The sequence below is a fragment of the Meriones unguiculatus genome, chromosome 6 (assembly GCF_030254825.1).
Source record: "Meriones unguiculatus strain TT.TT164.6M chromosome 6, Bangor_MerUng_6.1, whole genome shotgun sequence".
In the NCBI taxonomy this organism is placed as follows: Eukaryota; Metazoa; Chordata; class Mammalia; order Rodentia; family Muridae; genus Meriones; species Meriones unguiculatus.
This window is the reverse complement of record NC_083354.1, coordinates 106287563-106431741: the sequence shown is the minus strand read 5'-3', so window position 1 is coordinate 106431741 and position 144179 is coordinate 106287563. Positions and strand designations below refer to the sequence as shown.

Below are 144179 nucleotides of genomic sequence, written 5' to 3'. Positions count from 1 at the left end.
GTTCTGTTCTGGAAGTTGTCTCCTGTGCCAATGAGTTCCAGGAAGATCATCCTGGTTGAGGTATCCCAGGAGCAGAAAGACACACACAGTATCTACTAACTTATATAGATCTATAAGATAGCATAAACATACTAAAATATGTACACCTAAAGAAGATAAACAAAAAAGAGTACCCAAAGTAAGATGACAAATCCAGAATTAGAAAGACAAATTTGATGGACAGGGGAAGTAGGAGAAAACAAGTAACAGGACAGGAGCCTACCACAGACGGCCTTTGAAAGACTCTACTTAGCAGTGTATCAAAGCAGATGCTGAGACTCATAACCAAAACTTTGGCAGAGGGTAGAGCCTTATATGAAAGAAGGGAAGTTAGTATGACCTAGAGAGGACAGGAGCTCCACAAGGACAAAATATATCAGGGCATGGGGGCCCTCTCTGAGACTGATTCTCCAACCAAGGACCATGTATGTATATAACCTAGAGCCCCTGCTCAAATGTAGCCCATGGTAGCTCAGTAACCAAGTGGGGTTACCTAGTAACTAGGAACTATTTCTGACATGAACTCAACGAATGGCTCCTTTACCTCCCCCCTCCCCCGGGGGAGGAACAGTCTTGCTAGGCCACAGAGGAGGACATGGCAGCCAGTTCTGAAGTTACCTGACAAGCTAGGGTGAGATGGAAGGGGAGGGGGACCTCCCCTAACAGTGGACTTGGAATGGGGCAGGGAGGAGATGAGGGAGGAGGGGTGGGACTGGGAAAGAATGAAGGAGGGGGCTAACGCTGTGATACAAAGTAAATAACCTGTGATTAATATAAAAAAATAAAAATTAAAAAAAAATTCTGCTCCATTCTTCAATGGAGACTTTAACTTTACTTTAACTTTAACTTTACTGCCTCAGCTATATTTATGGGGCAACAGTATATTTCAATATATGTAGACAATGGTTCATGACTGCATCTGAGTAATCATCATATCCATAACCTTTAATACCTGTTAATTTTTTGTGTGTTGGTAACATTAAAAATCCTTTCTTCAAGTGATTTTGAAGCACACATATATATATATACATATATGTATATGTTTATATATAAATATACATATATGTATACACACACACACACACACACACACATACATATATACAGTTTACTGTTTAAGACCAGGACTTATTTTTCCCATCTAACTGAGTCTTTGTACCTATAGTAACCTGTTTGTATGCTGCTCTCTCTTGTTCTCCTTTTCTATATCTACTTCTATCTCCCTCTATGATCCAAACTTATTTAGGGTTTATCTATAAGTAAGAACATGCAGTATTGGTCTTTAAATACGTGGCTAATTTTACCTAATGTAACATATTCCAGGCATATGTATATTCCATACATTAAAATATTTTAATCATTTAAGAATTATTCCAGCTTCAAGGAATCATGGAGGTTCATGTTCATGGCCTGTAACAAACACACACACATACACACACACACACACACACACAATTAAAATAATAAAAATAAATCTTTAAGGTATTTATTTTTTGCTGATATACCTACTTGAAAGAGTAAGGTTTTGAGACTATTAGACAATTTAGAAAGTAAAATCATAAAAATTTCCAGATTATAGAAAAAAATGGATGTAAATAGTATTTTTAAAAGATATAAAGGGTCATAGACTACAATCCTGGAAGTACAACAGCCTTCAGTAGATTCAATAAACTTCTGTTGGCTAGGGCTCTTCAGAAGACTCCCAACATATGTAGCCTATTGCTGCCAGCCTTGGTCCTCAACCAGAGATGGAAGGTGTGTTTTTATTGCTGAAGACACTACACACTTCAAAAACAAGGCCCCAAAGACTCAGAGCTAGAACTGACCTGAATGCAACACCCCTGAGAACTAGCTTTCATGGTACAGCATGCAAACGTTCAAAGGAAGGAGACAACCAAAAGTCCTATCCAACTATGACCTATGCAAACATTAACTACAAGCAAGACTTGCTAATCCTGAAAGTATAGTAGTGGCTGGCATACCTAAGCAGTAACCAACAGGACTTAAGACCACCTCTACAAGAGTGATACCATCCTTTGTACAAAAAACCTACCTAACAAATAGTGCCAATGAATTAATGGTTGTTTGAAGAGAAGCTACAATAGCTAATTTACAAAACCAGCATAATCCCAAACAACAGCCTAAACAATGTGTCCTTATACCCACAGATACACTCCTCACCAAGGAAAATCCTCTTTGTAACACTTAGAGACCACTATAGAAAACTATAACCAGACAATGTGCAGAGTTGTGGAGCCCAATCCCAATGGATATATCTACAAAACACTTCCAAAGCTAAGGCTTTGGGAAACTTATAGAAGAAGGGTTGGAAAGAATATAAGATTCAGATGATAGGAAGTTTCTTGTGAGATTATCTCTCCTAATAACATCAGAAGGTCTTACCAGAATGACCCTCCAAATATGAGCTGAAAAATAACATCAACAAACATGCCAAACTGCATATGGGGAAAAGCCCATGAAACCTCAACCCCACATAAAGAAGTATGGACAACTGAGGAAAGCTCGAAGCAGGAAATGTGCCCCTCTCCAGACAAAAGCACATCAACTGATCGCTGAGTGCCAAGCGAACATACATATGAATATATATATATATATATATACATATATTCTGATATGAATATATATATATATATATATATATATACATATATATACTGACCTGAATGCCTCATCCTAAGGACTAGCTTTCACACGCACACACACACACGTGTATATGTATGGAATAACAATTAATGATAAAAGAGGCCACAGGTTTAAAAGAGTGTGGGAAGGGGTATATGGAAGGGCTCAGAGGAATGGATGGGAAGAAAGAAATGTTATAATTAAAATACTATATTAAAAATCAACAGCAACAACATCATTAAAGGAATTAATAACCTTAGAGTATAAACCTGTGAGAAATGAATCTGCTATTATTTAAGACAACTTCCTGAGACCTCTAGAAGGCAAAAATATTCAAAAATGATACAGAAAAAAAGCTCCATATATAAATAAATATTCAGTTTTCTTCTTTGTCCTTTCTCATTAACCATTTCCACCAGGAAGGTATCAGCCTGGGTTTCAACACAGTTTCAAATACACACTAGTATTTTGCAATAGAGAATTAATATTGAAATTTAGTCATTACAGCATCTCTAGAGAGACAGGGAGATATCAGAATGTAACAGTTGGATTAATGAATTTTAAAATGCACCAATCTGCTCATGATATTAGATTATATGGCAGAGGGATTTCATTGATATTATTAATTTCCCAATAAACTGACAATGTGTAATTAAGAAAGATTACCCTGTGTGGATTTGATTGCATCAGGTGATTCCTTAAAAATATTAGAGAATGTCATGGTAGTTCTTGACATGAAGGAGGACACTGTTGATTTAAAAGCAGGTACAGAGAGTGGACTATGACAGGGATGAGAGATAGACTCTCTAGAAATTAAGAACAATGGGGACAGAGAACAATTATATTACTCTTTAGACACTGGAGCCAACCTCTGTCCTATAGTGCGAGCTTCAAGAAAAAAATTTGGTTCCTTATTCAACACATTAATTTCAGAGTGCTGTGATACTGAGAACTGGGCCAGCCAAACTGAACTGGAACCTCAGAAACACAGTAAGGTAATAACTGTCCTGTTTAAAGCCTCTTAGTTTATGAACATGGTTTATGGCTAACTTGTTCTCTACCAATAGATTTGTGCATATGATTGTGGAAAGTCTTTAGGTACTGTGTGAGGTTTTATGAAATGGGTTCTTGCCATATAGCTGTGACTGACTTTTGATATAAATCTACCTGCATCAGCCACCAGAATGTTGGGATTGGAGCCATGCCAACATCTCTAGCTGCAATCATTTTTGAAGCAGCACATAACACAATTTTTACTTTCTAGTTCTTGTGGGATTAGGAAATAAGGAAATACACAGAAAAAGAGGGGACTAGAGTCTAGGGAACATGGCACAATACCTTACACAGACAACACATACTTACTTTGAACAAACTTGCATTTTAAAAATCAATGTGTGTTTATGTCCTAATGACTTATGGGATATAATAACAACCCATACATTATGAATGTCTGGCTTTGTGGTTAAAAATAGTACCATTTATAAAGCATCAATAGTACTGTCTGGGTTCAATTATTTGGCATTCATCCTGATCTTTTTATATTTTTCTCTTCCAGTTTTGAGTGCCTGAGAGTAGTGTATACCCTTTATAATATTGTGAGGTCTAAGCATTTAACCAAAATACATAAACTGTATAAAGTAGGTAACAAATGGTGAGATGGTTCAGCTGACAGAAATGTTTGCCACAAAGTTTGGTACCCGAGTACAATCTCTGAAGCCCACATGTTGGAAGGAGAAGGCAGATTTTTGTGTGCATTTTGGAACACTGAGTGCATGCGTGTGGACACGTGCGCACACACACACACACACACACACACACACACAAAATAAACAAATGTAAAAACGTGAGGATAGTAATTTGCTTGTAGTCCAAACCCACACTTAAAAAATAAGTCTATAACTGTTTCGTGGTTGACAGTTGTGCTTTTAAGAAAAGAGATAAATTCACTAGTATTATAACATTTCAAGGATTTTATTTTCATCTGTCTGGGCGTTCCGTCTGCATGCATGTCTGTGTACTGTGCTTATGCAGTTAGCCTTATGGCTAGAAGATGGCATTGGAACTGAGGACAGTTACAGATAGCTGTGAGCTGCTTTGTGAGTTTGGGAAGTGGAACCCTGTCCTCTGGCAGAGCAGTCAGGACTCTTAACCTCTAAGCCATATGTCCAGCTCTCTTGTTTGTGTTATAACAAAGTCCTTGGTTTACACTTTCCACACTTAAAATTCATATTGTTGATCTCTTAGAAAATATAAACTTTGTATTATGTTGGGCAATTTCTTACTTCAGTACAACTTTCTTTACTACTGAGCATCTTTTTAAATTTATTTATTATTTATTACAATTTATTCACTTTGTATCCCAGCTATACCCTCCTCCCTCTTCCTCTCCCAATTCCACCTTCCCTCTTTCCTCCCATACCACTTCCCCAGGCCACTGATAAGGGAGGTCCTCCTCCCCTTCCATCTAACCCTAGCACATCAGGTCTCATGAGCCTTCTTTTGTGGCCTGGTAAGGCTGCTCCCTACTCAGGGGCAGGTGATCAAGAGCCAGCCACTGAGTTCATGTCAGAGACAGCCCCTGTTTCCCTTACTAGGGAACCCACTTAGAGACTGAGCTGCCATGAGCTACCTCTGTGCAGGGGTTTTAGGTTATCTCCATGCATGGTCCTTGGTTTGAGTATCAGTCTCAGAAAAGACCCCTGAGCCCAGATTTTTTGGTTCTGTTGCTCTACTTGTGGAGCTCCTGTACCCTCCAGGTCTTTCTATCTCCACCTTCTCTCATAAGATTCCCTGCACTCTGCCCAAAGTTTGGCTATCTACTCAGCATCTGCTGGGTAGAGTCTTTTGGAGGCTCTCTGTGGTAGGCTCCTGTACTGTTCCCTGTTTTTTCCTTCTTACATTGTCTATCCTATTTGCCTTTCTGAATGAAGATTGAGCATCTTACCGAAGGTCCTCCTTCTAGTAATCCAGTTAAAAAAAATGGGGTACAGAGCTAAACAGAGCAATCTCAATACAGGAATATCAAATGGCAGAGACACACTTAAAGAAACGACAACTTCCTTAGTCATTAGGGAAATGCAAATCCAAATGACCCTGAGATTTTACCTTACATCTATGAGAATAGCTAAGGTAAAAATCTCAACTGACAACACATGCTGGAGAGGATGTAGAGAAAGGGGAACCCTCCTCCATTGCTGGTGGGAATGTAAGCTTGTACAACCACTTTGGAAATCAATCTGGTGCTTTCTCAGACATTTAGGAATAGTGTTTCTTCGAGATCCAGCTATACCACTCCTAGGCATATATCAAAAAATGCTCAAGTACACAACAAGGACATTTGCTCAACCATGTTCATAGCAGCTCTATTCATAATAGCCAGAATTTGGAAACAATGTAGATGACCCTCAACTGAGGAATGGATACAAAAATTGTGGTACATTTACACAATGGAATAGTACTCAGCAATTAAAAACAAGGAAATCATGAAATTTGGAGGCAAATGGTGGGAACTAGGAAAGATCATTCTGAGTGAGGTATCCCAAAAGCAGAACCACACATGGTATATACAAGTAGATATTAGACATATAATATAGGATAATCATACTAAAATCACTACTGAGCATCTTAGTCTCATGCTTTTGCAGTTAAGTGGAGTCTGAGCCAGGCCTCCACAGTTGGCTTCTCACCTTGTTTGTATTGTTCCTTCGTGGATATGTGACATTTTTACCAGTGTTATTATGACTGGTCTTTCTTTCTTGTAAATATTAATTTTGTTTCTTCAGAATAGGGGATTAAATGGGTGCTATTCCCAAACCTTTTAGCCCTTCCTGAAATATTGCTGGTGGTTCAAGTCAGCTGGTCTGGCTTAAACTCTCCAAGATGACTGATTAAAAATAACTTCTCTAGGCTTTTCATTGAGTTGCTCTGCCTGGCTTCAAACTAATTCTGGCAATATATTTTATACTTCTGGTTTCTTCTCATTCTCTGGCTTGCTTATCTTCACCTGTATCTAGCTTGTCCTCTCTGCCACCCATCTCTGTAAAACTGCTCTGGTTAAAACAAACAAACAAACAAACAAACCCTCTTCTCTCTCTTTCTCTTTCTGTACTTCTCTTAAGTAGCTTGTCTTTCCTGCCCTGTTCTTCTGAGAGATAGGAATGTCCTATCTCTCCTATCTCTGACTCATTTTGTCAAATATTTCTCTATTATTTGTTACTTTGTCTGCCCCTCAATTAGACGCCTCTTTCTTTCTTTCTTTCTTTCTTTCTTTCTTTCTTTCTTTCTTTCTTTCCTTCTTTCCTTCTTTCTTTCTTTCGTTTAAATTAAATAAAATTTATTTGTATAATTAATCTTGAGCAAAATTTTGGATTTGTGGGACCAGAGAAATGACAGTGGATAAAAGTACTTGTTTTTTTTTTTTTTTTTTTTTTTTTTTCCTTCAGTCCTGGTATGTCACAGAGGAGGACTTTGCAACCAGTCCTGAAGATACCTGATAAGCCAGGGTCAGATGAAAGGGGAGGAGGTCCTCTTTTTGGACTTGGAAAGGGGCAGGGAGAAGATGAGGGAGGGAGGATGGGATTGAGAGGAAATGAGGGATCAGATACAGCTGGGACACATAGTTAATAAACTGTAACTAATATTAAAAAATAAAAAAAATATTTTTTTTTCAATTTATTCAGTTCATATCCCCATCCCTTATCTCCTCCCAGTCCTATCTTCTCTTTCTCTTCCACCCCTGTGCTCCTCCCCTAGTCCACTGAAAGGGGGAGTTCTCCTCCCCTACCATCTGACCTTAACCTATCAAGTCTAATCAGGAATGCCTGAGTCCTCCTCTTCTTTGGCCTGACAAGGCCTCCCAGCTAGGGCAAACTGATCAAAGGTCAGGCAATCAAGTTGGACATCACTTTCAGACATAGCTCCTTCCTTCTATAAACTAACTTTACCTTCATTGTTAGGGATAAAGGGGTGTATTTGCATTCCAGCCAGAGCATACCTACATTCCAGCTCAATCTGGAAAGTCTTTGGATGTGATTCCTTGCCAGAGCAGCCATATTGCTGAATTAAAATTTCTCTATATTTTCTAATAATGAGAGATAGCAGAGGCTTTATGTACACTGCAGAACTAACCGCAAAGAAACTTCTCTAATGCTTCAACTACTGAATCTTGGAGGAGAAAGATTATTACATCACATACATTATATTGTTTGCATATGAGTCATTTTGTCCATGCACAGTTCTTACTACATGGGAAGGTAGGATGCCACCAGTGCCAGATGATGAGGGCCTGTGAGACTCACTGTGTAAGTTGCTTAAAAATAAGTGATGTTCTTTGTAAAAATTGCCTGGGTTAATAAAAGTGAGATGAAGTCTATCTATAGCTGAGTTGACTTTGGTGACATCATTGAAAGCTGACTTCTATTATGTTCTTTTAGCTATATCTAATGTGTCCAGGTAATAATTTTTCTATAACTCAGTTTTCTCATTCTTAAAAATCATTCATCTCTGGGTTTTTTGCTAAGTATTTGGTTTGCCAGAATAAAAACTGTAATTTCTAGTTTCCTCTGAAATACAATACAGCATCAGTAATAGTTGAAGACTTGTATGCAATTTCTTAGTTATACACTTTTAATTCCATTTTTTTTTCTGGTAGCAGAGGTGTGGAAACAGGGTCCTGAGAAAACTTTCGGAAAAATGAGGAATCTTCTTCAAGTAGATTCAAGGAAAAAAATGTAGGAGAACATAGATTGGACTCTGCGGAGAGGCCAGCATGTTTATCACAGGGTGTTCAGATAAATCGACTTCCCTACATCTAAAATTATTTTGCTGTTGATAGAGCAGCAATATTCACATTATAATTCTGTTTTTACAAGATTTTTCTGATCATTTCCCTTACTAAAATTTTATTTTAAGTTGCAATACAGTGCATATATTAATATGTGGCTAATTCAAAATGATGTTAGTTTGTCTTAGGTAAGTATACTCTCATCTATCAAGTATAACCCAATGTTCCATTCTATTCCATTCCATTTAAACTAGTAAAGTTGTTTACAACTCTCCCCCTACACACACACAGAGAGAGAGAGAGAGAGGGAGAGAGAGAGAGACAGAGAGAGAGAGAGACAGAGAGAGAGAAAGAAAGAGAATATGATAACTCTACAATCAGTCACGGGAATAGTTTGAGACACATTGTCCAAATTAACACAGTAAGACAGTAATGATTTTCCAGGGTGACAGCTTTGTGGCGGTGTATCTGAGAACTAACAGACATAAAATACTTATGTTACATTCTGCTTTCTTACATTCTGCTTTCTGAAGAAGTGTAATGAGTTCAATGTAAAGCTCAGCTTAATTATTCCTGTTTGAACACCAACAGCACAGGCTCTAAGAGCAACAATCAATAAATGGGACCTCATGAAACTGAAACGTTTCTGTAAAGCAAAGGATACCGTCATCAAAACAAAACGACTGCCTACAGATTGGGAAAGAATCTTCACTAACCCTTTATCTGACAGAGGACTCATATCCAGTATATATAAAGAACTAAAGAAGCTGAAAAGCAGCAATCCAAGTAATCCAATTAAAAAATGGGGAACAGAGCTAAACAGAGAATTCTCGACAGAGGAATATCGAATGGCAGAAAAACACTTAAAGAAATGCTCATCCTCATTAGCCATCAGGGAAATGCAAATCAAAACAACCCTGAGATATCACCTTACACCCATCAGAATGGCCAAGATGAAAAACTCAAGCGATAACACATGCTGGAGAGGTTGTAGAGAAAGGGGAACCCTCCTCCACTGCTGGTGGGAATGTAAACTGGTACAACCACTCTGGAAATCAATCTGGCGCTTTCTAAGACAAATAGGAATAGTGCTTCCTCCAGACCCAGCTATACCACTGCTAGGTATATACCCAAAGTTTGTTCAAGTACACAAAAAGGACACTTGCTCAACCATGTTTATAGCAGCTCTATTTGTAATAGCCAGAACCTGGAAACAACCCAGATGTCCATTAACAGTGGAATGGGTACAGAAATTGTGGTATTTTTATACAATGGAATACTACTCAGCAATCAAAAAGGAGGAAATCATGAAATTTGCAGGCAAATGGTGGGATCTAGAAAAGATCATTTTGAGTGAAATATCCCAGAAGGAGAAAGACAAACATGGGATATACTCACTTATATAGACCTATAAGATATGATAAACATAATGAAATCTATACACCTAAAAAGATAATCAAGAGAGCAGACAGGAGGTAAGATGATCAATCCTCATTTAGAAAGACAGATGGGATGTGCATTGAACGTATGACAGGAGTCTACTGAGCGCATCTGAAAAGACTCTAACTAGCAGTGTTTTCAAAGCAAAGACTCATGACCAAACCTTTGGCAGAGTACAGGGAATCATAAGAAAGAAGGGGAGTTAGTCTGATGGGGAAAGGATAGGAGCTCCACAAGGACCAAATATATCTGGGCACAGGGTCTTTTCTGAGACTGACATTCAACCAAGGACCATGTATGGATATAACCTAGAACCTCCACTCAGATGTAGCCTGTGGTAGCTCAGTAACCAATTGGTTTCCCAAAGTGAGGGGAACAGGGACTATTTCTAACAGGAACTCAATGACTGGCTCTTTGGTCTCCCCACCCCCGAAGGGAGGAGCAGTCCTGTTAGGTCACAGAGGAGGGCTTTGCAGCCAGTCCTGAAGATACCTGATAAAACAGGATCAGATGAATGGGGAGGAGGTCCCCCCTATCAGTGGACTTGGAAAGGGGCACGGTGGAGATGAGGGAGGGAGGGAGGGAGGGAGGGACTGGGAGGGAATGAGGGATCGGGACACGGCTGGGATACAGAGTTAATAAAATGTAACTGATAAAAAAAATATTCCTCTTTGTGGAGTGTGTACTCAGTGCTTGTATTGAACACCTGTAAATGAGGAAGACATTGTCCTCTAGAGCTAGTCAATGTTTTGTAAACAGATTAAAATAGGTGACTAACCCACACCTATCCTCCTTCCTTCTCCACCACAGCATCTGTCATCATCCAAGGTGGTGAATGAGAATACATACAGAAGTTAGTTACAAGTAGTGTAACTCAAAACACAGCAACTGTGAAGTGGTTAAAGAGGAGAGGCTCACCTGCACCCCAGAGGAACCATGGGGTGCATCTGGGCTTGGCCTTTTCCTCCTAAATAGCCAGAAACAGAATGCTTCTGAATTTTGGACAGAAAAAGAAATATCACTCAAGCTCATTTTTCTCACCATTTTTTTGCATACAAAATCAAGGCTTTAGTGTAAATTGCAACGAGTGCATGGAATGTGACATAACAATATTATTGAGTTGGTTTCAGCAGCAAATTTGACATGTGTATGGAGACTTATTACTGTTAAAAAATAAAACACCCGGCAGTTTTAACATTTAAAAATCCCTTTCAGTATCTTTGCAATCTTACAACAACTAACCTATAATTTTTTTCCAAACTAAAATCTTAGAAATTTATTTACTTGCCTTCTTTGTATTAGCCTGGCTTGAGCTGAGACTTTTCTTATCTCAAAAGTTGTAAGAAGGCTCCCTTGTAACAGATTTCTTGGAGGTAGAGAGACTTCCGATTGTATAAAACAATTATTCAGGTCAAGAGTTTTTGGATATTTAGTACGAATCTAAGGTCCAGGGCTGAAATCACTGAAAGAATCAGGGTAAATTTAAACTAGAGAAATTAAGGGCCGTGCACATGAGTGGAGAGGAGAAGCAAGAGTTAGACTCAGAATCCATGCTCGCTCTTTGTTAATCACACTTGCTTTCAGCACGTAGTGCACAGAAAATGGATCCACAACACATTTGGAGTATCTTATATAGAATGGCAGAGAACAGGCTATTTAAGTAGTGGCCAAGAACAACCTGACGTTCTCTGCTACAAATTGAAAGTGAAGGTTACTTTCTTGTAGACTTTATCTTAAAGCAGTAAAACGGGTAACTGCAGCTACAACTGAACGTATTGATTTTGTAATTTCAGCAAATTAAGAACAAGACAGAAAACCTATTAAGCCTTTCCACTGATTGCCAGGGTCTTTTTTGGTGATTCTGAGGGTGACACTAAAATTACATACACCTGTCTTTTTAAAATGAAACATATATTTCTTAGAAGATGGTTATTGTAATTTTTGTAAGTACATTTCTTTTCTCTTTTTAAATGTGAAGTTTGTAAGGCCTAATATTTTGAACGTCATATTGTCTATCTAATTTGCATAAATTTTCAGGAGTTAAAGATAGATGAATATTTGTCACATTTTTACACGTAAAACTTTACACAGACTCAAGATTTTTTAATAAAAATAGAAAAAGAAACTTCAACAATATTACATGTCAGAACATTTTGAGTAATGACCTTACAAAAATATATTACAAAGACTACTGAAAAAATGATCCAGTTATAGTCTTATGTATAAAAGTAAAAAAGAACCTATTTTATAATATTATAGAATGCACCAAACTTTTTAAAATGTGATTTAAAAATTTAAGTGAATATACCAAAATTTACATTAATCATAATGCCGAAGGAGAAACTGGTTATGAAAATTTGATAATAGGATGGATAGCCTACCATTAAAATAAATTCAAGAAATTTATATCTGTCTTTCTACATTAACTCACCCTAAATATATTTATTAGTTGGTAGGTAACATTAAGGAAAATAAAACTTGAAAAATAATTCTTCATTAATAAAACAAACAACCTCACAAATTAAGCCGATCCCATTGTATGGTATGATCATATTTTTGTTGATGAAATTATAATTTTGCTTTTAAAATTTCATCATTGAATATGGTGTGTTCAATATGTCAGTTTTACCGTACATGATGCCAACATTCCAATACAGACAGATGTGTGTTCCCTAAAAGACAAGGGCCATTTCCCCTCTTATGTGACATCTTCTCTTTGGAAGCAATTTACAGTTTACTTATGCCCCGTTGACTATGTCAGTTTCATTCCTTGATCAAAATAAGAAAAATTATTATAACACTACTACTTTCTGGTAAGGTGGAAAGAGCTTGGAAACTCCATTATGATTAATGAACAGGAGTTTAGAATTAAAGTATACCCAGACAGGCATCATTGCATGAGTGGATTCTTAAGACAAATAATAACGTAGGATTGGTTTGTAATAATCAATCCCAGGATCCAGTGACAAAACCACCACACATTACCATGATAAGCAACATGCGATACTTTGAGATTTTAGCACTAGTTACCATACTACAATCCAGCTTTATATACACACAGTAAAAGATAGTTATGTGAAAAACCTAAACAAATTTAGATAAAATTTATATGCATATCATAAAATGAACAAAAATATGGTACACTAACATTTTATATGTTTATTTGACCATTCCATGTAAGTTTATATGCACAAATATATTTAGATAAATCTCTTCTATTGGATATGTTTTATGTATTTTAAAAACTAAGACACTTGACCACAGTTTATACCAGAAGTTATAGAAGAGCTTTTGTTTTTATCTCCTCACTTAGAGAAAAATGCAATTTCTGTTAATAATGAGAAGACCACTCGTGTGGGAATGTTCTTGAGAAAGGGATCAGATAACCAATAAAGTTCCTCCCCTAATGTTGAGGTTCAAGCAGCATTGGCTAGCATGTCATCATGTTCATCAATCGTCCCTTGATGGCCGAGACTGAAATGGAACTCCCAGCTCTCTGTTTTGGTTCTCTGAATGATAACTAAAACTGGAATATTTAGAACTTTAGTCAGGAGAATATTCTGCTCTAGTGGCTATGCTTGGGCTTCCTTGGACTGAACGTTTCAGGGAAGGCACGACCTTCGTCTTACTTTGATTAATTCATTCATGATTTCATCCACAAATATTTAGCTAGAGTTCTCCATGTGTTTAACACTGTAATAAACAATTTAAAAGATTCAAGAATCAGTCAAATAGTTATTTTTTTCTCTTTAAGCATATGACAGTCTGGGAGTAGATAGGAGATGCTATGAAGGCAGCTGGACATATGTTATGGCGAGGAGTCAGGATGCTCTGGGCTAACAAGCCGGCTTCTTCCACATGTGTTTGCTACCAGCATCTCTCTCACAGCATTTCCTTTAATAATTTCCAGAGCAGGAAGTAATAGAGTATGAATTTAAGAACATTATTTTTATCAGTCAGGGAATTCTCTAAGTATACAAAAAAAACTATTATTAAGATAGGAATATGCATAAAACCCATAAAAGGTATACTGTTGAAATATTCACAGTGATCTTAAAGTATTAAAAATAGTTTTGAAAGATTATTTTTACTTTGGCTCAAGCAACTATTGTAAACATTGAATTAAATACTTCTGTAGTTATCAGAAAGCTCCTTTTACTGCCAAGTAACTGTTCAGAATTTATTGGTCAAAATGATATATCAATATATATCAGTAACAACAAGGTAAAAATGTGTCCAAATGTTATCTAAGCAGAATTTTTTTTTTTATTATGTATTTCTGCCAAATAATTTGTGAAAGCTGCGACAGGGGTCTTGTATAATTATGAGTTGATAAATTTAACTTGAAAGTAACTGAGATATCTTTTGTAAAATGCCTTTGAGAAAAAGGAAGACTGATAATTGTAGTGGGTTCTTATATAAGTGATGCTACCTATCTTCTGCTTAAATCGGATGTTAATCAATACAAAGTGATAGACAGTGTTTTAGTTTAAAGAAAAACAGTACCAAATGACATCTATAAACAGAAAAAAATATCGCAATTGGATCTCAAAATAATATTTCTGAAATTTCCTATGAAAACATTTTTTTCTAATCTGAAGACATAAAAGTAGTCCAAATGGCATCAATTTATTAATTTATATTATTTAATTCGAAATTAATTGAGGCACTTGGATAAGCGTGAATCCATTTGGCATTGAAAAAGTTCTTGTCTTTAGCGTTCTTGAAAGAATATGAGGGACTTGAAAAAAGATGTTCTGACAGCCTATGTAGTCAGCAGGGCATATATGGACAAGCATAGGATTCTCAGGGCACCACAGATGTAAACTGTGTTCATTGACCCAAAAGAGAAAATGTGATTAATTCAAGCTGTGCATTGCTCTATGTCAGATCTGCACTAGTCAATACAAAAGATGCGTCAGTCATATCATCCCATTTGGCATCATATGGCTTAAATGGGAGAAAAAAGCAAAAGGGAAAATTAAAAATTCAATTCTCATTTTCACATCTTCATATCGCCTGAAATGTGGCATATTTTAGCATGAGTATATTTCTAAGTAAATAATAGCAATTTATTATATATTATGTTGTATATTCTGTCTAAAACCAGAATATATAGGATATAGGAATACACACACACGCACACACATATATATATGTATATAGATATACATATATATATATATCTCCAATAGCATTTTGAGGTCTTGTACCGAAACATTAAGATAATCTGTTAAGGCCTACATATCAAACATGTGAACATATTTTTATCAATATTCAAGATATTTATCTCTGAGTCTTTACAAGTAATTTTCACCTAAATTTTCAGAAGAGAGCTTCGAGCCAAATTCAGTTATGTATGCAGACGTGTTCTCAACCTAGTACTCCAGTAACTCAGTACTCCTTACTGCAGGTAGGGAAAAACTCCACCACAGACCAGAGAGTGCAGCATGGAGCTGTGCATTTCTACCCTGTGTTTTAATATTTAAAAATTATCATCCTCAAAAAAAAAAGAATTAATTTTAAAAGTGATGCAAATATTGATGTGATGAGTACATTACTGGCTTTTTTATGGGTTGAATAGTTTCTAGGCACATTTATACTTTCTTCTACTCGTTTGTTAATACGCAAGGAAGAATGAAATGTTTCCAAGTGAGAAAGGATCCTATGTATGACCATTATTTAGCCAATGTAGCTCATGCCTTAGATGTACAAAAAGGAATTAATGCTCAACTAAAAGGAGGTTTGATGGTGTTCAATCAGAGGATTGACCTCGTGCAGGAGCAAATTGATACCCTATGGCAAATCGCTCAAGTTGGCTGTCAATGAAAGTATGCTGGACTTTGAGTCACTAGCATACAACATGAGAATTTTCCCTGTGCTGCAAATCTGTCTAAACAATTGTCTAGCTATATTTTAGGTAATTGGACTGGAGAATTCGATACTACGATGGAGCAGCTGAGAGTGGCCATTGTCATGGTAAATTCTACCAGAGTGGACGCAGGACTAGCCACAGGATTATCATCATGGATTGCTGCAGCCATGAATCATCTGAAGGAATGGGCGGGCATGGGAGCGTTAGCAGGCCTTCTGGTGTTGGTCACCTTGGTTTGCCTGTGGTATATATGCAAGATTAGAGTCTCACAACAGCGTAATGCAGCCATGACCATTCAGGCCTTTACAGCCATTGAAGCAGGACAGTCTCCCCAAGCATGGTTGGCTACCATAAAAAGCCAAAATGTTACACTCAGGATGCGAGGCTAAGCACTGCACTCAGGGTCAGCCGCTTTGGATCCAGAGAAGAGCATGTCTGATTGCATGCGGGTTGATGCCCCAGGTCCCACCTCTGAGAAAAAGGTATCAGACGGGTCTGATGCTCTCTGGGTGGATGACACCTAAATGAACATCAGTACAAAGTCCCAATTTATTTCTAATATCAGAGATCAGACCTCTACTCTTGCCTGATGCGTCCAAAACAAAAAGGGGGAACTGTAGAGAGCTGTGTAATGCTGCGCCTGAAAGATGGAGCTGGTTTCCGCCTTCCACCTTCCCGATGGTGAGTGCTCTCTGTCACAAACAACTCCACATTTGGCTAAAGCTGAGGATCTGGCTTGCTTCTATGTATGTGGATCTATCTGCATTGCCCACGTGGCATGCTGAGGTTGGCTACCCAGAGGCTATTTAAAGTGGGCTGGCTTTACCCAGGGTCAGATGTTTGTTCAAGGTTCCTGAATAAACTGCATTGAAAAAAAAAAAAAAAAAAAAGAGAAACTGTTTCCATGCCGTTAGTGTATGTATCTGTAATCTCAGCATTGGGAGGCTGAGGCAAGATTGTTATCATGAGCTTGAGGCCAACCTGGGTTACATGGTAAATTATAGGACAGCTTAGACAACAAAATTACACTCTTTCTTGAAAACAAACAATCTTCTGCTATGCATACACAAAACAAATAAAATCAAGGAAATAAAAATACCCTGTTAAGTATCTCTCTATATATCTATATGTAATTTATAATCAAAATCATTGTTGGAGAACATTGAAGGTACATAGATTAAATAAACTTGTAAGTATAACTCTCTGCAAATTATCATTATTTTGTTTAGTATGAGAATAAACGAATCAGTCTTTCAAGTGTGTATGGCTATATTGTTGAATTGTATATGTGGGTGCCAAAAAAAAAAGCTCTCAAAGGTTTCATTTGTGATCTATTGTGCATCACAAACTTACAGTCCTTGGAGAATTTCATCTTGCATAGTTTTTATGTCTGTAGAGCAGTCCCTTTGATTATGTGAAGGATATGCTAAGTGGCATATCCCACAATGGTTCTCTATGTCACGGAATAAGGAGGCTGTGGTGCAAAGACTAAAGTGGAGGCCTCTTCAAATGTCTCTGAACTTCCTCATTCTCATAAGATCGAACACAGCCTTTCCAGGAGAAATAATGTGGTTGGTACCATCATCACAAAACAGTGATGTTTAAGTTGTGCCACCTGGCGGCATGTCCATTTCTTTCTTTTTTTGGTCAGTCTTAGAAATTGCCATAATTGAAAGAATGCCCAACCAATAAGTGTCCCAACCCACAGTAGAGAGCAAGCTCCTGACACTTTAATAATGCTCGGCTATGCTTGCAGAAGGGAGTTTAACATGACTGTCTTCTGGAAAAGCTCCATCCAGCAAAGGAACCAGACAGATGCTGGCGTTTGCACCCAAGCATGGGGTGGAGCTTCCACGGTCCTGTGAAAGTGATGGGGTAAAATGGAAGAACCTGGAGGGGACAGGAACCTCACAAGAAGAGCAACAGAGACAACTAAGTGAGAACCATGGGGGTTTACAGAGACAGACATCAATTAAGGAGCATGCATGGTCTGGACCTAGCTCCCTTGAACATATGTGTCCAATGGAGGGCTTGGTCTTCATGTGGGTCACCTGGTGAGTGGAGAACAGGGGACTGTATCTAACATGGACTCTATTTCCTGCTTTTGGATCACCTCCCCTGACAGGGTTGCCTTGCCTGGCCTCAGTGGATGAGGATATGCTCAGTCCTGATGTGACTGGGTCTGCTGTGAGGGAACTCCCCTTTTCTGGGAGGAAAGAGAAAGAAGAAGAGGGCAGAAGGGGGAACAAAAAGGGGAGGAGGGAAGGGGCACCCTGGGGATGTAAAGCAAATAAACTGAAATACAATAAAATAAAGAAATGGCTATGATTACCATGAGCTTTATGAAGCTAGTGGCTTCAACTTGCAGCTGTCATTTAAGCAAATTGTGTTTTTTATGCCCATGTTTCTGAGCAAATGACATAACCTCTGACATTTAACATGCAGCTATCTACTTATGAATTTTTTTGTAAATGCAAATAAGAATGTTCACAAGTAGTTCATGTTTGAATGAGAGAATAGTGCATCATTGCATTTATAAGTTGCATTTATTCCAACAGTGTATCTTCTCATAATACAGTCAGTAGGAACCTCCAGCTTCTTGGTATTCTAATAAGGCTTGAGAAGCAAGAGATTATAAATACATAAATACCTCAAGAGCAAACATGCCAGAGGGTGATATGGCCAGTCAGAATATATTACAACGTCTTGTCATACCAGTGAAGTGACATTTAGTTGTCTATGGCTTTCTGGATTAGATTATTGAAAGGAGAGTCCTTGTACTCTGTTCTTCCCTTTCAAAGGAAGAGGCACAATGCTTGTTGGCCTTCTGGCTCTGGAAGCAAATCTAAATGTGTGTTTGTGCCTCTATTTTTGTTTTCTTCCTGTGAAATCTGTAAAGTGTCTCATTTGAAGTCGAACACAGCCATAGGTTATCCTTCAAGTCCATGATACAATCCAGGGCATCTGAGACCAGGATCATATGACTATTTCTAAGAGACGATTGCACTTTGGGATGTTTCTTGAAGCACATAGTGAGCTCTAGTAAGAGAGACAATGGAAAGATTTACATCTCTAGGAGCGTTTTGCTATCCTTTGTTAGTAGTTCTGCATTTGAAAAGCAGTTCCTGTGTTATAAGGCCAGTGATGGACTGAACTAATCTCAGAATAGAAAATTGCAGCCATCTATCACTGGTGTGATTTTGCACCTCCATCAAATTATGAAGTTGTGCATGTAAGACCACTAAACTTGAATGGTACACTAGAGTCTAGGTCCTTTTAGATCTATGATAAATAGGTAAATTGCACCAACACTTGACTTGGACATCCACAGCACCTTACAGCATTCCTTCTTTGTTTCTTTCTGTGACTTCCTTGAGCTTTTGGATAACTTTATCAACAAATAGCAAAAAAGGAGATTTGAAAGCCTGATTTACAGTGGGTCCACACACATATGTTTATTATAGCCATATAATATAGTTTATTCTGCCCAACAGTTCTATCCTTGGTAATTTTCGGAGAAACTGAAGTTAATTCTTTGCAGTGGGCAGAGTTTTGAATTGGGCACAGATGGTACAAGTTTTTTCTATAAGATACAGTATTACTTAAACTAGAAATTAGCATATAGTATGATTTCTACCTCTCCGCAACTTTCGGAGCTAGAAACCAAGAAATGAAGGTGGTTGTTCCATTTTACTGTTGTGCCTAATGTCTCACTGAATGATTCTTTGCAGTTTCCCTGCCTTGGAATTTATATGTACAGCCTACTTTTTCCAATGGCAAAAACTTCCATCATGAAACAGAACCCAGTGACATTAAATTAAAAGTTGATGCCGCTCCCTGATCATTTGTGACAGGGGAAAGGGTTACTGAGTTGGCATGTATAATTTTCCATGGTTGCTAAGAAAAATGTGCCAACTCAGTCATGAATAGTTGATGATCTCAATCTACTAGAAATAAAAATTTGAGTTATTCTATCTTTTAAAAAAACACACAAGTTATAGTTTGGGAGGAAGTTATGGGACATATGGTAAGGAAGCTGTTGAGTCTACCCTTGCTACCAGCATAGAACAAAAGACTGCAGTTTCTATGGCAACTTTACATTAAAACATGTATTTATTTTTTTGGTCCAGTGAGACTACTACAAATTAATTTAAAAATAAAAGAACTGACCCTAAGTGATGATGTAAAGTGACCAACTGATGGTCATACAACTAACAGACGCCAGGATGTCCATTTGCTGACATTGTTATGCTCTGCCCTTTGCTCTTCATTCTGCTACTGTGCTGTTAGTGATGTAGTTGAAGAAGAGAGAGGGCTCTTTAAGGCATGGTCCCAGAGAAAGGGCACTAAGTGCCTGCTCTGGAGGCAATAATACATGCAGAGTTCTTCTCCAGTGGGCAGTGCCAAGGGTAGTTGGACCATCTTTCTTGCAATGCTCAACTTAAACTTGAGACTGCGAAAGAAGCCCAGGGTTACTGCTGCCACCAAAGAAGACCTACACACTACCTCTATTTCTGAATTTAAAATAATAATGACTTCATTATTTCCTCAATGATATTTAGTGCTTATTTGCCTATAGACTTAAAATTGAGATGTTAGCATTGTCTGTTCCATAATTAAAGAAAGTCCACACCACATACAAAATGATGTTTTGTCTGTGACATCATACCTCTGTAGCTTCAAGCAGAACCTTGTCATTTCTCAGCTTCTAGCTCTGTCTTTCCTCACACTGAATAGAATGATACAGTTTTATAATGATAGTCACATCCAATGAATGTCATTATTCCTTTAGTTGTGTTGTTAAATTTACTTTTTTACTAACAATTTACAGAGTTGTCACTTAGTAAGCAGTGGGTATGACTATTAGCGGAAAATTATTTTTACTACTATAAAAATGTAATCAAAATAATAGTATTGATACTTTTATATACATTCATAAGTAGAACCTTGAATTAAAAAAGAAGAAACTGCATTTTTGGGTATAGGAATATATACCATTTTAAATACCAGCATTAAAATTTAGATTACGATTATGCGATTTTAATATGTATTTAATGATGCAATTTATCTCTTTATTTGGTTATGATTTTATGTCCTTAAATAATGATCCATGATTCTTTTTATGTAAATTTACTTTCTTTCTATGTCATATATTTATTATTATCCTGAGTAGAGTTTTTATTTCATTATGTCATCAAATTATGTTATTAGTGAAAAAATGATAAGCTATTGATTCTTATATAGGTGTTTTTAAACAAAGATATTTTTTGAGCTGATGTTCTAAAATGTCATACTTTTGTTTAAGTAAGTGGGGTATATTGTTTTTATTTCAATGTTTCACGCATGTAATTATATATGTAATCTAGAAATATATATATACATATGCATATATCTACATTACATGTATATGCACACATACAAATACACACACACACATACTAAGTTACTTAAGTATACAATACTCTGATCATAGTTTTTCCTTCAGAAACTAGGTCAATCATATCTTGTTAATATATCATTTTTTTCAGATACTATTCTGTGGTCTTTTACCACTAAAACAGCTCTATTTTTATAATATACTACATATATTTTTAATTTGGATGGTCATTATCATCACTCTTTTCTATTCTTATGATTACTTTTTCCTCCTGCCTTAATCAACTGAATATTTGGCCATTGAAATTTTATCAACAGTTAATTTTGTGCCTCAGCATACTCTAATTCCAGGGCCTTTTCAGCTGTGTGAAGTGTTTGTTACAGCTTTGAATCTTCTGTGTCTTTGTGTCAGTTCTTGCTGGAACAAGGATTTCTCTCAATAATGAAAGATGGAAAATTAGTTGTAAGGAAATATTACAGTAGTCATGTGAGAAACATACACTATAACCTGCTGGCTGCTTGTGTCTTAGAAAGAGAAGGCTGAAGATATGTCCCCAAATTTTTTTGTCTTAATTTCAATTTTTTTATATTAATTATAGTTTATTCACTTTGTATCCCAGCTGTAGCCCCCTTCCCTCATTCCCTCTCAATCTCACCCTCCCTCCCTCATCTCCTCCCATGCCCCTCTCCAAGTCCACTGATAGGGGAGGTCCTCCTCCCCTTCCATCTGATCCTAGACTATCAGTTCTCAACAGGACTGGCTGCATTGTCTTTTTATGTGGCCTGGTAAGGCTGCTCTCCCCTCAGGGAGAGCTGATCAAAGAGCCAGCCACTGAGTTCCTGTCAGAGACAGTCCCTATTCCTTTTACTAGAAAATCTACTTGGAAACTGAGCTGCCATGGGCTAGGGGTTCTAGTTTATATCTATGAATGGTCCTTGGTTGGAGTATCAGTTTTAGAAAAGACCCCTGGGCCCAGATTTCTTGGTTCTGTTTCTCTGCTTGTGGAGCTCCTATTTCCTCCAGGTCTTTCTATCTCCCTTTTCTTTCACAAGATTTTCTGCACTCTGCCCAAAGTTTAGATATGAGTCTCAGCATACACTTTGATAGACTGCTGGGTAAAGTCTCTCAGAGGCCCTCTGTGGTAGGCTCCTGTCCTGTTCTCTTCCTCTTCTGATGCACGTCTAGTTTGCCTTTCTGAGTGAGGATTGAGCATCTTACCAACGGCCCTCCATCTTGCTTAGCTTCTTTAGTTGTACAGATTTTAGTATGTTTATCCCATATTTTATGTCTAATGACCACTTATAAGTGCGTATATACCGTGTGTGTCTTTCTGCTTCTGGGTAACACCACTCAACATGATATTTTCTAGTTCCCACCATTTACCTGCAAATTTTATGATTTCCTTGTTTTTAATTGCTGAGTAGTATTCCATTGTGTAAATCACAATTTCTGTATCCATTCCTCAGTTGAGTGGTATCTGGTTTGTTTCCAGGTTCTGGCTGTTACCAATAAAGCTGCTATGAACATGGTTGAACAAATGTCCTGGTTGTGTACTTTAGCATATTTTGGACACATGCCCAGGAGTGGTATAGCTGGATCTTGAGGAAGCGCTAGTCCTAATTTTCTGAGAAAAAGCCAGATTGATTTCCAAAATGGTTGCAAAAGTTTACATTCCCACCATCAATGGAGGAGGGTTCCCCTTTCTTCACATCTATATACCAAAAGAAGCTAGGCAAGAAGGAGGTCCTTGGGTAAGATGATCAATCCTCTCTCAGAAAGACAAAGGGGACAGACATCAAAGAGGGAGAAATCAGGGAACAGGACAGGAGCCTCCCATGGAGGGCCTCTGAGTGACTGTACCCAGGGGGATATCAAAGCATATGCTGAGACTCATAGCCAAACTTTGGGCAGAGTGCAGGGAATCTTATGAAAGAAGGGGGAGATAGGAAGAGCTGGAGAGGACAGGAACTCCAGAAGGAGAGCAAGACAATCAAAAAAATCTGGCCCAGGGTTCTTTTCTGAGACTGATACTCCAACCAAAGGCCATGCATGGGGATAACCTAGAACCCTTGAACAGATGTAGTCCATGGCAGCTCAGTCTCCAAGTGGGTTCCCTAGTAATGGGAACAGGGGTTGTCTCTGACATGAGCTCAGTGGCTGGCTCTTTGAACACCTCTCCCTGAGGGGGTGAGCACCCTTACCAGGTCACAGAGGAAGACAATGAAGCCAGTGCTGTTAAGACCTGATAAGCTAGGGTCAGAGGGAAGGGGAAGAGAAACTCGACTATCAGTGGACTTGGGGAAGGGCATGAGAGAAGATGAGGAAGGGAGGGTGTGATTGGGAGGGGGCAGGGGAAGGGGGTACAGCTGAGATACAAAGTGAATAAACTATAATTAATGAAAAAATAAATACTAAAAATAAAGTTTTTTTGCTGTACTCATGTATATACATATATATATATATATATATATATATATATATATATATATCTTTTTTATGTGATCCATGGAAGGGTACAAAAGCAGAGCTTTTAATCAGATTTCAGCAATATAATAGATACAATAAAAAACAGAAAGAGTTAAATTACAAACAGTAAAGCTCATGACTGATGTAGCTTGCATTTGCAATGCTCTTGAAAGATCCACGTGTTCAGGGTTGGCCCTCAGCCATGAAAACTTTGGGAGGTAGGACACAGTGAACGTAATTTGGGTTCTAGGAGCTGTGCTTGGAGAAGGTAATGGAACCTTGCACTTTTATCACCGTTACCTGGCTGCTGTGAAGTAAACAGTTTTCCCCATGGTGCTGCTCTGTGTCACCATGGGCAAAGGTCATGAGGCTAACTGACCACAGCCTGGAGCCTCTGTAGTCAAGAGTCAAAATAAAGCTCGGGTTTTCTCAGGTGATTTGCTGTAGTCATGGAGAGCAAAAAACTGTTGCAAAGAGTAACAGTTTGATCTCTGTCGTTCCAATTTGTTCTAATACACAAAACATATGTGTGATTTAAAAAGCTGAAAAATCAAGTTATTGAACACAATGTTCATGGCTGGAAAAGATGTTTGGGGTGAAAAAGTTAAACATTGCTTTCTGGATAAAATGAAGTTCTGTGAAACATAGTCAGTTAAATTAAGGAAATTATGACCATTTGGGGGAAGTATTTCCTTTAAGTATATTCAAACCTCCAGGTTTCTAGTGTTTTGCATTCGGAGAAAATTCTTTTTTTTTCTTTTTGTATATTTATTTATTTATTTATTTTTTGTCACAGTTTAAAACATTCCATTCAAAGGCAACTTCAGAATTCTCCAGGGAGTGGTGTTGCTCTATTGAGTAATCTTTGATCAAATTGTAATGGAAAAATCACTGCAGGTGTTATAAAATGTGTACATATATTTGAATATATAAAATATGTATTTTTTTTTTATTTTAGCCATCCTCAACACTTCTAAACACAGACTTCTTTTGTGGAGTGGCTCCAGAATGATGGATCATCTTGGGGAAAGATTTTCAAGCCTGATAATTTTATATATAATTATTGAAAACAATTAGATTTATAAAATCTTTTGAAGCATTGAGTAATCCTCAACAGAAACAATGAAAATGGTCAAGAGTGTATAGAAATATTGAAGCATTTAGAAACCCAATCTAAAACATACATAATAACTTGTTCTGTATTATAAAATTTTAATAATATTCAGCTTCTTGATTCTTATAATTTTAAATTGCTAGAAATAGTGACTGTTAATACAGTTATTTAAGAAACTGAAAACAATTGACATATAAATTCAATATGTGCTATTATTTTGTTTCTGTTTTTCCTACTGAATACTTTTATAATATCCAGAATAGTTCTAGAAAGAAAACTCAAATTGTAAGTTACCTTTGCTTTCTTGGAAAAGAAAATGAGAAAACTAATATTTTTACAGAGCTTTTCTGATACAATTGGATTCATGAGAACATATGGTTTCCCCATTTGTCTTTCTTTTCCCATAATTCATAGTTATTTCCTCCACCTATATTCCGTGAGACTTTTATTGCTCATTACTGGGGAGCTTATTTCCACCAAAAATCTCATTAAAGTTTTAAGTAATGTAGAAACTGTTGAATAGGATACATCATCTTTGGAAATTAATTAAAATTAATTTTTAAGATTAAATATTAGAATTTACAAAATACAAATAAAAATAAATCATACGTAAAAATTAAAATTATGTTAAAAGTGTTTTTCCTGATTTCTAAAGTATTTTTAAAGTCTGGAATCACTTTGCACTGTAGGGTGGCCTTGGCCAATGAGGTCCCAGGACAGTGGGGTTCAGCTATGTCCATCAGACAGAAAGTTTTATTCACCATTCTCTACTCTCCACTTCACACTCCTTCATGTTACGTAGATTAAATTAAAAGCATTTTAACCTTATGCAGTGATCACTATGGAAGAGACGAATGTGCAGAAATCGAGTCTATATGGGTCTCTTGGCCTGAAAGTTGCTTAAGATGTTTTAGAGACTCAAGAGAGCCTTGGAGCCTCTACAAGAGTGTGGGTACTATCAGCAAGCAGAAGCCTTCCCTAATCAGGGAGGAGGAGGAGGCTATGAAAAAAAAATGGCGGTTTTGAGGATACCACTTGGCTCTCAGGTCTCCTTCATCATGGTTAGATTATGAAGCTATCCCCGAGTAAGTACAGCTCTAACCTTCTGAAAGGCAGGGAGGGGATGCTGGAAGCATTAGATTCTCTGGGCTCACACTCACTGCAATTAACTGTAATTGGTTATAAGAACTCTGAATGATTAAAACAGAGCTTTAGTTCAAAAGTCCTGGCATTTATGCTCAAAATCTAACTACCACATATTACCTGGTAAAGTTGAACTCTATGTTTAATATTAGAAACTTGAACTTTTGCTCTAAGAGAAAACTGAAATACCTCACAGCTTTTTATGATCTGAAGTGAGATAAAGTACAAAGATATTTGATAACTTCATTTTCTTTGTGGGGATGGCACACCAACCCAGGACCTTGTACTTGATAGATTTATAGTTTCCTATTACTTAGCTACATCTTCAGCCCATATACAAATATTCTAAAAGATCATTTGTATAAAGGAAGATATTCACTTTTAACATCATCCATATCAAGAGAGTATATAGTGAGAATGAGAATAGGGACCCTAATAAACAAAATTTCAAAGTAGTCCGATTACCTTAGATGTACAAGCATCAGAGTGTAAAATTTGCATTACAAACATTTTTCTTCATGTTGCAGGGTAAAACTACTTTGGTATTTAAAATGCAAGATACTGGCAATATTGACTCTTGTTTTTTTTCATGGTTTTCTGAGACAAGATTTGTTTGTGTAGCCTTGACTGTCTTAGGCTCATTTTATAGACCAGGCTGGCTTTGAACTCACAGAAATCTGCCTGCCTCTGCCTCCTAGACTTCTGGGATTATAGGCGTGCACCAACAAACCTGGCCATAACACTGACATTTAAAATTCATGGTGTCATAAAATTTTCTATAGGTAAAATGTGTATAGGTTACATAGTCCTTTTTAAATTCTTCCTAACTAATTAAATCATAACACAGACAAGACAAATACATAAGTTACCACCAACATTTAACAAAAGACACTAATTGCATTTTTGACCTCCTGTTATGATTGTCTTACAAGTCAGGAAGCAAAGACAGTCATGACTGTATGGTGTGATAGAGACTCCCAGAACTAGTGTGAGGATCCCTGCTTCCCTGTAAGGAATCACACATTCCAGAAAGCTGGTACTAAAGTTCACAAACGAGACTCAGTAAAAGGAGCAGAGACACAGGTTCAGCAGTGCTGGGCACAGTCTACCGGTCTCCCTTTTCCTGCATAATCCTAGGAACAGCACTTCATTTTCTGAGCAATGGAGTGTGCAGCTACACAGGTAGAGTATATTCAGACAAAGAAGCTCTCTCCAGCTACCAGCTACGGGGTTCACATTCGTTATTGGCTGATATTCCTTCTTTAATCTTAAGTTTATGCAGAGTCCGATCAGATTGTGCATCACACATGTTCTCCACCACAGATCCAACTGTTGCCACAAACAAACTGACATATCTCTAGGCCTTTGGTAAAGAACACACTATCATCAAAGGTTCAACATATTCTTCCCAGTAGCTGGTCAAGGACAAAACCTTTCTTTGAATTGTGGAGCTGCAAACACCCCAGTCCTCACAACCAAGATTTTGCATCACAGATAGAATTCATTTCTAAAGAGAGGGATAATGTGAAGGTCTGTTAGATATTTACTATATTAGCTTATTTCAATCAATAGCCATCTGTCCTCATTACTGATAGAAACTATGATACTTGACCAGAAACACTTGTGAAAAACAAAAAGTACACACAGTTACTGAGGCCCACTGTGTTCCAGACACTGCAAGATCCTTTGTTCATTTCATGTCCTGTAACCCTCACAGAAATCCAGCAATATAAGTGTAGATTCTTACAAGTGACAGGACCAAAGAATGGAAGAGCTGGATTATTTCCCAAGGTTGTTTATTCACTCACCCTTTTAATAACGAATATTTTGCTATTTCCTGACTAGTAAATAATATCATGAATATGGAAAGACCAAAATGAGCATGTTTTAGGCTTATGCCATACCCAAAAGCTGGATAGAAATAGAAAATGAACAGCAGACTCCTCTTCTGCCTTTATAATATGATATTATTTGTATATAGGATTTACATTATTATGTTTATCTGTTTATATGTTATTTGTGTATCACAAAATATATTAGGAGGTACAAGGTCACATCCTTGTATCATGTGTGTCAGAGTGATCAAATTCAGCTCTTCAAGCTTGGTGGTAAGGGCTTTCAACCTCTCAGCCATGTGGGGCAGCCCCATACCTAGGGTTTTTGGGGCATTTTACAGACATTTCCTGTGGACCCCAGGAACATATGCATAATTATTTCCTCTTAGAGTTCTGAAAAACATGTCCTATTTATCATTTAAAAACGGAGCAGGTGATCCTGTGAAAGCATTCCGACAGCTGATCTATTTGTACATCTCTGAGATTGCCACTGTCATCCCTGCTGTGAAGTCTGAGTAGCTCCTGGTATTTTTGTTTCTCTGACGGCCACCTCCATCATCAAACCCCGTAGGATACTTTTTGTAGGATTCACTTCAATTTATCCACGTCTTTATTGCTTCACCTCATCTCCCTAGTGTATGATGACATCATCTGTCATCTGGAACACTAGAACATCCTAGCTGATGTACCTGCATCTTCTTGATGTCTGCCAACCCTTTCTTCATGACACTGTGTGCTACATGAAAATGGCAAATCTGATCATATTTCTTGCTGCCTCTTATTAACACTTGTCAATGATTCTTCAGTGCTAACAGAATTAAAAACAAAAATACTCATTAAGGCCACATGTCTGGAGGACCTGGTGCTATACTCAGTTCTGTACACAATAAGTTCTCAAAACACCAGTGATGTTCTATTATTCCATGCCATTTTAACTCTTTTTAAAATTAGGTAATCCATGTGATGTGGAAAAAATCTGATCCTGAAAGTGTCTAATTTTGTAATTGAATCATTTAAATATTTAATTATTTTCTTTTAAATGCAACAAAAATACATTTAAGTTTTTAACATATAATGTCCTAGATCCAAGAGAAGACATGGTAGCAAAAACTATATAATAATAATGAACTATTATTTTCATAGTATTTACATTTTGTAGAATGAAGACACTAAATAAACACTGTAAGATATCTAAGGATATTTCAGAATCTTAAATGTGGTAAGTTCTTTTAAGGGGACAGTTTGAGGAAGACACTGTGATGTCTCAAAGATATTATATGCATCAACACCAAAAAGAAAATTTTGTAAGCAGATTCAATAGAGACATGGGTTGTACTTATGAAAGTGTTATAATGAGAAAGAGAAAAGGAGAGAAGAGTGGAGGAGAAAGGGAGAAGGGCAGTGATGGCGATGAAGGGGAAGGAGAAGGAAAGAGATGGTGGAAGAAGGAGGCAGAGGGACTGAGAGGTGCACCTTGTTTCGAGGAAACACTTGTCTTGAAAGGACATTGCTTTGAACAAGAACAAGGACTCTTGAGGACTGTAGCATTATTGCCCAGATGTGGAAAAGAGCAGATGTGTCTGAAGATACATCCACACCACTTCTGAAAAAAGGTCCCAAGTTGCCTCTGTATGTGACCATTCTGAGACATTGTGTATATTCTTTTGTGAGAAGCTCAACAAGGAGATACAGTTGGTTTTATTTTTCACTCAAAAGGGCCAAGCCATGACTGCACCATTTATGAAGCTACTAGGGTGTTGTCAGAAGAGAAATTGAGATAGAAAATTAAGGCCAGTTTAAGGGTTCCTTCAAAACTGATAAATGACGGTTTGGGGAACAGTTATTATCATGGAGGATGGAGGACCGAGGCAGGATTATTGTCTTCTTCCTATTGCCACTTAGCAGTTAATGGTTGAAGATAATGAGTGGGTCAGAAAGGCAGGAGGCTAGCTCCTAAAATTCTTTATGAAATGTATTAATTATTGCTAAATATGACATTAATGACTAAAATAATGACATTACTAACAGTGCGGCAGCATAATGCGGTATAAAGGGCATAGGCCTCTTAGGTCAGTCAATCTGTCTGCTATTAACTGGTGGCGTGGCTGTAAATAGGTCAATTTGCATCACTTAGCTTCAGTTCTTTCATTTTGAAATTAACCTTTCTGGCTTTTTCTTTTCTTAGATTAAAATTTCTAGGATTTTTATGAGAAATCCCTTATAACAAAGGTTTTTTTTTTTTTTTTTTTTTTTTTTTTTGTCACCATCTGTGTTAAGTGTGTTAAATGTTGACCAAAGAACAAGGTTTGAAAAGTGAAAGGCTTTGCATGTCAAAATAGTCAAGGTTGTACTCTTTGAGCCTTTTGAATTGTCTCTACTTTTAGGTGTATTAGTAGAAGTTATTAAGGAAATTAGGGATTTTTTGAATACAATGATGCTAGTGACAGTCGATCTAATGGATATACATATATATGTATATATATATATACACGTATATATATATACGTGTGTGTGTGTGCATGCACACACATGGGGGTACAGTACCCCATGTATGGATAACTGGAAAAGGGAATAATCACTTCCTGGGTTACAGAGATTAGGATGGCCCAACATTCCATTGTTCTACTTAAAACGGCACAAGATTTAAATCTTATGATGTTTTTTTTTCCATTTTCTATTTAGTATTTTCAGATCATTGTCAGTGACAGGTAATGAACCTGCACAGTGGGAAAAGGAGAGAATACTTACAAAGCTGCCAGTAGTGCATTTGTGTTTGTTTTGAGGCAGCTCTCTGATGCCTGAGTTACAGAATTCAACGAGAGTGAATTCACTCTCCGGTTGAGAGTGGCCTTGGATCTGTGAGCTTTCTACCTCCCTGTCACACTGGAGGTACTGGAATGGCAGGTGTCGACCGCCATGTTCAGCTCATAAGCGTCTGCGTTTTAGTCTTTACCTGAACGCATTAGTGACAAACTGCAAGTTTGTGCATTTGAGATAAAATGTAATCAATATATTGATGCAATGACTGAGACTAGCACGAGGTTGGGGGGTAGTATTCTGTTCATTTAAGGATTCTGTCTTTCATCTTTTCCAATACAGGAAACTAGTTCTAGGAAGTTCATCTCTTCTCTTAAAGCCAACTGCTGTGTTTGAAACTTTGAGTGGTCCATGGGCCCACTCAACTTCCACCTTTGCATGGAAGATGTAGCACCTGCTCACTCATTCATTCACAGGAATTCAAATGGTCCATGCTCTAGTGCACATGCGTGTGTTTCTCCATACATTGTAAATAGCTGTTATCACTTGTTAGGATAACTTAATTAAACTTGCTTATTAAAAATCTTTAATTCGTTAGTGATAAAATCTTGATTAGTACATTTTCCCTGCTAGGTGACCTTCTAATTTAATAGAAAATGAATTTTTAAATGGGGAAAAATGCCTGTGGCACAGATTTTGTGGGAATGAATAGAGTTTGCAATGCACATAGGGATATATTCTAGCCTAATTAGGAAGGGTGCAAATGAATTTATATTTCATACACCAGAAGTGTCATTGATGAACCACGGTGAAGAGTGGAAAATGCATTCAGATTGGCAGTGTGGGACCAAATCTGTGGGAAAATCACAAGCTAATTCATTGATTGCCCCTTGGAAATTACTGCTGTTAATTGTTAGGTAATTAACATGGAGCTACAATTATATTGGCCTAAGGGGGTGATTAATGTTTCACCATGTCACATTAGCGGCGGCTGGATTTTCAAAGCTTTGCTCTTCACATGGTTTAGGAGACAGATGGTACATTGTCTATGGATGTGGTTTCCGGTGAAGTTTATGCTTCTCGTGCCTCTTTTAAAGATACAAATTTAGAGAGAAGGACTTAAAATGTTTATGTAACACTGTATTTTAAAACTATCTAACATGCATGGTGCTAGATGTTAAAAATTTAATTTCATGCATTGGCATAAAAGCAAATACGTCTCACATAAGAGGAGTTGGCATTTTTCTTTATAACGCGTCTTAAATTATTAAGTGATGGTAGGAAGAAAAGTTGCATCATATCATACTTTCAATAGTCTAATTTAAGCAGAAAGCACATAAGGCACACCAAAGAAACTCACTTAAAGTGATAAAATGGAATGTGTTACTCTGTCTAAACCGTGGCCCATTTTCTTCGTCACTGTTAAATCATGTATGTATCAACATATCAAATTCTAAGTTGGCTTATTCCTGGCAGCATAGCCTATGATGCAATTCTGATCTCTAAATATCTAGTTTATAAATGAAGAGGTGAAAGGTCAGTGATTTTCCCAAGGAGACTGGTACCACCCATGACCAGGTAAGCTTAAAATGTTTCAAGATGTTTTTAGGGTTTGCCAGCACCATTTCTTTTTAATCTCAATAGCTAAATTTGCTAACATCTCCTAGATTCGAAGTGCAGCTGTTTTAGAATAAAAACAATTGTGAAGAAAATTGTATATAAGCTAAAGCTACTTCTACAGTTGATTCAATTACTGATGCAAATTAATTTTTATTTACAGATAAATGTATATTTTAGTGAAGTCAGATGCATAGGCATAGACCTCTACCACAATAATTTAACTATGAGATTTACCTATTTTTGAAAATCAATTTGGCTGAAATGGTTAAAACGTTTTCAAAATATTTAAATCTTTAGTATAAGTCAAGAAGGCATATTGTTCTTTGTGAAAAGACATATTCCAAATAAAACCTAAGTGGATTAAAAAATTCTGAAGGTTTCCAAAGGTGACTTCCTTTTACTTCAAAATCCAATTAAGACACATTATCTGAAAAGGTAGAATGAATTTCGAGCAGTTTAAAGAATAGAGTCTTTTACAGTTTTTCTGTGAGAATTTGAGATTTTCTCTCTCTTAGTAGCCCCATACTGAGGTCTCCGTTCTCACTTCAGTCTCCTGCTTTTATATTGATTTCTGCTTCTCCAACAAATGAGAGAAATCTTTATTATCTACAGTCAAGCCAGCTGTTAAGTTTTAATGTCCATTAAAACTCAAAAAAATTGTGAAAGGGAGCCAGTTCTAGTTTCATTTTAAAATAGAGAATTATTAAAATCTTGATTTTGGAGCAATCATGCTCACATCCTTTTGCTTTTCTTTCACATTAAAAATCAATTGTCATTGTTCAAATGCCCATTTTACTGCAGAGCTGACACCTCACCCAGACTCCTTTTTCTTTTACTTATTATAATTTTCCAAAGAAGGTGTTTGCCACTCTGGAAAAAGCAGCATAAACCGCGAGGCTAAATTAGGTGCCTTCATTTTACTGGAGGGAAACTTTTTCATCAAATGTCATTTTTATCATCTTTTCATGAACATTTGTGGTACAACAAGAGACTCTGACTTTGATTATGAATTGTTAAAGTTACAATTAGCCCCTGACAGCTCCCTTGGGAGAATGAACGAGATGTTTACTAGGACAGTAGGACTCCTGTCTCTGTCCTTGTGCCTTGCACACCTTCCCTTAACCTCCCTCAATGCTGAATTGTATCCTGGGAAATGTAAACTGAAAAAAATCCTTTCTTACCCCAAGCTGCTTTTGGTCATGATGCTTATCAGAGGAACAGAGAGCAAACCAGGACAAGCGATTGTTTTTAAAATATCTGAGCAGTCATTCTTAGTGACCACTTCCATTTAAAATGTAGAAGAAAAAGAGTGGCATGGGACAATTCGAGCTGACATTTGAAAGTACATTAGTTTTGGTCTTTGTCTTTGAATGTCTTTAAATTGGTGGAAGGAAGGAAGAAAATCTTGGGAAGTAAAGACTATCTTTGAAATGCAAAGAAGCACTTTTCTAGGGAAGAAGACTTTTCCAGAATGCGTTAGTGAAAGAGGCCAGAGAAGTTGTAGACTGAGTGCCAGGATCATAGATGTGCCTGGCACTAAGACTGAATGGCTGCAGGTGAAATCATTACCAAACGACTTTGGCAATCATAGTTCATGACCATGGAGTTTAATGAGGAGAATCATGACAAAACATGGCAATTTAAAGACCTGGGTAGACCTTGTTGATATTGATTGTCAGTTTGCCACAATTTAGAATCACCAAAAGACAAGCCGCTGAGGGATTACCTAATTAGGTTAATTGCTACAGAAAGGGGCATTCTGAATTTGAGGGTATGCTATTTGCTGGGATTCTAGGTTCCATAGAAAGAGAAAGCTAGCAGAGGGCCAGTATTCAGTTCATCACTCTTGGCTTTCTGAATATGGATGTGATGATCAGGCTCCTCAAGTTCTGTCACAGCCACTTCATCATGAGGGCTCAAAATGTGCCCCCTCAAAAATGTAAACTTAAATAACCCCTTGATTCTTAAGATATTTTTTTTGGTCAGGAATTTTGTTGTCATTGTTGTTTTTTAATAGCAATGAGACAAGTAACTAACACACCTATCATTGAGTCTAGATCTCATTATGTACCTCAGACTGGCCTAGAGCTCAAGGCAATCCATGCAGCCTCCAAAGTGCTGGAGTAACAGCCATGTGTCTCCATACCTTGCTCCATTTGGTAATAATTATTTTCAACACCATCAAATTTTGTAGGTCATGTGGCTAAACACTATGTTTTTCCCACTAGCTTTGCTATACATGACACCAACCATCCCTCCACCTGACTAAAGAAGCCTATCTAGTTGAAATGATTCTGTGACCTGATATACATCATGATATATCTAGCAACACTTTCCTTTCAGTTCTCTCTTCCTACACTCTGGGTGAAAGTTGTTTTTCTCTATTTCCCTGATCCTCTAAGGAAATTTAGCCTTCTCCCACCTTTTCAAGCCCTGGAGAAAGATGCTTTGGGTAACTAGCTATGGAATTAGATATTGCCGGGTAAGTAACTAAAATTAGAAAAGAACATTCCTCTAGATTTACAGACCCATAACATCATTTATATATAACAGCATACCACACATTAGAAAGCAGATCACCCAAGATTTGGAACTATTGGTGGAATTTGTAACTGCATAGTCCAGGATTTGTCCATTTGAAATGCTGTGGCATGTTTCACAGATAAGCCTTTCACCTGTCTCCTTGACACACAGCAGTCTTGGTTGGAGATAATTTCAGTCACCACTAGCTAACTTCACAAATTGTTTCCTCAATGACAAGCAATAAATTCACTTTCACTGTTAAATATGATGCATTAAAAAATCAATCACAGATTTCTCAGTTTAGCTGTTCGTTATAGAAAAAGGCTAAGTTACACAGTTATTTTTCATAGTGAAATTAGTGTTGTGGTTGGAATATGAAGTGTTCTTGTTGAACCAAGAAGCTTGGTCACCAGTTACTGGGGCCACAGAGATGACTGACTCATGAGCTGCTGGTCTTATTGATGGGTTCATCTAGTGTGAGTTTTTAACTGAATGGGTACTAGAAGATGGGACCTGATTGGAGGAAACAAGGTGTGGAAAAGCTTATCATGACCCTGCCCTCTCTCTTTGATTCTGACTACCTTTTTTTAAAACTAATTTATTTTTTTATATTAATTACATTTTATAGACTCTGTATCCCAGCTGTAGCCCCCTCCCTCATTCCCTCCCAATCCCACCCTCCTTCCTTCCCTCATCTTCTCCCCGCCCCTTTCCAAGTCCACTAACAGGGGAGGTTTTCCTCCCCTTCCATCTGACCCTAGCTTATCAAATCTCTTCAGGACTGGCTGCCTTAAGTAAATAACTTTGCTCCATCTTTTGTTATGACGTTCTGCTGGCCTGCTCATCCAGAAACAATGAACCCGATCTCCATTCCTTAAGTAGTTTTTTTTTTTTAATTTTTATTTTAAGGTGTTTTTGAAAAGTTAAATACATGCATGTGTTAATTATCAACTATATATAAGGCACACTTTCCACATGCTGAGTCAGTGATACGGGTGAGGGGATGGCCTTAGTGCAGCTTGCATTCTAGAGGAAGGAGATAAATATCAATGGAGTTCAAAAATTAAAGAATCAGCTAGTGTGAGAAAGTTCCATACGCATACAGTGTTGTAGGTCAGAGATGGAGAAGAATGTTGCAGCCACTTTGCATAGCTCAGCTCCTAAAAATCCAGGGGACTGACGCTGCAGGAGGAAGAGACTGATGGAGCACACACTGAACACAGGAAGAGTTAAAGGCTTGACTTCCTGTCACAAATTATGAGTGTAAAACTTAGCAATCAGTGGGGATTGATATTCTCATCAGTGCCTCGCAGAAAAAGGCAGGCTCTTTAAGTATGTACATCTTCAGTCTTCTCTCTTCAACAGCGTAATGACACTCTAAGTACTCAAAGCACATAATTGCTGGCAAACAGCTAGTGGGGCTAACCCGTCTCATTCATTTCTTCCACTCACTATAGAATTGCATGACCACATTTACCAATCTTGAAATATGTGTTTACTTTGCAATATTTATTTATGCATGCGTGTTTTTGTGTGAGTGGATGGCACATGCATCCGAGTGAGTGAGAGAGAAAAAAAGGAAGTGTTGGGTACTCTTGAGCTGTAGTTACAGGCAGGTGTGAGCTGTCCACATGGGTGCTGAGAGCCAAACTACAGTCCCCTAGGAGAGCAGCAAGTGCTCTTAACTCTGAGCCATCCTTCCAGCCACATTACTGCTAAATTCTTAAACCTATGTTAAGGAAGATTGAGAAAGAATAAAAGCTAAAAGGAAAGAATCCATTACTGCTTAGAGTTATCTTTATCTAATTAGTGATTTATTGTCACATTATTGTTTTATTTATAAAAAAAAATCCAGAATAAATTCTCTTGATGTAAGAAAAAAATACTTCAGCATTGTCAAATTGCCTTTTTAAAGTCAACAGCTGTTCTTATAGACCTCCCAATATTGAGTGAACCTTTCTCCTGTTGATACTGCTATGTATCTGATTTATTTGTAGACATTGGGCCAAAATAAGACTTCTTGTCCCATAACTAAAACATCTCCTCTCGATCCTGAATTTCCAACAATCTCTGCCTCAACTTTTCTTTCCTAATCCTTTTGTTGACAATACATCTCTTACCATTGAACTTCACCGCCAATTCCTTAAACCTCTTCTTCAACATAAATCTTCTGACCTTCTTTTTTTTTTTTTGAGTCTAATGAATCAAGCAGACTCCTCATAGCCCTCCAAATAGTCTTCTCTTTACCTTACTGATTGTATGAATGTACTCCTGCTATAGGCAAACTGGCTGCAGTCATGTTTTACTAATGCTTACCACAGAATCTTCCTGTCTAATGACATCCACTGTACTTCTCACTTGTTTCCCATAAATTTCCACTTCCTTTTTTCATTTCAGAATTTCTTTCTTTATTTTTTAATTAATTTACTTTTTATTGATTACAGTTTGTTCACTTTATGTCCCAGCTATAGCCCCCTCCCTCATCCCCTCACAATCCTACCCTCTCTTCCTCATCTCCTCCCATACCCCTCCCCAATTCCTCTGATAGGTGAGGTCCTCCTCCCCTTCCCTCTGACCCTAGCATATCAAGTCTCATCAGGACTGGCTATATTATCTTCCACTGTGGCCAGGTAAGTCTGCTCCCCCTTGATGGGGAGGTGGTCAAGGAGCCAGCCACTAAGTTCATGTCTGAGACAGCCCCTGTTCCACTTAGTAGCACTTCCTTTTTTTTTATACCTCAACGTCTTCCCAAAGCATCCCAAGGATTATGATGGTCTTTATTCTATTGTTAAAGTCTATATTTCTTCACAACTTTCTTACATATAATAAAAGAGCAAGTTTTAGCAAAGCAAACTTTATGAGTAAGGTACTCTAGCACTTTTGTTACCTGAGAAAATTTAGGCCTAAGGGATTTAGAATATATTTAGAACTCACATATCTGAAAAGAACTCTTATATTCAGTTTATAAGAGATCATGAAAAGATTCTAGATTCGGGCCTAGCTATTCTTAGCAGATGAGTTTGAGATGTCCCTGGGAGGGATTCAAAAATATATTTTGTTATTTCTGAACTTTTTGATTTAGTGATGATGGGCACCTGTAAGTACATGACAGGATTCAGTTAAACCTAAGCAGCAGGTTTTAGGATAGAGAGAATATGGCTCTGACTGACCAATCTTCATTATTCTGTAATATTTTATGCATGTGCGCTTTAAATAATGTAATAAAAATATACCATATCTGTAGTCCTTCCCTGTTCCACATGGACTCTCGGCTTGTATGGTTATTACACTGTGTCCATCTACTATTCATGTGAGCAGACTTAAAAATTTGATCACTGTGTCTTAGGTCTCACATTGCTGAGAAGCTGAGACTTCACAGCAGTGCCAGCCACGCAGCCTATCAGTGCTCTGGCGGTGGTTTTGTCCATAATTAGGGTATTTCATTGGGTTCAGTGCAAATGCTCAAGGAAGTTATCAGAACTAACTCCGTCTTACGCATGGAAGTGAAGTCCCAAAGGCAATAAAACTGTCTTTGAGGAATTTTACTGTTTATCAGATTGGCCTAAAATATCCTCACAGGGTATATACTATGTCTTATTTCCTTCAAAACAAGAATAATTGGCTAAAGATAAATACAGCACAATCTTAATAGTAGAGTTCTTGAATGAAAGTTACTATATAAGACAAATAAAATGACTGTGATACTTACTATAAGTATTACTATTGGGTCACTTGACACAAATTATTATGAATTTCAGAAGGATAGTATTACAAGTAATAGAAAATAAAGCGTTCCATTATTAAAATGATTGCAAAACCTTCACATTAAGAACATATTTAAATGTACTTGGTGTTTGCCACTATGTAGGAGCTTTAATGTTTGCCATTATTAAAGGGCTTTAATAACTTAAAAACATCATATACCCTAGCAAGCATACTAGCAAGCACTCCTCTGATTAATCTGAGCTGAGATATCAATGAAGAACCTTCTTCCTTTCCTTCATCAGCCAAGCAGATGGTATCACCCATCAGGACTGGCAGAGGAACACTGGTTTCTCAAAGATCAAGGTTTTCATTTCTTCTATAGGGTATCAAGTAATACTAGCATTTTGTAAACTATATGATAAGCCTTGATCCTGCCCAAGAAGCTGAAAAATCAAGCAGACGAGGGCAGTCATATTAGCCACATGAGTGGTTCGCTCTAAAGTAGTGGATTTCTACACTGAAAATTGTCTTTTTTTTTTTGTCGCTTAATACCTTTGCTTCTTTTTAATTTTTTTTAAAATTTTTATTAATTACAGTTTATTAACTTTGTATCCCAGATGTAGCCCCTCCCCAAGCCCTTCCCAAAACTACCCTCCCTCCCTCATCTCCTCTCATGCCCCTCCTCAAGTCCACTAATAGGGGAGATCCTACTCACCTTCCATCTGATCCTAGTCTATCAGGTTTCACCAGGAGTGGCTTCTTTGTCTTCCTCTGAGGACTTGTAAGGCTGCTCCCCACTCAGATGGAGATGACCAAAGACCTAGCCATTGAGTTCATGTCAGAGATGGTCCCTGGTCCTATCATTGGGGAACCCTCTTGGACACTGAGCTGCCATGGGCTACTTCTGTACAGGGTTTCTAGGTTATCTCCATGCATGGCCCTTGTTTGGATTGTTTGGAGTATCAGTCTTAGAAAAGACCCTTGTGCCCAGATTTTTTGGTTCTGTTGCTCCCCTAGTGGAGCTCCTGTTCCCTCCAGGTCTTTCTATCTCCCCTTTCTTGCATTAGATTACCTGCACTTTGCCCAAAGTTTGCCTATGAATACCTCTGCTTCTCATTCACTTATTTCAGAATGAAAACAAAGCAAAACAGGATAGACCTTGTATCTGACATGACTCATAGAAAGTCAGTCTTTTAGAATGTCTTCTATTGGTGTGTATGTGTTGCATGGTGTATGCACACAAGTTTTTTCAGGTGTTTCACTCATACTTGCACACATGAGGGCCTGAGGGTACTTTTGTCAATCTCTTATTGTGTTTCATTGACACAGAGTCTCCTACTGACCCTGAAGCTCACTAATTTTGGCTAGAATGACTGTCCAGTTAGTAAGCTCCTGGGATCAATCTGTTTCCACTTCTCCATGTTGAGGGTACAAGCATGCATGTCCATGTTGACCTTTTCATGTGGCTTCCATAGATCCAAAGTTAGATCCTCTTGCTTTGAAGGTTAAGTGTTCTTACCTACTAAGCAGTCTTTCAAGATCTCTCAACTTTTCTCTTTACATGAATGCAAAATAGACTGAATGTAGGAAGTCAGAAGGTAAATTGTTACAAGTAGGAATAGGAAGTCAGATAGCCATGGAGAATTGAGTTACAGAAATGGGATGTAAAGAATACCTCTTCCTAGACCAAGAAAACACGGGGAAGCAAGAAGTCAAAAGCTGACTTTGCAATGTGTATAGGTCTGGTTCCTCCTAAAATAAAATAGATGATTTGTCAAAATAAATTTGTATTGTCTGAGAATTTTTCAGCTCTGTCTTCAACCATACTTTCTATACCATATATTCATACTTCTTGACCATACTTTTGTACTATATACTAATCTTATTTGTCCAGCTCGATTAAACCATACTCTTATACCCATTTGGATAAAAGGTATAAATATAATATTGTATAGCTATTTATATTCTTTATAACAATGCACGAAGTAATATTAACTTTCTGAAAATATTTTTCAAATGTATTTATGGGCCATTTTCATTCCCATTCTTTTCTGTAACTTTATTTGCATGAAAAAGACCTTGCCCTAAATTAGATAGCTCCTATTACAATTTAATGCATTTTTAAAAGTTTCATATTTAATAAAATAGAATACATTGTAAATCGAAATGACAAAGAAATCTTCTGGTTAAATTATGTTTTTTGATTATGATTAATTTTTGAGTTAGATATTAAATTATATAAGCATTTCTCTAATATATATGACATCTGGCCACAGCTAAATATACTTAAAAAAAACAATTTCTCTTACATTTAAAATATTTTCTTTTGCCCTAATCACTTTGGGTTTTGAAAGGATTGTTTCTCAGTTCCACTTCTCAAATGATGACAAATCAGAATGTGTAACAGGGATTAAACTAAATGTGTATTAGAAGAGTAAAGAATTCACTGAGGCAAGACTAATCATCATTTAGATTATCAGGAGAAGATGATTAATAAACAAAGGATTGCATGACAAGTTCTGTTACTGCTATTTCCATAGCCAAATGTTTCAGCTTTTACAAATGAAAAAATCTCTAAGCAGCTTATGGAAAAAAGTAATCATTCAAATTACAAACTTAAGAATTTCAAATTACATACTTCATCAAGTTGAGTCTATTTTAACTTACTGAGCAGATTTGTTGGGACAGAATGAGATAATTACTTAGTGTTTCAAGTCAATGGAGAGCAGTCTTCCCATGCATGCAATTTATTCTGTGAACAATTGTTGCTGCAGATAAGTGTGAGAAGAATTGCTGAGACTTACTCTCTAAAAGGTTCTGTTTAAAAGCACTCCGAATTACATTCAAAAATAAGGATTTTTAGAGATACTTTTTTTCCATGTTATTTTTCTTATCTAGCTACTTCTTTGTAATATTTCTTTTCAGAAATTCAATTTTTAAAAAAAGTTTTGTTGAAACGTTAGGGAAGCAGTAACAAATGTTTACATCCCCATGGGACATCTGAATTAAAGATGAAAATCTGACTCAATAAAACTTTCCTCAAATTGTGTGTGTGATTTAACTGAGAATGATGTTTAAGCTGCTTAATGCATACAGCTCATTGTAGATGTAACTTCATATTAAGAATTACCACTATTCTCAGGTTATACTTGATAAATGGTTAGTGTTCAGGTTTTTTTAGAGTCATAGTCAATAGCTTCATTAGTTCTAAAGAGCCATGTTGTAATTCAATAAAATATGGATTCTCAATGAGCAAGCAAACTACTCTTAAAAGTAGGCTGTATGTTCAGGAGTGGATGGTGGAAAGAATGAACTCAGTGGCTCCTTTGGAAGTTCCTCGTCTCATGGCATCTTTGAAAGTTGTTTGTCTCATAAGACCCTGTCAGAGTTTTATTATTATTATTTTATTTTCTCTTTTCATTTTTTTTAAAAACATCTTTTCTTTATTTTTTTATTTAATTCTCTCTGTGTTTATCCTAAAAATTCTCTGTGTATATATTAATGGCTTCCAGGTGTTTTTTTTTTTTTTTTTTTTTTTTTTTTTGTTGTTGTTGTTGTTGTTTTGTTTTTTCATGGAACAGCCAAGAGAGCAAATGAGTGGGTCTCTGCATCAATGTCTGTTTCTTCTGCCTTTTCTTGGGCTCCTTTCTTTCTGTTTGTTTGTTTCTACTCTATCTTATTGTAACTTATTTTACTCATATCCCTGAGAAGCCTGTTTGCTTTGCAATGAAAGACAGAAAGGAGGTGGATCCAGGAGGTGGAGTGGAGGAGTGGATGGAAAGAAAAACATAATCAGGCCATATTATATAAAAGTATTTTCAATAAAAGAAAAAACACAGGATTGATACACATATGAACTCATAGAAACCATGGCAGTATGCTTAGGGCCTGCCAAGGCAAAAGACTGATAGAGTGCAAATGCCCAAGGGATAAATAGAAACAAGCCCCCAATTCCTAACCCAGAAGCTATCTCCAATTGATAACTGCCTACTAAGGAAAAATTAGTTTTCTCCAATGAATGCTATGTGGGTGTACAAGCTGTACTTACAGGCATGCTCCAAGCTCAGCAAGCAGTAGATAGCCAACACAAAGCAAAGTCAGTGATATTTGTGGGTAATTTTGTCTCCTAATGCTTCTTCTGGGCATCTTTTTAAAACCTTGCAGATCCTTTGCTTGTATATTACAGTTTCCTATTTTGTTTTATGTGTTTTCTATGTGTGCGAATGTGTGTGACTCGGTGTCAGTATTTCTTGTGCTTTTTGACCTTTTTTATTCTGTTCGCTTGTTTTTTTGCACTCTTCCTGTTTGTTTTTATTTTACCTTCTTTGATTTTTATCATTATAATTTAAGATGTCTGTTTAGTTTTTTCTAATGAGAGAGAGAAAGAATATTTGTAGAGTAGGGGATAGTGTAGGTGATGCGGTAGCAGCTCAGCAGGGAAAAACATAATCAGAATATACTGTATGAAAAAAATCAATTTTCAATTATAAATTTTTCTTTAAGGAAATAGTAAGAAAATTTTTAAGAATTAAAAATTCTGAAGTTATTACAGGAAATTAAAAAGTAATTATTTCCCAGTTTTATACTTTGAAATAGGTGACATGCTGTCAATCATCCTTATCATCCAAAGACTTGGTGTAGTTTGAATTTTCCTTGCATGATGTTATTAACAACATCAACCCAACACTAATTTGATACTAGAAGATACAGCTGCTATTTTACCAAATGTAAAATGTGGTGCTCAGGGAGGGGCAGTTGATCTCAGCATTAAAACATTAGCATCACAAATTGTAATGGGGGCTGGATAATAATAGAGAGGAGCTATTAGTGTTTTAAATATTGACTCCATGAAATTAAATGAAAGTAAACCCATTCAAATTAAGAACACTGACTCTGAGCTCCAGAGCTGTGTGCTAGACAGAATGAATTGCAGATTAATCTTGATAATTTATTCCTCCTTAATCTTTTTAAGTTTACATCATATTATCTCCTGATGCAGTATTCAGGTTGATTATTGAGGCCACAAATGCATTTTAATTCAAATATTGTCTTTGTCTTAACTGAAAAAGAAATTGATGTTTTGAGTTTTGTTTAAAGTATGTCTTTATATGGAAGTATGAAGGCCAGATGTGGCAGAATATTGTCCTCTGGTCATAGCTTTCTTGAAATTGAAGCATGTTTGATCACCCATAGGAGCCCATCCCACAGTTAATCCCCCACTGACATTTCCTTATGGAAGCTGAAGAGGACTCATTGGGTTCATAAGCCTGTAAATAAGGTGATCATGTTATATGTGCAGTGTATAAGGTCCCTCTTTATCTCTCTTTGAGGATATGTGAACACTTAATTTCTTCATTATGCCTGCCTTAAGTTGCCCATTCTCCAGTTATATTGACTATAAGATGCCCACACCCAATTAAACTTGTTGTTTTTTATAGTTGGTTATGATTGTTTCTTTGTGTTTTTCCCCTCTTTTTTTAATGTGTTGTTGGCGCCGTATGTAAGGGGAATAGACATTTGTTCACATGTCCCTAAGAAATGCCATGTAATAGCCGATCTTAATTGTGTTCTCTTGACAGCATCCTTTTTGGGCCACAGTTTTCCAATGAAATGCTAGCATATTAGGAAAGTTAGAGGTTGTACAGTTTGACATTGTGATATTTTACATAAAATGCACAGTACAAAACTTTCTAATAGATATTATTTTGATTATGTTTTCTGCAATATGCATCATATGTAATCACCATGTGCCTCATGAGAATTTAATAATATCATGAACCTAATAAAAAAATTCAAAGATAAACAGAAACAATAGAGTGAAAATATTAAGATGACAAAAGTCTACAGATTATACAGGAAGGATATTGTAAACAACCTTGCTGAAATGAAGATATTCTAAACATTTGTGTCTCTCGGTCTGATTATTAATTTTGATTAATAATCAAAAGGATTATTAGGATAATAATAATTATTATCCTATAATTAGGAGGGGCTACAGCTAGGATACAAAGTGAATAAACTAATTAATAAAATTAATCAATAGAGTATTGAAACAATGGATTCCCCAAAATAAAAATATCCCCAAGAATCTCTTGTTGGAAGAAGAAAAATATACCACCATGAAAGGGAAATTATACCTCAGAAAAGATTTTTCACAGTACCGATAACTACTTAGACCCATTTATAGGATGAGACTGAAACTCAGACAATGATGGATCACACCTTGGCCTTGGCAGGGACTGAATATGTGAATACATCATTGGCCCTGCATTTAAACTTTTATCTCAGAACAGAAGATGCACTTGGGTCTCTTTTCAGCTCCTTCCAATGTGGTCCTGTTGAATAAATCTTTCTTTTCTGCTTTCCAATATTAATTATACTCCTCCTGTTGACTCATTCAGGAGTGGCAGGACTGTCTCTGGGCAAAGCCTGTGATCTTCAAGTTTGACAACAATATGAGTGGGTAACCTCATATTGACCTGATCAAGAACCCTCCAATTTCCAAATTGCTGTTTGATTCCTCACTGGCAATCTTCAATGTCAACCCATTCTTCATTTACACCTGAAAACTATATAACATGTGTTTCATCTCTGCCTAAGGAGATTAGACATACTGTCCAAATTAGTTCTATGGTAAATTATTATTCATTCACTTTACTCTTATGAAATTTAAGTGCTTCTTATAGCAATACAATATGGAAAGGGAGGAGGACCTCCCCTATCATTGGACTGGGGGAGGGGCATAAGAGAAGAAGAAGGAAGGAGGGTGAGATTGGGAGGGGGTGGAGGAGGGGCTACAGCTAGGATACAAAGTGAATAAACTAATTAATAAAAAAAGAACAAAAAACTAAACAACAGTCAGTGCATGGTCTCAAGAAATTATTAGTCTATCCTAACTGCTACTTTATACTCCAGTACAGTACCTTCATCAAAGTTATGTGATTGAAAACCTTTAAGTATTTTTCCACTTTTCTCAGGAGACATATTGAACAGTGTGATAAACAAGTAAAACCAGCACAATGTGAGCTCAGGTTCATACTGTTAGCCATTGTCTAAACAACTTCTAACATGGGCATGTATTAGAGCCTTTGATTATGCTTTTTAAACACAATCTTCATCCATTCTTTGAATTTATTTTTTCATATTATTTGTATTGATTATTTAGAAACTTCATAATATGAAACCCTAGCACACTCACTTTCCAATCATCCAAGGTCCAACCCCCACCTTTGTGACCTACTTCCAACCCCCCCCCCATTAAAGGAAGAATGAAAGTAAAAAAGGAAAACAAAGAAACAAGTTCAATTTGTATTGCCTATATACTCTCTGGCACATGGTCAAACTCCTGGTGACCAGTCCCTGACAGCTACCCTTCAGCATCCTTATCACAATTTTTAAGAGTTCTCTTTGATGGCTTCCTGTTAGGCTGTTACTTTTGGAGGTTTGGAGGTGGAGTTAGGAATGGCAAAGGAAACCTTCCATGTCCCTTTTTCTCAACTGTGGAGTCTGAAGCCAACAATACCATGGCAAAAATAGCTTCCTCATTCTTTATGTTAACAGGAGCACAGATCACGGTTTCTGTTGACCACAGACTTCCACATGACTTCAGGTTGCATTACAGATCATGGACATACAAATGGTCATGGACATTAATGCAGACTCTGGTTGCAGTAGGACTAAAGATCCAGACATGACCGTCAGTGGCACCAAGGGCTTGGGCATCAACATGACCACAGATGGCAGCACATTCCTGTCATGTGTACATGACAGCTTTCATTGGTAACTTTGGCCAGGCGCACTGGCACACTCATGGCTGCTGTAGGACCCCTACATCACATCTACATGAACCTATGGCTTTAACACTGCCTGGGACAGCTAAATACGGCTATCCAAGTGGCACCCTGAGGCTGCAGAGATGATAGAGTTTTTTCAAGGAGGTCCAGCCCAGGAAATGACCTGATCTTCTCCTTGGACATCCTGTCATAGCTCAGAACCAGGGAGATCATGTGGCTTGGCAGCATGTTGGGTGGGTGCACTGAATCTAGCTCCAGCCTCATGCATGCCACTGTCTGCCCTACTCGGCAACAAATTTCCCCTGTCCTCTGCAGGCTCTTTTCACACCTATCACAGCCATCACTTCTTTAGTTCAGTCTCTACCCACCACTAACTCACCACTCCATTCCTCCATCTTTCCCACCTCTCCATCAAATCCATCAGATATTCATTTGTCATAGTGGCACTGGAAACTGTGGGGTGTCATATTTTATGTATGTGTGTGAGAGATTATATATTCACTATATCATATATACAATATATATAGAATATAATGTCTGTCTTTCTCCCTCTCTCCCCGCCTCCCCCTCTCTCACACACACATATGTTATGCCCAGACAGGTTTGCATGCACCTACACATTGCAACTAGTCTTTGGTCTGGTTCAAGATTTCTGGTTTCTGAAGCACCATAATTACTGTACAGTTTCCAGGAACTGTCTCAGCTATCCTGCGATTGCCCAGATTCATTCAGGGTGATGTTTCAGCGGCGCAGGGTGACCGGGGCAGGTTCTGTGAGAGCCCCTGGCTGTCAGTGTCCTCCCTGCCCTCAGTGTCTGCCACCCGGGGGGCTCACCAGGCTAGCTAGACCTTTGTGCTTGTAGCCTGCAGGCAGCGCTGCTGCCCCACGCTCTGTCTACAGGCAGGGGCAAGTAGTGTGGGCTGCAGCTGCAGCGGCTCCATACTGGGTGCCAGCTGGTGGGCCTAACCCCTAGGAAGTTATAACATTTTCTGAGGTTAGTTCCCGGCTGCTGCCCATAATCCTGTCCTAGGTGGTGGCTGCCCTGCAGCTGAGCTCACCAGGAACAACTGTTGAGCCGGTAGGCTGCCCTGAACTCTCCCTATCAGAGCAGGGCGAACATCACAGACCTGTTTCCGCGGGAACTCTAGGCTGCCACACATCACTCTGTGTCATCACTGGCAGAGACTAGGCAGCGAAGGATAAATATTCGTCATTCTGTTCTGCCTTCCTGCCTTCCAATTTCATGAGTTCAAATTTTAAAAGCATCTTTCCATAAGATGTCTTTTTTTTTTTTCAAGTTAGTCTCTTCTAAGTAACCTTTTCCTCAGAACTTCTCAGATTCCTTGGAGCTCTAGGTGCTAGCCATCTTTGCTTTCTCCTCTTTTATTTTGTTTTGTTTTTGAGATTAGAGTGGAGAAACTCACTAAATTTTTTGGGCTAAGATATAAAATATAAAAAAAAATGACTGAAGATACCAAATAAATATTTTTTTCTTTTATTTTTTAATGTATTCGCACTCAAGTATCACACCCCAACCTCTAGTCATCAGGGATTCTAGGTTGTTACAGATTTAGGTGCTGATTTCTGAGTTTATCCTTGTCAAATGAATGTTTGTGGCTGTTTTCCCCCCTGGTTTCTGTTTCCTCTCCGGTCTTCTGGCCTGAGAGGCCTGGAGTTCTAGTGAGCAGCAAATCGCCGGCTGAGCTTTTGAGGCCTGCGTGAGCTCTGGGGTTTTGGGTGCCAACGTTGCCTCTGGGGTTCCATGTATCTGTGTTACCCTTGGGATTCTGAGTATCTGCTTCGCTTTTGGGCTTTCTAGTACAGTGTGGCCGCCAGTAGAGCAGATTTCTTCTTCCACAGTTGTGGGCCGGAATGGGGAGCTCAGGGGAGGAGGTGCAGTTGGGGTCTGTTGGGAGGCCTTTATGGAGTGTTAGTTCAGGGTGGGCGATCCCTAGAACAATGGTCCTGGCCTGAGCTGTAGGACAGAAAAATGAACCCAGGGGAGCAGGTGCAGTCAAGTCTTCCTCAGTCTTTCCAGCCCTCACTTTCGGGAACTAGTCACAGAACGATCTGGAAGGTATGCTGTTAGCCACTGTTCTCACAGCTGTGGGCACGACTGCTTTAGTCCTCAAGAGGACTGAGCTGGTGCTGGCGGTAATTCAGGACCGCTGGTACTAAGTGAATGAGCACATCAGTCTGTTCATGTATCCAGCAATGCAGGAAAAACTGATGGTAAAACCTAGATGAGTAAAGACTTTGGAAGGAAGTTAGGTTACTTCCAGTCTACTTTGGCAGCGGTGGCATTTAGACCCCTCTTTATTCTTTTTTTTTTTTTTTTCTCTGTCTCTCTCCCTGGTTTTCACTTTTTTTTTTTTTTCAATGCAGTTTATTCAGGAACTTTGAAGAATCCTAGGACCCTGGGGAAAGCCAGCCCACAGCTTAAATAGCCTCTGGGTAGCCAACCCAGGCGTGCCACGTGGGCAATGCAGATAGGTCCACATACATGGAAGCAAGCCAGATCCTCGGCCTTAGCCAAATGTGGAGTTGTTGGTGACAGAGAGCACTCACCATCGGGAAGGTGGAAGGCGGAAACCAGCTCCATCTTTAAGGCATAGCATTCCGCAGCTCTCTACAGTTCCCCCTTTTTGTTTTAGACGCATCAGGCACTTTTGCTTCTCCATGAATTCCCTGCCGTGATGTTCTCCATCACAGGCCACTTAGGCAACAGAGGCAGGTAACTGTGGACTGAAACTAGTAAAATCATGAGGCCAGATAAAATTTCCGTGTAATAAGTTTTATTTCAAGTGTTTTGTTAGTAATCGAAATCTTGCTACTGTATTGACTAAAAAACCAAAAATGATTAATATACTTTTCATATATATATACACTATATGTTATTTAGAAATAATATATAACTGTAAAGGTAACTATAAAATGACTATTAAGAAAATACTACATGTACATTTTTTCCATTTATATTTATATTTTATATTTCTTTTTCTGAATGCACATTAAAGTATTTAGGACTATGCTATAGATAGATAGATAGATAGATAGATAGATAGATAGATGTACACAAACTATTTAACAATATTTCTTATATGAATCACAGGTTATTTATTTTGTATCCGAGGAGCCCTCTCCCTCATTCCCTCCCAACCCCACCCTCCCTCCTTTGTCTACTCCCTGTCCCTTTCCAAGTCCACTGATAGTGGAGGACCTCCTCCCCTTCCATCTAACCCTAGCTTATCAGGTTTCTTCAGGACTGGCTGCAATGTCCTCTTCTGTAGCCTAGCAAGGCTGCTCCTCCCTCGGGGGGAGGGGGTAGAGGTCGAAGAGCTCACCATTGAGTTCATGTCAGAAATAATCCCTGTTCCCCTTACTAGAGAACCCACTTAGATACTGAGCTACCATGGGCTATAACTGGGCAGGGGTTCTAGATTATATCTGTACATGGTCCTTCGTTGGAGAAACAGTCTCATGAAAGACCCCTGTGCCCTGATATATTTGGTCCTTGTGGAGCTCCTGTCCTCTCCAGGTCTTACTAACTCCCCCTTCTTTCATATGATTCCCTGCACTCTGCCGAAGGTTTGGTTATGAGTCTTAATATCTGTTTTGATACGTTGCTAGGTAGAGTCTTTCAGAGGCTTCTGTGGTACGCTCCTGTTCTGTTACTTATTTTCTCCTACCTCCAATGTCCATCCCACTTGTCTTTCTAAGTGCGGATTGATCATCTTACCCTGGGTGGTCTTTCTTGTTTGTCTTCTTTAAGTGTATAAATTTCAATATATTTATCTTATATTATGGGTCTATATAGGTGAGTATATATATATATATATACATATATATATATATATATATATTATGTGTGTCTTTCTGCTTTTGGGATACCTCACTCAGGATGATCTTTTCTAGTTCCCACCATTTGCCTGCAAATTTCATGATTTCCTCATTTTTAATTGCTGAGTAGTATTTCATTGTGTAAAAGTATCACAATTTCTGTATCCATTCCTCAACTGAGGGACATCTGGGTTGTTTCCAGGTTCTGGCTGTTACGAATAAAGCTGCTACAAACATGGTTGAGCAAATGTCCTTGTTGTGTACTTGAGCCTCTTTTGGATATATGCCTAGGAGTGGTATAGCTGGATCTTGAGGAATCACTATTCCTAGTTGTCTGAGAAACGTTTATTTTTATTACTTTTGTGTATGTGCGAGTGTGTGTGTGGAAATGTGCTTCCACACACACACTCGCACATACACAAACAGGTGCTGTTAACCTCCGAGACAGCTCTCCAGCTCAGAACATGGTATAGTTTTAATTTTCAAAGTTTTGTTATGACTATTATGAAAGTCAAATTAAAGGGCCAGAAGTGAGCACTGACATATAGCAACATAGAAAATTGATACATGTGCATTTGCTGACTGCTCACATGTGCTAGGGAACATTGACTCTGTTAGTCAATTGATGAAGCTATAAGGAAAGAATGCATTCTTTGTAAAATTTGCAGGAAAATAAAGTATAATCTTCCCTTAGTTTAAGTGTAATATGTTAATGGTAATTTTGATGTGTATTAAATACGTGCTCCAAATATTTTCAATTTGGAATAAAATTAACTTAAAATAATTCTTGGTATGCACAAATGAATTTAACAATTGTGTGGGATCTGTTATTAATTCTTAAGACATTTCAGATTCTAAGCACCTAAGTGGGTCTGACACCCCTACTTATGATTACATTCTAGGGATCAAATTCAGATAGTCAGACTCCTGGCATGAAACTTTAGCTGTTGAACAATCTCTCTTCTAATTTCTCCTTTTTTGCCTTTTTCCCCCTTCCCTTCCTGCATTGTGTGTCTTCTTCCTCCATTAAAATCCAGTAGTCAGCTAACATCTCTCCATTGCCGATGTTACCAACGAATATTTTGCCCCGGATTAAACTGACCACCCTGAATATCACCTCAATTCATTTACTAGATCATTTTGGTTTTGGTTTCTACTTTTAAAAATATAATGCTTCCTAGATTGCTTTTGCATAATGCTAAAACAGTTAATGATATAATTTCCTCCATAAGTTTTTCTCCCATTCATCTTCAATGTTTACCTTTTTGTTTTAGTTCTTTTTCTTCATTACTTTTTCCTGAATACAAAGGTGTCCAAAGGTTTGTGTTTAAATTTATGCTCTTTGAATCACCTAGAATAACCTGACATAGTCCCTCTCTATCCCAACAATTTGCTCATCCCACCTAGGTGTGTACCCTCTCCTTTATTTGTTTATTTGTACGTTTATTTTCCAAACTAAATTTCATTTCCATGCCATTGTTGCAAATGACACTGAAACATGCAAAGATTTCTTAATGGATAATTGTTTCTTCCTGTCAGAATATGGATGTGTGTTCCTTTGAGTCTTAGAGTAGTATACATATTCATGATATCTTAGGAGTAAATTAAATCTTTTAATTTTAATTTTAATTTTTTATATTAACTACAGTTTATTCATTTTGTATCCCAACTGTAGCCCCCTTCCTCATTCCCTCCCAACCCCACCCTCCCTACCTCATCTCCTCCCATGCCCCTCTCCAAGTCCACTAACTGCTTCCATCTGACCCTAGCCTATCAGGCCTCATGAGGACTGGCTGCATTGTCTTCCTCTGTGGACTGGCAAGACTGCTCTCTACTTTATCACCCTAACTATTTGAACATTTGCTAGATAGACAAATAAAAAATTTGTTTTTATCTATGTCTTTGATGAAACTTGAATGAGCATGAGAAGAAAGTCTTCATTGTACTTGACATCCAGCCTGGAAGAGCACCAGGAAGTGCTGAAGCAAGCTTTCAGCTGTCCAAGTTCCCAGACAACCTTGCATTCTTCTGTGGAGTCAAATTCATCAACACTGAGGGCTGCCCCGTCCTCAGCATTTTCTGAAGTCCTTGGCAATAGATCTTTCAAACAGGAATCTAGTCATACAAAATATTAACAAATACCATGCCAGACGAATTCTTGTCATGGGAGGAGACAATACTTTGCTTTCATGCGTATTAATGAATCATGTGGCTGTATATTACTTAGGATGGGGAAAGTGTGCTTATTTAATGAGTATTTCCCATCAGGCTATGGATAAGGATGAGTCTCTGGCTGGGAAAATTTGATGTGAGAATTTTGGCTTCTTCAAACTGCTAGGCAGCATGAGGCAGAGCTGGCTGCAGCATTAGCTGTACTCCATTGCCTATCTCTGTGTGTGCTCTCATCTCTGACGCAGCAGTGGTCCTATGAATGACTGCCTTAAGGACTTTGCAAGCGGGTACTCTGTTGAGGTAGGGGAAAAAGAAAACTTCCTGAAAGCAAAAAGAAAATTATTTTTTGCCAGAGTATAATGACTTTAAAATTAATATATGTGGATTTGTATGTATATTAAAGAATTTCCGTCAGAGAAAACTAATCAAACTTTTTGATTTGCTAAATTTATACACATGGCTGTTAGCAAATGATGGTATGAAGAATTAGTTCAGACCATGAACTTAAAAAATAGGTAAGTCTAGAAAATTTGCCTATTTTTCAGCATCTTGAAGTATATGAGGTTTTTCAAAAGGCACTCAGCATAGGTCTTATTTATTGATGTTGCTATCAGAAATCCGGGTTCACTTCCAATTTTTTATGTAGTTTGCCAGAAATTACATAGTTTAATAACTTCCTCATTGCTCTAGATTGATATTTATTTCATCTTCCTTTCCTGCCATATGCAAATACATGTCTCTTTGCTAATATAGTTTTTTTTTTTTTACATTCTCTTGTCTGAATGCTGATGCAAAGAAGCCATTAAAATTGATAGCAATATCTACCACTTCAGTGAATAAATTATGCTTTCCATTTCATGGAGGTCCCATTATCTCTGGCCCTGACCCCGTCTTACTTCTCAATGTGAAAGGATCCTGATTTATCTCGAATTCTTGTGCAATCTTCCTTTCATTTTCTACCCTTAATTTTCTTATCATATTTTTTACCCTTTTAACTTCATTCGTCGCCTTGGAGCTTCTCTCTAACCTCATATTTTTTATGCTGAACATTTATTTTATTCTTTCTGGGCTTTGATTACTTTTTGGGCTCTCCCCTCTCTGCACATTTGCTTTTTATTCTAACTAAAACCATATTTATTTCTGGATGATATGCATGGTCCTTGAGGATAATTTAATTTACCCTTCAGCATGTTTCATTTGCTCATTCCTTTAACTCTCTCCCTTCATTTTTCATTTGGTTAGCATGGCTGTCTCTACTCTAATTTTACTTTTTTTTTTTCTTACTGGAAAAAAAAATCACTTTTTTTGCCATTCCCCATCCTCCCACCCCGACTTCTAACCCTGCCCTTTGAGTATTCTTTTGGTTCATCTAACCTCAAATCCAACTTTATTTTTTTAATTCCACTCTCATATTTTTAATCTGTAATAATATCTCTTGCTACTTAAAACTGCTCTTGGATTGACAAAGAAAGTCCAATTTTCAGCCTTTGAAAACATTGTAAGAAAGAATTGTAAGCAGGAGAGAGTTAAATTCAGGAAAACCAAGTTGGTGGGATATTTGTTGTAGCTTTCACTTTTGAACTCCATGCACAGAAAACCATTAAATGTTCAGATAATGGCACCAGCCTCACTATATCCTCTTTGTGTGGCTATCTCTGTCCTGTATCAATTCCTGCGGAATATAGCACAAGAGGTCATTTAATCTATTGCTTTATGGCCTGATGGTGTTCAAGCCTCATACTCTCTACAAGACATCTTTTGCTTTGGTTTTTATCAGTTTAAATGATATTTGGAGTTCTTGGTAAATATTTGGGAAAGCTGCAGAAGCCATAGGAAAGAATAACCTGTATGGATAGAAATTATAGAAATCTACAAGATGTTATTGGAACCATCAAAGCATTTAACAATTGGGAAATACAGGTTTCAAAATGAGTTAAACATATTTGGGAGAGTCTAGTGAACTCTTAATATTGGGTTTTGGCTTAAGATTCTATAATCAGAAATTGAGATCATATAGTAGATACATGGAAATGAGTCAAATCTACTCATAAGAATATGTTTGGCTGCTTTTTGTGAAGTTCCAGCAGCTAATTGAGTCATGGCCAATTCTGTCAATTGAATTAACATTTTTGGAAAAACAGGTGTGATGGTGGTGTCAGAAGTTAGAGTAAGAAGGCAAAAAGTCAACCATTGTCCATTCAACTAGAACGATAATTTCAAATAAATCATTTTGAAGCTAGTATTAACCATATTTCAGACTCAATATCTGACTCATTGGGTGCCATATATTCCTAAGACCAATAGTTTGATAGATATCTAGAGAAGTAAGCTATGGATGAATTGCACCTCATTGTTTTATTGATGGGCAATGCCAAACACAATATATGTTAAATAGTTTTAATTAAGTTTAGTCCCCAGAAGGCAATTGCATAAAATAAGAAAAACATGACTTAAGAACTAGACCCAACAATGATAAACACTGCTTTCAAAAATAATTTGAAAAGTGTCCCCATATTATTATATTCTTCATTAGAATATTTACAATTCTATATAATTTCTTTTAAAAGTAATCATCACTTACATAATAACAAAGAATTCAAGGTTGGTGGAAAATGACTAAGAAGGAACAAATAAGACTATGAAAAAAACTGCACGTTCCATGCAGATTAAATTATTAACATCACGGACAATACCCACAAATAGTCTTTAGTTGAAGCACCTGAAGACTGACTAACAACAGCAAAGCGTAATCCGTAAGTCATTGTGTGGAGGCAATTGTTAAGATACTCAACTATGGTAAACTCACAGCAAGTTTGCTGGCATTCACAAGACCTGCACCAAATCAAACCAGTCAAAACCCTAGCCTCATTGATGGGCGGGGTCTCAACAAATGCCACCGTTTGAGAGGAAGAATGGGCAATAAAGGCTTCTCACAGAGGAAGGGTAAGCTGTCTTCTGGGGTGTGGGCTCTGATAGGCAGCCCATGCTCCAGAGAATGGCCCAACACCATGGACATAGTGGCAGCCTGTGACTCAATGATTTTTCAGAAGAGTCTATGAATTTGGGAGGAAAGCATGCCTCAGGGAATGTGTAAGAAGTTGAAAGAGATAAAATGGGAATGATATATTCAAAGCACATAACGTGTATATGAGATTCTCAGACAATAACTTCAAAATACTTCAATGTTGGAAAAATTAGGCATTGAAGAGAAGATATTAATGTATGAATACATTTTTGTTTTTGTATTTCCTATTATACTTTCATTATTTAAAATATTATTTATTTTAAATATATTTGATCATATTTTTTTCTTTTCTCAAATACTTCCAAATCTTGCCTGCTCTCTATCCATCGATTCTCTTTCAAAAAAACTAACAAGAACACAATAAAACAACAAAGCATCCTCAAAGCAAGAAAGTGACATAAAACAACACCCAGAAGGGAAGAAACAAAAAGAAAACAAAATACACCAAACTGTTAGCAAATAAAATGTAGAAATTTTTATCCTTGACTTAACAGCTAATATCCTCACATATGTAAATACATAATATATTTGAGTTTTGGGGTCTTGGGATTTCTTACTCAGGATGATATTTTTGTTGTTGTTGTTCTATCAATTTACCTGAATTTTTAGTGATATTATAATTGTTATTAAACCTAAATAGTATGAATGTACTGCATTTTCTTTATTGGTTCTTCTGTGAGGGAACATCTAAGTTGTTTCCAGTTTCTGAATTTTATGAATAGAACAGCAGTGAACATGGTTGAGTAAGAGTCTCTGAGGCAGGATGAACCATTTTTTGCATATATGCCGAAGAGCGGTAGAGCTGGATCTTGAAGTAGATCAGTTCCCATCTCCTTGAGAAGTCACCACACTGGTTTTGATGGCAGTTGTATGAGTTTGCACTCCCGCCAGAAACGTATGACTGTTATTCTTACTCCACATCCTTGCAAGCATGGGACATAACTTGTTTTGTTGTTCTTAGCTGTCTGACACGTGTAAGATGAAACCACAAAGTAGTTTTGATTTGCATTCTCTCACGGCTAAGGATGTTGAGCATTTCTTTAAGTATTTGTCAGCTATTTGAGTTTTCTCTGTTGAGAATTCTCTGGTTAGGTCGTTATGTTACTCTTTAATTGTTTTGGTGCCCTGTAGTTTTTCAGTTTATAGTATTTTTGGATACTAGCCCTCTGTCAGATGTGTAATTGGTAAAAATATTTCTACATTATCAAGGTCACTTTTTCTGAGTAACAGTGTCCTGTGAAGTGCAGAGGCTTCTTAGCCTCATGAGGTCCCATTTACTAACAGTTACTCTTAGTGTCTGCATTTTTCCCCCTCTTCCATAAGTTCAAGACTATTTCCAATGTTCTCTTCTATGAGGTTCACTGTATCTGTTTTATGTTGAGGTTTATTTGGCGTTGAGTTTTGCTTAAGGAGTTTTGCTTAAGGAGTTTTGCTTAATATGAATCTATTTGTTTTCTTCTACATGACATTCAGTTTAAATACTACAATTTGTTGAATACCCTGGCTTTTTCTTGTGTCTATTTCTGTCTTTATCAAAAATCAGATATCCATAGGTGCATGCATTTATGTCTGACTCTTGCATTTAATTCCATTGAACATGTCTGTTTTTTTGTCAATATCATGCCATTTATTATTTCTTTTTTAAATTTTTATTTTTTATATTAATTACAGTTTATTCACTTTGTATCCCAGCTGTAGCTCCTTCCCTCAGTCCCTCCCAATCTGTTCCTCAATTCCTCATCTCTTCTCATGCCCCTTTCCAAGTCCACTGGTAGGGGAGGTCCTCCTCCCCTTCCATCTGACCCTAACCTATCAAGTCTCATCAGGAGTGGCTGCATTGTCTTCCTCTGTGTCCTGGTAAGGCTTCTCCCTCCTCAGGAGAAAGTGATCAAAGAGCCAGCCACTGAGTCATGTCAGAGACAGTCCCTGTTACCCTTACTGGGAAGACCACTTGGATACTGTGCTTCCATAGGCTCCATCTTTGCAGGGGTTCTAGGTTATCTCCATGCATGGTACTTGTTTGGAGACTCAGTCTCAGAAAAGACCCATATGCTCAGATTTCTTGGTTTTGTTGCTCTCCTTGTGGAGCTCTTGTCCCCTCCAGGTCTTTCTATCTCCCCCTTAGTTCATAAGATTCCCTGCACTCTGCCCAAAGTTTGGCTATGAGCCTTAGCATCTGCTTTTATCATAGACTTTTGTACCACTTTAAATCAGATATGGTGATAATGCTTTCAGGTTTTTATCTATCCAGGATTGTTTTAACTATCTTGAGAATTTGTGTTTCTATATAAATATAAGCTGAAAAATTTCCTTTCAAGGTCTGTGAACAATTATGTTGGAATTTTTATAGGGATTGCATTAAATCTGTAGATTTATTTTTCCTAGGATATCAAGTTTTACTGTTATAGTCCTACCAACTCATGAGATGGGAAATATTTCTATATTCTGCAAATTATTTCTTCAATGACATAAAGATTTTTTTTCATAGAAGTCTCTTGATTGTTTTGTTAAAGATATTCCAAGATATTTTATATTTTATTTTATATATTAAATTTATAATATATAAATATATTATATTTTGTACTTTTATATATATTATTTAAAATTTTTAATTTTAAATTATCTGAGGCTAATAGAGGAAAGGCATTGTTCCCATATTTTTTCCCCAAGCATTTGTCATCTGTATATAGTGAGCTATTGATTTCCATGAGTCAATTTTGTATCCAGCTACTTTGTTATAAGGGTCATCTGTAGGCATTTTGTGATGGAATTTTGGGGGTCACTTATGTATAATAACACATCATCTTCAAATAAAAATGCTTTGACTTCTTTCCAATTTCCATAGCATTGATTTCTTTCAGTTGTCTTACTTTTCTCACTAAAATTTCAATCACATGTTGAATAGGTATGGAGAGAGTGGACAACCATGTGTTGTTCTGAATTTGTGTGGAATTGCTTCGAATTTCTCTCCATTTAACTTGATATTGACTATGTACTTGCTACAAACTGCCTTTATTGTGTTAATATATATCCTGTGCATCCCTAATCTCTTCAAGATCATTAAATGGTGTTAAATTTTGTCAAAGGGCATTTCTGTGTGGGTTCTACTTTTGATTTTTTTTTTCAGTTTGTATATGTGGAGGATGACATCTCTCAGTTTAAGTAGGTTGAACCATTCCTGAACTTCTAAGATGAAGCTTACTTGATCATGGTGGATGATGGTTTTGATGTGTTCTTAGATTCAATTTGCAAGTACTTTATTGTGAATTTTTACATCTGTGTTTTTATGTGAAAGAAGTTTATAATTTTTTTCTTTGCTTTACTTTTTGTGGTTTGAATTATCTGGTAATTCCTTGCCTTGTAAAAATGAATTGGGCATTGCTTCTTCTTTTTCTATTTCATAGAATAATTTGAGGAATATTGGCACTATCAATTTTCGAAAATCATATAGAACTATGTGCTAAACCTTTTGGGTCTTGGGCTTTTTTTTGGTCAGTAGATTGTCATGACTGTTTTTATTTCACTAGAGACTTTGGATCTGTTTAAATCTTACCTTGATTTAAGTTTGATAAATGGTACGTATCAATAATATTATATATTCATTCACTTTCCCCTGGTGGGGTTACCTTCCCTGGACACGGGGAAAGAGAATGTTTTCTTTTTTTTTTTTTTTTTTTTTTTTTCAATGCAGTTTATTCAGGAACATTGAACAATCCTCGGACCCCGGGGAAAGCCAGCCCACAGCTTAAATAGCCTCTGGGTAGCCAACCCAGGCGTGCCACGGGGGCAATGCAGATAGGTCCACATACATGGAAGCAAGCCAGATCCTCGGCCTTAGCCAAATGTGGAGTTGTTCGTGACAGAGAGCACTCACCATCGGGAAGGTGGGAGGTGGAAACCAGCTCCATCTTTAAGGCATAGCATTCCGCAGCTCTCTACAGTTCCCCCTTTTTGTTTTAGACGCATCAGGCAAGAGTAGAGGTCTGATCTCTGATATTAGAAATAAATTGGGACTTTGTACAGATGTTCATTTAGGTGTCATCCACCCAAAGAGCATCAGACCGTCCGATACCTTTTTCTCAGAGGCGGGACCTGGGGCATCAACCCGCATGCAATCAGACATGCTCTTCTCTGGGTCCAAAGCAGCTGACCCTGAGTGCAGTGCTTAGCCTCGCATCCTGAGCGTATCATTTTAGCTTTTTATGGTATCCAACCATGCTTGGGGAGAATGTCCTGCTTCAATGGCTGTAAAGGCCTGAATGATCATGGCTGCATCACACTGTTGTGAGACTCTAATCTTGCATATATACCACAGGCAAACTTCTGTTTTGACTTGACTTGCTTGGGTGGATGGGGGAGTATCTTTCTCTGAGACTTAGGGAAGGAGGGATAGGGAAAGCAGGGAGGAAGGCTGGGAATGAGAGTGAAGGAGGAAGGGGGCTATGATCAGGATGTAAAGTGAATAAGTAAATAAAAATTACAGAACCAAAAAAATCTGGGCACAGGTTTTTTTTCTGAGACTGATACCCCAACCAAGGACCATGCATTGATATAACCTAGAACCCCTGCACAGATGTAACCCATTGCTGCTCAATGTCTGAGCAGGTTCCTTAGTAATGGGAACAGGGACTGTCTCTGACATGAACTCAGTGGCTGGCTCTTTGATCACTTTCCCCACCTCCACCCCAAGGCAGGAGCATTCTTACCAGGTCACAGAGGAAGACAATGCAGTCACTCCTGGTGAGACCTGATAGGCTAGGATCAGAAGGAAGGGGGAGGAGGGCCTCCTCTATCAGTGGACTTGGGGAAGAGCATAGGAGGAGAAGGAGGGAGAGAGGATGATATTTTGGAGGGGATGAGGGAGTGGGCTACAGTTGGGATACAAAGTGAATAAACTGTGATTAATAAGTAAATACTTGTTTTTCAAATTTAAACAAAAATGTAAAAGAATAGTTTACATTTCTTTTAGATTTTCCAACCTGGTGTTTATAGATATTCAAATATATCTGTGTCTACTTTTCACTTCTAACTTTGTTAATTTAGATCTTTTCTGTGTCTTTTAGATAATTTGGATAAAAGTGTGTTACTCTGATTTTTCTTAAAGAATCGACACGTTTCATTTTTTGTTTGTTTTAGTTTCTAGTTTATTGCAAGTCCTGAGTTTGATTATTTCTTGCCATCGCCATCTATTATTTTTAGGTGTATTTCCTTTTTAATTTTTTATTCCATAGATTTCAGGTGTGGGTATGCTGTTAATTACTGGTATGATCTCTCTCTTTCTCTCTGTCTCTCTCTGTGTGTGTATGTATGTGTGTGTATGTAAGTGTGTGTCTTTTAATGTCGACACCTGGGGCTAGGAACTTTCCATTTAAAACAGCCTTCACTGTGTCTCATTCATTAGACTATGTTTTGTTTTCATTTACACTCAATTGTAGAAAGCCTTTAATTTCTTTCTTAATTACAGTGTTAACCCTTTCTTCACTCAGCATAGTGTTTTTAAGGTTCCATGGTTTGTAAGCTTTTTCTTGTTGTTTATATACAGCTTTAATCTGTCATGCTGTACAGCTTTAATCTGCCGTGTTGTATCTGTTGAGATATTTGCTTTAAGTTCAAGTATGTGTTGAATTTTCTAAAATGTCCCTTAAGATGTTAAGAAGAAGGTATACTCTTTTGGGGGTGTGGGTGGATGTGTACCTATGTTAGGTCCATTCCTTTTGTAACATTGGTTGCTCTAGCATTTCTCTATTTCTGTTTTTTTTTTTTTTTTTTTTTTTTTTTTTTTTTTTTGTGTGTGTGTGTGTGTATCTTTCTATTGGCCAGGCTGGAGTATTGAAATCTCCCTTTATCAGTGTATGAGGATCTTATGTGATTTAGCTATTGTAGTGTTTAGTTTACAAATGTTGTTGCCTTTACACTTGCGGGTATATATGTTCAGAATTGAAATGTCCTCTTAGTAGACTTTTTCTTCCCTATCACTTCTGGTTAGTTTTAGTTCCAAATCTATTTAGACAGAAATTAAGATAGAGTCATCAGCTTGATTATTATGTCCATTTGCTTGGAATCTTTTTGCCCAAAGTTTTACTCTAAGAGAATATTTATCCTTGGTTTTAAGTATTTCTTGGATGCAGCAAAAGGATGAATCCTGTATCTACATATATTCTGTTGGTCTGTTGAGACCATTCATGGTGATAGATATTAATAATCATTGCTTGTTGACTTCTGTTATGTTGTTGTATTTGTTATTGGCAATGGTGATGTGTGTGTGTGTAGTGATTCCGTTCTTTTTTTTTTTTTTTTGATGTGGTTTTTAATTTTTATTTATTTATTTATTTTTGAGATTTCTTTTTTTAATTTTATTTTTCTCATTAGTTACATTTTGTTAATTCTGTATCCCAGCTGTATCCCTCATTCCCTCCCCAATCCCACCCTCCCTCCCTCATCTCCTCCCTGCCCCTTTCCAAGTCCACTGATAGGGGAGGACCTCCTCCCCTTTCATATGACTCCCTTTTGTCAGGTACTTTCAGGACTGGCTGCAAAGTCCTCCTCTGTGTCCTAACAGTACTGCTCGCATTTTGGGATTATTTATTCTGTGTGATTTCTTGAATGTAGCTCACCACTTCAGGTTGGAACCTACTTACTAGCACCTTCTGTAGGGCTGGATTTGTGGTAGATCTTGCTCAAATTTGATTTTATTATGAAATATGTTATTTTCTCCACCTATGGTGATTGAAAGTTTCGTTGGGTAAAATATTCTGGCCTGGTATCTGTTGTTTCTTATAATGTATGATATATGTGTCTAGGCCCTTTTGGTTTTGAGAGTCTCCATTGAGAAATCAGGTGTTATTCTTTCTTGTGGGCTTCCCTTTATAGGTTATTTGGTCTTTTTCCCTTTCAGGTTTTAATATTCTTTCTTTGTTTTCTGTGTTGGGTGTTTTGATTATTATGTGCCAAGGGAACTTATTTTTTTCTGTTGAGTCTATTTGGTGTTCTGTATGCTTCTTGCATTTTTTTTTCACCAAACCTACTTTATTTAGAGTTCTTTTTTCATATTTTTATTTATTTTTATATTAATCACAGGTTATTTACTTTGTATCGCAGCCATAGCTCCCTCCCTCCTTCCCTTCCAATCCCACCCTCCCTCCCTCAACTCCTCCCTGCCCCTTTCCAAGTCCACTAATAGGGGAGGACCTCCTCCCCTTCCATCTGATCCTAGCTCATCAAGTCTCTTCAGGCCTGGTTGCAATGTCTTCTTCTGTGGCCTAGCAAGGCTGCTCTGCCCTTGGGGGGAGGGGCTGTCAAAGAGCTTACTGTTGAGTTCATGTCAGGAATAGTCCCTGTTCCCCTTATTTGAGGACACATTTGGACACTGAGCTGCCATGGGCTATATCCTAGCAGGGGTTCTAGGTTATAGCCATACATAGTCCTTGGTTTCTTGCATTTTGATAGTCATCTCCTTCTTTTGATTAAGAAAATTTTCTTCACATTTGGCTAAGGCCGAGGATCTGGCTTGCTTCCATGTATGTGGACCTATCTGCATTGCCCCCGTGGCACGCCTGGGTTGGCTACCCAGAGGCTATTTAAGCTGTGGGCTGGCTTTCCCCGGGGTCCGAGGATTGTTCAATGTTCCTGAATAAACTGCATTGAAAAAATAAAATAAAATAAAATAAAATCCAACAACTAAAAAAAAAAAAAAAAAAAAAAAAAGAAAAAGAAAATTTTCTTCTATATTTTGTTGAAAATATTTTCTGTTCCTTAAAACTGGGATTCTTCTTTTCCCTCTAATCCTGTTGTTCTTATATTCGGTATTTTTATAATGTTCAAGTTTTCCTAGATTATTCCACCACAAGTTTTTGAGATTTAACATTTTCTTTAATTAATGTATCCATTTCTTCTATCATGTCTTCAATGCCTGAGATTCTCTCTTCTGTTTCTTATATTTTGTTGATAAAGCTTGCCTCTAAGTAATTTTTTTTATTTCTTGATTTCCTTTATTTTGAGTTTTCTTTATTGATTCTATTTCTACTTTCAATTCTTGAATGGTCTGATTCATTTTCTTCCTTTGTTTGCATTTTCAAGATTTTTTAAGAGATTTACTCTTTAATTATCTCTTTCATATTTATAAAATCTGTTTTAAGGTTATTTACTTGTGCTTCATGTATGTTGGAATATGCGAGCTCTGCTGTATTGGGGTTGACGGGCCCTAATTGGAGACGTATTGCCCTGTCTATTACTGTGGTTTTATAATGGTGTCTAGGCATCTGGGATTGAAAATATTGTAATTTTAGGTCATGAGCTCTGGTCTTTGTTTTGTGAGTGTTGTGTCTTTTGGCTTCTCTTTCCTCCCTAGTTCTTAGTAGACTGTGATATTGCCTGTAGGAAAACCTTTCTGACATGGGCCCAAACATTGTACTCATAAATACATTTTTAAAATCAGTTTAGTTTAGACTCTGTTGTTTACTCATTATAAATCTGTGGGACTCTCATTTAAATCCCTTGGTTCTCCATTTGTTTAGATACCCAGATAGTGGTGTTTACCTTAGGGAAGTGTCATAAGAATCAATGAGATAATGTTTAGGTATAAATTTACAGAGAACACTTGCTGGAACAAAGGAGATGAATAATGGCTTTTAGCTTCTTTCTGTCAAATATTTATTATCATTTTTACCTAAAACCATTGTAGCGACGAGGGTTTGTACTGTACTCAGTAACACCCTATGCAGTTCCAGCTTATTTCTGAAATGGATTCTTGCTTCTTGTCACTCTTCTAAGTTGTCCTCCTATTAAAAGAGATGTTAACAACTTAGCCTAGCTCACATATCCTCAGGTTGATGCATTACTTTTCTTCTCCAGGCTGCTATTCTTATATAAGCAAAAGACCACAGACCTGTTGATTATTCAAGGCATATATATGCTCTCTCTCTTACTCTATATAGCATAATGAAACTGAGATTTGTTTGTTTGTTTGCTCCAATGTTAATTTCCTCTTTTTTTCTTGATTAAAATAATACTTACATTCCCCATATTTCATCAACAAGCGGTTTCCCAGTGGAGACCAATAGTAGGCATTGTCAGAAAACTGGAAGAGAGAAGGTCTGGGACAATAGAAATGTTTGTGAAACTTTATTTTAGTTTTAAATTTTCTGTGTCTTAGGCAAACTCTGGATTCCCAAATGTGCTGTATTTTGCTGGATCAATTAATTTATACTCCCTCTCTGGACTAGAGTCTATTGGGGCTCTGTATGTATGGTTCTGTCTAAGTTAATTTACTGCCCTCAAACTTTAGCATGGATATATCTTGACATATCTCTGTCTGAGTTGTTTATCTGGGTCCTGATCCTTTCCATGCATACTTATCAACTTCCTTCACTATATTTTATAATGTTTAAGAGCTAAGAGTTTCTCTGCCTTTTTTCTGTATCAGAGTTGCAAAGATGACACCAATGTAGACTTAAGTACTGGCTCTATAATGCTGTAAAAACTATTTATCTGAGTCTCAATTTTATCACCAATAACATAATAGTGTACTGTGATGATTAATAAAAGAGAGTGCATGAATGCACACACATAATATATGGCAGATTTCAGCTAAATAACACTTGAAATTTCTTCCCTCACTAAAAATGAGTCCTTTAAATACATATGAGATAAAATTGATTTTTGAATGAAAAATTAAGAAAACCTTAGATATTTTCCTTTCATGTGTATCTTACTATTTATTTCACTGTGTTCAGAAACTGTGTTCAATTTAGAATCTTTGAGGATTTTAGTTGTAGGTAAGTATTAGGATCACCAAGAAACTTTTAAGAAACAAATGTCATTTTTCTAGGTAAATGTGGGCATTTTTCTTCTAAGAAAACACTATATGGCTTAGCAGATGTGTGCCAGGTTAATATGGATGAACTGAGGGCAAAAGAATTCAAAAAGTCCTTTGGGAGACAAGTAAGAAGAAGGGTAAGGGATTTATTGGATAAACATTAAGGTCAGGGGATTAGAATAAGGAATCAGAAAGAATTTTCCAATTACTGGGGATTTTCTCTTTGTGCCTTGAGTCTCAACAACGAAGAGAAGCAATCTGGGTCTATTTTCCTACCAATAGAAGACAATAAGTTGGGCATCAGATACCTTCTCTTCCTTGATGACAAGTTTTCATTTACTTAACCAAGAACACCTATCTGGATTCCAAATTTGTTTAATAGTTCTGCCAGAACTATGGCTAAATTCTTAATAAGAATAATTAAAGGAGAGTATTAGCCATGATGATTGACATACATAGTGCTTCATTTGATGTCAAACTAGACTTGTTTAAGACATGTATGATGAAGCCAAAGGAAGAATTCATTTTACTTAAATCGATGACAAAGATTCCAGTTGAACTCACATTGAATCCAGGGATTGAAACATGGGTAATAATTAGCCAAGTGAGAACCACAGTCAGAATAGATATTGGTTTGAAGAGAAAGCACAAAGCCAGAGAGTTTATTTTAAGGACCTCAACAATGAGTGTGGTCTGGAGTCTGTAATTCCTAGAGGGAGGAACTGAACAACACATGTAGATACACAATTGAGGCTAAGAGGCTTTGAGATTTTCAGTAAAGATAAATTCTATATTTCAGAAATTCAATTAGTACATAATATGATTCTATATCTGTTTTGGAAAGGCAAAACTCTTAAAATGTATTGGAATGTGATGGATAGAGACAGATCAAGAAAGAAAATGGAAAAAAGGCAAGTTGAGAGATTTGGGTCAATAACAGCAAGAGTAGAAAGCATGAAAGAACATAAAATACATTTCAGAAACTAGGTTAATGAGACCTAGAAATTAATTAGTGCAATTATAAGCTTAAAATGAACAAAAATTTCAAAAATGAATAACTGAGAAAATGATAGCAATGCAATATTAATTACATTGTAGTTACTTTTTAACACATAGTAATTTTACAGAAACAAAATATTAAAGATGATCACAAATACGTGTAGGCAGCCATATTCATATACTTCATATACATATACATAATACACATACATCATATGCATCTATATCATATACATACACATACATATATGTATATACATGTATACATGTGTGTCTATGTAGACATATTTTTTTTTCAATGCAGTTTATTCAGGAACCTTGAACAATCTTCTGACCCTGGGGAAAGCCAGCCCACAGCTTAAATAGCCTCTGGGTAGCCAACCCAGGCGTGCCACGTGGGCAATGCAGATAGGTCCACATACACGGAAGCAAGCCAGATCCTCAGCCTCGGCCAAATATGGAGTTGTTTGTGACAGAGAGCACTCACCATTGGGAAGGTGGAAGGCGGAAAACAACTCCATCTTTAAGGTGAAGCATTACGCAGCTCTCTACAGTTCCCCCTTTTTGTTTTAGACCCATCAGGCAAGAGTAGAGGTCTGATCTCTGATATTAGACATATTTTTACATACACACACACACACACACACACACACACACACACACACACACATATATATATAACATTTATTAAATTGTATTTTAGAAGAAAGTTTGAAATGTAGTATGACCTCTGTAATTATGGCACTTTTAAAGCTCTTGTTCCGTTCTTTGGTGTACCTGTATAGACATAGTTCACCATGCTCCTTCTTTCAGGTGTCTCTGGAAACTCAGTCCTGGATATGCAGTTTCCTGTTTGTTGCTTCCCCTAACACAGACATTTACAAATGTGCTATGCCCTCAAACCCAAACTCAATGACATCATTTTTATTTCTTTACTTCCATCTATTCTAAAGCACAAGGAAATGGACAGGACTTGCCAGTAAATGACTGGAGAAAGACAGCTTAAATCACAGCAACACAAAGCCAATGCATAGCCAACTCATGAGTCATTCCAGATTCCTCTTTCGTTTAGAGACTCCTGAGACAAATTTCTTCCTGAGATTCTTGCCTACAGGTAGTCTGTCATCCATTCTCCATGCAAGGACATGAAAGGTACTTAATATGCTAATAGAATCCAATGTCATTGTAGGCTAGGGACAAATTTTCATTTTTTTCCCAGTGGCCCATTGGTTGAAATAAAATGACCTCAGGTCTCAACATTGCAACCTTTTTCTCCCAGCCTCTTGAGTAGTTGCACTGACAAGTATGTGCCTTGACATCTGGTTTGTTGTGTTTTTCATGCTTACTGCCTAATGATTATTGTATGAATACACAACTCCCAAATTTGTTGTCAAAAGACATGGTTTCCTTTTTTTAATTAATTATCTTTTTATTAATTAGTTTATTCATTTTTTATCCAAGCTGTAGCCCCCTCCCTCATCATCTCCCAATCATACCCTCCTTCCTTCTTTTCCTCCCTTGCCCCTCCCCCAGCCCACTGATAGGGGAGGTCCTCCTGCCCTTCCACCTGATCCTAGCTATCAAGTCTCTTCAGGACTGGCTGCATTTTCTTCCTCTGTGGCCTGGTAAGGCTGCTCCCCTATCAGGGGGAGGTGATCGAAGAGCCAGCCACTGAGTCCACACCAGCAACAGTCCCTGTTCCAATTACTAGTGAACCCACTTGGACACTGAATTGCCATGGGCTACATAGTGCAAGGGTTCTAGGGGTTCTATTTCTGTGCATGGTCTTTGGTTGGAGTATCACTCTCAGAAAAGACCACTGTGCTCAGCTATTTTGTTTTCCTTGCTCTTCTTGTGGAGCTCCTGCCCCTTCCAGTTCTTTTGTCTCCAGCTTCTTTCATAAGATTCCTTGCACTCTGCCCAAAGTTTTACTATGAGTCCCAGCATCTGCTTTGATACCCTGTTGGGTAGAGTCTTTCAGAGGCCCTCTGTGGTAGGCTCCTGTTTGTTCCCTATTTTTCCCTTCGAATGTCCATCTTGATTGCCTTTCCGAATGAGAATTGATCATCTTACCCAAGGTCCTCCTTCTTGTTTAGCTTCTTTAAGTGTACAGATTTTTGTGTGTTTATCCCATATTGTATGTCTAATATCTACTTATAAGTGAGTATATCTCATGTGTATCTTTCTGCTTCTGGGATACTTCAGTCAGAATGATTTTTTTGTAGTCCCCACCATTAGCCTGCAAATTTCATGATTTCCTTGTTTTTAATTGCGGAGTAGTATTCCATTGTGTAAATGTACCACAATTTCTGTACCCATTCCTTCATTGATGAACATCTGGGTTGTGTCGAGGTTCTGGCTATTACAAATAGAACTTCTACAAACATGGTTGAGCAAATACCCTTATTGTATACTTGAGCATATCATGGATATATGCCTAGGAGTGGTGTAGGTGCATCTTGAGGAAGAACTATTCCTAATTTTCTGAGAAAGCACCAGATTGATTTCCAGAGTGGTTGTACAAGTTTACACTCCTACCAGCAATGTAGGGGTGCTCTCCTTTCTCCACGTCCTTTCTAGCATGTATTGTCACTTGAGTTTTTGATCTTAGCTATTCTGATGGGTATAAGGTGAAATCTCAGGGTCATTTTGATTTCCATTTCTCTGATGACTAAGGATTTTGTGCCACTTGGTTTCTATATTCTAGTTCTATTGGTAACTTTTGTTAGATTACACAATGCCCAAGTTAAAAAAAAATGAAGACCCCTTTTTCCTTAAGATCCCTTGTGTTTCATAAGCCTAAACAATGCTCTTATTCTGATTCATTTATTGGACTGAAACTCATATTTGTCATCAACTCTCCCTTCCTATATTTTATCTCTTCTCCCTAACTTCCTTGATGTCCATTCTTCATTCAACTCTTCAACATCTTTTGTGTAGGCCAAGTACACAGGCTCATGCTCCTGACATGAAGAATGTTCATGACAACTTTTGACTAAACAAAGTATGTTTGGTATAAGTCATTTCCTAAAGTAAAACACAGAATGTTTTTATAATTTTGCAAATGAAAATGAAGTAGGTAAAGAACAGAGATATTAACACTGTCTCTTCTCATGTATATGTTGAAGTGAATAAAGTTGATCTACATGATCTACAGAGAGTAGGAAATAGAATGGTCATTACCCTAGGCTGTGAAAGAGGATTGTGGGGAAAAGCAGAATGAGCAGTAAGACAGGGCAGCATCTAGGTTAGGGGGACTATCTCCTCGTAGTCCATATGACAGTAGATGTGTGTGAATATTTGTTTGTAATCATGTGTGTGCACTATGAGAATGCAGATCTGGAGATGTGCGGGGATAGATTCAGATCCCCAGAAACTGAAGAAACATGGCTGTGGGTTGCCATGTAGCTGTTGACGGTTGAATTTGGGTAGTTTAGAAGACTAGTCAGTGTGCTTAAACACTGAGACCATGACACTAGTCCAGAGCACAGTGTCTGATAAATATATCAAGTATAAAATCCAATGGGAAATTCCACAGCTTCTGTCCTAAATGACTGACTCCTCTAACTGTATAGAAGTTCATAGGTTCTGGTTAATTTGGGGATCTCATTTAAAAAACAATTGCAGTAAATAGTATATATATATATATATATATATATATATATATATACACACATATATAACAGTGTTTAAAATAATTTAAAGCAATAAACTTCAAAGTTATATATTAAATTAAAAAAAACCAAAATACTCTGACGTCCTCATATTAATATTATATACACTACCCACTTAAATATGATTGGAAATATAATTTTCAGTTATAGTAACAAAGGTTTTGCCAACACAAAGGAAGACAAACCCATCCGACATTCCTATTCAGTATAATGTTTTTTAAATCTTCAGGCCTTTGGAGAGGGTATAGTCTTACCTGGATTTTTAAACACTGTTCACTAGTAGTTTTTTTACTGGAAAATAGCCATTTATCTTTGAAAATTTGTCTTAAATGGCACCCTTTACTAGGAACTTACTTTTCAGACTTAAAGATAAATCCAATCTTCCAATAGGAAAACATCTAGTTTGTAGTCCTAAGCTTCTCATTCATATGCATTTGTATCTTTGACAACCATTCAACTTCCAATTATAATAAGAAAAAATTACTGTAGCCACTCCTTCTCTCCATGATTTCTCTCTTGGTAAATGTGAATCTCTACATTCATTAGTTCTTTTTGGTGAGTGTTTTCTTTCGTTTCGCTGATAATACTAAATCAAAACTCACAGCATTGCCTGTAATGCATATTTTTGTTCCACAACGCATTGCTCAGAGCTAATTTGTATCCAATACTGAAGCCATTAAATAAAGAAGCATTTCTTCAGCAGTGAGAAAACTATGAAACTGTTATCAAGAAATTGATCCCAAGGGGGATGAACAAGAACAGACCATAATGATGCATTTGTGCGGAAAAAAAAATGACATAATGAAACCCATTATTCCGTATGCTAACCTCAGAAATAAAAAAAGAAAATCAGCAAGAGAAACAAAGAAATCACTTTTCCTAACTTTTAACTTTATTTTATCGTGCTAAGGAAATAAAAACAAAATGATTGTGTTACATGAGTGAGGCCATTTCTTACCCTTTCTCCATCCTGCAAGCTACAGTACAATACTTAAAAGCAAACACATAATGAAAGAACAGACAACTCAGAGGTAAACCCATTCTACAGATAACAGGCTCTCCCAAAATGATATCAGAACAACAGTGCTTTAAATTTTGGTTTGGGTACTCAGACAGAAACAGTATGACACAGAGGGGAAACCAAAGGAACCCCATCATGCTAAGCATCACAATTGTAAAACCAGGGTGGATGAGAAGAAATGAAAAGCTATTTCTTCAAGCTGCCTCCACATGGGACAAATGATTCTTATGGTTGAAGTAGATTTAACTGTCCCCAAACAGCAATCTCACTCTCATACAGGAAATGAAAATAAAAGCAAGCAAGCAGTCAGTCAGAGGCAGTCACCACCTTCTGAGGACAGCCGCTAGAGACCTTGGGAAATGCACAGCTCTGCAGGATCCTTGCAATTATAAAAACATCTGAATGGGAAAGCTGGAAAATGATCTTTAACTCTAGTGGGATGTTGAAATGACTTTTTTGAACTTTTCTCATTTTTCTTAGGTTTCTTTTTTTCCCCCAACTCTCTAAGGTAAGTTATGACATAAATGTTTCATGTTCTGCCTTCTGTGTTAGATTTTGGGGCTTATCATAATTTTATTCTGTATATGTTGAAAGGTTTTAATAAATTATGTCAATCCAAAATACAGTGGGAATCATTGTTGCCTATATGAAGTGACAGCATACAGGCCCAAGCTGTTATTATTTGAAATTCCTTTGAATTTGGAATTTCAGCACATTTTCCTCCCAGACTCAGCTATTTATGTTTCATGTGTGTTCAGTAATTACAGATATAATTCTTTGTATTTAGACACTTTAGCAGTTAGGACAATCTGAATGGGAAAGCCAGTGGTCTGGGATCAGTGGAATAGGCCTGTTTATGAATTCTCTTTCTCCTACTTAACTTACTTTAATTGGATATGCCCGTTATTGGGTATGATAACGAAATAACATGTGCAAGTCAGGAATTTCTTTCTTCTTTCTAAACTTTTAAAATATGTATGTATTAACATAAGTTCTGCTCTACTAATTCTGCAGTTGCTTTTGCAAAGGTAATAAGAGAGCACATTTAGATCAGTGTGTAAGTTTTTAATTATTGTGCTCATGAGACATTTTATAATTGAGAACCTGGTACTATCAGCAATCACTTGGGATCATGTGACTATAGTTCCAGTTTCTGTTTTATAACACACACTCTTTTTTAATATACTTTTTATTTATTACATTTATCACATTGTTTCCCAGCTGTAGTCTTTTCCTCATCCCCTCCCACGCTCCCTTATCTCCTCCCATTCCTTCCCCAGTCCACTGATAGTGGAGGACCTCCTCCCCTTCCATCTGACCTTAGCCTATCAGATCTCCTCAGGACTGTCTTTCATAGTCTTTCTCTGTGGCCTAGTCAGGCTGCTCCCCCCTTCAGGAGTGGTGATCAAAAAGTTGGCCACTGAGTTCATGTCATGGACAGGCCCTGCTCCTCTTATTAGGGAGCCCATTTGGAGACTGAGCTGTTGAGGGCTACCTCTGTGCAGGGGTCCAGGTTATCTCCATGAATGTTCCTTAGTTGGAGTATCAGTCTCAGAAAAGACCCCTAGGCCCAAACACACAGTCATAATTTCCATAGATTGAATAGTAAACCATTTTGAACTGTTGTAAAGAGGAAACAAGTTGCTAAGTTGAGTTTCAATAAAGCATATTTATTTTATTTTCCATTTAAAAAAATTTCTAATGAATCAATTGTAGTAATAAAATATGTTCTGGGGATATAGTGAAGATAGATTTTTACAAGTATATTATCAAGGAGTTACGATTATAAATACTCATCATTATAAGTAACAAAGTTCAAATATTACAGTCATTAATGACATACTAATTACTAGTACCTGTTTAATGTAGAGCTCACAATCCTAAATGTTATTTTCAGTTTTTTTAAATACCTTAAGTAAATGAGTATAGAGATTTCCTTTAGACTTCATGCAAGTATGCAGTTGAAATTCATCACAAACTTCAAAACAGAGTGCCTGTAACTGGTAATATTCACAGGCACTAAAAGTCAAGAGAGCTGCCATGAGTGTTCAGTGTCTAAGAGGATTCCCCAGTAAAGGGATCAGGGACTGTCTCTGACATAAACTCAGTGGCTGGCTCTTTGATCACCTCTCCCTGAGTTGGGAGCAGCCTTACCAGGCCACAGAGGATGTCAATGAAGCCAGTCCTGATGAGACCTGACAGGCTAGGGTCAGATGGAAGGGATGGAGGACCTCCCCTATCATTGGACTGTGGGAGGGGCATAGAAGAAGAAGAGGAAGTAAGGGTAGGTTTGGGAGGGGAAGAGGACAGGGCTACAGCTGGGATACAAAGTGAATAAATGTAATTAATAAAAATAAATTTAAAATTAAAAAAGTTAAGTGAGGATATACTACATTCCAGGTAACTTTCTAAATAATACACAAAGGCACCTGTGTATTATTACAATGCAAGGGCACCCTTCTATCTTCACAGCTCCCCTAGTAAACAAACATTATAACTATTTTATAATTGGCAGATGAAAAATGTCAAAGAATGAATGATTTAGTTGACAGTGACACAATCAAAACATGAAGCAAATTAAATGCTGGATGAGTAACTGTTTCCTCTCAGCTTAGAACTATAGAACAGCTAGTTAAACCAACCTAAGATTATCTATTAGCCATATTTGTTCATACTAAAACTGATAATTTGGATAATGTTTTGGCCTAACTCTTCTGTAGGAAGATATCCAAAGGATACTTGGATGAGAACATACAAGTTGATAAATATATATTTCCATTTGAGTTTTATGTTTTAAAATAATGTATTAAAATATGTAGTATTTATAAACCCACAACTATGTATATATACACAATTAGAATTAAGACCAACCCCGAAGTTTATATAACACATATTAATTTTATATCGGTGTTGTTTATAAAGTTCAAGTAGATAATTTTTCTTAAGTCCATAAGTGGTCTGTTTCCTCTCTTTATCCATCTCTCTACCCCACATGTGCCTTGAACTCACTACCTTCCTGTCACAGCTTCTACAGTTCAAGCCTGTTTGTAAATGTGATCTCTTATGGTGAAATCATCTTTACATATGATTTCAATAGCTTCCCTCCATTTAAATGTAATTTTCAGCCAATGGAGATGAATTTTACAATTGAAAGTGTGTTTCTGTTTTTATGATGGGCTCTCACTTTGGAATCCCTACTTCAACAGCTACATAAATATGGTACATTGATTTAATGAACGTGCCTGAAAACCTCAAAGACATTCCAATACAATTTGTACTTTATACTCACTCAAGAGGTTTTTTTTTTTAAGTAATCATTATTAACTTTTTGCTCAAAGATTTTTGGTGACTTTTCCAAACATTGACTTTTTCCATGTATCTGACTTCAGCAAATGTGTTTATCTCCTTCTCCATTGGGAATAGTAAAGTTACCTAACATCTATGGCTACTAATTTCTCACATTCTAAGTTTTTAAGTGGCTTACTTTCCCTATATCTACTCTCTGTATGTCAAGACCACCCACCCTACACTTTACTAAAGATCTTATTTAACAACTTTCACTGCTAGGAAAGTTTAAGTCGTTACCAAAACCCATGAAGGAAGGTGATTATTTCCAGAGTTTACTTATGGAAGAAATGAGATCGAAAAGTAGTTAAGAAACATGCAGTGAACCAGGCATAGAGCTCAGCCAGGGATCTTCTCACTCCAAAAGAATTTCACCGTTTATCATGATCTCTTCTTCATATTCTTATCAATTTAGTTCAAGCCCAGGTTTTCATTTTTCTTTGCCTTTGTTTACAACACACAGTGGTGAGACCATCACTGTTGAAGGTTATTTACTTCTTTATGATATAATTAGATCATCTCTTTACTTCTGTTAATTATCAGCATTAAAAACAAGTGGATTATGAAGAAAGCACTATACTTATAAGTATACATTATTAGTTATATTAGAATGACTTTGTACACTTAAAACTTATATTAAATAATATCAAGTTTTTAAGAGTTCCAAACATATTGTAAAGAACAATTTTAGCAAAACATTTCCAATTTTTGTCTTATGTGTTTTCCTAATCAATGTGGTTTGTCCCTATCTGAAAACAAATTTTCAAATTTAATGGCATTGGAATTATCAAAATGTATGAAAATGTCATTAATCTGTGGTGTTTTGAGTTGAAACTTTGGGAAGAATTCAGTGCCAGAAACCAGGGAGTTGGCTTGGCTTAACTGCAGTGAGAGGCATGTGTCATAATGTTATGCCCAGTTAGTGAGACCCACAAAGACCACCAGGAATTGACTCACCTGCAAATACATGAGGATTTATTTAATACAAGCTCTAGCCTTAGTGGAACCAACCTCCTTGATGAAGAGGAGGAATGCAGAAGTGCTGTCTAGAACAAGGTTTTTAAAAGGAAAAACCCCAAGCAGCAGGATACATGCCTTGGCTTTACATGATTGGGTAAGGGAAATTTACTTTTGAAATGATTTATTTACTTTATGCACCAAGACCATAAACGGTTCTGGCCTGGCCATCTGGGTCGGTTTCCTAGCAACTGTATCTCTAGTGGGCAGGAAAAGAATATGGTAAAGCTAGTTCCTCTCTCTAGGTGTCTCTACCTGGCTGGCCTTTGTTCAGGCTTGTGCTTGAAACTTTAAACCAGTACCCAAAAAAACCTAATTTTTAATTCTTTGGTCTCTCAATAAGCTTTTCAGGTTAGAGTCCACAGCATCACTGGGGTACTGTGTGCCTTCCAAATTCTAAAAGACTCATGTAGTAAAGTGTTCAGGTCTCGTTGTGTTTCTCTGTGTGTTCCCTTGGAAATCAAGGATGCATGAAGCTTGACAGGATAATTGGTCTCAGACATTAATCTTGTGTACACTGTATAATTTGCAAACATCATTGTGTCTTGGCAACAACTGTATTGATCCTGGCAATTGCTACAATATTCTGTTTCCGATAAGAGTACAAAAAGTTTGATTTCTCTCAATGAAATTGTCACAGCTTCTATTATGCTGTGGCCCCTTCAACCTCATCTAATTTAGTTCCTCATGGTCATATCGGGTGACCATGGCCTAGTAAGTAAATACTGCTGCTTACCAGTAAGGATCTCATTAGATCTCCAATGTGAACTGTGAAAACTGAATCCTAATTATTAAAGCTTAGTTGTTTTAAAGAAAGAAACTAGAGTACAATAGCTCTCTTTGTCTATTGATACAGTGTTTGGCAATCTTTGTGCTGTGCTGGGACCACGCTACTGAGAACATTATCAAAAGGTCCAGTCTCATGACTCTTGGCCAGAACTGGGCTCTAAAATAAAATAACAATTTAGGAGTATGTTTTTATCAGAACACAATCATTTAGTCAATGGTACCTATGTATGATAAATAAATAGGTAATTAAGCTCAACAGTAGAGTATTCTCTAAAATCTGACATTCTTTTCCAAAAAGTTTGGGAGAATTTTGACATAAGTAACTAAAAATGTTGATGAAAAATTCTGAAATTGCTTTTATCTTTTATTTTCACAAATACTGTCTGGGGGGCATTTCTCAGTTTTTAAAAAAATTATTTATTTTTTATTAATTATAGTTTATTCATTTTTTATCCCAGCTGCAGCCCCCTCCCTCATTCCCTCCCAATTCCAACCTGCCTCCCTCATCTCCTCCCATGCTCCTTCCCAAGTCCATTGATAGGGAAGATCCTCCTCCCCTTCCTTCTGATCTTTGCTTATCAGGTCTCATCAGGACTGGTTACATTGTCTTCCTCTAGAGACCAAAGGATTAAAAATCAGTGGGTATTGTTTTAAAGTTTAAAGCACCAGCCTGAATGAAGGCCAGCCAGGTGGAGACATGTCCAGGAACCTGCAGGGAAGAACTAGCCTTACTGCGTTCTTTTCCTGCCCACTAGAGATACAGTTGTTAGAAAATAGGCTTCTCTCCTCTAAAGCAGCCAAACAAGGGAAGCTAGACAATTAATGGTTTGGGGGCCTTCCTATAGCCAATCAGTTCAAAATTCAGCATCCCCTTTTGTGTTTTTACCAATAGATGCTTGCTAGGCAGGAATCCCCCGGCTTTGGGCACTCTGGGAGGGACCAGACTCTTTAAATCACCAAACTAACCTGAGTATGAGGCTCTCAGCTCTCACAGCTTTGGCAATGAGGGTGTGTGAGCCCAAGCTTGTAATAAAAAGATCCTCATGTGTTTTGCAACTGAGTAGACTCTTGGTGGTGGTCTTTTGGGGTCTCGTGAATTGGGAACAACACTTTTTGGCCTGGTAAGGCTGCTTCCCCCTAAGGGGAGGGGTGATCAAAGAGCCAGCCACTGAGTTCATGTCAGAGATGGTCCCTGTTCCCCTTACTAGGGTACCCACTTGAAGACTGAGCTGCCACGGGCTGCATCTGTGCAGTGGTTCTAGGTTATCTCCATTCTTCTTCCTTGGTTGGAATATCAGTCTCAGAAAAGATCCCTGTGTCCAGATATTTGGGTTCTTTTGTTCTCCTTATGGAGCTCCTGTGCCCTGCACATCTTTCTATCTTTCCCTTCTTTCATAAGATTTCCTGCACTCTGCCCAAAGTTTGGCTATGAGTCTCAGCATCTGTTTTGATACTGTGCTGGGTAGAGTCTGAATGGTTAACCTAAAAGTGCCACACCTGGGCAGGTAGTCTAGGGATCTGTAAGCTAGCACACTGAGCAAGCACCGGGGATAAGCCTGTAACTAGCACTCATCCAATGGCTCCGCTTCATTTCCTACTTTGAGTTTTATGACCATTATTCATACTAGATTGTATCATATCTTCTGGATGCATCCTTCCAATTTCCTGAAACATGAGACTGGATTAGAAGGTAATGGTTTAATTTCTCTGGAGGAGGAAACTTCAGGCACTCTTTAATATATATATATATATATATATATATATATATATATAAATTAAACCATATATATATATTTAATATATGTGTTAATATAATTCTTCGCTATTGCTTACTGCTCTTACTCAGGTCTATAATGACGTAGTAAAAGTACATAAAAGAATTTAACATTTGCATTCATAATTTCCTACTTCCTCATTGCAGACAGAATGTGACAAGTTGTCTTAATCACTTGCCATTGTGATTTTCATGCCAGAAAGGAGACTATCTGAAAACTATGAGTCAACATTAGCTCATTCTTTTTTTTTGCCTCGCTCTTTGCATGTATTTTAATCACAACATTTAAAGAATAACTTATACACCGAACAAAGAAAGCTTAACTAAACCCAAGGTAATAAGATAATAAGAAAATAATAACTATAAGAATGGAATTACTAACAAAAAATGGAAAAGTGAATTAACAAAGCTAATATCGGTTATTTGAACTGATTATATGAAATTATAAACTTTATGAAGATGAGTAGATTAGAAAATAAGACAGGCAGCCATTTTCACTTCTATATTATAGGGTAGTTTATTTGCAAATATTCAGCACATTGAGAATAAATTGACAAATAACATGTTGCCGCTTTATGTAATAACATTCAATGACAGGGAATAAAATGACAGTACACACTAGCCTGGGTAGCAAACATCTGTGATGCCAGTACTCAGTAAGCAGATGAAGAGGACCTTAAGTATGGGACCAAAAAATGCCGCAGAGAAAGACACTGTATCAATCTTTAAAAACTAAAAATGATACTTCATATTGAATGAATCCTTCAAAAGTACATAAAGGTCAGAAAAGAGTAAATATCTACAATTCTCTTTTTATTAAGTTTTAAAATAAGCAAAAATAAAATATAGTGTTGGAAAAGAGATGGTGGGTAACTTCAAGTTTGTGGAAATTGCCAAGAAATATAGACAGCTTCTAAAACCAGTTTTATCTGCTTTGGAAAACTATTCCCAATAGAAAGCATATGCAATTGTCTTAACCTATCTATCTAAATAGCTCAGATCTATATGATTAATAGAGTCATGTAGTATATACTTTTATGTATGATACTATATGTATTTAAATGAATGGATTTTAAAAATCAGTAATGAAGCAGGACAAAAATATGCAAGCTCTTAATCATATATGTTTTAAGACAGATATTAATGTTTAAATCTGGACAATGGAACTCCATTACTAAGGACACAGTAATGAAACTTACGATAATGTGCACATGGAAATCAAGGAGAATATGCTTCTTCAGTTAAAAAACAGCTTAGGAAAAGATAGTTATGTTAAATCGTGCAATTAATTTTAAGTGATCTGCTCTATTTCCTACCTCCTATATCCTTTTTATATATCTTTCTAGGTACAGCTTTTATAATAGCACACATCGATTTTCACAACATTTTCACAGGATGAAATTGTTATTGTGCTATGTAAAAGGTAATTTGAGTAGCCTTAGAACATGTTGATTTCAATTATCTGAATTTTTAGAAATTATCACAGTAACCATATTTTTTAAAGATTTCTTGAGAGGAACATTTAAAAAATTATATCATGCCTTTTAAAATATCTGGAAAAAAAATTGGCTATGAGTCTCCGCATCTGCTTTTATAGCCTGCTAGTTAGAGACTTTCAGAGGCCCTCTATGGTAGGCTCCTGTTCCCTGTTTTCTCTCTCTTCCAATGTCTATCCCATTTGTCTTTCTGAATAAGGACTGAGCATCTTACACAGGGTCTTCTTTTTTTGCTTAGCTTCTTCAGATGTACAGACTTTTAGTATGTTTATCCTTTATTATATGTCTAATATCCACTTATAAGTGAGTATATACCATGTGTGTCTTTCTGCTTTTGGGATACCTCACTCAGTATGATCTTTTCTACTTCCCACCATTTGCCTGCAGATTTCATGATTTCCTTGGCTTTAATTGCTAGTATTTTAACTGTAGTATTCCATTGTGTAAATGTACTACAATTTCTGTATCCATTCCTCAGTTGAGGGACATCTAGGTTGTCTAGATTCTGGCTATTATGAATAAAGCTGGTACGAACATGTTTGAGCAAATGTCCTTGTTGTATACTTAAGTGTATTCTGGATATATGCCTAGGAATGGTATAGGTGGATCTTGAGGTAGCACTGTTCCTAATTGTCTGAGAAAGTGCCAGTTTGATTTCATAGCCAAACTTCAGGCAGAGTGCAGGGAATCTTATGAAAGAAGGGAAGACAGAAAGACCTGGAGGGGACAGAAACTCCACAAGGAGAGCATCAGAACCAAAAATCTGGGCACAGGAGTCTTTTCTGAGAGTGATTCTTCAACCAAGAAGCATGCATAGAGATAACACAGAACCCCTGTACAGATGTAGCCCATGGCAGCTCAGTCTCCATGTGGGTTCCCTAATAAGTGGAGCAGGAGCTGTCTCTGACATGAATTCAGTTTCTGGCTCTTTGACCACCTCCCCCTAGTCTTACCAGGCCACAAGGAAAACAAGCCAGGCCTGATGTGACCTGATAGGCTAGGGTCAGAGGGAAGAGGAGAAGGACCTCCCCTATCAGTAGACTTGGGGAGGGACATGGGAGGAGAAGAGGGATGGAGGGTGAGACTGGGAAGGAAAGAAGGAGGGGTCTATATCTGGGATAGAAAGCGAATAAATTGTAATAAATACAAAAATTATTTAAAAATATCTGAAAATTCTTTGTATGGGAGACTCTAGAAACTTTTGTAAGAAATGTTTAACACAAACTAGAATTAGGAGGCATCAAGTTGTATGGTATTATCAGCTTTAATAAATTTATAACCCTCTCTTACTACTTTTACTTAATTGCATGTGTGTTTTAATTTCTCTCTGCATTAGATCTTTGTATATTTCTGACAATAATAGGACAAAGTCTAGGCTGTCAGGGAAAGACAACAGAAAAACTTCTGAGCGTGCAGGAAGCAGTCCAAGTTGTGCAGGTAGCCAACAAAATTCCTTTTTAGAATGATGTTCTGAGTGCAGCCTGCTTTCCATGATTAGATCAAGGATATTCTGGAGATGGGTATAGGCACAGCTGTTGTTTCTGGGTTTCACACACATCAGGGCAAAGCCCTGGGTATTGATTTGTATGCTGACATCCTTCTAACTATGTCATCTTAGTGAAGAAAAGCCTGAGATTAACCAATAATAAAGTGTTAGAAGTTGTAGTAGCTGCCCTCCTGGGGCTGTGCAGAACCCCTCCCCACCAGATCATCAATCCTGCTGAAGGACTCACAGTAACATTATATTGACTGTTAGAACAGTATAAAGACCACAATAATACTTCCTTGTTTGCTTGTGTGTTTTACTTTTAACTTAGATTTTACATCCATAAATGATATTGTATGCATGTCTATATAAAGTATGTATTATGATCTGAAGACTCCTTATTTCTGTAGATGTAGAAGTATCAGACAGTAAACAGAATCCTGGGCAGAACTAGTTTCTCAAATGAATAAGACTAATTTTAAAGTCAAAATTAGAATTATTATTTTGAATCATTGTTGGACAAAGACAAGATTTTTGTCAATATTTTCACTATTGTTTCATTTATTTTAATTTCTGTTCAGATTATCCATTTAGAATATTCATACTTTAACAATTTTCAAACTTTTGATTTTTGTTTCATTATTTAATAGGAACAAATATAAGTTTTCTTATCTTAAATTCTGACTTCTATGGTCCTATTGAGGGTACTTATACATATGAGAGACCTATAGTTTTAGCTTGTGCATAAGTACAGTCAGCTTCCGATCTTACCACATAGCCCCATTGCCTGATCTTAGAGATATGAATTTTTTTAAATGGGATTAACAAAAGTAAACATGACTTTTAAACATGAACACCCATTTTTATACCATCAAGGAGAGGTAATTACATGTACATAGCAATCAAAACCCAGCTTTCAATGATCCTTATTTCTCATATCAGAGTGTCAATTAAACATTTCAACTTCCATGGCCTTATGTAATCCACTTTGTTATTAAAAAATGGAAATCTACTTTATAACATCGTGCAAGCAATGTGACCCGTTTCTTTATTTGTAATTTTTGGGAGGATATGTATGGTTGTTACTAACTCACTCTGGCAATTGGTCAACAAATACGTAACTTGTCCTCTAATTATTCACAGACAAGGGGATTATGAAGAAAACAAAAGTTAGAAGGTTTATAGGCTACAAAACGTAGCCTGTCGTTGCCCATTATTTTTCTTTCTCAGTTTAATTACTTGGCCAGGTTTCTTGAAAGTTGTGATCAAAAGTTTATTAAAAAAATTCTCTTTGTGTGAATCTGTGTTGGAGTTGAGTTGACTCTCCATTACTGGTGATCTTTCTCCATCCTGCTTTGTGTCCAATAGGCTGGAGCCTACAAATTCTTCACTTATTCTTTGGATTCTTATTGAACGCAGACAAGGGGATGCAGGAGCAGAAGACAAACATTTGGAAAGAGAGAGGAGTCCTTTTCTTTTCTTGCTTGTTCTCTGGCTTTTTTAAGTGGTTGTTCCTTCCTCCTCTACCTTTTAGTTCTTGTCTCCTGGCTGCGTTTTGCTGTTCCATTGATGTCACTTTTTATGTTTCACCTGTGTTTCTAAGAGTGATGTAGTTATGCTTGCTGCTTTTGCTTCTCATATGGACAAGGCGTTTTAAACTGATTTCACATACCTACTGATGTTCGCTGAGGTTTTGTGTTCCTATCAGTTTACATTAAGAAAAGAAACATATCCATAATCTATAAAGATATAATAATTATGACACCACTGGAATCCTCAAGTTCTAAGATTTTCGAAAAGGCACCCAGAACATCTACATTTTCATAATGTGGACCATAAGGCCTCTTATTTTATCATTTCATAGAGCCTATGGTCTGTTAGCCAAAGCACCGCGTGAAAAATGTTCCAAAAAATTAAAAAGTGTGGATTCTTAGGCTACTTTTCTCAACTACTTAAAACCTACCATCCATTCATTTGTGTAGCTTTAAATAAAGCTGCTAAACTTTTCTTCACTTCTAAAGAATGAAGGCCCAAGAATAGGCCCTTTACTCTTCCTCTCGTCTTACCTTCCATGCTTCCTGTTTCTAAACAAATATTTTCAGTTATTTCTTTGTGCTTTAGGCCATCTATTATGGCCAAAGAATTCATAATTTAACTTTTCTTAATAACAAGTATCATTTCTTAATGAAGAATTTATTATAATGTTTCACAAATATTCAATGTGTCGATACAAATAAAAATAACAGAAAGCTTACTTTAAAACACCCCTAATAGACAAAATCCTTGTGTGAATATGTCACCTTTTTGTAATGTTTATTCTTGGCATCTTAATTAGAGCTACATGAAGCTTACATATAACTATTGATAATCCAGAAAACTGAATATTATCAGGTTAAAACCAATTAAGAACATGATGAATCAAGCAAACCAAGCCAAAACAAAACAAAAAAACAAGGTCACAGATATTTTTAAAAGATATTTTGAATTTAAAATTACCACTGTTGCAGAATATTCAGTCACAAATGGAACATATAGACTGCAAATCCTTTCTCCAAGGGAAACGAAATGAAAAAATTGTAGGACCCTCAGGTGGCAGATGAGCACAAGAAAATAGTATTTTCTGGACACAGAGGGCAGCAGCACCTATGTGCTCTCAGCAGGTGTAACAGCACACACATGATCTGTGTAAGCCTGACTCCATCCAAGCCCCTGAATGGAGAGCTGAGTCAGGCACAGAGTCCCACCTCTAGTCAAAGAGCTATTTGAATTAAATCTAAAGACACATGAAATTGTGAGTGGCTATCACATGTACTATAGCCATAATAATGTTACTTTGCAAAGTTACCAGTGTATAGAACCATTTACACAAACTGTTTTTCAACAATCTCTTCATATTGTTTTGGCCAGTGGACTCTAAAGCCTGACAGTGGGTTCTAAACAAAGAGCACCTGAACAGATAACATCTTTTACCTTAAACATATTTGGTTAAGAGGAATCTACAATTACAATAGTAATAGAGGTGTGACCGGACCCAGAAACTCTAGAAAATGTCTCGAATATCATTACCATCATATAACAGGTATGAAGAATCCTTACTTTGGTCATGCTAGGAAAGTGAGGCAGAACACGGTGGGTAAACAGAAAATAGAACTATGTTGTCAGGTATGTGTTATTAATGCAAATTAAACTAAAACCAGATTTCATAGAAGAAATTTTTTTCTACATTTTCCCCCTTTCTTCTCTATGGCTACCTCTCTAAACACACACATTTTAGTTTTTGAGCAGTTTGTTCTAAAGCAGAGTAGTTTGTTTAGGATGAGAGAATTGTTTTCCATACTCTGTGGAAAGAACTCCACATTCATGAATGCAGCAGCAAAAATGAATCCAGCCTGGTCTCATGTAGCCCCAGTGGGAAGAGCACGCTGGAGATTACCCTTGCCTGACATTACTTGGTGCCTGCAGGCCATAGCATTCCTAAGACAATGTAGACACCCAGAGCCCCTGGGCACCACTAACATGAGCAAGTTAGTGGTGGAGAGAAGGAAGAGAAAGAGAAGCAGAAAGTTTTGTGCACACTAAAGAGAAGAATAGTGAGGCAGAGTCACATGTGAGTTGACTGCATGCCATCTGAGCTCATGGTGAGGTCCTGGCCCCTCCTACCACCAACGGCCATGTCTGTGTTCAGGGGTCTTACCACCAAAGAGCATGAGGATGTCACTGGTCCAACTGCCCCCTGGGGCCATATTGATGTCTGAGAGAGGTGTAGCGCTGGCCTTGACCCCTGCCAGCTGCAGTACTCTGGACAGCTGGCCCTTGCTTGGGCAACACAATAGAGCTTGCCCTAGTGGTGGGGGAACCTGGTGAGCCAGCCACAAGGGCATGAGCATAGCACATCTGGCCCTGCCCCTTGATTGGGCAGTGTGAGAGAGTTGGTCCACAGACCATGAGAACAGATTAACTGGCCCCACACCCCACCAACACATGAGAGAACAGGCATCACTCCTTGTCTGGGCAGTGCTGGAGAGCTGGACTTGGGGGTGTGGGTGTGGGGTAGTGGTCAGGCTGACAAAAGTAGCTAGTGTCCAGGCCCAGATCCAGGGCTTTGCGTTGGCCAAACACTGGAAGAACAGCAGGCACTCCTTTATGTTTTAAAATTTATTCATTTTATATCTCGACCGTAGCCGCTTCCTTCATCTCCTGGTCCCACCCTCACCTCCCTAATCCCCCACTATACCTTACTATTGTAGGAGGTCCCCTACTATCTGACCCTAGCCTATCAAGTTTCACCAGGACTGCCTGGGTCCTCTTCTCCTGGACCTGGCAAGGCTCCAATCAATAGGTGGAAGTGATCAAAGAGCAGGCAACTGAGTTCATGTCAGAGACAGGCCCTGCTCCCCTTACTCGGACACCCACATGGAGACTGAGCTATCAATCAGCTACACCTGAGCAGGGGATCTAGGACCTCTGGCTACATGGTCCTTGCTTGATTCTTCAGTCACTGCAGGGGCCCTTGGGTTCTTAACAACTGAGGCATCTCTCTAATGCAGTACTTTCCCTTGGTCACCAACTTCCAGTGACGATGCTGAGACTTTTAATTAGTTACAAATGCTTACGGCCTTCATTTATGCTGGTTTCCAACTAGCTCCTACAACTCAAATTAACCCACTTACCCCAATCTTCCTTCTCCTAAGTCGCCGAAACCTCTCCATAGTACCTGCACACCCGACCTCCTCTCCATTTCACTGACAAAATGCCCCACTTCTCTTTCCCAGAATTCCTCTCTCCCCAGCTGTCCAACCTATCTCCCGCTATTGCTGTCTAGCTATTGGTCATTCAGATCTTCATTTTAACCAATTAGAAAACGTGTTAAGCAGGCAAGGCAAGACAGAGTAACATCTCACAAAGAGATACACCATATTTCTAGATCTTTCAGTTCTCATTTGCTTATTTACATACAGATAATTTATAATTCTTTTAAACCTCTAATACAGTGATTATGTTTACAGAGAAGTGTTCATGTACAATTTGACTTTCACATAAATACTACAAAAATTAAAATGATACTCTGTTTCTTAAAGTTACTTGGGTTACTTTTTAAGTAATCATAAAATCTATATATGTTTCTTTCTATATTTTTACATTTTGTTGTTTAGGAAGTATACTATTTGTAATTTTTATTTAGTAAGTTACTGGATGCTAACAAATTTTTTTGAAAAAAATTCAGATAGTTTTCACACCCAAAATATAAACCTTTTTATATTTACTTTTAACATAATGTCAGCATTATAATTAAAATTTTGTAAGATGATATCATGTACCCTGTATTTTTGGTGTAAATGTCACTGTGCTTCCATTTCCCTCAGATATCGCCTAGCATGCATTCTTGAAAGTATTAATGGTTTACGTACAGAACATACTGTATTAATATTTCTTTAGAAATATTTTACACTGAGTAAGAGGACAGAAAACTTGGGCCAACACAGTGAAATCTGAAAGTGTTTGGAATGGTAAGAGTTTATAGTAGCACTAAAACAGAACACATTTCGTGGGATGTTAACACAAGAACCATCCAAGTTTTATACAGACTCTGAGTAGTACTCTGTGAGGTCTGGTCCTACAACATAGCAAGAGGCCATATGGGCTACCAGGACAATTATGCATATGACATCTCTATGCATGTAAAGATACTAATATTCACACATATTCATTTTTATTTTCCCATAAACAGACTTTTAAGTAAAAACTGTCTTGAATGTATTATCATTTATCACTTTAAAAGTTCTTTTTATTTTTTTCTAGGTAATTTTTTTATTGTTTATTATTACATTTATTGTTTATTATTACATATAGTTACATTTTATTAACTCTGTATCCCAGCTGTATCCCTCTCCCTTATTCCCTCCCAATCCCACCCTCCCTCCCTCAGCTTCTCCCTGCCCCTTTCCAAGTCCACGGATTAGGGAGGACCTCCTCCCCTTTCGTCTGGCCCTGTTTTATCAGGTATCTTCAGGTCTGTTAAAAGTTTTTTAATAGCTTTAAGGTACCACTTTCTAGAAAGACCATCTTTACAATATTTGACCCCCGTAAGTCTAGGCCTCTCAGGGTAGAAGGTCTGGAGATGTAAAGTACCTCTTTGAGCTCAGAGATATTTGCCACATTAAACTAATAAAACATGAGTACAGAAGCATCTGTAAACATGAAGTGCCATATAAATGCGCATTTTCTCAAATTTATATTTCTTTTTGTTCTAAGATGCCTCTTAAAAATAAATTATGGGTTATTTTGTATAATGCCTTTCAAACAAATTACATGCAGGACATTTTAGAGCGTTAAACACATGTCAGTTTGTGGCATAAATTACAGAAAGATACTTGGAATAGTAAATGAATTAGTACATTCAGTCATAAGGCCAGAGGAAAAATGAGTTGTGTAGGCATCTGGGTTGAAATGTGCAGACTTTTTGGAACCAACACTTTAAATCCCAGCAGAGCAGACCTGTCCTTCTTCCTCTGAGACAGAGTCCATTCTGGTTACAGTCTGTTGGATTTTTGAATGATCCCTTGGAACAGTAGACATGTCTGCTGCATGTGAACATTCTTACCAAGTCAGGACAAGGGCAAAAGTCCCAAAGAAAAGTTAAGGTATATCTAGCACTAAGGTATATTGTATATTGTAGGTAACATTTTCAGGGTGATAAAAGGCTGACAGAGCCCAGGGGAAACAAAGGACTTTGAGTGTGTATTCATGCTATAAAAAGAGGAAAGCTAAGTGACTGTCTGAGTAGTTGTTACTACTGATTATGGGGAAGTAGTTTCAAATATAACTGTAGGATTCGAAGAGTCACGGAGTTAGCCTATGGTGCATAGATGATGGTGTGGAATGCCATATAATTTTGTTATGCATTAATCTGAATTCACAGTGATATATATTTATAATCTAGCTAATATTTTCACAGCATTAAGAAACAGAAGAGAATCTTGAAATTAAAAAAAACATAAAACAAAAAAAATGATGTGCAAATATTTCCCAAAGTGACAAATATTATCATATATCTCATGTATTATCACATGCATGAAATATTTGCTTGTGACTTTGAGAGACATTTTATCATCATGTTTTTAAGGGATGATTTCCACATTTCTTAACTTATAGAAATCCCACCAAGTGTCAAATATGATCCACAGAGTGGAATTTAGATCAACTAATACTGAAAGCCCCAGTCTTTCCCAGATAATGGCTTTGTGATGGATTTTCCCAGATTCTTATCAGGATTATGAGGATGGTTATGATGTAAATTACATTTGGGAGTATAGACAGAACGCAGGACTGTCCTTTCACTGGGAAGACATGCTGCAATCCTGACATTAACAAAGAGCTGGGGAGATCTAGCTGTAATTTAAAATTTCTATACTACTTTAGACCATGGGAACATGGTTGTGATAACACAGAGGAAGACGATGCAGCCAGCCCTGATGATCTGATAGGCTGAGGTCAGATAGAAAGGGAGGAGGTCCTCCTATATCAGGCAACTAGGGAAAGAGCATAGGGGGAGAAGAGGGATGGTGGGTGAGACTAGGAGGAATGAGGGAGGGGACTACAGGGGGATACAAAGTGAATAAATTGTAATAAAATGTTCAAGACTATATTAAAGTTATTATTTTATACGTTTCAAAGAAGCTGTTCTCAATCTATAATTTTAAGCATCCATTTTTTTGGAAGCTCCCTCTTTTCTTTTAAAATAACCATGAAGACAATCAATCCTAAGTCCTGATAAAGCATCCTACAGATGAGGTGCAAGGCTTGTCAACACCTCCTGAGAGGAGGGAAGAACTTACACAAAGAACCAACACAGGTATATGAAGGGTAAACTTGGAGCAGGGGGTGATTACTCTTTCTGGGTAGGGGAGACTAGTCAAGAGATAATACTTCCTTAGTTTAGATTTTCACCTACCCACTGCATATATTTGTTTTCAAATCTAATGTTGTCCTGCAGTAAGGCTTACATAATTCCCATTCCTAGTTAGATCACCTCCCATGGTCCTAAGAGCACTCATTTATCCCTCTCCTTATAGCACATCTTATGTAAACAGCAGTCCACTATCTATCTATCTCATCTGATTAGTATCCCCGCTGTGATGTATGCTAAGGATGATACGCAGAATGTAAATAAAGAAAATACAATTAAAGGGATAGTTACTTATTTTTGCTATATTTTTTCTTCTTCTTGAAATTCAAATGCATATATCAAAGTGGACACATTTAAAAAGAAGCCCTAATACAAAGAAAAGCAACATGCATTCAGATTACATCCTAAGGAGAATAAACAGATCGTGAATATTTATGTGGTTTGAGAAAAGACTTGTATTACACACTCTGCATTGTTGCTCCAAGTAATTATGCAAAGATGGTTTCACTTAAAATAACAAATGCCACATTTTAGTTTGTGTTCAACAGTTTAAATGCATATTGATAATGGAAGGAAATAGCTTCTATTTAAAAAACAATACAGCTAAGTTGGAAAAATGCCATTACAGCATATTTTAAAATGTTAAAATGGCTGAAATTGTGTTAGGATAAGAGCTAACAAAGGTCCAAATGCTGACTGAGGTTTAAGAATGAGACATTAATTGTCTCCATTGAAGGTAATGTGCTCGTAAGTCTCAGTCTGATAATTCTTCATGTTCCCTTTGATGCATCCTTTCTGTCTGTCCATTTTGACCTATATATACAACAAAGTGCCAAAGGAAACTTGGGGGTCATCCTGAATTAGGAGCAGAGTAGCATATCTCTATTATGAAGTCATGCAAGTACCAATTTCTATTATAGCTATTGTAATTATCTAATAATAAAAAATAGTTTCTGCTTTAATATCTGCATAATCGGCATTTAGGAATGCAAAAGTATGTTACATGATGCACAAAAGAGATTAAGATCTTGTCTATAAGATGGATCCCAATACAGAGCAAATTAATGTATACAGCAAACTTTATACTGTAAGTCAATTACTAATGTTCCCATAGTCTGTTAACTAGGAATCATATGAACTTAGGAAACAAACAGATGTAGCTTTGAATTCAGCTCTTGTTCTTTTCTGTTTTAATATTTTTGAGCCACATTTTCTCTCTTTCCTTTCCACTCTCCCTTCCCCACCTCTCTCTTTCTTTGTGTGTGTGTGTGTGTGTGTGTGTGTGTGTTTATGTGTGTGTTTAATGTGGAAGAGTTGCCAATTTCCGCAACTATGCCATTTTGGACCAGGCCAATGTTCCACTGTGTACTTGGCGCCTAGAGTGCATGTTTTCTTTCATTTAAAACAAGCATAGTCTATTCAAATTAGATTGCAAATATTTGTCTCTTTTTGCATAGCTCTAGAGTCAATGTTATAAAAATTATTTTTACAATAAATGCATGTTTTTGGTACGTTTCTAATATGATCTGAAACATTTTTGCTTTTCCAGTAGAAAATAAAAAATAGTTTAGTAATTGAGAGCAATAATAAGGGACAAAGAAAGCAGGATAATTTCATTCTAGTATGGAAATATATAGAAATATATTCCTTTACCTTTAAGATTTAATCTTTGTTCTAATTAAAGATAAAATTAAAATGTTCTAAATTGTGCACAGATTGAATGGCACAGTTCTTTGTTTTCTGGCTGGTGATTTCTTTACAATGACAATTTGCAGCTGAGCTATCTGATGTTACCTTGTACTAGGAGAGAGGAAAGGCCTTATTAATACAATTTAATATTAATGGAGTCCATCAAGATGCTATATGAATGTGCAATAGAGTGTTTCTCTTTGGCTTATATTGCTTGCATTTCCAATATTCTCAACATGTTTCTCCTATCATGGTCAGAACTTCAGAGAACTTCGATTCTCTCATTCTTAAGCTGTTTCTAGCCTGGGTGTGTGATGGTTCTATGTTCTATATGGGACAAGAAAATCATTAGGTTATCTATGGAAAAAAACAGTGATGTCTTACTTCTCTTTGTCTGCTTTCATATTCCATTTCTGATTTTGTCTTGTCAGTTTTCTAGGTGGCTGCAACCTAATCACCACCTTGAGTGCTTTATCAGAACAATCCCTCTGAGTGGATTTTCTTTCCGAGTAGTCAGGAATGAAATATGCAATTAATGCAGATCAACATTAAAACAAATGTGGAAAATGTATGTATAACTTTCTCTTATGATTAGAGTTTTATATGCATGCATGTTACATACAAGACACATATACATTTGTGTACATATAATGCATTCATGTAATGTGCAATACACAGTTTGACCGTGTAACACATATTGTACCACAGGAATCTAGAGGAAGATTCCTGGATTTATATGTGGTACCACAGTAGAAAGCATTCCAAGCATGATTCCTGATCATCAAGAAAAGTGTAAGCATGAGCAGTACGTGGAAGTAGAGATATATTGCAAAAATAGAAGAACATCTCACACAACGGATTACCACAGAAAGTCATCTGTGGAAGAGAACAGAGTAACAAGTCATTAAATGAAATCTCTAAATTTCTGTAAGACTACAAAGTGAAGACACTTCAAACATAAAAGACCAAATGGAAGATTGAGCAAGGGGGCTTGTAAACACAAGTCAAAGGGGTGCTGGAGACGAATATTCATAGAAAAGAGAATTAAAGTTCACAAACATAAAGAGGAAAACCTCAGAAGGAGAGAGGTCTTGAGTTACAGCAATGGGTGAGGAGAAGATTACAGATTTAAAATACAACATTAAAAGTATAAGCCAAAGATCAAGGTTTTATTACAAATCCATCCCGTGTGCTATTAAGAGCTTCAGAAATAATCTGTTTATAATAAAGACAATGACATTGAAAATGTTATCTGTCCTTGTTAGTGCAGTATTAACTGTTCCAGTCACTGGTGCACCTTGACCTCAGCTTTCATATATTAAAATAACTGCTTCTCCTCTTGAGTGTCTGGAAGCGGGAATATCTAGCTTTTTGCAACACTATTATAACTTCAAATTGGTGTGGAGTTTCAAACAAAAAGGAAAATATAATGAAATCAGTAAAATTCATATAAATACGAGTTTTATATTGTATATATTTTATCATATAAGATATGAGCAAAAGCCAAGCTAAGGTAATAATTAGTATCATTTGCATGGGATCTGATTACTTTTGGAATCAGTTCAGGCCCTGCATAAGATAGACATAAGTTCTTGAAAGACTTACTTCACTTTACTCTTTAGGGCCTCTGCTTTCTTCTCTTTAAAATATAGAAAATTATACATGGCATAGTGTAGTTATCAAAAGAACTGAACTAACATTTATAAATCACAATTTTATGGTTCCAAATTTAGATTAGGTAATAATAAAAGAGCTGTAGAAAACTCAACAGTGTCTTTATTTTTACATAATTATGTTTGTGCATAAGTTTAATTATTTTTAATTTCTATGTAAAAGTTTATGAGCACATTTTTTTTGGGTAGACATATGTGTAAATGCTAAAACATACATATGCACTTATTCATTCTGTGCCCATGTGCTTATTCAAAGAAAGCAAGAGAGACTTCAGCTAGGGTAAAGGCAGAAAAATCATTAACTGGAATTTATCTGATCTCAAGTAAAATGTAAAGAGCCAAGACAGGCCTAAAAGATGTTGTTAGCAGTGACAGGAGAATCAAAGCTTACATTTCTGTTGCTCAAAATCAAGTACTTTGATCTCTTGAGTATTATGGTCTCAGTTCCTAGAGTAATCTAAGTTTCTCAGGTGATCAATTTAATCAGATAATCATTTTAGATGGTAAATGTAATAAAACCTTAGATAAATTTTCCAAACCTAGATTTATAGCTAAATATGTTTCATTTCCTTTGATGGAGTTAAACTGCTTTTAATAGCCTTTTCAAGAGGGATTAAATATATGATTGTCATTTGATATTCCTCTATTGAGAAATCTCTGTTTAGCTCTGTACCCAATTTTTAATTGGATTAATTGATTTGTTGATGTTTAATTTCTTGAGTTCTTTATATATACCGGATATTAGCCCTCTGTCAGATATAGGGTTGGTGAAGATCCTTTCCCAATCTGTAGGCAGTTGTTTTGGTCTGACTACAGTGTCCTTTGCTTTACAGAAGCTTTTCAGTTTCATGAGGTTCCATTTATTGATTGTTACTCTTAGAGCCTGTGCTGTTGATGTTTTGTTCAGGAAGTTGTCTCCTGTGCCAGTGAGTTCTAGGATGTTCCCCACTTTTTCTTCTAACCGATTTAATGTGTCTAGTTTTATGTTGAGGTCTTTGATGCACTTGGACTTTAGTTTTATGCAGAGTGATAAGTATGGATCTATTTGCATTTTTCTAAATGTAGACATCCAGTTAGACCAAAACCATTTGTTTAAGATGATTATTATTATTTTTTTACATTGTATAGTTTTGGCATCTTTGTCAAAAATCAAGTATCCGTAAGTGTGTGGGTTTATTTCTAGGTCTTCTATCAAATTCCATTGATCCACCATTCTGTTTCTATGGCAGTAGCATACAGTTTTTATTACTATTGCTCTTTAGTACAGCTTAAGATCAGGGGTGGAGATACCTCCAGAAGATCTTTTATTATAGAGGATTGTTTTAGCAATTCTGGGTTTCTTGTTATTCCATACGAAGTTCAGCATTCTTTTAGGGTCTGTACAGATTTGTGTTGGTAATTTGATGGGAACTGTATTGAAGCTGTAGATTGTTTTTGGTAAAATGGTCACTTTTACTATGTTAATCCTGCAAAGCCATGAGCATGGGAGATCTTTCTATCTTATAGAAACACTTAAAGAAATGTCATCAGGGCAATGCAAATCAAAACAACCCTGAGATTTCACCTTACACCCATCAGAATGGCTAAGATGAATAACTCAAGTGACAACACATGCCGGAGAGGATGTGGAGAAAGTGGAACCCTCCTCCATTGTTGGTGAGAATGTAAAGTTATACAATCACTTTGGAAATCAATCTGGTGCTTTCTCAGACAATTAGGAATAGTGCTTCCTCAAGATCCACCTATACCACTCCTAGGCAAATATCCAAAAGACACTCAAGTTTACAACAAAAACATCTGCTCAACCATGTTTGTAGCAGCTTTTTTTGCAATAGCCAGAAGCTGGAAACTACCCAGATGACCCTGAGTTGAGGAATGGATACAGAAATTGTGGTACATTTATATAATGGAATATTACTCAGCACTAAAAAACAAGGAAATCATGAAATTTGCAGTAAATGGTGGGACCTGGAAAAGATCATCCTGAGTAAGGTATTCCAGAAGCAGAAAGACACACAGGGCATATACTCATAAAGTTGATATTAGATATATAATATAGGATAAACATACTAAAATCTGTACACCTAAAGAAGCTAATCAGGAAGGAGGACTCTGGCTAAGATGCTCAATCCCTATTCAGAAAGGCAAAGAGGATGGACATCAGAAGAGGGAGAAAACAGGGAACAGGACAGGAGTCTACCACAAAGGGCCTCTTAAAGGCTGTACCCTTCAGGATATCAAGGAAGATGCTGAGACTCATAGCCAAACTTTGGGCAGAGTGCAGGCAATCTTATGAAAGAAGTGGGAGATAGTAAGACCTGGAAAGGAGAGGAGCTCCACAAGGACAGCAACAGATTAAAAAGTCTGGGCCCAGGGGTCTTTTCTGAGACTGATACTCCAGCCAAGGCCACTCATGGAGATGGCCTGGAACCCCTGCTCAGAGGTAGTCTCTGGCAGTTCAGTGTCCAAGTGGCCTCCATAGTAATGGGGACAGGAACTGTCTCTGACAGGAATTGATTGGCCTGTTCTTTGATCACCTCTCTCTGAGGGGGGATCAGCCTTACCAGGACACAGAAGAAGACATTGCACCACTCCTGATGAGACCTGATAGACTAGGATCAGAGAGAAGGGGAGAAGAAGCTCTCTTATCCGTGGACTGGGAGAGGGACACGGGTGGAGAACAGGGAGGGTGGGATTGGGAGGTGAGGAGGGAAGAAGGTACAGTGGGGATACAAAATGAGTAAACTAATTAATAAATTAAAAATAAGTAATAAAAACATGATTGTAAAATGCACATATATGTTTGTAAAATGCATGCAAATTCTGTTGAGTTCATTAGGAAATAAAAATTCATTAAAGAGAAACTAAAGATTAATATGCTATAAAATAACATAAAAATCCAGTCTTTATTACTGTGAAAGTTACAATTTCAAGAGCATATTGTGGAAACCTGTTCAGAGATAACATTTTTTTGTCATGTATCAATAAATGGTAACAAATAAAAGGTGGTAGTTACAAAAGAGGAATGGATAAAAATGAATAAATAATTCTAATTCAAAAGAATATTGGGAAAATTGAGACGTTCCAAGTAAAACTATAAAAATAATATTTGGGATCTAAGCATGTCTCACAAAGACAGGAAGACAGTTTAAGTGTCGTCATCTATAAAACAGAAGAATATAACTTTTTTTTAACTTTGACAGATAAAGAATTTCTACCACAGATACCATTATTGCACATCTTATTTAAGAAATACTTAAAATAAGAAAAAACATTTAAATAAATATAAGAATGTTTATACACAGCAGGTCAATAGAAGGAAAAACAATTATAGAAAATAACCCATAATAATTTTTGGCTTCTTTTTCCCTCTCATTCCTCCTCATACTTTTGCACCTTTCTCTTTCTTCTCCACTCCCCTTCTCGAACATTCACTGTATCTATATGTCTATTTTCCTTTTCCTTTACATGTATTTGAATTGGAAGTTTGGAAATCAAATCAGGAGAGTTTATTTCCATAATCTCCACTACTTATTTATTTCAGGAAATACATAAATGAATTTGCTACTTCCTTTCATTAACACTCATTTAATTAAACTATAAAGATAAGGGATAATTTTATATAACAATCTATAATTGTTATCATTATTTACATTGATTGTGTGTATATAATTATACAAGTATATAATTATATGAATCATTTCATTCATTTTACTACTGCAGTTTTTATGACAAAGCCTAAGTAAAGTCATGAAGAAAAAACCTTCAAGACATAGAAGTCTAAAAGTTAGAAAGATTTCAAATGAAAATAAGAGTGACAATTATCATGAAATGTAGAATTTATTTTTCTAATAATTTGGATAGTGTCTTTGAAACTAAACATAGAAATCATCAGAATCTAAAATATATGTTAGAAACATAGATTCTGAAAGTAAGAGCTTTACACCTGAAGATAATATTTCTATTAAACCATATTTGATATTTTCTATATTGGAAATTTAAAATTATTCTTTTCATGTCTTTTTTTATTAATTACACTTTATTCACTTTGTATCTCCCCATAAGCCCCTCCCTCCTCCCCTCCCAGTCGCACCCTCCCTTCCCCTTCTTCACGCATGCTCCTCCCCCAGTCCACTGATCTGAGAGGTCCTCCTCTCCTTCCTTCTGATCTTAGTCTATTAGATCACATCAGGAGTGGCTGCATTGTCATCTTCTGTGGCCTGGTAAGGCTGCTCTCCCTCAGTGGGAGGTGATCAAAGAGCAGGCCAATCAGATTATGTCAGAGGCAGTCCCTCTTTCCATTACTATGTAACCCACCTGGACACTAAACCGCCATCGGCTACATCTGTGCAGGGGTTCTAGGTTATCTCCATGCCTGATACTTGGTTGGAGTATGAGTCTCTGGGAAGATCCCTGTGTTCAAATTTTCTGGTTCTGTTGCTCTCCTTGTGGAGTTCCTGTCCTCTCCAGCTCTTACTATTTCCCACTTCTTACATAAGATTCCATGTACTCTGCCCAACAGTTGGCCGTAAGTCTCTGCATCTGCTTTGATAGTCTGTAGGGCAGAGCCTTTCAGAGGCCCTTTGTGGCAGGTTCGTAGGTTGTTTCCTGTTTTCTTCTACTTCTGATGTCCATCCTCTTTGCCTTTCAGGATGGGGATTGAACGTTTTAGTCACGGTCCTTTCTCTTGATTAGTTTCTTTAGATGTACAGATTTTAGTAGGTTTATCTTATGTTATATGTCTATATGCGTGAGTATATACCGTGTGTATCATTCTGCTTCTGGAACAGCTCACTCAGGATGATTCTTTCCAGGTCCCACCATTTACCTGCAAATTTCATGATTTCCTTATTTTTCATTGCAGAGTAATACTCCATTGTGTTGATATAACACAATTTTTGCATCCATTCTTCAGTTGAGGAGCATCTGGGCTTTTTCCAGCTTCTGGCTATTACAAATAAGGCTGTTACAAACATGGTTGAGCAAATGTCCTTATTGTGTACTTGAGCCTCTTTTGGATATATGCCTAGGAGTGGTATGGCTGGATCTTGAGGAAGCGCTATTCCTAGTTGTCTGAGAAAGTGTCAGATTGATTTCCAGAGTGGTTGTACAAGTTTACATTCCCACCAGTAGTGGAAGAGTGTTCCCCTTTCTCCACAACCTCTCCAGCATGTGTTGTCACTTGAGTTTTTCATAAAACCAGACACATTAAATTGGTTAGAAGAAAAAGTGGGGAATACCCTTGAACTCATTGGTACAGGAGACAACTTCCTGAACAGAACACCAACAGCACAGGCTCTAAGAACAACAATCAATAAATGGGACCTCATGAAACTGAAAAGATTCTGTAAAGCAAAGGACACCATCATTAAAACAAAACGACTGCAGACAGATTGGGAAAGAATCTTCACCAACCCTTTGTCTGACAGAGTTCTAATATACAGGTTATATAAAGAAATAAAGAAGCTGAAAAGCAGCAAACCAAGTAATCCAATTAAAAAATGGGGAACAGAACTAGAGAACTCTCTGTAGAGAAATATCGAATGGCAGAGAAACACTTAAAGAAATGCTTGACGTCATTAGCCATTAGGGAAATGCAAATCAAAATGACCCTGAAATTTCACCTTACACCCATCAGAATGGCCAAGATGAAAAACTCTTTTCATGTCTTAATTGACGGAAAACTCAAGAATCAACAGCAGCAGTTAAGGCTAATAACTGATTTGAATAAATTTCATTTCAATAATGACACTGAGTCTTTGAAGTCTCTATGCTCTAAGATCATGTTATGGGGTATTAAGAAAGATCTATGGTCAAATCAGTTATAAAAATAACAGACTATCTTGTAATTCTTTTGAAATTAGTGTAAGTACATTCAGATGGCATCATTAGTTATTATGTTTTCAATGACATAGGTAGAAAAAAGTAGTGACTGATATCAACTGATATTTAAATGATAACTGAGGCTTTCTGGGAAGAAATACATGGCAAAGTCCATGAACCTAAAATCTTTTTAAAAGATTTATTAATTTATTTAATTTGTCATTTATTACAATTTATTCACTTTGTATCCCTGCTCTGGTCTCCTCCCTCCTCTCCTCCCAATCCGACCCTCCCTCTCTCTTGTTTTCCCATGACCCTCCCCTAGTCCACTGATAAGAGAGGTCCTCATTCCCTTCTATCTGACCCTAGCCCATTAGGTCTCATCTTTACTAGGCTACATCTGAGCAACGGTTTTAGGTCCTCTCCATGCAAAGTCCTTGGTTGGGGTATCAGTCTTAGAAAAGACCCCTGGCCCCAGATTTTTTGATTCTGTTGCTCTCCTTGTGGAGCTCTTGTCCCCTCCAGGTTTTTCTATCTCCCCTTCTTTCATAAAATTCCTTGTAGTTTGCCCAAAGAGTGGCTATGAGACTCATCCTCTGCTTTGATACCTCAATCAATAGAATCTTTCAGAGGCCATTTAGGCTCCTGTCCTGTATCCTGTCTTCTTCTGCTTCCAATATCTATTGCATTTGCCCTTCAGAATGAGGACTGAGCGTCTTTCCCAGGGAACTTCCTGTTGTTTAGCTTCTTTACGAGTATATATTTTACTGTTTATCATATATGTATATATATGATAATAACCACTTATGAGTGAGTATATACCATGTGTATCTTTCTGCTTCTGGGTTACCTCACTCAGGATGATCTTTTCTAGTTCCCACCATTTGCCGGCAATTTTCATGATTACCTTGTTTTTAGTTTCTAAATAGTATTCCATTGTGTAATTGTAGCATAATTTCTATATCCATTCCTCAGTTGAGGGACATTTAGTTTTTTTCCAGATTCTGGCTATTACGAATAAAGCTGCTATGAATGTGGTTGAGCAAATGTCCTTCATGTAGAGGTGAGCATATTTTGGATATATGCCTAGGAGTGGTATAGCTGGACTTAAGCTAAACAGAGAATTCTCAATAGAGAAATATTGATTGGCAGAGAAACTTGAAGAAATTTTCAACATCTTTAGTCATCAGGGAGATGCAAATCAAAACGATACTGAGATTTCACCTTACACCCATCAGAATGTCTAAGATCAAAAACTCTAGAGACAACTCATGCTGGACAGGATATGGATAAAGGGGAACCCTCTTCCATTGCTGGTGGGAATGTAAACCTGTACAACCACTTTGGAAATCAATTTGGTTTTCGGAAAATTAGCTACCTCAAGGTCCAGCTATTTATTTATTTATCTTTATTTTTTATTAATTATAGTTTATTTACTTTGTATCCCCCTATACCTCCGTCCTTCCTCCCCTCCCAATCCTACTCTTCCTCTTCCCACCCGTGTCCCTTTCCATAGTAATTTGGACAGGGACTATCTCTAACATGAACTGATTGGCCTGCTCTTGGATAACCTCCCCCTGAGGGGGAAGCAGCCTTACCAGGCCACAGAAGAAGACAATGCAGCCACTCCTGATGAGACCTGATAGACTAGGGTCAGAGGGAAGGGAAGGAGAACCTCCCTTTTCAGTGGCCTATTTATTTATTTTTATCAGAGAAAAGTTTCATCTTAATTTGGGGAAGACATCAGATTAAGGCTTACCTATTGAAAATAAAACTCTGATTATGGCAGATATTTTTCATCTATACTGTTATGTACAAATACACAATAATCCAGCTATATATCAGGTGATAAAATTGGTTTTCTACTTCATAAGCCAAATGAACATTCAAAAGTAGAGTGTATGATGATTATTATAATTACAAGGCATTAAGTTATGAAGTGAAAATTATAATATTGGGAACTGGTTCCTATCTTCCTTATAAAAATGTTTATCACTGAAACAAAATCCTAGGTATTTCTTGATCAATAGTTCAAAATTTTAACTTTTTTGTGAGGTCATATTTTTTTATTGGCATTCAATATGGAGAATAATTGGTAATTGTAAACTTTAGTTTCTAGATCGAGTTTTACATATTTTTTTATAAAAAATGTAAATTATACACGTTTTGTTGCAGTCAGAAGGAGGTAAAGTGATATCAAGTCTAAGAATGATCTTGCTTGGTTCTTTATACAACTGAGTGTATTAGAAAATGACCGAACTGATAAAGCCAATTGACTTGTGCTAACAGTATAAATCATTTTACTTCTGTAAAGATTGATATGTGTTCAAAAGACCCATTTCCAGTGTTACTAAATTTCAAATCCTTATCGCCTATTGTATTTCTGCATCTTCCATTTTATTGGCATTGATTCCTTAATAATAAACTGCATAACTTAGGTGTTGTAAAATGTCATCTTGAAGCGCTTAGAGGCTGTCATTCTGTCTTACAGACATCTTTTTGTCATCTTTAGTTTCTTGAGCTTTATACTAGTGCATTAACATTCTTAGGGTGGGTGAAGGCACCGTAATTGATATCAGATCCTCTGTTTCTTTCTCTTTCCAAAAGACTCAGGCTGCCAAGGAGTTCTCAACAGGAGTTATCAATTCAGCCTTGCTTTACAGGACATGGCATTTTTTTTTCTTTTTCTTTTAATCAATACTATTTATTTGCTTTGCATCCCAGGTGTAGCCTCCTTCCTCAGCCCCTCCCAATATGACCCTCCATTCCTCCTCTCCTCTCATGCCCCTTCCCCAGTACACTGATAGGGGAGATCCTCATCCCCTTCTATCTGACCCTAGTCTATCAGGTCTCATCAGGACTGGCTGCATTGTCTTCTTCTGTGCCCTAGTCTTCTTCTGCTCCCCCCTCAGGGGAAGGTGATCACAGAGCATGCCACTAAGTTCATGTCAGAGACAGTCCCCATTCCCTTTACTAGGGACCCCACTTGGAGACTGAGCTGCCATGAGCTACATCAGTGCAGGGGTTCTAGGTTATCTCCATGCATGGTCCTTGGTTGGAGTATCAGTCTCAGAAAAGACCCCTAAGCCCAGATTTTTTGGTTCTGTTGCTCTCCTTGTGGAACTCCTGTCCCCTCCAGGTCTTTTTATCTCTACCTTCTTTCATAAGGTCTCCTGTACTCTGCCCAAAGTTTGGCTATGAGACTCAGTGACAACACATGCTGGAGAGGATGTGGAGAATGAAGTGGCATTCTTGCAATAATGTGTATGGATGCTGAAGGACACAAGCATCAAAACAAGTGCTCTTCTCTCCAATGGTCTTAAAGAGAAATTTTAGCTCTTAAATTCATAACCTTCCTGGGTCAGAGATTAGAACTGGCTTATGGAATTCTTAGGGTCTAATAACCTGAAATAGAGGAAGAGGAGTACGTTTGCAACTGTTTTTCACACAAACACTAACTTGTCATGGACATTATAGTTTGGAATTAAACAATCTCTTTCTGGATGAATAGGTATTAATTATATTCAGATGGTTAGGAAAGGAGATTCACATCTCATCTAGGCTGGCTTGAAGGTAATCACAATCCTCCTGCCTCAGCCTTCTTAAACACAAATGACCAATTTATCTGTTTTATGCTATGTTAAAGAACATTACTGATTTCACTTTACACCTGGAATGGTCCGAACAGTACAGATGCTGTGTCTCAAAGTAGTATCTTGAAGAACATGACATCCTAGTCCGTTTTAGGCCAACCTACTCTTCACTTAGCCATTTGTTTGAAGGTAGCCTGGATGAAACAACATAGTATAAATGTAAGATTGTTAATAAGCAAATAAGGCAAAGCCAAAATATCCATCTACTACAGCAATTACCACAGCTTTTCACAAATTAATCATTTGGCATAGCAATCATGTCTTATCTGTTTCTGTGTGTTAAGAGACCAGGGGAGTTTCGGGGTCTTCTCCACTCTGGATCCTGTTAGACTGAGCTAGAAGTGTCATCCACAGCTATAGTCACAATTTGATACATAAAATCCTCTTTGAACTTTACTAGAGAGTAATAGTGTTTAGCTTTTAGGATTGTAGGAAGAAAGCCGGTGTGCCTGTAGTGAAAGCCCACGTTCCCCTCATGTGATCCTCCTTTAAACACCACAACTCTTAACATGAAGATCTCTCTTGCTTAGAATATTTTACTTAGACGTGTCTTGAACTGTGTGTGACAGGGTTACATGAAAAAGTCATCTCTACCAAGACCATTTATTTCCCTTTGTTGACCTTAAAGACAAACTAGGCTAGAAATCTTCATTCTGCTTGTGAGGTGTTTCTGCCCTTGAAGGGATTGTATAACTTACTCACCACAGAGACATCCATTAAATTCTCAAGTCCTGGTCATACTTCAGCACAGTTTTCTTGGAAATATCTTAGAATTATGCCTACATATCATGGTAGTATTTAATGTTTACATACAATGTAATATTTGTGCATCAGAAGTAAGAGTTTGGTTTCATGTGCCTATAATGATAGGATAAGGTGATGACCATAAATGATTTACAATGGTGCTTGTTTAAAGTGTCCCCAAGCCTTCTAGAATAAAGTAGAACACTTATATTTTAAGCACTCAAGAAAGCTAATTTGATGTATTACTTTAATATTTCATTTATGTCTAAAATACAATGTTCATCAAAAATGAGTTTGGTTTATGTTCCTTAGTACTCATAGTAAAAAGCATATGATATATTATTTATTGCCTCCATCTGAATACTCTGATTTATACAAAATTGGTACTTAAGATTAATACCATATATATTTAAAATTTTATATTTTCTCATTACCCACATGATAATTAGGAATGGCATGCTCGAAGAACTGATTAACTTCAGATAATGATTTTCCAGTACACAAGAGACATGGGGCAGTTTTTAGTATAATTAGACCTTGAATGCCAAGGTCATGATCGATAGGAGTTAGGAGGCCATTCAGAAGCTTTGTTTATGGAATTTAAAGAGTCAGATTTTTCTTTTCAAAATCTCAATGCTCATTGTTATAGCACATCTGGTAGCATCTCTGATAATTCCATTGCATTATGTTCAGTCAGCATATTGCAAGAGAAGAGGACTATGTGAGTTTAAAGAAAAATACGGTTTTGTTTTAATTTGATGAGTTGTGATTTAATTAATAATCCACAAATAGAATTCTTAATTTGCCTCAGATGGTGGCTCAATGACATGTATTGATTTTCAATCATTGGTCTGGATATTGTCATCATTATTTCTGTTTGGCCTGCTTCGGGCAGAATGTGAATTATACCATAAGCCATAGGGTTTTTCCCTCTTCCTTTGTGAAATGTATATGTCACAAATTATATAACATTTTATATAGCAAGACTTCCTCAATGTATTAAACACATTACATGCAGATTTTAAAAATGCATTCAAAGTGGTTCCCCAATATAGTGTGTAGCTACTAATTCAATTCTTGCACTCAGCCTTTACTGATCACCTCCTGTCAGGTTCTTTGCTGAACATAGTGTAGCTATTACTTGTGACGAGCAGGATTAGAAAGAAGGGCTGGTTGAAGTCTTGAACAGATTATTAAGGAATATAAATGCTATATTTCAGAATTAAATATGTGAAATATGTAATTAGGTTTTAATTTATGTTTGTCATATTGTCACTATCTTAAAGATGTATCAAAATCTAAATTAATTGTATCATTGTCACTGTGAAGACACCCTTAACTTCTACATTATTTAAATGTTCTCTTAATTGTTTTTGTAGTTCTGCCCCAGCCAACTCCAGACTGTCCTCCAAAATGATGACAGAGGATTAAAGAATATTATGTTAGACTATTTCTTTTCTTAGCACCTTTTATTGTATCCCTATCTCACACTAGAATAAAATATGAAGTTACCATTTCTAGAAGGCTTTAATAATGGGTGGACCTCAGCTTTCAGTTCTCTTCTCCAGTATATAGTTTTTTTGTTATTCTCTCAGCTTTGGTCATCACTGACCATGTCCTCAGACACATGATGTGTATGCATACCTCAAGGCTGTTTCATTTGCTCCTCTTCCTTGCTATCTTTATGGAGAAGAATCCTCTGGACATACTCTGTGATTTTGTATCTTTTTGGACAGTCATTTCTTTCTCAAACACTGACATAAATTATTTTTTGGTTTATTTTTTAGTTTTTTCCTCTATGAAATATTAAACCCAACAAATCCTTTTATATTCAATGTCATTACAAATTTTCAGCTACATAGCTATAATTTTGAATTATATTTTGTTAGTATCATTTTTATTTTACTTAAGATAAAGTCTCTGTGTGAAAAAATAGAGGGGAGGGAGGAAGGAAGGGAAAGAGGGAAAGAGAGATACATACACATACACACAGGGAGAGACAGATATATACAGAGAATCATTGCTTATGTTAACTAACAACATAGTGATATCTCTAACTTTGAGCCAAAAAATTAAATGAAGGAAAATTGCATCATTTTGTTTTGTACTTCCTATTTCCACATTTTTTAACCTACCTCATTTTTCTCCTCTATATTGCATCCTTTTTCTATATTTTCACACTCAGTGAAAATGCACAAGTTCCCATATAAAGTTGAGAAACTAAAATTATTTTACCTTCTTTTTTGTATCTAAAAATTGGGCAAGCATATAAATTAGTAAATATTAGCACAAAACAATTTTGTTGCATTGATCAAAAGGAAGTGACAAGACTATACTTGTAAACTAGAAACAATGATATCTAGTCTTCGGAATGTTCAAGGAGAATGATAGCAAAAATATGACTGTAGAAGCAGATCTTTCTAAACTTGAAAGGCTTTTTCTCAAGGATCACTTAACAAAAGGTGGTATTTGACAGTGTGGGTGTCTCCAGTGAAGTAGCAAACAGCACTGTATAAAATTATCTCAGGTATGAACAAAAGGAAATTTTGGAGGAAACAGTCTAATCAGAAAATATTTGTCTGTATATCCTGTCTTTTTAGCTGAAAATAAGAAACTATGGAGGCATACATGCATGGCAAGATAGAGAGACTGTCCTGTACAGATTCAGTATAGAACAGGTGAAAGATTTTAATATGAGACACAGCTCTGCAACTGAGGGACAAAAGCAGAGGAAACACTTACTGACATTGGCACAGGCAGTGACTTTCCATAAGGATTGTAGTAGGTTAGGAAATAAAGGCAAACACTGAGACATGCCATCACATTAAAAAGACAGAAAGTTGACTAAGATCCAAGATATAAAATGCCAAAAAAATAACTTCACTAATGAAAGGTAATAACTAATGTTGGTCAGGATACAGAAAACAAGTAGAGGAAACATGAAAAAAGTTTTACAATACAGGCATAGGCAACACTTCTGCACTGCTGATGGAAATATCAACTAACACATCCAGCATAGAAATCGATACAGAGGTTCCTTATGAAACTATAAAAGAGCTGATATGCCAATTCTGGGTACACACCAAAAGAGATAAAATCAGAATATTATTTAAATACTTGAACATCCTTCCTTATTGCCACATTGTTCATGTGGGCCTTCACACACACACACACACACACACACACACACACACACGAAGTGAATATATATATTCACTTATATATTCAATATATATATATATATATATATATATATATATATGTAGACAGTGAAGTTTGACTCAGCTACAAAGAAGAAAAATCATTTGAAGAAAACGATATCACCATGTGTGTCTTTTTGCTTCTGGGACAACTCACTCAGGATGATCCTTTCCAGATCCCACCATTTACCTGCAAATTTCATGATTTCCTTATTTTTCATTGCTGAGTAATATTCCATTGTGTAGATGTACCACAATTTCTGCATCCATTCTTCAGTTGAGGGGCATCTGGGTTGTTTCCAGCTTCTGGCTATTACAAATAAAGCTGCTACAAACATGGTTGAGCAAATGTCCTTTTTGTGTACTTGAGCCTCTTTTGGATATATGCCCAGGAGTGGTATGGCTGGATCTTGAGGAAGCGCTATTCCTAGTTGTCTGAGAAAGCGCCAGATTGATTTCCAGAGTGGTTGTACAAGTTTACATTCCCACCAGTAGTGGAGAAGGGTTCCCCTTTTTCCACAACCTCTCCAGCATGTGTTGTCACTTGAGTTTTTGATCTTGGCCATTCTCATGGGTGTAAGGTGAAATCTCAGGGTTGTTTTGATTTACATTTCCCTAATGGCTAGTGAGGTTGAGCATTTCTTTAACTGCTTCTCTGCCGGTATTCCTCTACAGAGAATTCTCTGTTTAGCTCTGTTCCCCATTTTTTAAGTGGATTACTTGAGACACACATGGTATATACTCACTCATATAGACATACAACATAGGACAAACCCACTAAAACCTGTGCATCTAAAGAAACTAAGCAAGAGAGAGGACCATAACTAAAATGTCCAATCCCCATCCGGAAAGGCAAAGAGGATGGACATCAGAAGAAGAAGAAAACAGGAAACAACCTAGGAACCTACCACAGAGGGCCTCTGAAAGCCTCTGCCCTTCAGACTATCAAAGCAGATGCTGAGCCGGATGGGCAACTGTTGGGCAGGTGAACGGAATTTTAGGTAAGAACTGGGAAATAGTAAGAGCTGGAGAGGACAGGAACTCCACAAGGAGAGCAACAGAACAAGAAAATTTGAACACAGGGAACTTCCAAGAGACTCATACTCCAACCAAGGACTATTCATGGAGATAACCCAGAACCCCTGCACAGATGTAGTCCAGGGCAGTTCAGAGTCCAATTGGGTTACATAGTAATGGGAAGAGGGACTGCCTCTGACATAATCTGAGTGGCCTGCTCTTTGATCACCTCCCTCTGGGGGGGGGAGCAGCCTTACCAGGCCATAGTAGAGGACAATACAGCCACTTTTGATGTGAACTGACAGACTAAGATCAGAAAGGAGAGGAGAACCTCCCCTATTAGTGGACTTGGAGAGTGGCATGCAAGCAGAGGGAGGAGGGAGGGTGGGATTGGGAGGGGAGGAGGGAGGGGCTTATGGGGGGATGCAGAATGAATAAAGTGTAATTGATGAAAAATTTAAAAAAAAAAAGAAAAGAAAACGATATCACTTGAAGAAAAATGGATGGAATGGGAAATCAGCATGTTTTGAATGCACCCAGAGAGGCAAGTGTGATTTCTTTCATACAGGCAACTGAGATTGTTTTATAAGATATAAAATCAAAAGGGGGCCTTTTGAGAAGAGGAAGTAGATGCTTGAGGAGAGGAAGTAGTTCCTGTAGAGGCAGGGGAGGAACTAAAAAAAATGATGGGGAAAAAATGATGGGGTAGATTTGATCAAAGTACATTATACATGTTTCTGCAAATGTTATAACAACAGGCATTGTTTTTCAAAATTATAATTTTATAATTAAGACACACTAATGAAATAAATTTGTGGAATCTCTGCTGTTCTAAATTCCTTCATGGCAGACCATAGGGAGAAACGTGGCTGCTAGCAGAAATGAAGACGACTTGTTTTAAGGAAATTCTAAACCTGCAAGTGGAAGCTTGCAATCAACTGCAATTTCATTGAAAGTTATCTTTCTAAAACTTCCTTCAGAAATAACTCTGTAGTTATTCTATGACTCTCATAATAAATTAGCATACACCTAATCTCTCTATCCAACAGCAACTATTTCACAGTATCCACACAGCTAGAATTCTGGTGAACTTAGCTGCCTTCTCTTGGTTGAAGGCAGGGTATTGACAAGGCTATATTCTATAATGTATGAGGCTGAAAGCTTCCACTTTGCAGCCATCCAGGTGGTTTGCTGTATTCAATTCCTTTCTGTTTGGAATCAAGGTCCTTCTTTACCAGCCTTTGCAGAGCCTAAATAAGACTCTGCTCTCCTAGGCTACATACGTTCTTTTCCAAATGCTCTGCATGTCCCTTTCCCATAGTAGGACCTCCCATCACTTTGGCTTCTGGTGCAGATCTCAAGTGCTCCCTGAAAGAGTTTTTGGCTTTCAAGGACTCTAAAACTGAAAGTACTTGAACAATCTGCAACTCTGACTCTACTCTAATCTCAATAATTTTCTATCTGCACATTGTTTCTTATCATGTCATGTACTGTACTACCAGGGTCCAAGAGTTATAGCATAATCTTATATAACCATCAATCCTACCATAGTCAGGGATGTACTAGAAGGCCATTTAGACAGCCCGGGAGTTTGATCTTTTCGAGGACCTCATCATTAGCACATTTCTAGTGGCTCCTTTTCTTTGTACACGTTGGCTCTCTACTATAATCTATTCCAGTTATTTCAATACATATGGGAAGAACTGTATGATACCCTGTGTCATGGTTAGTTTTTTGTCAACTTGACATAAAGCTAGACATGCCTGTGAGGAGGAGACATAAGCTGAAAAGTAAGTTACCTTCATAAATTGGCTTGTGGACATCTCTATGGGGGGGCATTCCATTCCATGAGCATTCCATTAATTGCTGATTGGTGCAGGAGGGTTCAGCTCACTGAGGCCGGTAACATGCAATAACACAGAGGTGGGCATGGGATGTGTAAGAGAGATAACTTGGCTAGGCCAGGAAAGTAAGCCAGGAAACAGCATCCACGAGCAGCCTCTGTTTTGGTTCTTGCCTTTAAGTTCCTGACTTAAGTACAGGGAACTCGGCTTCCCTGCATGAAATACTGTGTAATTTTTAAGAGAAAGAAACTCTTTCCTCCAAGTTTTTTTTTGGGGGGGGTGTCAGGTCTTATCACAGCAACATAAAACAAACTAGAATGCCTTCCAAATAAATACTCACTGTTGTTAAGTAACAAGGTTTTAGGTTGTGAAACCTTGGAGGTTTAAGAACAAAACCTTGAATAATTTAAATTATTTTCCATATGCATTATTGTCTAACCAATATTTTTCTAGGACTGATGAGTAAAAACGAATAGATGGGAAGTGGTAGAATTCTGATTTAATTTTATCTTAATTATGTGAAAAAAATGAGTATTGTAAGGTTAAACATTACTCAGTATATAATGACCATAAAGATCTGCAAGCATTTTCTCTTTTTTGTATACTTTTATTTTTATTTTTAAATTGATTTATGTTTTATTAGTTATAGTTTATTCACTTTGTATCCTAGCTATAGCCCCTTCCCTTGTCCCTTCCCAATCCCACCTTTCCTCCTTCATCTTCTCCCATGCCGTTCTCCAAGTCCACTGATAGGAGATGTCTTCACTTCCTTCTGACCATAGCCTAACAGGTCTCATCAAGACTGGCTGCATTGTCATCCTCTATGCCTGGTAAGGATGCTCTCCCCTCAGGGAAAGGTGATCAAGGAGCCAGCCACTGAGTTTATATCAGAGACTGTGAGGTATCCCGGAAACAGAAACTCACACAAGGTATATACTCACTTATAAGTGCACATTAGACATATAATTTAGGACAAACATACTAAAATCTGTACACGTAAAGAAACTAAACAAGAAGGAAAACCCTGGGTAAGATGCTCAATCCTCATATAGAAAGGCAAGGGGCATGGACATCGGGAGAGGGAGAAAACAGGGAACAGGACATGAGCCCACCACAGAGGGCCTCTGAAAGACTCTACCCAATAGGGTTTCAAAGCAGATGTTGAGACTCATTGCCAAACTTTGGGCAGAGTGGAGGGAATATTATGAAAGAAGGGGGAGAGAGAAAAAAAAACTGGAAGGGACAGTAATTCTACAGTGAGAGCAACAGAACCAAAAACTCTGGGCCCATTGGTCTTTTCTGAGAGTGATACTCCAACTAAGGACCATGCATGGAGATAACCTAGAACACCTGCACAGAGGCCCATGGCATCTAAATCTCCAAGTGGGTTCCCTCATAATGGGAACAGGGACTATCTCTGCAAGCATTTTCTCTGGGCTATTAAAACCTTTATTTAATTAATACCAACTCATAGCCTTTTCTAGCATCCTTTCATTAGTGTTAGAGGGTTTCATTCTAAGATATTCAGACATTCACAAAAGTTAACTTCATCTTATTTTATTCTTGTTCTTACCCCTTCTTATTAACTACTGTTTTCTCTTTTCATACATGGAATGATCCCCTTTTTATTTATTTTTTGTTATTTTGCTACTCTGTTTCATGGATGGGGAAAAAACATAGTATTTATGTTTATGAATTTGGCTTACTTTCTACAAGTCTAATCACTGAGTAATACACAGGCTGGTTTCATGTTTGGGTCATCATGAACAGTGCCACAATAAAAATTATTGTGTAGGCATCTGTTTGTATAATCAGCGATTTGAGTCTTCCTTGAATATACTCAAAAAGTAGAGAATTGGACTTTACTAACTCTACTTTTAGCTTTTTGCTGATTTCTACAGTGGTTGAAACACTATATGTGGTTGGTATTAGTCTTCCCACATCATTGTCTGCATTTACTCTTCTGCACTTGATGTTATCTGCTTCGACACAAGTGGAATAGTAATGTAGAATTTCAATATTTTGACTTGAATCTACCTGATGACTAAAGTCACTGGACTATTTAAGATGGATTTGTTGTGCATTTGCATTTATTTTGAAAATACTGTATTCAGTTAATTTTTCAAGAATGATAATTTATTATTTAGTCTTTAGTTTTGTAAAGTTTTTTTTTTTTTGTTATTTTGTATATTAATACCCTGGCAAAAGTTTACCTCTGCTATGCATCTTCAGACAGTTAATTCCTTTATTTTCTCTGTAGGAAGATTTGAGTAGCTGTGGTACTGCATATTTCTGTGATGAATGCCATCCACATATTGGAACATGAACTCTGTTGTATCTTGGGATTTTACTTTTGTCAAAATACCCATTTTAAGGATTCTTGTGCTGTTAATGAAATCAAGAGGGAATTCTTTTCTGTCCTTATCCAATATAGAACTTAGTTTCTTTCTTCAGTTTTCATTGCATTAGCCATCAATATGGCCTATTACTTACATCCATGCTAGGTATTTACTTTATTGGGTCTTGAAGCTATAGTGAATGAAATTCTTTTCATTATTTGGGACAGAGGTATGAGAGATAGGAATGAAAGAAAACAAAGATAAAGAAAAAGCCAGTCAATGTTTTCTTCTGTCTAAGGAGATGTGGTAGAAATGTCTTTATTTTCTAAGGCTTCTCATTTTCTGATCATCTATGCATATGTGTTTGTGAGGACGCATACATGTGTGCATATGTGTATGTATGTGTTTGCCCAGGCACATATTGGGGTGGGGATATTGTGAGTGATTTGCATTTCTGATCCCCAAACAGCATAGACCAGGAAAATGGTCTTGGGCTGACCTGTGAACTGTCTCTCTTGCCTAGTCATGTGAGGTACTATGATTATAAATGATCTAATACTATGATCTAAATTGATTATATGATTATACTATGTATAATATGTATACTAGTATAATATGATTATACTATGATCTAAATTCTTGCACCTATACTGGATCTGCTGCCCAGGGTACAATGTTGACTATAACAGGTCTGTGTAGGATGTTATCTCACAATGGACATACACTTGCTATGGATGGATGGTAATTGGAAACTCTCAAGTCCACATTTCTCATCATTTCAACCTGCGTCTTCAGGTCTGTGCTGAAGTTCAGAGAGCTCCTGGTTTCACACTGATTTTCAGGGTGGTCAACATTGTAGACAGTGGGAAGGGCGACTTTGGTACTTGACACTATAAAAAATGTTTATAAGTCCACCTAAACAAAAGCATTGGCAGCAAGACATCTCTTAAATTCATCCTGCATCACCACACTAGTAAGCAAGGAACAGAATGCAAGGGTCTGTCTTTCACCTGGTTTCCTTCAGTGTTACAGAAATGAAGTTTTAGCTCTGCATAGTACAGTGTAGGTCCTCCCAGGGAGTTCAGAGTTTCTAGGCTGAATCTTGGCCAGAATGCCTGCTGTTTATTGTCATGTTCCTATAACTTTCTATACTATCTCAACTGCTTAATAGATTAATAGATTAGGCACCTATTATTGTTTTGTTTCACTTCTTCCTAATGAGGTTTAAAGTCGATTTGTCTTTCTTAAAGTTTCAGTAATCAAATTTATGTGCTGTCAAACCTAAACATATTATGAATAATTTTATTCTCCAGAATAAAATGAAGGGTAGTTAGTTCATATCTTTGCTCATCAAGAACACATACAGAGTGCCCCTCTTTGTTAGAATCTGACTTGATCACTGGATACAACTGATTTAAAAAATAATAATGAAATGATATCTGCCAAGTAAAGAGATACCATAGAATCAAATATGGATGATACTTAATTGCCTGAAGTATGCATGAAAGCTTGTCATGTTCCTCATTATATATGCATTATACATGGCTAATCTATTTATTTTGTATGACATATTAAGAGTAGTATAACAACATGTTTTAAAATAAAGTATATCATATTAAAGCAAATGATAAATAAAAATAACAAAATCAGAATATTAGATTTCATTAAATTTATATTCATTAATTCAAAGAGCTTGTCATATTTCTATATATTTAAGTATTTTGTTATATTTATACAATTCTTTTTATAGTTAGCTCTAAATTTTTAATGAAAAATATATTCACATATACAGTGAAAAGACTTTTCAAATACATTTCTATAGAAGAAAAAAATGTTTTATAGCCAAGTATCAGTGAATGCTTTATTCTCTGATCATTCATGATGACATGTGAAATAAAATCATTCAAAGTGAACAGAATGTACAAAAAATATCTATAATGTCAGTCATTAAAATGAAACATAGAGACCTGAATGATTGTTAGATGTTCAACTTGCAAATCATGTCAGCCTTCTCACTCACCTTCTTCATCTCTAGACGAGAGGACTGAATCTCAGGTACGCTCCAGTCCTGAATACTGTCATTTTCCATGTAAATCATGTTGTCAACAAAGAAAACTTAAATTCATTTTATGGCATGGCTTCTAAATTTTTTAACTATAACTATAGAAAGGTTGTATAAGGTTGACCCACATGAGAAATATGTTTTTCTGTTTGTCATAAAAATTGAGGCCTTCGGCAATTTATTCAGCCTTCTTATCTCAATTTCTAGATTTGTAAGATGAAACTTTTATGTCGACTGTAACTCACATGGACTCCATGGCCCGAATTTGCTATCATTTCCATGTTTTCCTAGTTAGTACATAATTATTCGGAGGAGAAGATTTGCGTTTTTCCTCACCCCTCTGCACCTCAGGGTATCTGGAACCCAGCAGCGTTCTAGGAAGAAAACCACTGATGTTCTCATGTTCTTAGATATCAGTTCTCTTCTAAGTATTTTGGGAGTAAGATGTCGCAGGAGCCTGAGAAGTTGGAAATAGCCAATCAGAGAGGTAGATTGTAGTAAATGATTCCATTTCTGACTACATTGCTATGAATGGTGCAGCTTACACTGTTGCTTCCTGGATAATGTTTCAAAGGATCTGAACTATGTTCTGTTTTGAAACTGCAGATATGCTGTATTGTTTTACCATTTTTACCTGAGGCACATTGTACCTGTTCATATTTGTAGAATATTGTCATTGTTCTCTAGTGAATGTTATTTAGGATTTTTTTTTTTTTTTTGCTCTTTACTTAAGTATGGTAGTTTGTTCTTTTTTTATTTTAATTTAGACATCTGAAACTTAGTCAGTGTTTTAGAATTAAGGCATCAAACATATTTGCAAGCTGTAGTGTGTACAGAGGGGCTCATTTCCTGACACTTGATTTTTAATCGACTTCATTCTTGTAAGTTTTATCCCACACACCACGAATTGTTATACCATTATTTCACTACATATTCTACCCAGTCCAAGTAGAAATCATTTATAAAACAATTGATATCACACACACACATATTTTTTTAAAGAAAATATTGAGGCACTTCAACTTTATTGGCTCTTACATGTTGAAGTGATCAGGGTTTGAGCTCATACTGTGGAGGATAATTTAAAATTACTGAGATACTTCACATATTTTAAACATACTTCAGTGGGCAAATGGCTGCGCTCTGGAAATGGCAGTGAGGCTGTAAAAATGAGAGGGCTGGAGTGCCCTGGGAGGAAGTGATGGAGGCCCTCTGCCGGCACAGCACATGCAACTTAAAATTACTGAAGGGCTTCAAGTGCTTTGTGTTTCCAGAAGAGAGTTTCAAATTTCTGCCTCAGAGTGATTTGAATGTTTGAATAATTTCTCAATGTGACATGCGTGCTTCTGGCCCTGATGATCATTTTTGGAGTCTGTGCAAATATTGAACTGCAGAATTGAGTCTTGAAAAATATGAACTATTTGGAGTACTTGATTTCAGATAAGCAAAATGATTCTACCCTGCTAGGCTTTTATTTGAAACCAAAGCACAACATTTAGCGTAATATTCAGGAAGTGAGGTGTTCAGGGACCTTTAAAAAGACAAGGCACAATACAGAGAATACTTGGTTTTGCATAAGTTAATAAGGGTTTTACTTTTAATTTAAAACATTAGGCAAACTTGAGTGTTCTTACAAATGGCTATGAGCATGCAGATATTTGATAACCTAGTTAGATATCCAAAGAGCCAATAGGATCCATGTATAAACTTTAAAATTACCAATAGTAATTAATATAACATTAATATTGTCAGTGCAGCATCACAGAAATCATTCCTTCAATTTCTTCTGGCTTCAATTCTATGGATTATGTAGCATGCAAATTAGATGATTTCACTTCCGTCTAACTCATGCTTTAAATATACATGATCTCATAGGTGCTTGTAGACGTGTTTATTGGGCATCTACTGTGTTGAATGTTCTAGTTATCATGAAACACCAGTGGGACATCTGTTCCCATATGGCTAGAAAGAAAATAGGAATCTCAAAAACAATCCCTATTGTTTTGTGATTACTCCTGAAATTATGTGAACAAATGCCTACCCTCCCCAAATAAGATATCAGTAGCAGCCCAAAGAAACACTGTCTTGCACAGTGGGCTAATGAGCTTACTGGAGTTACTGCGAAGAACACGGCTGACTCAAAGACAGTTACATCATTGAAAGTCCGTCTCAGCATGCTGGGCCATGGGCAAAAGCGAATCATCACAGCTCTCTTCACTACTTAAGAGACAGCTTTAAAGTATCCAGTGGATTTGTCTCAATTGCAGGGGGATGACAGAAGACCGCATTTCTGTTATAAGACTTTCAGGAATGGAGACAAATGTCATCAGGTCACAAAAGATCCATCAGTTTTACACTGTGTGACATTTTGGAAGGAATGTGAATGATTAGTGGTTTTTGAAAGTTTTTGGAATTCAACATCCTGTGTAAATATTACCTGAAAAATATTTATAGGCTCTGAGTCAGTTATATGCAATTTATCCTCTGTGGAATTTATTTTAGAATGTGTGGAGTTCTGTGCCTTGAACTTGAGTCATCCTAATAAATTGCCTGGAAGTATTATTATTATCAATAAACAGGTTATTTTGCTTTTAAGAGAGAGAGAGAGAGAGAGAGAGAGAGAGAGAGAGAGAGAGAGAGACAGCTTTACCGGAGTCTCCTCATCTACCCGAATTGCTTACTGTTTCTGTAGCTTCAGGGAAAGGGCCTTGTGAAGTTTGTTATATTCTGACCCTTGGAAGTAAAATAGTTTTCTGAGCCTATGAGAACATCTCTTTTCTCCAGGAGGGGAGGTTCCAATCGGGATGACATAGCTCAACATCCACTTTATGTGGGAACCCAAGCCATGAAGAACAGTGTGAGTTGCTCATGCTCAGTTCCTGCATGAGAACTGGGCACAGCCCTTCTTCTTCTTCTTTTTTTTTTTAATTTTTTTTACAGCCCTTCTTTTTTGGCAAAACCGCCTTTCTGTTGAAGAGCAGCTTTCTACTCTTGATGTCTTTTAATATTATTTTCTTTTTTTCCATTTTATTTATTATTTTTATATTAATTACAGTTTATTTACTTTGTATCCCAGCAGCAGCCCCCTCCCTCATTCCCTCCCAATCCCACCTTCCCTCATCTCCTTCCAGCCCCTCTCTAAATCCACTGATGGGGAAGTCCTCCTCCCCTTCCATCTGATCTTAGCTTATCAGCAAAAGAAAATAATAGATGATGCGACTCATAATATTGTTTTCTTTTGATCTCCTTGTTTTTTATTGTTGAGTAACATTCCATTGTGTAGATGTACCACAATTTCTGTATCCATTCTTCAGTTGAGGGGCATCTGGGTTGTTTCCAGCTTCTGGCTATTACAAATAAAGCTGCTACAAACATGGTTGAGCAAATGTCCTTATTGGGTACTTGAGCATCTTTTGGATATATGCCTAGGAGTGGTAAGGCTGATTCTTGAGGAAGTGTTATTCCTAGTTGTTTGAGAAAGCACCAGATTGCTTTCCAGAGTGGTTGTACAAGTTTACATTCTCACCAGCAGTGGAGGAGGGTTCCCCTTTCTCCACAACTTCTCCAGTATGTGTTGTCACTTGATATTAGCCATTCTGATGTGTGTAAGATGAAATATATACTCACTCATATAGACATATAATATAGGATAAACCTACTACAATCTGTACACCTAAAGAAACTAATCAAGAGGGAAAACTCTGGCTATAATGCTCAATCCCCATCCCAAAAGGCAAAGAAGATGGACATCAGAAGTAGAAGAAAACAGGAAACAAGTTGGGAGCCTTCCACAGAGGGTTTCTGAAAGGCTATGCCCTGCAGACTATCAAAGCAGATGCAGAGACTTACGGCCAACTGTTGGGCAGAGTGCATGGAATCTTATGAAAGAAGTAGGAAATAGCAAGATCTGGAGAGGACAGGAACTCCACAAAGAGAGCAAAAGAACCAAAAAATCTGAGCAAAGGGGTCTTTCCTGAGATTGATACTCCAACCAAGTACCATGCATGGAGATAAACTAGAACCCCTGCACAGATGTAGCCCATTGCAGTTCAGGGTCCAAGTGGGTTACATAGTAACGGGAAAAGGGACTGCCTCTGACATAATCTGATTGGCCTGCTCTTTGATCACCTCCCACTGATAGGGGAGCAGCCTTACCAGGCCACAGAGGAAGACAATGCAGCCACTCCTGATAGATCTGATAGATTAGGATCAGAAGGAAGGAGAGGAGGAACTCCCCTATCAGTGGACTTGGGGAGGGGCATGTGAGGAGAATGGGAAGGGAAGGTGGGATTGGGAGGGGAGGAAGGAAGGGTTTATGAAGGGATACAAAGTGAATAAAGTGTAATTAATAAAAATTAAAAAAAGAAAATAGATTATTTTAAATCAAACATTAGGCACACACACACACACAGAGAGAGAAAGACACACACACACACACACACAGAGAGAGAGAGAGAGAGAGAGAGAGAGAGAGAGAGAGAGAGAGAGAGAGAGAGAGAGCCCAAATTGGAGATCTACATCGAGTTCCTTTCCTTGGAGCTTGGAGATGCAGTTGGGGGGGTCAGGAAGAAGTGGAGTGTAGGAATGGAGAATTGAAGGAGTCAGTGGGGTCCAGAACACCAGGAGAAGACAGCTCACAACTAAATAGGGCTCATATAGGATTATAACAACTGAAGGGGCAGGCGTGGAGCCTGCAGATGTCTGTGCTAGGTCCTCTGTATGTATGTCACACTTATATAAAGCTTCGTGTTTGTGTGAGACTCTAATAGTGGGAGTGAGAATAGTGGTGTCTCTGATTCTTTTTCCTGCTCTTGGGAGCCTTTTCCTCCTATTGGTTTGCCTTGCCCATCTCTGACATGAGGGTTTTTGCCTAGTCTTATTGTATCTTGTTATTCCCTATGAGGTTGTATCTCTGGGTGATCTGCTCTTTTCAAAAGGGAAACAAGGGAGAAATGGATCTGGCAGAGAAGTGAGGTCATGGAGGTGACGGTGGGAGCTGGGAGGAGTAGATTGAAGGGAAAGTGTGGTGGGTAAGTACTGTGTGAAAAATTTTAAAGAGGCTTTCTTTTCTCTAATGTAATATATCCTGATTACGGTTTTGCCCTACCTCTACTCCTTTCACTTTCTCCCATCTACTTTCCTGTCTGGATCCGCTCCCTTTAGGTCTCTCATTAGAAAACAAACAAGCTTCAAAGGAATAATAATAATAAAAGATAAAACAAACACTAACATATCATAGTTAAACAAGCCAACAGAAGAGAAAGCAAAAGAATCGAAGAACCACTGATTCACACTCAGGAATCCTATAAAAAAATCTAACTGGAAGTCATAATACATACACAGAGAACCTGAGGCAGTGAAGGTCTGGTGCATGCTGCCTCAGTTTCTGAGATCCTATGAACTTTGCTCATGTTTGGCTGAAGGGCTTTGTTCTCCTGGTGTCCTCTAGCCCCTTTAGCTATTATGCTAGCTCTGCCTCTCCTCTTCATGGTTTCCTGAGTCTTGAGGAGAGGGTTTTACAGAGATAGGGTTGATTGTTCCAAGGTCTCTCATTCTTTGCATAATGTTTGGCTATGGGTCTCTATATTTGTTTCTATCTGCTGCATGAAGGTTTTCTGATGATGGCTCAACAAGGCACTCACCTAGGAATACAGCAAAATGTCATTTGAGGTTGTTCTTTCTCCTTTCTTTCTTTCTTTCTTTCTTTCTTTCTTTCTTTCTTTCTTTCTTTCTTTCTTTCTTTCTTTCTTTCTTTCGTCTCTTTCTTTCCTTCTTTCTTTCCCTTCCTTCCTTCCTTCCTTCCTTCCTTCCTTCCTTCCTTCCTTCCTTCCTTCCTTCCTTCCTTCATCTTTTCTTTCTTAACACCTCCTCTTCCTCCTTCTTTCTTACTACAGTAGTATTGGTTTTATCCTAGATCCCTATCCCTGGGCTATCTAGTCTCTGGTTCTTGATCTCCCAAACAGTGTCACATATGCTTTCTAGCTCATGGAGTGGGCCTTAACTAAAATGAGATATTGGTTAGTTATTCTCACAGGCTTTGTGTCACAATTTCCTTACCATATCTTTCATGTTGGACGCCACTATAGATCAAAGGATTTGTTGCTGGCTTGGTGTTGATGTTTCTCATTTGGTAGCATGTAAAGTACATTCCTGTACCAAAAAGACTGGAATATAGGTTTGAAGTCTCTATGGAGATATAACCTCAACTTCTCCACATTCAGTGAGTTGTGAAGGTGTTGTCTTCAGCCATGGAGCCTTGGTGTCAGTTTGTGGAGAGTAATCTACAGTTTTGGCAACAGCCTAGATTGTTTGGGGGAATTTGGTTGAGACCCTTTGGCCAACAGCCTGATTAGTTATAACCTAGTCCCAATATTTAGAGGCAAGAGATGGCTCGCTGGGACACTGTCTCTCCAATATTTTTTGGTTTCATAGCATTTAAGCATTAATATATAATTACATAGATATTAGGAAAATTCTAGTCTATTAGTTTTCCATACTACCCCTTCAATGCTCACTTAATTTTAGCTTTCTCTTCCATATTCCCTCTCTTAATGCCCTCTCACCTCCCCTTCTCCACTTGATCCTCTCATTCTAGTCCCCACCCCACCCATCTGTAACTATGTATTCTATTTCCATTTTTAAGAAGATCTATCTGTATCCCCTAGTCTCTTACTCTATACTTTTATGGAGCTATGGATTGTAGCTTGGTCATAATTGATTTAGCAGTTAATATCCACAGTTAATAAAAACATATCATATTTGTATTTCTAGCTCTGGGATACCTCAGGATCATTCTTTTAAAGGTATATTTATTTACTTGCAATTTTGATGATGCCATTTTGTTTAGTAGCTGAGTAATATTCCATTGTGTTAATGAACCAAATTTTCTGTATCCACTTTTCTTGAGGGACATCTAGGTTATCTTCAATTTCTGTCTATTATGAATAAAGCTTCAATTAATATGGTTGGGCATATGCCTTTTGGATAGTATGAAACATCCTTTTGGTATATGATCAAGAATGGATCTTCAAATAGGCTAATTTCTATCTTTCTGAGGAACCACAGAACTGATTTCCATAGAGGGTGTATGAATTTTGCTCTCCCACAAGCAATGGAGAAGTTTTTCACTCCATATCCCTGCCAGCATGAGCTGTTACTTTTTTTTATTGATCTTAGCCATTTTGACAGGTGTAAGATAGACCTCCAGGTGGGTTTGATTTGCAGTACCCTGACTAAAGATGTTGAACATTTTATTTTAAACGTTTCTCAGACATTTGAGTTTACTCTATGGAGAATTCTGTTTTTATCTGTATGTTATTTTTTATTGGGTTATTTTTGATATGTAGTTTATTTGAATTCTTTATATATTTTTGTTATTAGCTTTGTATTAGATGTGTAATTGGTAAATCCTTTCTCATTTTGTGAACTGCAGCTTTGTCTCAATGACAGTGTCCTTTGTCATGCAAAAGCTTCTCAGTTTCATCTGGTCCCTTTTATTGTTATGTTAGTGTGAATAAGCTGTGCTAATGGTGTTTTGTTCAGAAATTCTTTTCCTGTGCCAATGAGATCAAGGATATTCCTTACTTTCTTCTTCTATCAGGTCAGTGTACTTGGCTTTATGTTGAGATGCAATTTGTATCACTTTGAACACCATTAGTTGTCTTATTGCTTTAGCTAAGAATTCAAGTACATAATAAATAGCTATGGAGAGAGTGGAAACCTTTCTTTGTTCTTGATTTTAGTGTAATTGTTTAAATTTTCTCTTGACTTAAGTTGGTGTTGGCTCTGGCCTTGCTGTAAACTGCCTTTATTTTGTTGAGATATATCCCTAGTATCCCTAAACTCTCTAGAATTTTTATCATGAAGGGTGTTGGATTTGTCAAATGTATTTACTAAAGCATCTAATGAGATGACCATATATTTTTTGTCTCTCAGTTTTCTTTGTATGATGGATTACAGTGATTGATTTATATATACTGAGAAACACCTGCATCAATTTATATTTGATCATAACTCTAATTGTGCATCATAGGCTTAAATTTTTTATTATTATCATTTATTAAAATGTATTCAATTTGTATCCCGGTTGTGGCCCCCTCCCTCACTGTATCATACGTCTTATTTAGCAATTCTTGTACAATTATTTTTTATTATTTTGTCACAACAATTACAGCAAGTACAGCCATTTTTCCAAATTGATTCTAAAATGAAATGTTCAGGAACTTCTCAGTGCTCACTCAATGAATGTGTGTTATTCCCCGGAGACAAAGTAGTATCTTATCCAATATCTTACATTTATTTTGTACTTTATACAGCCAACAGCACAATACCAGGCATCCTATCTTGCTAATTGAAAAAGGGTTTTATTTCTTAGTTTGCAGGAAATGTCTGTCAGTTAGAAATGCCTGCAAGGTAGTCAGTGAAGTTCATCTATAGTATCTTAGTCTCATTTCTCCTGTATTATCTACTCTTAATCCAAATATTGTGTATTTAATTCCATGCTTCTGTCCTGAGTCTCTGAAGAACAAATGTCAGTTTCCTATCATCTGGTTGTCAATGTCATTTAACACTACCCTAGATTCCCAATCAAATACTCATTGCCTATATGAATAAACTTCACCTCCCCTTTTTAATTTATATTTTAACGGTGAGGTATAGAGGTCATATAATTTTCAGAAATTGCCCTTTATCTAACTGTATTCTGAATAGATTTTCTTGTGGTTGAGTGAGCTTTTTGTCTTGTCTAACCTCACAGAGTAATATGCTCTGTAGATAAGGAAACTAACACACTATAGTGATTTCTCTAACGTCACTGTGCTGTCGAGAGCTGGACCACTGCCAGCACATATTCCTCACTGACAATTAAATACCCATCAACTGGAAATGATGACTTCCAGTAACTCGTGACACGGACCAGACAGCAAGGCTGTGATCTAGATGAGAAAGGTATTTGATTTCAGTATTCATTCTTACAGCCATTCTCTACCTCAGAATGTTCACAGATTGTAGCCTCCAATGAAGGGAATGCTTCAAAAAATATACACATTGTATTTGTACAGATATAAATATTTTTCTCTACGATTTATGCTAATTTGTTTCAGGGAGGCACTCAACATTGTCTTTGTTATTACAACCTACTTTTCAAAAGCTGCAAAAACTGTTGCATGAACCATGCCCAGAAAAACAGGCATCAGAGAGAACAATTGCTCTACACAGCATGGACCTCTCAGAAGCTACATGTAAAGCGTTTAGCCTAAATTCTTATTTTATTTATAAAATAAATACAATAATGAAGAGGTTTTTTTTCCCTTTGGAAACGCTGTGATGGTAAAATGCATTCAGTAGGAATTCCAGTTTTCTCTTTCCAGCGTCTTCTAAACATGGCAGGACTGAGAGCTATGTGGACCTAACATGCTGTGATATCATGTTCAAGACTTAAATGGGTTTAATGCAGATATAAATTCCAGCACTGAAAAATGCAAGTACATACAAAGTCTCATGCCTAACCAGGGAGCTATTTGAAACTGATACCTATGAAAAAGGAAAATCACTTTTCTCCAGTGGAGAGTCAGTAGGTACATCAACCACACTCCAGGGCTTCACACCTTGTCCAGGAGTACTTAGCCAGCACAAAAGAAGGCTCCATGTTTGTCGTTGTGTATATGTGCTTTTTCTTTTGTTTTGTTCTTCTTTATCATGTTGGGTTTTGTTTGTTTTCATATTTCTTCTGGGAACTTGTTTTTGAAAGAGAAGAAGAACATGGGTTTCAGTGGGTAGGGAGGGAGGGATAATCTGGGAGGCATTGAGAGAGGGAAAGGAATATGATCAAAATATGTTATATGCAAAGTAAAATTTAAAGAAGTGGCTTACTCAAGTAAGTAAAATACATTTAACATTCCTTTAGTATGATTAACAAGATTGAGATAATTGATCATTTCTTTCTTAGAATCTGTGTGTATTTGCAGGGTCTCTAACTAGGTTTTTAATTTTCTTATGAAAAGAAATTAGCTAACTACTCAACTGTAAATAAACTGACCATCAATTAAATTAGATTTGTTCCAAATATGCCATAAATCACTGTCAGGAATACAGTGTCATTTTTAAGGCCATTCTCCAGAGAGGATGCCTTACTTAATTTGTTTTTAAATAATGATTATTGAATATTATAAACTAAAATGAAGTTAATCATTTATTGTGGATTCTTGAAATTTGTCTTTTAGAATGGTATATATAATTTCATAAAATGCCATTATTCAATATATAGAGTATCATTAGAAAGTTGGTAATTATGAAAACTGGAACTTTCATAACATAAGTTATCAAATCACTGAAACTGAATGTTAACCATCAAGGTAAAAACAGCAAGTTTTAAAATAAACTTTCCAGTGGCATCAATTTCATTTGAATAATCAGAAATGCTTTGTCTCCTAATGTTTCAAATAAATTATTTCATTGTCAAATGAATGAAAATGTAATTGTAAACATTTTATGTTTAACTTGTGCAAGGATCAGGGTGCTATGAAGACTATTTGAACCTTAGGATAATCTCTGGCACTATGTCACTAGATTAGAAATTTCTTAAACATTCTTCCAGGGTTGTAATAATAAAGGTAAAGATTCTTGGAACACATAATCTGATACATAGTTATCAAATGAAGTGTGACTGTATTACATCGTTTTCTGCCATTACCCATTAAATTAGAGTCGTGAGGCTAACAACAAGTTTGGGTTATATATTCAGCAAGGCAAGGAACTATGAGTTCACAAATTAATAAAATACAAATTAACTTTTTTGATGTAGGAAAGACAGTATAAAATACAAAAAAAATGGTAGTTTCTGTAGAATAATCATTGCTATATTTTTTCAGATAAACTTGACCAAAAATCTCTAGTTGAAGCCCTTTTAATAATGTAATCTAAAATTTATATCCGTGAAAGTCAAGTGCAGACCCTTTAAAAGGTCTTGACCATGTGTTCCATAAAGATTTATGGCATCTCCATTCTCTGAGCCTATGGGTGGAGCTGAGCTACTGTCACAGGAATCTTACACTCATCACAGCTCAACATCCTGGTTAAAAATGCTGGATCATGTGGTCTAGCTTAGATTTCTTTTTGACCTGGGATTTACCTACTAAACATAGTTGACATTGTATGCGTACATTCTATTACTTGATTTTCTTTTCTTTTTAAAATTTATTTATTATTTATTACAATTTATTCAGTTTGTATCCCAGCTGTAGCCCCCTCCCTCGTGTCCTCCCAGTCCTACCTTCTCCCTTCTTCTCCCTCATACCCCTCTCCTAGACCACTGATTGGGAAGTTCTTTCTCTTCTTCTATCTGACTGTACCCTAAAAGGTCTCATCTGGACTGGCTACATTGTCTTTCTCTGTGGCCTGGCAAGGTTGCACCACCAAGGGGGAGGTGACTAGAGAGCTGGCCATGTCAGAGACAACGCCTCTTCCCTTTACTAAAGAATCCACTTGGAGACTGAGCTGCTTATAGGCTATCTATGAGCAGGAGTTCTAGGTTATCTCCATGCAAGGTCTTTGGTTGGAGTATCTGACTCTGCAGGCCCCTTGGGCCCAGATTTTTTGGCTCTGTTGGTCTCCTTGAGAAACCTGTCCCCTGCCCCCAAGTCTTTCTATCTCCCTGTTCTTCCATAAGTTTCCCTGTACCCATACTCAAAGTTTATGGTAGAGAGGATGTGGAGAAAGGGGAGTCCTCCATTGCTGGTGGGAATGCAAACTTGTACAACAGCTTTGGAAATCAATCTGGCACTTCTTCCGAAAATTAGGAATAGTTTTACCTCAAGATCCAGGTATATCACTCCTAGGCATATATCTGAAGTATGCTCAGCTATACAACAAGGACATTTGTTCAACCACATTCATAGCAGCTTTATTTGTAATAGCCAGAACCTGGAAACAACCTAGATGTCTGTGAACTAAGAAATGGATTGCAGAAATTGTGGAACATTTACACAATGGAATACTACTGAGCTATTAAAAACAATTTGCAGGCAAATAGATGGATCTAGAAAAGATCATCCTCAGTGAGGTAACCCAGAAATAGAAAGACATACATGGTATATACTCATTCATAAGTGGATATTAGCCATATAATATAGGATAAACATACTAAAATATATACTTCTAAAGAAAGTAAACAACAAGGAAGACCCAAGGGAAGATGTTCAATCCTCATTCAGAAGGGCAAACAGTAGAGACATTGGAAATGGGAGAAGACAAGGAGCAGGACAGGAGTCTACCACAGAGGGCCTCTGAGAGACTCTACACAACAGTGTATTGAAGCAGATGCTAAGACTCATATTCCTTGATGTTCTTATTTGTTAATAAAAATGATTGTTACATCCGGTTTTTTGGTGTAGATAGTAATTGTCATATATAAATAGTCCTTAACATTTCATTTTAAAATATTGAGGTGTTATAATTAAGGGTTTAGTATTTTCTAGAGAGCTTAATTACAAAATTATATGAATTTAATTATCACAACCTAAAGATTATTCAATAAATTATTCTCCAAATGTGCTGCATATTTTTTCTAATATGTCTGTGCTTTGTGAATGTCTTTTCTACAGAAAAATGTTTACCCCATAAGATCCACAGAAAAACTAAAGAACTGTTCTATCGAAATTATTCTTGTGGGTATGATTCCTTTATTGAATTTACATACTGATCAAAGGTAAGAGATTATTGGCAGAAGTTTATATGATACCAGGTTAGCTGTACTAGAATGTCTTCACCTGGCATGGATGATAACTTCTCCATAGCAACACAGATATAGATCCTCTTCAGTTAATCTCTGCTCCTTCATACAGTCTGTTACCTTCTGAGACCCTAGTGACAGAGCAGCATATAGATGGGTAAGGAAAGGAATGTCTGGAATCTTTAATGCGGGTCCAATTTTCCTCCTCAAGCTTTCTTTCTAAAAAGGAATGTAAACAGCCTACCATCCAGATCCTGATGGTCTAATCCAAGAATGCAAAACAGATCTATAGTGCTTGGTGGATATTTTGCTAGAGGGTAGACTTGTTTTGAATTGTAAAGGTAATTTGATACTCAATAATAATTTGTTAAATAGGTTTAGCTGGTTAAAAAGAGTAAATGAATCCTAACAGTCTTGATTGTATGTCAGTATTGTTTAATGTCATGTAACAAATCTACTAATGACACAAAATTTCATCGAATAAAAAAATGCTTCCTAATTAGGTACTCAGATGGAAATTCTAAATAGTCACTCAAAGTATAATTATGAAGCACAGTCATTTAGGCTATGATTTATGTAAGATAATTTGTAAGACATTTAATTTCTAGAACATGAAAAGTAGCTTTCTTTTTTTTTTTTTTTTTACATTTTGAAGGATTTCAAGGTGAACAGGTTGTAAACATGCATAAAGCGATATCATGCTCTTACTTGAACTGTGCCTGACATGCCTCCATACTCCAGAATTTACCTGTTTGTATGTGGAAGACTGAAGTTATAAAGTGATACAGAAGTATCAAAGTGGATTGTGGTACAGCCCTTATCTCTAAGCACCTCATGGTCAATGATCACTGTGGTTCTCAGATCTTGTCTAGCACAGTGCAGAGATCCCAGTTCCCAGTTATGGCGTGCTGCTAGTCATCACATTTTGCCATTACTCTCTTATGGAGCTATCACCACAGTAATTGAAATGACTCTCTTAGCCTTTTTTTTTTTGTCCTAAATTGTTTATTGGGTATGAATTTTACAAACATTTCGTGTATTAGCGGTAACGGTGGAGCTGGAGAGTGTTGCGCCTTCTCCAGGCTGCGTGGCGAGAGCCACCAATAGTGTGGTGGAACTTGTGGCCCTTTCCAAGGCCACGGCTCTTGCGGCCAGCAGATGTCAGCCCACGCATCTCTCTGTGTTTGTGGACTGGTTTGGTGATCCACTGGGTGTCAGGATTTCTTCTGATAGCTTTATGGAATGGATCAACGATGATAACCTCAAAAAATTTGTATGTGGAATCTTCAGCAACCCAGTAAGAATTCAGGACTCTCAAAGCCCCACAGTGGCGTCCAGCTCTCTCCTCAGCAACAGATTGAAGGCTTCGGGCAAATTTTAGCTGGTTAACACCATGGTGGACAGGCTTGCCAAAAGTTGCACCCTTAGGAACTGGGCGTTTGTGGCCACCACAGCGGACACGAATCCTGTAAATAACATAACCTTGCCTGGCCTTGTATTCCAGCCTTCGCGCCTTACCAGGCCGAGTGGGGCGGGGAGCCCTGTGCAGCGCAGACAGTTGGCGGTACTGCCAGTAGCAGACCCTCAGGAGAAAGCGCATCACGTCTGACTGCTTCTTCCTCCATAGCTCCTGGATGTATTTGTATGCACCCATCCTGGCTCACCTGATGGCTGCCGCCAGAGGAAAGGAAGAAGCCTTTCTCCCACCCCTCTTAGCTTTTCTTAAGATTCAAAGTGATCTTGAAGCAATTTTGGGTTCCAGAGGAAAGAGTCTTAACGGTTTCTAATAGAGTTTCTTTGGCTCAAAAAAGTCGGAACAGTCTTGTTTTCTCTCCTTGTAGAAAAAATAAAATAATCTTTAAATTATTATTATTTAAAGACACACCGGGTTTATACTCACTTATAAGTGGATATTAGCCGTATAATACAGGATAAACATACTAAATAAAATTTATAGTCCTAAAGAAGTTAAACAACAAGGATGACCCTAGAGAAGAGGCTTAATCTTCTTTCAGAAGGGCAAATAGTATAGACATTGAAAGTGGGAGAAGACAAGGAACAGGACAGGAACCTACCAAAGAGGGCCTCTGAAAGACTCTGCCCATCAGGGTTCATTGAGACAGATGCTGAAACTCATAGCCAAACCTTGGGCAGGGAATCTTATGGAAGAAAGGGGGGATAGAAAGACCTGGAGGGGTTAGGAGATCCACAAGGCGACCAACAGAGCAAAAGTATCTTGGCCCAGGGGGTGCTGAAGAGACCAATGCTTCAGCTAAGGACCAGGTATGGAGAGGACATAGACCCCCTCCCTGCTCAGTTGTATCCCATGACAGCTCAATTTACATGTGGGTTCCCTACTGAGGACAGCAGAGGCTGTCTCGGGCTGGACTCATTGGCAAGCTCTTTGATCACCTCCCCCTAGTGGAGAGGGTGCAGCCTTGCCAGGCCACAGAGGAAGACAATGTAGCCAGTCTTGAAGAGACCTGATAGGCTAGGTAGGGTCAGATAGTAAGGGAGGAGGACCACTCCTATCAGTGTACTAGGGCAGGAGCATAGAGAGAGAAGAGGGATGGAGTGTGGGACTGGGAGGAGATGGGGGCGGGGAGGCACTACAGCCGGGATACAAATGAATAAATTGTATTAAATAATTAAACAATAAATAAGCATAGCAAAAAGTATATACTTTACTTGCCCTGTGACCATCCAACTTTTAGAAAATATTTTAGGGGTTCACTGATGAAATAAAAATCAGAAAATTTGAGGAAAGGGTGTATGGATATACTTTTTAGGATACTCTTATCATTAAACACTCCGTAACAGATGCTGTATTGAAGCATAATGCTTTGTAGGCTAACCTGAAAATTAATAATTAATTCTGTAATTGTTTACATATAAAAACCTTTGAAAGAAATAAATTAGTGCTAATTAGAAGTTGTATTATTGTATTCACTGTTAAAATAGCATTTTCCTCTATTAGTTTTTTTTTGGTCTTCTATTTTAAAAGTTTTTTAATCTTTAATCTATAAATAATCCTAATACCAATTATTTTCTCTCCAGAACATAGTTTATCCCCAGTAATTATGGTGGAGTCTCTGCTTTCTTACAATACTTTTCCAAGCTTAAAATTTCATTAATATTGATGGTGATGATAAACATAGTTTTAGTTTGGATTATGTCCTCACTTTTTTTCCCAACTGGTTGCTGTTATGATTTGGATACTTTCTCCAAAATTCAAATGTAGGAAACATAATCTCTGTATTATAACACTATTGACAGGTAGCTGTATTAAAAGCTCCAATGAACAGGTTAACACTCTTATCATGGGGTGTGCTTGTTATCAGGAGAAGGGTGTTAAGAATTAGTTTGGTTTCCTTTCTCTATCATGTTATGACTCCTGCCACACAATGACATAATGCACAAATATAGTCGGTGTTACCAGACGAATAAAAGAAGCCTTGTTATGCATGGTGGATCCCATTTACCCGTAAGTAGCAGTTTAGTGTCTTCTCATTTGCAAAAACTCTTAAGTATAACAACAAAGTTTTGTATTTGTATCCAAGATGTTTTAATGGAATGTCTGCAGCACTCACCACACCTTAGAACTTAAACATGTCTTATACAACATAGATGGAGGACTATTGAGGTTCAGACAGGATGTGTGGCTCCTTCTAGTTACCAAACAAAGATACCACAGATTGTCAGCATGAACTCCAGTTGTCCCTTCAATCTTGTTATACATATAGTCTTTTTCTTTAATGTTTGGAGTCAACTAAATTGGAGTGTAGAAACCATATAGCTTTGTGAAATGGGAATTGAACTTAGTTTCTTTCTGTCTGTATCTTCTTTCCTTATTAACTCTATCATCAGTTCTGGCCCAGTATACAGACATGGCCCATCGGAATGAGCATAACAGCTGTCTTACAACTCCTGTTTAAATATGAAGCTCTGCAACCTGATTTACAGGAATTATGCCTTTTTTACTTGGATGAATTCACCCTTGAGCCCACTAACTGACCTTCCTCCTCATTGAGGAACACCTATAGGCATGTCCACTCCAAAAAAAGACACCCTGTCTACCAGAAGTTAGTGGCCACCTCCTTTAGAATGTTACCACCAAGACTCTAAGCTGTGGCTGACACATATCAGCATTGTTTTCCATGCAATACATCTTGTCAAATTTTGTGCCTCGTGATCTTTTTGCTTACTCTTATTGATTAGTTATAGCTAATAAATACATGGAGTGATTAAAACACTAGATATACTAGTAAACCCTTCTAGAGAAAAAGGCATTTTTGTCTAAATTCCCATTTCCTTTTACCCCTCTTACCTACATTTTCTGAAATGGAAGAGAAAGATATATGTCCAAGCTCAGTATCAATTGTCCAAATTTAATATGTCCAAGTTCTATTTTAATGTAACCTATATTATAAAAAATTATCATCTCAGTCAATTTTCATACAAAACACACCAAAGCAAAGCATACATGGTATCTACTTAACAGCAGGTTCACAACTCTCAATGTTGCCTTATTTTTCTCTCTCTCTATCTCTATCTCTCTCTCCCTCTCTCTCTTTTCCTCTCTTTGTTTTCTAACTATAAATATTTATAAAGAAACCAAATGTCATCAAATTTTATTTAATTTGATATTCGGAAGAACCCAGAAGTAGAAATTAACTTGTTTCCTAATTTTCAAGATTTTTTTGATCACCCAGTGCCAAAGTTGTTTGCTGATTACATAGAAAATATCACTTGTCTTCTCTGTCCACGGGGAGGGGCAGAGGACTTCTATTTATCCCTCCCTGTAGTTGACCATTATTTGTTAATTTAACCTAAACTATATGAATATTGGTTCTTTTCAAAGAAGTTTCTAGATGTTGGTACTTACTACTCTGCATGGCGGAACTGCAGCTTTCTCTGATGGTTAGACTCTCTCACTACACACATGCAGGATGAAGATCCAGTGTTTCTGGTTAAATGAGTTCTGCTCACACTGCTTTCCTGACCTTTTTGTTGTCCTAAGAACAACCACTTTGTCTATTGTTTCCCCCTCTCACTCTTCCCTTTCCCATGCCATCTCTCTCTTGGCATCTTTCTGTTTACTCATACCTACTTTCCCACTGTCTATTTCCTTAAACCCCATCAGTCTTATTTTTTATAATTATCCTCCCTCACATCAATTTGTATATTTTCTTTTAAATTTTTTTTCTCTCTGGCCATTAGACAACCTACCCTTCCAAATTAATCTTTTTACACAGGATGCAGAATAGATAGATTAAAAATAGCAGAAGTGGTAATTGTAAATAACATAGATGTTCAGATGAAAAAAAATATTACTCAGCAAGTGGAATTTTCTGGACATGGGAGGGACCAGTTTAAGTAGTTAGTTATTTTGTGATAAGAATTAAAAAAAAAAAACCTCAAACATTAAATTTCAAATGATAAAAAGTTGTGATTTGATGTGTGTCTAAGCAGAGGAAAGAATATTATGGGGGACCTTGGAGAAATCATCATTATCATAGGAGATGCCACAAAATTAACTCTGCATTTTCAGTGCTTTTGATTCCACTGCTATGTTGCTTCTGTACCTTGATGGCTATGAAAGGTGGCTTACTGATGTTATCTTTCTGTCCACTGTAAGTGCATAGGACACATTTAGCAATTCCTGCTGTCATCAGTTTTCTTATTGCCTTTTAAGTCTTCATTTCCACTGTACGTTATTCAAGATGAATTTGCAACATTCTTTTTCAGCTATTTGTGAAGGCAAAATGCACAGTGCTGACATCTCTTTTTGTCAAGTGTCAAATTTTTCAGGATTTTTTTTCTGCAGTATTTCTGAAATGAAAATGCATGCTTGAATGTAAAAATAAGAAACTGATCCAAGCGACCACTTCAATACATTCCCCGATAAACTCTCATGAGATTTCTATTTGATTTTTCAATGTTTATAAACATGTATTGGTATGAAATTAATCCATTTCCTTGTGCTAATATAGAATCATAATAACATTTCACATATATCACCTCCTTTGATATTCACATCAGCACCGTGAAGGAAGAAAGGCAGATATTTTTGCTCAGAGTCACAGATGAAATAAGGGATTAGAGAATGCTTATGACATCTTCAAAGCCAGGCAGCCAGAGAGACATTAAGGCTGTAACATTGAGGTCCTCTGTGTTCATTCAAAATGCACTGCTTTTCCAAACAAATTTACTGGTTCTTTTCTCAGCCCATTCAGGTTGTTATAATGAAAATATAACTAGTGGAGTATCTTACATACAATAGATTTTTTTCTTCTCCTTCTGGAGATTATGAATCCCAAAGTTACAACCTCAGAAAGTGGAAAGACTAACATAAGTCTTCAGTAATCTTCATAAAGATACAAATTTTAATAATGTTTGCTCAAGATGAAGGACATAATCCCCCTTACCAACACTCCTTCTAATATTCTTACATCTCCCATAAATATTTCAACCATTGCCATTTTCATACATAAAATTTCTAGAATATGAAATTGTTTAAAGGTCTTCAAACAACAACAAAAAATAATTTGTGTTTTTCATTTATCAACACATTTGCTACAACTTGTCAGCTACTTGTTGCACACTATTTCTGATCCACAGTACAGATTTATAACCCATGTCCATTTAATCCTAGTGTGAAACTGAGGTAGTTCTAGCAATCATTAAGACATATCTAAAGGCAAACAACTAAACAGTCTAGTATTGCTTTCTATCTCATTGTACATAATTTCTATTCTATAATAAAGTCTTTCTAAGAATGTTCTTTAACAACACTTTGTTTTTCAGTTCATGACCAAAAGCCAAAACTAAACAACAACCAAGGAACGCATTGGGCTGCAGTATCATTCTGGTATATCTACCAGCTTAGGCCCTCTCTACACCCACTTCTCTAACATTGATTTTCGCTTTTGAAACTCGGTAATCGATCTGTGACTTGAACCTACCTACTGTAGTCTGTCTCCAAGTCACCATGGTATCCAGCTACAGAACGAGATAGAAAACACCTCTTTCCAGTGTAGATCATCAGTATCAATCACAAACATATGCATTCCCAAACTTACACACATATTGCTGGAAATCAAACAAATCAAGTTGAGTTAAATCTGCAAAACAATTGTTCACACCTCAGCAGGGCAAATAATGGAAGTCTGTGTTCTCAGGTCCCATGGACCAGACATCTGACTATAAATATACTTTCTCATAGATGAATTCAATGTTTCCTGACAGCTATGTTTCTCTATGATGCCTTAGGTTTCTTTACAAGATCACATGGTTCTTGTAGAAATGTTGTCCTTTCAGTTGTACCAATGAGGTTTTTGTTTTCTTCTCTACATTCCGAAGAGGGTTATGCCGAGTCTTCGTAGGTCACTCACATTCATTTCCACGTATGTTCTCACAAGTTTGACAACATGATACTTTGTGTTTTCAGAATATACCAGGAGAATTAGATGTCCCCCTGATGAGATGCAGTCTCATGAAATAGAATGAGTACAAATATTGGAGTGAGTGTTTTTTCACCTTTGGTGGACACTATTACCCATTCAAGGTCAAGTTTATCACACATTTTTTTTTTCATAGACACAATTCAAGCCCCAAGAAGATAATGCAGCCACTCCTGATGAGACCTAATTGACTAGGATCAGAAGGAAGGAAAAGAAGACCTCCCCTATCAGTGGACTTGGGGAGGGGCATACATGCAGAGGGTGAAGGAAGAGAAAGAATGGGAAGGGAGGAGGGAGAGAAGCACAGTGGTGATACAAAGTGAATAAAGTGTAATTAGTAAAGAATTAAAAAATAAAACTGTAAAAAAAAAGAAAAAGAAAAGGTACTATGAAGGGCCTAGTTTCAACCTTTGGCAGAACTGACATTTGGCTAAATTACAGTGCAGAATTTTCTAAGAAGAGCAAAAACTGTGATGTTTGATTTCTATGTAAACAAAAAAGTGAGTTACAGATCATTGACAATCTGACACCACGTACTTGCTTATTCACATAATAAAATTCAAATATTTACCTTGCCATGCTGTAATAAATAGTTGTATTCATCAGCTTTCTCTTATAGTGATGAAATGCTTGAGGTGTTCATCGAGAAGGTGAAAGATATATTTTGGCTCACAGTATCAAAGGTATTGTCTATGGTTCCTATTAATGATGATACTAAGTGAAAAAACTTCCTCCTAGATAAGTATCGATTTGAAGCTAAAATAGGTCTTTTCAGTTCTTTTTAAATGTATTTATTTTAGTTTTATTGTGATTTTTATTTATGTATGTAAGATAGTTTGATCAAATACTATCTCCATTTTCTTTAAGGTATATTAACTATTTATCAACAGCAAAACCCAGAGACGCATTTCTTCTTGGACACACCCACAATATGGCCCCAGTGGTCAATAGTTTTGTACACGAAGGCTCCAAAAGTGGCCCCTATGGGCTCTAATCTTCTTCAATCTCTCAAGGTTCACTCAGCTTGTTGTCTATACCATTGGCCAGAACTGTACCAATTGTACCATTGGCCCATCCTTCCCGTCCTTCTGTCTGTTCAAGAAGCAGTCTGGAATCTTGTACTACCACGGATTTTGTGTGATGGTGATCATGTGCTCCATCTCTTCCTCTGTGAGCTTGACAGCTTGTTTAGTGAAGTCAATGTCTGCTTTCCTCCACACCACAGGAGCAGGTCTATACACCCTTTATGGCAGTGATGGCAAAGGCTCTTTTCTGTTGGTATTGAGTACTAGCAAAATGTGCTGTAACTTCTCAAGGCTCACTAGAGACATGGCGGCAGTACTAGCAGCAGCCCGTAGGCCTCCTGTGGAAGAGACTATCCTCATTTCTTTCCAACGATTCTCCCCTTATGCCTAATATCACCTTTTCTAGCCAACTTTATTTGCTCTTTCTCCAACTGAATACACTTTTCTGTGTGGAGCGTAAATACATTGTTAAGGGTTGCATATCTGAAGAAAACCCTTCTCCTCTCAGAAACCATTACATGATAAGAAGGCAGATGAACACATGAAGAAAAAATTGGCTGCAATTGCACACAGAACATGAGCATGATCAAGCCAGTCAAACACCCATAGTCAGGAGAGTTCTCAGGAAACCCCACCTCCAGCTGAGAAACTATTGTCAACTGCTCTTCTTTTTTTGCTAATTCTTTGCAATATCTTTTTTTTTATTTGAAAGGTTATTTTCATTTTCAGCGTTTCTGTTTTTCTTTCTTTTTTAAAATTTTATATTAGTTTATTTATTTTACATCCTGAGGTGCCTCCTCTCTGCTCTCCTCCCAGGTCCACACCTCTTCTCCTACTTCCCCTCTCCCTTTCCTCCCAGAAAGGAGAGGAGACCATATTAACCTTTCCCAGCCCACCAAGTCACATTAAGACTAAGCATATTTTCATCCCCTAAGGCCAGGCTGGATAGGGCTGCCAGGGGTAAATGACCCAAAAGCAGGAAATACAATCCATGATAGAAGCGCCCTATCCTTCACATGAAGACCAAGCTGCTCGGTTGGCTACATGTGTGAAGGGGCCTGAGGTCCATACCATGCACGCTTCTTAGTTAATGTCTCAGTCTCTGAAACACCCCAGCTGAGTGGTTTAGTGGTCTCTGTTTGTCTTATGCAGAGATCCTTTCCCCTCCAGGTCCTTTCATCTTTACCCTAACACTTCCACAGGGCCCTCAGTGTTCTGTCCCATGCTTGGCTGTATCTGTCTGAATCTACTCTTGGCTGGAGCCTCCCAGATGACAGTCAAGTTAGGAGCATAGCAGAGCACCATGAATAGTGTCAGGGGCTGGCTTTCTTTCTTGGGATGTGTCTCAGGTTGGGCCAATTATTATTTGGACTCTCCTTCCAACTTTATTCCCTCATTATCCCTGCACTTCTTGTAGGCAAGATAAGTTTTGGATCACAGGTTTTGTCCTTGGGTTGTTGTTCCCCTCCCTCCACTAGTCCTGCCTGGCTAAGAAGTGGTCACTTCATTCTTCATCCCCCCCCCATTAGGAGTCTCAGCTAGAGTCACACCCATGTTCTCCCAGGAGACTACCCTGTCACTGGCTTCCAACTTAAATTAGAGCTGTTCCCCTCAGCTTCCCTTCTTGTTCTCAGTCCTCTCACTTCCCACACCCATTCTTCTCACATCTGATCTCCATCCTTGTTTCCATCCCCAATCTATCTTCTGCCAAGTTCCCTCTCTTCATCCACTTCTGCTGTCCATTCTATTCCCCCTTCTGAGTGACATTCTGGCACCCTCCCTTGGGCCCTCTTTGTTACTTAGCTTCTTTGAGTCTGTGGATTGTAGTATGGTTATCCTCTACTATAGGTCTAATATCCACTTCTAAGTGAATACATACCAGGCGCAGCATCACTTCTTGTACTTCTGTTCTTTTCTTATGTTTGTTTGCATTATTGAGTTTTGGACTTTGGGCATGTCCTGATTTCTCTCTATTCCTTCTTTCTTTCAGCCAGTGGTTTGACAGAACATCCACTCAGGGATATGAACAGCAGTACTTATCTTATGAGACCAGAGAGGAGGCTAGAATTCAGATCATGTGAAAAATTGGAAGGAATGAAAGAAAGACAGCATGAGGCATAAAGGAAGAGAGAAAAGAGAAAGAAAAATAAACTCTTGGCCACCTGGTTCTCAACATATATTCAGTTTCCTAACTCCTTGCCATTATGCCCCACATCCTGAAAGTTCCAGGACTTACCAGCCAGCAGTGGAGGAGGTTTGGAGCCAAGCCTCAAGTGCATGGCCCATAGAAAAAGCCTAAGATCTGAACCACAGAAGTAGCTGACAGGCTTCTTTCCTTTTTCTTTATTAGAAATTATGTCTTGCCACCACATTTTTTCCTCTTTTTTCTAATTGAGGACGTTTCTAGTAGTGTGGCTAGATTAAAAAAAAAGTTACTACCAATTTAGTATATGTTTCAACATAACCAAAATTTTCATCACAATGAAAGAATTGGAAACAACACCTCTCATTTTTTTTTCATTTTAAATACAACTGAAAGTAAGATATGTGTGTAAATTAACACAGACTTATATGTTTCTTTCTCTGTAAATTGTTTCAAGCATTGATTAACATATGGTAGGATAACTTCTTATATTACGATGTTTTTGAGAAAACTACTTTCCAAATGCTGGTTATATCAAATTATAAGTTTCCATTTCTGAGAATCAAGAGTCACACGTGAAAAGCTTTATGAACATTGGACCATCCATCAGGAAGAAAGTGTTATTTGAAGCTTCAGAGGCTCTATTGGCTGAGAGTCTGAGTAACTATAATTCTGATGATAATTTATTGCACAACAATAAGATTTTACTGTTGTAGCATTTAAATTCATCTTGCAACCAGGAGGATCTTTTCCTGTTCTTATTTATTCAAAGGCATTTGTTTGAGTTGTATCTACTTTCTCATGTCAGAGAAAACATTAGACATGATTAGCTATAGGTATCCGTGTCTGGTGATATCTAAGCGAAGTCCTTTTCATATTTCATCTCATAATTGTATTTGCAACTTGATGTTTGAAGTGTCAGTCTTTGTAAAATTAGCTCATCTTGTTATGATTTAGAGCTTTGATGTGAGTGAAAGGCTTCGATTGCAATGCAGAGTCACATCTGAGAGTAAACTGCCTAGACAAAGAGGTCTACAGGACGAGTAAATCAAATACTCCAAGCTGTCTATGTGGATTATGAGATAGTATTTGCATAACTTTGAAGTATTTATACTGATGAAATTACAATAATTAAAATCATTGCTGTGTCAATTGCTGAATGCCACAAGGCATAGCAATTACTAGCATGCAAATCAGACTTTGTGTAAGCATTTTAAAGAATAATTACCTTATTTGATTCAGATGTGCCTGAAAGGCAATGATAATCATTTGAGCTATTTTTCCTTCAACAATTTTAAGCCTTGTAGATAATGTTGTTATTATCAATTATTTACTTTTGTGTATCACTTTTCTTTATTTTGGGTGAAACTAAATGACACAGACAAAATAAAAACATATAAGTTTGCTGAAACTAGAAACAATTTACCGTATCCATTAATCTGCCTCTTGCTTCAACAAACATTTTTCGTTCTAATGGGGTATACCATGCTATGTCATCAGTTTCATGTTAAGCAACTAATGTATATTCAATAATTTAGGACCAAGGTTGTAAATTGAAAGAAAATAGCAGAGTAAGAAATCAAGACTGGAACTTCTAGAATATCCTCCCAAATACTGTGTCACAGAAAAGAAAAAAAAGTAAATTGTTACTTAGCCTGCTGATGATTTTAGCCTACAAATTGATAAGACTTTAACATTACAATGAATATTAAGCTTTGAACAACAGTGAAGTTGGATGGAGAACAATCAGAAACTCTGATATCTGGCCACTAATACTCTAATTAAAGTAATACTTGAGTTTATTCTATATGAGCATTTCTTTAAAAAGATAAAAAAAACATTTGTATTTATTTTTGAAATATGTGGGTTAAGTAATTAAAGTATGAAATGTCTTCAAAATGAATCATGAAAAATATTTGAGTTCTAGATTATGAAATAAATGTGGTGATTTTTCTTGGGTTCATTCAATTTCTCATGTGTGTTTTAAATGCCATTTCTTTATTTAGGACAAGATTTTATGTTATTCCATTGAAGATTTAGAGTATTGCCATTTAATAGTTTTGCTTCAGGTTTGTTATATGAAAGGTTAAGATGTCATATAAAAAGACACCCAATTATTTTTTTAATTAGTTGAAAAGTTATACTAAAATTAAAATATCTATGATTGCTGTATATTTTTTTTAATTTTTTACATCATTTCAAAAAGTGTTTAGTTTCAATTATAAAAAATCGGCTTTGGTATATAAATCTATAATATTTGTTCATAAAGTATTGGCAGTTAATTTGGGATTATGGAAGATAGTATGATGAATTCATTTGGAAAAATGTACAGGAAATGAGGAAAATCTATAGATGTACACAGGAGCTAAGGAAATAAAAGTGAGCATGTAAGTATGTAGCTGTCTCTTCGAGAGATGTGTGTATATACCTATTTTATGGTATAAAACAACTGATATGTTATTTTCAATGAGACGTAAGGGCAAATGATATTCATATGTATTGTCAACTGGGAAGAGTTTATAGAAAAATGATCTTGGAATTCTGTCGAAGTAGCTAAATGCATGCTTAGGTACTTGCTAAATGAATTGATCCTTAGCTGCAAACCACTCTAGACACTGTGAAAACTTTTCTCATCAGAATACATTTAATAATACTAGTGTCTTCTGTCAGTCCTCTCTTTATTTTTCAGTTTTATTTATTAATATTTTTATTGATTACCGTTTTTTCAGTTTGCATCCCAGCTATAGTCCCCCCCATCCCCTCTTATTCCCACCCTTCCTCGCTCATCTTCTCCCATGTCCTTTCCCAAGTCCACTGATAGGGGAGGTCCTCCTCCCCTTCCCTCTGAAGCTATCAGGTCTCACCAGGACTGGCTGCATTGTCTTCCTCTGTGGCCTGGTAAGGTTGCTCCCCACTAATGGGAAGGTGATCAAAGAGCCAGCCACTGAGTTCATATCAGAGGCAATCCCTGTTCCCATTAATAGGGTACCCACTTGGAGCCTGAACTGCCACGGGCTGCATCTGTGCAGAGGTTCTAGGTTATCTCCATGCATGGTACTTGGTTGGTGTATCAGTCTAAGAAAAGACACCTGTGGCCAGAGTTTTTGGTTCTGTTGCTCTCCTTGTAGAGCTATTGTCCCCTCCAGGTCTTTCTATCTCCCATATCTTTCATAAGATACCCTTCATTCTGCTCAAAGTTTGGCTGTGAATCTCAGCACTTGCTTTGCTACCCTGCTGAATGGCGTCTTTCAGAGGCCCTTTGTAATAGGCTCCTGTTCTGTTTCCTGTTTTCTCCCTCTTCAGATGTCTGTCCTATTTGTCTTTCTGAATGAGTATTGATCATCTTTCCCAAGGTCTTCCTTTTTGCTTAGCTTCTTAAATGTACAGATTTTAGTATGTTTATTCTATATTATATTTCTAATATCCACTTATAAGTGAGTATATACCATGTGTGTCTTTTTCCTTCTGGGATACCTTACTCAGGATGATCTTTTCTAGTTCCCACCATTTGCATGCAAATTTCAAGATTTCCTTGTTCTTAATTGCTGAGTAGTGTTCCATTTTGTAACTGTACCACAATTTCTATATCCATTACCAGATGTTGAGGGACATCAGGGTTGTTTGCAGATTCTGCCTATTATGAATAAAGCTGCTATGGACATGATTGAGCAAATGTTCTTGCTGTATACTTGAGCATATTTTGGATATATGCCTAAGTGTGGTATGTGTGTTGCTCTGGAACACCTCCTAAGACTTATAATAGGTCAGTCTCTGCAGTCCCTCATCCCCTGTATCCAGATTTTTTTGGCCTTGTAGGTCTCCTTGTGAAACCCCTGACCCCTCCAAGTCTTTCTACCCCCCCAACCCCTTCTTCCATAAGATTCCCCGCACTCTTCATGGGGAGGACCTATACCTCTTTCTCAAATGTAGTCCATAGGGGTACTCTAGTAAGGGGATCAGGGGAAGTCTCTGGCATGTTGTTTGATCAACACCCACTGGGAGGGTGGCCTTACTAGTTAAAGAGAAAGAGGATCAAGACAGTCCTGAGAAGACCTGATAAGCTAGGGTCAGAGAGTAGGGAAGGAAGACCTTCCCTATCAGTGGACTAAGGCAGGGGCATAGGAGAAGAAGAGGGAGGAAGGGTGGGTTTGGGAGGAAATGAGGGAGGGGGCTACAGCCGGGATACAAAGTTAATAAATTGTAATAAATAATAATTAAAAAGAAGACTTATAGTATGACCAAATTTCTCCCTCTTTTGTTTGTTTGTTTGTTTCTCTGTTTAGTCTTCTCTGTCTTGGTACTTGCTCTGTAGACTAGTCTGGCTTCGATCTCACAGATCCACTTGCTTTTGATTCCCGAGTCTGGGAATTAAAGTTTGTGTCACAACTGCACAGCAGGGCAATATCTTTAAACTAATACCTCAAACTTTTCTATGTAGGGTATTGCTAGAACTTATATACTACAAAATTATATACTACAAAAATAAAGAGTATGATAGACCACCTATAAATTGAATATATTTTGAAAAAGCTTACATCATTAAAATTATGCATGAAGAATTTGGCTTATTATAAAATACTTACTCTGGTTGTTTTAACAGTTTATTCCCATAGCATCACCCTTTTAGGCTGAGTTATAGCATAGGCTTTCCATGGATCAAATCAATAATTCACCACAAGCTCAATCGCAGCATCCCAAGAAGTAAATCTTAAAAAAATCTTAAATCTTAAAAAAGTAAATTCCATCCCCAGAATTTCAGAATCAGCATTTTAAGAAAATGGTCAAGGGGACTCTGTATTTGAAAAAAGAAAGAAAGAAAGAAAGAAAGAAAGAAGGAAGGAAGGAAGGAAGGAAGGAAGGAAGGAAAGAAAAGAAAAGAAAAGGGAAGGAAAGAAAAGAAAAGAAAAGAAAAGAAAAGGAAAGAAAAGAAAAGAAAAAGAAATTTCTCCAGAGATGTGTCTTTAAATTCAGGTTTGGTCATTACTATTTCAGTCTTTCTGCTATAGCGTTAGTCACTACAATTAGGCAAAATGGGCTCTTAAAGCTTGGATAACCATGTTTCCTTGTTTTCTCAAAGAAAGAAAACACACTTTTCTCCTACTTTCTCTAGCATCAGTGCAAAATTTCACTTTGCCAAAAGATTGATGTTGAAAATAATTTGCTAACCTAGAATGTTTGCAAATCGTTTTATAGCTTTTGATAAATATAAAATTGAACTAAGAGACATATCATGTGATCCCATCCAGAATATACTATCACTACAATTAACAGACTATGGGTTAGAATATGTTGATGATCACATTTCAACTCATGAAAATAAAAAGCATTAAATATGTTCAAGGGGATCTCTTCTGTCTGTTAGGAATCTTGTCTAGATAAAACAGTGTGTTTTTCAACATCCACGGCCCTTGCTACTAGGAGCCTTAGCTAGAGTCCCCTTCATATCCTCCCAGGGGTCTATTCTGATTTAGGTCTGCAGCTTGTCACAAAGATGTCACCACCCAACATTTATCTTTTCTCTTCAGGTCTTCTGCCCTCTCACATCTATGCTCCCCTAGTCTGATCTTTACCCTTAATTTTTCTCTATGATCTTTCTTCTACCTTGTTCCCACTCTTCAACGTTACCTTTCTATTCCATTTCCCCTTCTGAGTGTGACTTATGCATCTTTCCTTGAGCCCTCCTTGTAACTTACCTTCTTGGGGTCTGTGAATTGTAAAAAAAAAAAAAAAAAAACCAAAACTCTACCCAGAATTTTCCCTACCTACAAGACCTGCAGGGGCAAACATAGAACAGATAGGACATCGAGGGAATGAACCATCAATGTTGTGCCCAACCCTAAGGCACACCAAATGGGAGAAAGCCAACCCTTATCACTATTAACAAAACTCTGATATGCTTGCAGATAGGAGCATACCAGAGTTGTTCTCTTAAAAGCTCCACCCAGCAATTTTTCAAAACAGATATTGCGACTCACAGCCAAACATTGGGAGAAGCATAGGGAGTCTATGGGAAAAGAGGGTGCAAGGATAAATAGACCTACAGGTGACAAAAGCTACGTAAGAAGACCATCAGAGCTAATGAACCAGGGCCCAGAGGCCTATGTACTCTGAAGTACCAACGAAGGACAACACATGGTCTGGACCTAAGTCCTCTACTTATAAGTAGCCAATGGGCATCATAGGCTACATGAGGGCCCACTAGTTAGGAGAGTTTGAGATATCGCTGACATGACTATATTGCCTGCTTTTGATCACTTTTCCCTGACAGGACTGCCTTACTAGGCCACAGGAAAAAAATGAACCTAGTCCTCATGTGAATAGATGATCTGGGGTGTCTGGATAGGGGGCTCCCTATTCTGAGGAATAAAGGAAGGGAAATGTTGGAAGGAGGGTGAGACTAGGAAGAGAGGATGGAGGGGCCTATGACCAAGATGGAAGTTGATTTAATTAATAAAAATGTTCAAGGAATTCCTTCTGGGCAGAGGAGTAATTGTATCCAGAAAGACCTTGTTGCCGGAATCCATTAAAATGTAAGCATACAATATAAAAGTAATGCTTTTTTATATATTGGGTTTTGAACAGTATAGAACAGTGATGTGTGTATGAGAAAAGATTAGCAATTAATTTATGCCTCAGTTTTACTACCTTCAGAAGGAATGTAGTATATTTTGTAGAAAATATCACCTTGGTGGAGTTCTGTCATCTCTTGAGAGTAAGAGACAGATGTGGGAGTGCAGGGACACTCCAGTAGGTCAAATAGTTAGGGAAAATAAAGAGAAGGGAGTGAGGAACTCCAAAGTCCTTCAGGGAATCAACCATAGATCCTCAGTAGAAGACTGGTCAATGCTTTCTGTTCACTCAATGTGGGATAATTTAAAAAGCAGAAACAAACCTTCTTACTAGTGAGACAGGAACTTGTATGGTTGCAAGGGAGCAGAGAAAAGTTTTCAATTCAGAAGTGATTGTGGACAGTAATCAGGAAGGTATTGCTTTTATACTACAGTAAAATTAGTCTTGGGATAAAAATAGATCTGGAATTTCAATGCATGGAGGTTGGTGGTTGAGATAAGTACTCTAGAAACCTAAAATCTCCACTTCATATAAAATAAAACTTCTGGTGCATGAAGGAAGCCAGAGGTGAGAACTGTCAAAAGACAAAAGGGGTAGCAGCAAAAGAAAAAAAAAAGACAAAACATTGAAATCAGACAATATGGACAAAATGTTACACAGAAAAGAGTAGATACGAACACTGAAAAGAGAAAAGTGGGAGGGAGAATACCCCCATCATCTAGGTCCACAAATATAAAAGAGCCAAATCTATGAAATCTCAGTTTAGAGGAAAACTGCAGATACAGCTTTAGTAGATATAGCCTTAGATAGATTTGCAAGCTGTTGTTATTTCTTTCCTCCTTGAGCAAAGAAGAGTTTAGTAGTCACCTTTCTGTTCCCATAATAAAATACCATGCATAAATCAATTTAATGGGAAAGAAATAGTTTAATTTTGGCTATGGCTCAAGATGAATACAGTCCATCCTGGTGGAGAACTGATGGTATGGGAGCAGGAGGAGGTAACTGGCTGGCAATATTTCATCAATGCATAAGAAACTTAGATCAGGAATTGAAGATGGGCTATAAACCCTCACAGCCTGGTCACATGACTTAGTGCCTCCAGTGAGGTTTTAAATATTTCACAATCTCCCCCAAACTACCATCAACTGAGAACCACATGATAAATTCCATGAGCCTTCAGAAAATATAGTTCATTCAAACCACTGCTGCTCTGAGAATGACATCTGTTCAACAAACACTCAATATGGAGGTAGAAAATTAGGAACTATTGACCATCTAAACCCAAGGAGTCTTCCGTGACTTCAGTTACTAGGTAATGAAGACCATGGCAATTGCTTGATACACATTATCTGATCTTGACAGTGTGAGAGATGCAAATATACTCAGACAGTGTAGAGCATTGACTCTGCCATGGCTCTAGTAGGAAAAGAACACCTATTACAAAAGGCTAAACAGTTGAGCATAAATGGGACTGAGTATAGTGACCCAACCTGAAGACTGAGAAATGCCCATAACAGCAGATGCTTAGGAAGAAACTTAATACAGCAGGGGATCCATGCTGGTCTTATTTGTTCTGATATAAATACGCACTAACAGTCATGAACCTACCTATACGTTCAGCTCTAAGAAGATAATAATAATAATAATAATAATAATAATAATAATAATAATAATAGCAAATAAGAAAATTCACAGGTGAGAAAAATGCATCCTTCCCAACAAAAGAAGTATTGACCA

At 37.2% G+C, this 144179-nt stretch overlaps 1 protein-coding gene across 1 annotated transcript; it reads right to left on the bottom strand.

The window, feature by feature from the left end:
* Positions 1-126229: 126229 nt before the first annotated feature.
* Positions 126230-126943, bottom strand: LOC110544604 (large ribosomal subunit protein eL15-like). The gene has a single exon (XM_060384606.1). The coding sequence runs from the start codon at positions 126893-126895 to the stop codon at positions 126281-126283; it is 615 nt and encodes a 204-aa protein (XP_060240589.1). The 5' UTR covers positions 126896-126943; the 3' UTR covers positions 126230-126280.
* Between the last annotated feature and the right edge of the window lie 17236 nt (positions 126944-144179).

Bases quoted from the DNA above. Each gene is read 5' to 3' on its own strand.
- LOC110544604 (XM_060384606.1), bottom strand. From the start codon at position 126,895: ATGGGTGCATACAAATACATCCAGGAGCTATGGAGGAAGAAGCAGTCA.